Source organism: Bubalus kerabau, chromosome 6 (assembly GCF_029407905.1).
Source record: "Bubalus kerabau isolate K-KA32 ecotype Philippines breed swamp buffalo chromosome 6, PCC_UOA_SB_1v2, whole genome shotgun sequence".
Lineage (NCBI taxonomy): Eukaryota > Metazoa > Chordata > Mammalia > Artiodactyla > Bovidae > Bubalus > Bubalus kerabau.
The window spans coordinates 10386524-10499051 of record NC_073629.1 but is presented as its reverse complement, the minus strand read 5'-3'; the positions used below and the strand labels follow the sequence as shown (position 1 = coordinate 10499051).

At 51.8% G+C, this 112528-nt stretch overlaps 4 protein-coding genes, 1 long non-coding RNA gene and 1 other non-coding gene across 8 annotated transcripts; 1 reads left to right on the top strand and 5 right to left on the bottom strand.

Moving 5' to 3' along the window:
* Positions 1-12676: 12676 nt before the first annotated feature.
* On the bottom strand, positions 12677-12839 carry LOC129656735 (U1 spliceosomal RNA). Its single transcript, XR_008716520.1, has one exon. It is a non-coding gene; the product is annotated as a U1 spliceosomal RNA (small nuclear RNA).
* A 1793-nt stretch (positions 12840-14632) lies between these two features.
* LOC129655939 (uncharacterized) lies at positions 14633-18972 on the top strand. 2 transcript variants are annotated; one of them, XR_008716141.1, is made up of 5 exons: positions 14633-14868; positions 16458-16636; positions 16772-16832; positions 17112-17315; positions 18818-18972. It is a non-coding gene; the product is annotated as an uncharacterized LOC129655939 (long non-coding RNA). The 2 variants fall into 2 exon arrangements; XR_008716142.1 differs by lacking the exon at positions 16772-16832 and having other exon boundaries at positions 14655-14868.
* Positions 14644-22063, bottom strand: VSIG8 (V-set and immunoglobulin domain containing 8). The gene is made up of 7 exons (XM_055586732.1): positions 22015-22063; positions 18322-18497; positions 17573-17774; positions 17228-17449; positions 16375-16494; positions 15841-16048; positions 14644-14926 (listed from the first exon to the last, which is right to left on the bottom strand). The coding sequence occupies exons 1-7, from the start codon at positions 22061-22063 to the stop codon at positions 14644-14646; spliced, it is 1260 nt and encodes a 419-aa protein (XP_055442707.1).
* Positions 22064-34485: 12422 nt separating this feature from the next.
* On the bottom strand, positions 34486-64322 carry CFAP45 (cilia and flagella associated protein 45). The gene is made up of 12 exons (XM_055586731.1): positions 64250-64322; positions 58439-58564; positions 55477-55613; positions 53116-53260; positions 52617-52787; positions 51242-51420; positions 49066-49195; positions 44355-44501; positions 41796-41909; positions 41011-41204; positions 35352-35576; positions 34486-34688 (listed from the first exon to the last, which is right to left on the bottom strand). The coding sequence occupies exons 1-12, from the start codon at positions 64250-64252 to the stop codon at positions 34610-34612; spliced, it is 1650 nt and encodes a 549-aa protein (XP_055442706.1). The 5' UTR covers positions 64253-64322; the 3' UTR covers positions 34486-34609.
* A 15237-nt stretch (positions 64323-79559) lies between these two features.
* Positions 79560-87448, bottom strand: TAGLN2 (transgelin 2). The gene is made up of 5 exons (XM_055583881.1): positions 87340-87448; positions 81636-81846; positions 81068-81242; positions 80654-80756; positions 79560-80361 (listed from the first exon to the last, which is right to left on the bottom strand). Exons 2-5 carry the CDS (start codon positions 81813-81815, stop codon positions 80220-80222), a joined length of 600 nt encoding a protein of 199 aa, XP_055439856.1. The 5' UTR covers positions 81816-81846; positions 87340-87448; the 3' UTR covers positions 79560-80219.
* A 1444-nt stretch (positions 87449-88892) lies between these two features.
* Positions 88893-106344, bottom strand: IGSF9 (immunoglobulin superfamily member 9). 2 transcript variants are annotated; one of them, XM_055586730.1, is made up of 20 exons: positions 106163-106344; positions 105732-105920; positions 99635-99787; positions 98763-98917; positions 98431-98548; positions 96868-97009; positions 96568-96720; positions 96341-96428; positions 94300-94440; positions 93712-93828; positions 93367-93517; positions 93047-93170; positions 92619-92794; positions 91948-92198; positions 91647-91731; positions 91374-91550; positions 91121-91163; positions 89949-90809; positions 89543-89670; positions 88893-89330 (listed from the first exon to the last, which is right to left on the bottom strand). In XM_055586730.1, exons 1-20 carry the CDS (start codon positions 106218-106220, stop codon positions 89149-89151), a joined length of 3492 nt encoding a protein of 1163 aa, XP_055442705.1. In that variant the 5' UTR covers positions 106221-106344; the 3' UTR covers positions 88893-89148. The 2 variants fall into 2 exon arrangements, with proteins under 2 accessions (XP_055442705.1, XP_055442704.1); XM_055586729.1 differs by having other exon boundaries at positions 96341-96483; positions 96575-96720.
* Positions 106345-112528: the final 6184 nt, after the last annotated feature.

Genomic DNA, 112528 nt, shown 5'->3' with positions numbered 1-112528 from the left:
CTGATGTGAAAGAGAAAGCCCAAGGTCTAGCAATGAGCCACGGTGGTTGTATGGGGGAAACACACACACACACCACTCGCCTTCTCTCTTGCCTTCATCTCGGTGGCCTCGCCTCAGATCAGAGCAGCTCTGGATGAGGTGGAACTCACAGTTCTCCCTTCACACAGTAACCCTTGGTGACTTTATGTAGATGGTGGTTTTGTAGTGTGGTACACCAGAGCCTTTGAACAAATCCACGCTGCTCAAATTAATGGACGTTCCCATCCCCAGTGACTCACTTGCCCACTGGTGGACTAATTAACCAGCTACTGAAAACCTCAAAGTGTTCTGTGAGAAGAGTGTTTGTGTTGATAAGCACTGGGAATGACGTCACATAAGGACAAATATTGAGGGCACAGCATGTGCTGGGTATACTTCAAGGCCCTGGGGAATCAGTAGTGAATAAAGCAATGTCTTTTCTTCATGGAGTTTATATTCTAGATAATATAAATAAGCACATGTCACATGTTGGATAGGCTTTGTTAAGAAAGCTAAGACAATAGATGGCAGAGTAGATGACAAGAGAATGGTGTGTTGGGGAGAAGGGGACCTCAGAGAACAAATGGGGTGATGTATGAAAAGAAGTCCAAATGCAGTGGAATAAGCCACAAAGTGCCTGGGTAAGGAACATTCCAGAAAGCAGAAGATACAAAGGCCCTGAAGTGGGATCATGATTGGGGTTTACGATGAGCAGAGAAGAGGCCAGGGCATCTGGGTCAAAACAAAGTGGGTGGGGAAGGAAAAGGGAGGGCCATAGAGATGGTGCAGGGCCACAGCACTTGGGATTCTGTGGTCTTCAGAACACCCTGTCCCTGGGGCTAGGGAAGCCAGAGGGCCCTCTTCTGTTTGAGGGTCAGAGTCCTCCCGTAATGATTTTGGCATCATCATCTCTTAGTAGGCTCATGGACAAAGCAGAATCCTCTCCAAATCTGCATTTGTTTTTTCTTGTTTTCCTTGTATTTCCTGTGAGCAAGAACCTTCACACCTGTCCTTCTGTGTAAATACAAGAGCCACTTAGGCAAAGGAGTCATGTACCACAAAGTCAGAGAGAATGAGAGTGGGGAGCAGAATAGCAAAAGAGAAGGGTCAGAGACACATTTTCTCACCAGTGGAGATATGAGCACCCAATGCCTCATTTAAAGAACAACCACAAAAAAAAAAAAAAAATTGAGAAGGAAGGAGAGAGGAGCAAGATAAAAGTAGAGAATTAAGAAGTACAAACTACTGTGTATAAAATAAGCTACAAGGATATACTGCACAGCATAAGAAAGTACAGTCATTATTTTAGAATAACTTTAAATGGAGTATAACCTATAAAATATTGAATTGCAGTCTTGTACACTTGAAATATATAATATTATAAATCAACTATTCTTCAATTTTAAAAATTGATCAATTAAAACCAACCACAGCAAACATTAACGACGTCTCTGGCAAATCTTTCTTCTGTGTTTATCAAGAAGTAGCACATGTTCAGTTCATCAGCACTTGGCTACTTACTGGTCTTCGGGGAAGCACCATCTCTGGTCAGATATGACTCCATGGCCCCCTGAATCTGTTCTGCAGGCAGCTTGAAGGAGGGCCTCTAAAACATATAGCCCTAGATTCAGGAAGTTTTAGTGGACTGTGCACTGGTCAGCGTGGGTCCCATTGGCCAGGAGGCTGAGCACATGGCTAAGGAGTGGGGATACCCCACTGCACCACTAGCCCAGGTCTGGTTCTGGGAGCCACACCTCCAGGGAGACACTGGAAAACTCATGTCCACAGGAGAATAGCCAGAATGGTGAAAAGTCTGGAAACCTCATCATATCAGACATGATTAAAGAAACTGGTCATGTTTAGCAAGAACAGAAAACTCAGAAGGCCAATATCTGAAGAGCTCTCACAGAAGCCTGGTTGTGTAAGTGAACACATGGAACATGTCTCTGCGAGGCAGATACTGACTCATATGAATAATAGGATCTTAAACCTGGAAGGAAACTTTGTGGTTACTCAGTTCAAGGTTTTCATTTCTCAGGTGGAAAACCAAGACCCAGAGAGACTGTTACTCCCTAGAGTCACATAACTAGTAGGTGGAGGAGTCAGAGCTAGCTTCAGGTTATCTAAACCAGCCGAGCCCCTTACCTGCACCATACTCCCAGGGAAGAACTTAATAACAAATGGAGAAATCCAAACATGAAATGATCTGTTCCAATGAACATGCTTAAGCAGAAACCATCTCAGAGTAATATTACAGACCAGAGACTTCTCAGACGAGGTGGGAAGTTGCATTAGATTGGGAATGACAAATACATAGTACATATATCCAGACTTCTGCTTTCTGTGACCATGTCAAATCCAGAGAATTAATTATGACACACTTTTCCCACTGAATCTTTATGCAACACTCATGTAACTCTGACCAATCAATTGAAGCTGGAAGCCAAGATGCCATTCCTGCCCTAGACAAACCATAGGATCCTCCCAACAACATTAAGTTCCTCCCAGTCTTAAGAATGAATTCTAAGTTAATGAATGAGTAAACAGTGGGGAAAATGCACGATGAAAGGATTCCACCAAGGTGTCAAAAACAAGCCATACTTCCTATAAAGAATATTTACTCCAGCTTGCCTGCTTCTGCCATTTTGCTAAGTATGTGCTCAGGAAACGCATCAGAACTGAAAAAAAAGGAGAGAGGTCAAAAGTAGTAATGCTATTGGCAGGAAAGCACAAAACAACAGGATATCAGCCAAATAAGCGAATGCAACACATATAGCATTTAAAAAATCACATTCTTCAAAATATTTAAGAATAAAGGGATGCTATCTTCGGATGCAAGCAGCAGAAACCAACTCTGGTTCTAACTAAGGCAGGAAAAGGAATTTATTAGAAACTTCTGGGTAACTCAGTGTCAAAGTCAGTTTAAGCTGCTATAAAAGAATACGACAGTCTAGGTGGCTTATAAACACCAGAAACTGATTTATGTTTCTGGAGGCGGGGAAGACCAAGATCAAGACACCAGCAGATTCAGTGTCTGATGAGAGCCAGAGTTCCTGGGTCACAGACAGCTGTCTTCTTGCTGTGCCCTCACATGGCAGAAAGGGTGAGGGATTTCTCTGGGGTCTCTTTTTAGGGGCACTAATTCTATTCCTGAATGGTCAACACACTTCAGTATTTTTGCCTGGAAAATCCCATGGACAGAGGAGGCTGGTGGGCTACACAGTCCATGGTGTCCCAAAGAGTCGAATATGACTGATCACACATGCACAGTTCTGTTCCTGAGGGTTCCATCCTCAGGACCTAATCACCTCCCAAAGTTCTCACCTCCAAATACCATCACACTAGGGATTAGATTTCAGCACACGAATTTGGAGAATATAAACGTTCAGCCCACTCAGAGAACTAAAGAAAATCTTGACCAACCTGGCCTTGCAAAGGATGAAGCCAGGAGGCCTTGGAAAGTGCAGGCCTCAGGACCACCTCCTTAGGCGCTACCATGGAGTAAATCTGTCCTGTTTTCTGTTCCCGTGTTACTCGCTGAAGATTAAAACTCCCAACAAAAGAGTGAGCTGGCCTTGGTTCTGGGGCAAAGGGCCAGTTCTTCTATGCTTCCAAGTTCTGGTATGAAATCCCAGTAGCCCAAGATTTCTAGCCTTCTGGGCCATTTGGAAGGTATAGGTAGGTAAAGGAAGAAGCTAGGACATGTTTTATGTAACTATTTGTTAGCCTTACTTATCATTATAAAAGTTAACAGTGGGCCTGAATATGAGGACCCCTCTCACTGGACTTTTTTTTCTATTTATTTATTTACTTATTTATTTGCTGTGCCGGGTCTTAGTTGCAGCATGCAGACTCTAGTTCCCTGACCAGGGATCGAACCCAGGCCTCCTGCATTGGGAGCTCAGAGTCGTAGCCACTGGACCACAATCATTTTTTTCTGTCATGATTCCCATCCAGCTCCTGAACTGAGACCCTCCGCCTGCCGCCCCATGATGAACAGCAAGCCCCAGCTCACACTGCAGCACAGAATCAAACTGTTCTGGAATCATGTGGGGGAACAACAGCCCCTAATTTCCTACAAGACTGAGCCGTGTGTCTCCAGCTCATCACTCAGCACCTCTCTCGTGGGCAGCTTCCATGCCAGAGATGCTGGGAATACAGCTGTGAGTAGGACAGACAGAGAGTTCTGCATCCAGGAAGCTTGCCATCTACTTGAGAGAGAGAGATGAAACAAACACACACAAATATTTAATTAAAACTGCGCTGAGCTCTAGAGAGAAAAAGAACTGAACATTGTGAGCAAGAATAATGAAGGAGAAGAATAGAGCTGGTAAGGGGCAACCCCCAGGGCCCTGTATGAGGAGGGACATTCCCTCTGAGACCGGCATGGACAGTACTTAGTGATGCAAAGTAGGGAGGTCCTCCACGCAGAGGATAAGAGAGCGGAAGCCCTTCTAGAAAGACCTTGGCACATATGAACGTCTGAAGGACGGAGGGTAATGAGCAAGGGGGACTCTGGGAGAAGACAGCAGAGATCAGAGCACGCAGGGTCTGGTAGGACATGGTAATATTTAAAATTTAATTCTTAAAGTAAAAGGAGGCCACTGAAGAGTTTTAAGAAGGGAAATGACATAATCAGACTTACATTTTTAAAAGCTCCCTCTGGGGGCCTTGTGAAGAATGGATTGCAGGGACAGAGGTGGGGTGGGGGGGGGGCGCGGTAGTGGTTTGGGGGGAGGAGGGTGAATGCAGGAAGATGAAGTTAGTGCAGGGATCCTGGCAAGATGCGATGACAGCTTGGAATTGAGATGCACAAGTGCAGGGGGGTGGGTGGAGAAGTGGATGGACTAGAGAAATATCTAGGAGCTAGAACAGACAAAGTGTGTGAAAAGCGTTAATAGCTCAGTCGTGTCCGACTCTGTACAACCCCATGGACTGTAGCTCACCAGGCTCCTCTGTCCATGGGATCTCCCAGGCAAGAATACTGGAGTGGGTGGCCATTCCCTTCTCCAGGGGATCTTCCCGACCCAGGGATTGAACCTGGGTTCCCCACATTGTGGGCAGATTCTTTTCTGTGTGAGCCACCACAAGATTTGGGGATATGTGAGGGGTACTTGGGCAGGATATCGGACCTGAGGAACAAGGCAGGTAGAGGCACCACTTACCCAAACTGGGAATACAGAAAGAAGGGGAAGTTTTAGGGGGAAGTTAATTGTCCCTTAATTATCAGGGAATAGGACTTTAAAAGGAACAAGACATTTGGAGACTGAACAATGTATTGTGTGAAATCATGTGAAAATAGAATGCTCAAATGTAGGTAATTTCAAACAATGCAACCTTATAATTTAAACAAAAATCGATTTAAGGAAGAGAAGCCATTGACCCCTCTTCCCCGGCTCCACTCCCTCTCAGGACAGCTGTTTCATGCCTGTAACTAGTAAATTTCTCCATTCAGATCCAGAATTACATTCTAGACCCCAACACAAACCTGAGGTTGTAGGGACGGTAAGTCATCTCAGGCAGACAGGGCCTCCCACAGCAGGCTCGGCACAAACTGCCCCGGCTGATCCTGTCCTGGTTTGCTTCTCCGCCACCTGGCCTGAGTCCTGCCTACTCACCCCAGAAAGCCCTGAAACATTCGAGACTCGAGGTTGATAATGATGAGGGTGAGCTGGAGATGCCTCACTGGCCATGAGGGGCCACCCTGGACCCCAACACTCTCTGAATGCAACCCACTCAACAGCATTCAGAGTCCCACCTAGATTGTCCAGGGGGAGCCCCAGTGAGGTCTCAGGGGAGCCCTTCCAAGCAGAGCCAGTACCCTGGTCAGAGAAGAGCAGCTCATCACTCACTCCACAGGAGTCATTGCCAGACACCATAATTGTCCTGCAGAGATCAGTCTCAACAACCAACTCAGGGCATCTTTTCGTGGGGGCGGTGGAGGGTGAAGCAGGGCGGAGCACAGGAAAGGAGACTTGGAGAGGAGCCCCCTCAGATCAGGCTGGCTGGGGAAAGGAGAGCTTCCCGGTATGGAGACCAGTGCCTGCCAGCAGGGGGCTCTCGGCCCCAGAGTTGAAGCAAGGTCAAAACAGAGACCATCTTTGGGTACCTAGTGCTCTGAACCTGGAATGATTCTTATCTCTCCGAAGGGCCAGTGGGTACCTAGGCAAAGGGAGGACAAGGCCAAGAGTCGGGGGCAGCATGAGTCAGGGCCTTGGGCCGGGAGAGGAGGGCACTAGTGGTCTGCTGTGCACCATCCCTTGAAGCTGTGGCCATCTGGTCATCACCGACCACAGTAAAAATCCTTCCCCTGACTCACAGTCTCCTATGAGGCTGTCCGAGCATCCAGTCTGAGGGACACACAAACGTCTCATCACCAAGTTGCCTCTTTCTCGGGGACCAACATGGCTTTAATGCTGCCGTCAGAGCACAGCCTCATTCCTGGAGAACTGAGTCAGCCAAGTCCTTTATGCTAAAGCTAAGAAGAATGTCAGGGAAGTCTAGGGAAGATGGAGAGGAAGCTGGAGTGTTGGACAGATGAGGCTTCATGGTCATTTTCAGCAGAAGACGTAAGGGCTCTCAGTCTGGAGCACGGAAGAGGGCACACCCCTTACCGGGGAGCATACCAGCTGACACACACACCCCACCTCCCCTGTCCCCCAGCACCGCCCTGGGAGTCCTTAAGATGGAGATGACTCAGCAATTAGCAGCCCCAGCCCACACCCTCCATTCCAAACAGGCCCAGCCTTTGCCTGTCCCTGAATCTGACAAGCTCGTGCACTTTGATCATTTTTGCAGGCTCTTCCCCTACCTCCCAGACTAGAATATATCCCTTTATCCACCTTGTTCTCCAGTCGAAGTTCTGAAGTCCAGCCCTAGGCCCTCCTTCTCTAAGAAACCCTCCTTCAAGGGATCTCAGATCATCACCTCTCCCAGCTTTGCATGAAGCTGGATCAATAATCATGCGCCTCACTCTGCAATTTTTCCAAATGGATTAATGATCTCCCTAGGGAGGCTGGGAGACCCTGGGAGGGTCAGGTTTAATGCCCTGGTCCCACCACCGACACACAGTAAGTTGTAATGCTCTAAGTGGCTAACGCAGGAGCTGGGGACATACAGGTGGACAAAAGTGACCATGCTGCAGACATGCCCTCAGCAAGGAAGCCAAACGTGTCCAGCTGGAAGATTCTGTATCACCCTGGCTTCTCCATTGAGAGTAAGTGCAAGTGAAAAGCAGGGGAAGCAGGGGGATGCGTGGAGTCACTGTTGCTCTAACCCAGGCAAGAGATGATGGTGGCTGGGAGCCAGCAGATAACAGTGGTGGACGAGAGGCTGGTCAAAGGTCGGATCCACTCTGAAGGGAGACAGTTCCTCAGATGGGATGTGTTGGGGAGACAGGTGAGTGTAAGAAAGGTTTTAAGGAAAGACATACTGGCTCTCACCTGCAGTGGGCAAGATGCTGGGGGAAGTGGATCAGGGGCAGGGTTTGGGGCATGCTGAGTTTGAGATGTCTGTTACATATCTAAGTAGGCAGGGGAGTGTGCAGTGTGGGAGAGAGGCCTGGCCTGGGTGGATAAACTTGGGTTTTGTAGGCATATCAATGTTATATATTTGGGGTATGCTATTTTTTATTAACATTATTTTTCAAACAATGACTCTAAGTATATACTGGCCATACATTCAGATTTGATATAAAGATAAATGGACAGGCAGTTCTCAAGGTACGACGTATGCAACAATTAGAGACAATCTGCTGCTGCTGCTGCACACTCAGGAGCAGCAGCAGTATAGGGACAAGCTATGCAACTGAAGGAAAGACCCCAGCCATTCAGGACTAAACAGAGGTCACGGGGCACATCCATTTTAGATGGATGGATAGATAGAAAGGTAGGGGCCAACTGGGAGATGATTCCCACCCTCCTTCGTCACTTTCTCTAACTGAGTGATACATTCCTAGAAAGGCTAATGGGTACTGAAAGGAAGGAATCTTATTTCCCCACAGGAACAATGTTATCATTACAGATCAGGCTCCTGCCCAAGAACCTGTTGCTCAGTTTTTTAATGGCAGCAATCTATTTCCACAAGTCCTTAATAAACTGAATGGGAAGCCTGCACATTGTATAGGAAAGAGCTTCCTAAGGAGTCTGTTAGTCCAAGGAACAGGGGCAGCTTGACCTGTTCAGCAGAGCCATGCCTGATGTCCACTTGCCCTGGACCAGAGATTTCCCAGGTCCTGCCTGACTCTGCTTATTGGCTTCCAGGCCCTTTTAGGGAGGACAGTTTTCACATACACTTTTGAGAAGGATCTGGGGGGATATTTGTGGCTTTTTCCATCATGTGCCCCTGAAGTCATCGGGGGCATTGGCTATTGTCACCCCAAGTTGGGGGAGGAGTTGATTGTCTGTCTGATTGTCATCCATCACACTAAGTTCAAGGAAGGTCAGCTCATGGAGAGGTTCTGAACTCTTGAAAGGAGCAGATGTTGAGAAAAGAGGTGACACAGTCCTGCCCTCGGTGGAAGCCTAGTCTGATGGATGCGAGAAGATGCAGGACATTCCCAGGACAGGGCAGAGAAAGCAAAGTCAACACCACTTCCCTTTATCTGGGAGACTGCCATCATAGAACAGGACATAGTTAGGGTGCCTTTCTGAAGAACTGATGCAGGATGACAAAGAGGATGTGAGAGGAGGAGAGGGTTACAGGCAAGGAAAACAGCCTCTACCAAGGGACTGAGTCCAGGTGGGGGTTGGGGCTGTAGCCGAGGTTGGGAGCTGAATCTGAGCATTGAGCATTGCAAGGGGAGCCACTTGCAAGTTCAGGCAAGTCACAGCAGGGAGGGCAGGTGCCCCATGGCTGCAAGTGGCATCCAGGCAGAAGGTGGGCAGCGGGGAGGGGTGCCCTGACCAGGAGGTGTCTGTGGGGCCTGACAGGCAGCAAGCGGGGCCTGTAGTGTACGGAAGGGGCTCGGGTTCAAGATGGAGCTGATTCTCCCAAAAATGTTGAAGAAAATCTCCGTGCCTTCTGCTGGGAGGGTCCCTCCTCAGCTTTGGGAGAGCTGGATGAATACTCTGTGGGAAGGGCCATCAGGTCAGTCCTCCAAGGGGCGCCACAGTGGGCACCAGGAACAGGGATGCAGTCGATGTGGCCTGATCCCCAGGAGCTGCGAGCAGGCAGAGGTGAAAGGTCACAGAGGCCACACCCTGGTCCCAGGAGGCGGCGCTGAGAATCCTGGCAGCTCATCCTCAGGCCTGGCTGGGGCCTGCTGAGCTTGTGTTTCAGGTGCTTCCTGTTATTATTAGTATCACTATTGCTCAGGAGGATTGCTGTAAATATTAATATATGCACACGTGTTCCAGGATTCAGAGGCAAGGCCTGGTTCTCCTGCTTTACTACTCGCTGGTCCCTGGGCTGCTCACCTAATCCCCTAGATGCTGAGCATCTCCAGATTCAATCCCAAGGCTTCATTCTCCTCACTCTTTCCCCCTCCCTCTGGACTTCCCACTACCTCAGCCTCCAACCTTGACCTCTGTGTGGTTAAATCGCTGCCTCCGGGTCTGCCCTCCTCTGAAATTACACATTGAGGACCAGGGGCTTGGGATCAACCATTTGCAGAGCCCCTACTCTGTTGTGTCCAACTCTTTGCGACCGCATGGACTATACAGTCCATGGAATTCTCCAGGCCAAAAGACTGGAGTGGGTAGCCTTTCCCTTCTCCAGGGGAGCTTCCCAACCCAGGGATCCAACCCAGGTCTCCCGCACTGTGGGGAGACTCTTTACCAGCTGAGCCACAAGGGAAGCCCAAGAATACTGGAGTAGGTAGCCTATCCCTTCTCCAGTGGATCTTCCCAGGAATTGAACCAGGGTCTCCTGCACAGCAGGCAAATTTTTTTTACCAGCTGAGCTATGAGGGAAGCCCCTACTATGTACCAGGCTCTGTTAAAACCATGTCACACAAAATAGCCTCTTACTATTCCATTTTACAGATGAAGAAACTGAGGCTTTGGGAACTTATTAATAATGAGGAACCCAGGTCTGTCTGACTCCAAAACTAGGGCTTTTTCTTATGTTGTTGTTGTTCAGCTGCTTAGTTGTGTCCAACCCTTTGTGACCCCATAGACTACAACACATCAGGCTTCACCAACTTCTGGGGTTTGCTCAAACTCATGTCCATTGAGTCAGTGATGCTGTTCAACCATCTTATCCTCTGTTGTCCCCTTCTCCTGACCTTGATCTTTCCCAACATCAGCTCTTTGCATCAGGTAGCCAAGGTATTGGAGTTTCAACTTCAGCATCAGTCCTTCCAATGAATATTTAGGGTAGATTTCCTTCAAACAAGGATTGACTTGTTTGATCTCCCTGCTGTCCAAGGGACTCTCAAGAGTCTTCTCCAACACCACATACGTGGACATGACTAAATCACAAATATTTACTACACGTTTTCTTCCTCCTTCCTTTCTTTCTTTTCTCCCCAAGCTAGCCAGTATGGGTCCACCATCACCTCAAACTCAGTTGCTACAAAAATAAGCTCGACAGTTTCACCTTCACCCTCCTCTGCTAAGTGTCCTGCCTTTGTCAAGGGCTGTGGTCTCCTCCCTAACAGTGTTCCATCCTCTGTCCTTCTAAAATACATCTGGAATAAAATAAGTAAAATAAAATAAATCCAGGAAGGCTGCTGAGGGCAATGGCCACAGGTGGCAGATGGGTGGTGGAAGGCTGTTTTGTCTGCTCCCTGCTGGCAGGCAGTGACCTGGCCCATGTTCTTCTAGATCCTCCAAAACCACCACCATCTCCTCGCCTGCACAGTCCCATGTCTCTCAACGCTCTTTGCTGTTCAGCGTGTTCTTCTAATGTAACTGCAAGGAACTAAATGGAATCCATTTTGTTTCCACACAGCAGGAATAAATTAAATGAGTCCTCCAGATGGACTGGATGGACGAAGAGCATGAACTCCAGAGCCTCACCCGAGGCTCCCTTGGGAAGCAGAGGGGGCAGGACTAAACCTCCAAAAGAATGCTGCCTAAGCTGTGATTGAGTAATTAGCTCTCCAAACTCCTTTGTTTCTGGGGAAGCAGGGGAAACAATTAATCCCTCCATAGAGTCACACAGTGTGACTGGGCCTAGAGTAATTGAAATGTAATGGTGCAGCAAGCATAGTTACTCTACCAGAAGCACAGAAGAAAAACCACTGGGGTTTCACACAGTTACGTTTTCGGGACATAATAGAGGATGAGTAGAGAATGACTTCCTAAAACCTGAATAAGAGGATCAGAGAGGGAACCGACTCAGGAAGGACTCAGGATGTCCCGTGAGTAGATTTCTCAGGGTTGGAGAGCCATTCACGGAAGATATGTGGATGGGAAGTTATGTTGTTGATGGTTACCAAGGACATATAAACTGTCTGAATAATTTTTCATTGACTAGAGAAACTAGAATTCAGTTTTGGCAAGGCTGGGATGCGAAAGGCAGAACTAGGAAGTGGGTGCTCTGTGTGTCTCTGGAAAAAAAGAGAAAACTTGAGACTGCACTTAAGAGTCCCTCGCTTGAAGCAACATTTGTGTGCACAGCCCTCTGCCTGCTTGCAGATATGGTCTGCCTAAGTTTGGCGAGTCAGTTGTTAAATGCAACCATTATTAAAAATAAAAGTATAAAAATTTACAATTAAATGAATTCTGCTGAGACACAGGAGATAAGCATTCAAAATTCACCCTATCCCAGTTAGTCTGCTACAGTTCATGACTGTCTTAATTCTCGAGGTTATTTACTTCTGCAGAGATGGTGTGATAGTGTACATTTCTCCTGAGTCCACGGCAAGGACATCACATCGGCAGCCTGAAGTCAGCCATGGTGGGGGAGTTTACATCAGGGCAAAAGCAAATGATACACATTAGGGCCTTTTGGCCCCCTACACCCTCAACTTCGCTCCCAAAACCACTCGTAAACATTTACCACCATAAATGTTCTCCAATACTGACAAGGTTTCAAGCAGGAGAAATGAAAAAGCCCAGGGTGTCCCTGAAGCAAAACCTTCAGAACAGAAACTCCCATCCTTTCTCATCCAGAGGTGATGAGTGCAGTGATCATTTATTTCGGGATTTAGGAACTTCCTGGGCTTCCCTGTTGAGTCACCCTGCCGAAAGTTGTTTCCGAAGTCTCTCTAAAATCTCTTACTGCTTCTTAATGAGCTTTTCTTGCCAGCACCTTGTTGTTCTCACCCTTCAAAGGAAAGCTAAGTCTGAGCATGGCTCCCTGGTTCCTGGAATGGGGAAGATGATATCATTCAACACAACCTGCACAGCTGGCTGCCTCTGTACCTCACTTCCTTGCAGGGAGCTGAGCTGGAGGGTCTCAGACTGGGAGAGCCCTCCCCAAGTCACCCTATTCAATCCCCAGCCTAAGGGCAAAAATGTGCCAGGCCCAGCATCCTACAGTTCTATGAACAAATCATCCTACAGGTGCTGTTAAATGTCTCCAAATAAATGAGGAAGAGATGGTTCCTGCAGTTCTCTGCTCCCCTCACTTAGTCCCCTTACTCCCTCCCATTGTGTCCCCATCCATCCTCAAGAATCCCCATCTCCCCCCCAACCCCACCACCACTCTAAGATATCTCTCCCTGGCTCCATCTGTTCCACCATCATCTCTCCTTTCTTTTGTTTTTCTTCAGGAGAAAATGTGAATGCAGTCCCCCCCCAGCACAAATTATGCCATCGAGTTTCCCACATTTGAGTAAATCACAGGGGCAGCACATTCCGAGTGCAATGGGTGAGCCTTGCCCTGGGAAATCCACCTTCATGATCACGGTGTCGCCCCTGCCAGGTAAGTGTCATCTCTCCTTTCTCTTCCCAAACTCTATCAAGGCAGAACCAGAGACGCCATTACCCTTTCGCAAGCACCCAAGCCAACAACAAGGGTTTCCTAGTTATGTACAACCAAGGAAGGTTTCAGGGCTTCCTCTATCAACAAACTCTGAGGTCCATCCATTCCCCGCAGTTCACATGGCCACAGGGTAGAAGCAGAAAGACTTCAGGAGCCCAGCTTCTCCATAAGAGAAAAAGAGGCAAAAAAAAAAAAAAAAGACAAAGAAAAGGAAGGCACCTCTCAGAGGCAGGTGGCTGGGCAGAAGCAGGTAGAGCAGAGTGACCTTGCAGTACTATTATTGTCTTCAGAAGACCCTCAACCCCTAAACCAGGCACAGGTCCAGTCGCGTGCCTGTTGCAATCATCCAGTGTGGAGTACAGCCACTTGGTCCATTAGAGGCAGCTGAATTGAGAATGTGATGTTTAGGGCTCACGAAGAGTAGCACTTGGACCAAGGGATAAAAACAATGCGGGGACCCAATTTGAGTTCAACAGGAGAAAGATATCTCTGACAGGCAGAGGCCAAACAGACTGATTTGGGAGATGCCACTGCAGGTATTCAAGAGATTCATTTTGATATTTGGCAAAACTAATACAATTTTGTGACGTTTAAAAATAAAATTAAAAAAAAAAAAAAGAAGAGGTTGAAATATCTTTTGTCAGGAATGTAGAAGAAGGAATTCAAATGTCAGGGAAATAGCATGATGTCTGAGAGTCAAACACGCCTGTTATTACCTGTGACCTTGGTTAAGATACTTAATACCTCTGAGCCTCAGTTGCTTCATCTATATAATGGGATACTGCACCTCACAGGATTAAATAAGACGAAATATCAGAAAGCACCTGGCATTCAGAGGGCGCCTGATAAATGTCAATCCCCTTTTCATTAAAAAGGGGGCTAGGTTAGATGAGTTTAGTCTTTCTACCCTAGAGTAGGGCTTTGAAACCCTAGTTGTTGAAAAGGATGGCATACATCTGGGAGAGATCAGGAAGTCAGGATTTGGTAGGTGAGAGGAGAAGGAAGAAAGATGCTGAGAATGGTCAAGGAATATTCAGAGAGGTCATGCCTGCCAGTTCCTTGTTTTCTCTTTTGATTTCTGGAATAAAAGAGAAAAGCAGGATTCTGGATTGAAAATCAAGCCTGAGGAGTCTCCGTTTCTCTATCTGCCTAGGGAAAGGGTAGGATTAGACAGCCCCTTCCAGCTCTGACTGCTCGCGATCAAGGAAGGTAAGGGGGACATGTTGAGGAAATGATACTGGACAACAGGAAGCAACGACCCCTCCCCTACCCTTGAGCATAGCCCACCACCCTGACCCCATGCCCAAACTTCCGTGGAACCACAGCCACCTCAGTCTCGAATCTTACATTTTCTTTATTGTGCTAACACTGCTGCCTCGGAGCTCAGCTCTCACACTCACAATTCAGTCCAGATCCCCACCCACCCAGCCCCCGGGGCTCTCTGCCTTGGCTGGGGACATCGGCCACCGGCCTCATGCGCTCTCGGACTTCCTCTTTCCCTCTTCACGAGCCTGGGGCTCCAAGGATGAGAAGAGGGCCCGAATGGCCTTTCTCTGCCGTCTCCCGCCCTCTCCCACGTTTAGAGGAGGAGGCTCAGCCGTTCGACTCAGTTCCCGAGGGAAACGTCCTCAGCCCCAAGCCGCCGCGCGGCCGGGAGCAGCCGAGGTCGGCGCCGGCCGGAGCGCGTCACCAGCTGCGAGCAGAGAGCCCCGCGCCCCACTCCCAGCCGGGGCGCAGCCCAGCGGCGCGCGCTCACACCAGCAGACCGTCCTTTCTCTGCAGCGGCCCCTCGGCGGCGCTGCTGGCGGGCTCGGCGCTCTTGACCTGGACGTAGACCGGGGAGGGGCCCGCTTCGCAGGCGGCGGCCGCGGGGTCGGGGCGGGCCGCCAGGGCCACGTCCTCCGGGCCGCCGCAGGGCGGAGGCGCGTACTTGCGGCGCAGGGAGCGGCTGACGTTCTGCATCGGGTACCCCAGGAGGTGGGTGACGCGGTTGCCGCGCCCGCTGGCCTTGCACCCGGGGGCCACGGCGTCCTCTCTGTGGAAAACAACAGGCGGGCGGGTGAGCGGGCTCCTCCGCGGCGCGGCGTGGGCACGGCCTGGGCAGAGCCGGGGGCTCTTGGCAGTCTCTCCTTTCCCGCGCCTCCCTCCGCCTCCCCTCGCCTCTCAGCCTCAGCCTCGACCTACTCTCCTCTCTGCCCCTTCCTGACCCGCGGCTCCGCAGCGTTCCCGGAGCCACCGTCCCCATCCTCCTCCGGACGGGGCTTCTCCACACGTGTCCGGACAGCCCACGGCAGGGCAGGCCGCCCCATCTAGGCGCCCTCCTGTCCCCTTCTGATGTTTTCGCAGAACCACCGGCTCTGATAGAAAGGGAACCTTGGAGACCCAGAAGGAGCTGCTTTCCCTGACCTTCTTTCCTTCCTTAACCCTGACCTTGCCCTCTCTCTTCCTCTTTTCTCATCTCTCCTCTCTTAATCTTCTCCATCTTTTCTCCATCCCCAGGGCATTGCAGTCATTAGCACTACTAGTCTTGTTCTATTTTTATTTCTAGTTTGTTTCTAATATAAGTTGTTAGCACTATTCTTAATATTAATGAACTCTTCTTAAATAGGCATGTCCAAGAATTCTCACCGGCGCGATGCAAGGGAAAAGTGAAAAAAATAAATACAGGCCCTGCCCTCCAGGAGCTTACAGTCTAGACAAGACAGAGAGGTGCAAAGACGCGAGGGAGATGGAGGGCAGGAGAGCAGAAGTGAAGACTGGCAGGGGAAGAGCAAAGAGAAAAGCCATGCGATGAGTGGCCGGTTGACATGCTCTGGTCCCAGCACTCCGTGGCGATGGTAGGCAGGGTGGGGGTGGGGGTCCCAGCCGGCCGGTGGTAGGCAGGGGTGAGAGGGAGCAGGGCGCCGGTCCCCTGCCGCGCAGCAGCATGCAGCATGCATCAGGTTTTACCTGATCTCATTAGACAAGTCGCCGCAGGCCCCTCCGCCGACCCCGCCGCCGACCCCGCCGCCGTAGCCGAAGGTACCGCGGGAGCCGCCGCCGACCCCGGCGCCCCCGCAGCAGCAGCAGACGAGCCCCCAGATGCCCACCAAGAGGCAGCCCAGCGCGAGCAAAGAGCCCAGCACTGCGCCGATGATGATTCCTATGCGCCGGGTGTCTGGGGAGAGAAGTAGAGACTAGTCAGGCTTTCTGCAGCCTGGCAGGTGCTTGGCTAACCCGGAGTGGCAAGCACAGGACTTCTGTATGAAAAAGGACGGGGGCCCCAGGGGATTTCACGGCCCTTGGACACACAGGGAGGAATATATGGGGAGAAGCAAGTTAACTCCTCATATTTGCATGTTTCTCCCAGGGCTTCCTGGCTGACCTTGGCAGAGCTATATGCATTGATGAGACCCATAAGGCTGATCCTGCTGAGACTCCAAAATACAGCCCAGGTTCCTCCCGTCCAACCCTCCCAGCCAAGGAGCCATTGCCTGCACCCACCTGAGACCTTCACCTCCACCACACACACGCTGTAGCCCACGTGGTTGGCCACTGTGCACTGATACAGCCCATCATCCTTGTAGGTGATGTCCTTCAACACTAGGTCACCGTTGTTCAGGCCTGAAACTGAAGGAGCATCAGAGGACAATGGTGAGGCCAAGGCGCTTGGTGTTTGAGAGCTTGACCCCAGCCTAGACCACTGCAGGATGGCCCATGGAAGGAGGGTGTATGTACACACACAAGTCCACCCCACTGTGTCCAGGTGAGTCACCTTCCCCTGCTGAAAGAGAGGCAAGGAAGGCCCCTTTCCCAGCAACAGGAAAGAAACCATGATTTCACTCTCTGACCTTGGGGAAATACGCCCCCTCCCTGAGCCTCGGTCTCCTCATTTGTGCAGTGAGGACCGGGTTAGACCAGAGGAATTCTAAGGCTCCTTCCAGCTCTGATCGTCTTTGATTGTGAGTACCAGTCAGCATCTCTCTGTGCCAGCAGCTTTACACACCTCATCCCGTGTAATTCTCACACGCCCTTGGAGGATGGCCCTTAGCATTCCCTTCTCATGTACCGTAGAATGAAACCACGGCACAGAGAGGCCAAGCCACTTGCCTGAGCCTTGCTGCCAGTCACAGTCCAGCCAGAATGCAAACCCAGCTCTATCTGAAACCATGCTCTTTCCGAATTAGTCATGCTGCTTTCGACTGACTCTCCCCTTTTGCCTTCTCTTCTTCCCTCTATAGCAGCTTCTGGAACAGGCTCCGAGGAGGACTCTCCCACAGCTGGTGCCGCTGATGACCTAGGGGAGCCCCAGCGGGACCCAGCGTCCCCATCTTCCCCTCTCCCAAGGCCCCCTCACCTTGACTGATGGAGCTGTGGAAGGACTCGTGGTAGGAGACCTCAGAGTGGAAGCTGTGCTGAGAATGATAAGACCCGGCCCGGTAGGGGTGAGTATGCCCGCTGATCTTGGCCCACTTGTAGGTGAGAGGTGGGCTGCCCCCATTGGCGAAGCACTTCAGCACCACATCATTGCCGTGTGTAAAGTGGCCCTCAGACCAGCACAAGGGCACCGCAGGCCGCGCTACAGGGAAGAGGGTAGTTGTGAGCCAGGGCCCAGCCAAGAGGCAGAGCCAGGCTCAGGGTGGCCAGGCCACCCTTGATTCTGAAGTCTGGGGAAGGGGATCCCAGAGGAGCCTGCTCACACCTTGGACGGTGATAATGACCCTCCGGGTGGCCACAGTGGTCTTCTTCACCCGGCACTCATAGGTGGCTGTGTCAGAGACTTGCAGGTTCGAGAGGGTAATGGAGGCATCGTACTGGCTGGGGTCTGAGGCTGCAAAGCGCACCCTCTGCTGCAAATGGGGGAGGTTGCCATGGTTGATCCTCTTGTCCTGGTAACTAAGGAACTGTGAAGAGAAGAAAACAGAGATGGTGAGACAGGCAGAGCCAAGGAAGGCCTTGTGGATTGGCTGTCTGGGGCAATTCACTGAACTTCCCTGAGACTCAGCTTTCTTGGATGAAAAACAGGAATGATAATGCCTGATCCACTGACTTTTAACAGAATGTGTGAGATCATATGAAATCAGGCACTCTCTGCCTAATAGCTACCTCCCAGGGGCATGTGAGGATTAAATGGGATGAGATGAATAAAGCCACAGGCGCACAGAGAAGCTGGATGGTACTCAATCAAAGGCTATCTGAGCTGGAAGTGTAAGGTCGGGCCAGGACAGTGCCTGTCTTCCTTTTGGAATGGGGTGGGAGGAGGTGGCCTGACTGACTGGCTTCATTGGAAATTACACAGCGCCTCCCCATTGCCCCATTCTCTCGAGAAGCCTTGGGGAAAGTTCAAGGGCTGGGTTTTCTTATTTGCCCTGCAATGGGCTAGCTGCCCAACAAGTAAATACTATGAAGTGTGGAGTAAGGAGAATCACGTACCCAGAGAGAATCACTTACCACATTCTCCCGATGTGAGGGTTCTGAGTTGACCTGCTTCCATTCAATGTCCAGCCCGTTAGGACCGTAGTCCTCAGGGTCCAGGATGTAGGGGCAGCCCAGCCTCGCATTGTCACCTTCCGCCAGGTACAGGATCTCCTGGCCATCCCCGTTGATCCGTACAGCAGACAGCAGCGCTAGGATACAGGCAGGGCAGATGGGATAAGGGGAGCGGGACCAGGGCTTGGGATCAGCTTCAGCTCCCTTCTCTCCACCATTCCTTGTCAGTGGCAGCCCGGACCTCAGTGCGGGTTTCTCGGGGAGTAGGGCCTGCTCTGAGTGTGCATGATTTGATCCATGCATATGTGTGCTGACTTGTGTTAGCATGTCTGTATTCTATAACTGTGTAGAATTGCTGCTATACTGTTTGTATATTGTATATATATAGTTGTTAAGAATGCTTGTATATGGGACTTCTCTGGTGGTCCAGTGGTTAAGAATTCGCCCTCCAATGCAGAGGATGTGAGTGCGATACCTGGTCAAGGAACTAAGATCCTACACGCTGTGAGGCAACTAAGCCCATGCACCACGACTATTGAGCCAACACACTCTAGAGCCTACGCGCCACAACTCGAGAAAGCCCATGTTCTGCAGTGAAGACCCGGCACAGTCAAAATGAAAATAATAAAATTTTAAAATAAAATATGAACGCTTGTATGTATGCATGATTATATACGCATGTGTGGATATGTCCACATATGTACATTGTGTGTTTATCAGTGTTTGTGGCTGCTTATGTGTACTGTAGGGAGATTTATGCACATGACTAGGTAGAGTGTCTGCTTCTATATTTACATGACAGGACCTGTGGGTGTGAGCGTGTGTGTGCCTGTGTGTGCAGGCATGTGGAGCACGTCGAGTTGTTAAATGCTCTGATGGAAGCGACTGGCTGGTTAAAAGCCACATCTGTCTGGACCAAGTGAAGTGGTCGAGTCCAGAGGCAGGAGGATGGACCCCATGACCTCTGGAGTCCTTTGTGTGTCTGTGCGTGACAGTGCATGTCTGTGGCTGTGTGCCCGTGTGACGGTGTGTGCCTGGCTGTGTAAGTGCTCTGAGTGATAGTGTGTGCCTGTGTGCAGCTGTGACCAGGAGCTTGGCTGCATCCGTGTGTGACAATGCATGATGGCGCTGAGACCAAGGCCGCAGTCGTCTGTAGTATAGGACGGGCGAGCCTTGCGTGAAGGCATGTGGCATTGTGTGCTCTGCGTCATGCCCCCTGTGTGATCCTGTGGCTCAGGTACAGCCACCTTCACATGCTCGCTCCACTTGGGGCCCCTCCCGCTGCTACCAGCCCTAGCCTCACTGAGTCAGCCCCGGGTGAGGAGCCAGGATCTGGAAGCTCAGGACTGATCTCTCCCTCCCTCCCCTGAAGCCCCAGGCAAGTGCTAGCCCCAACCGGTTGGACCTACAGAGGAACATGAAGTTGGGAGGTCGGTTCCCAAAGGGCAGGAAGGTGGCTGAGCGGGCAGCACGCCACCTCCCAGTCTCCAGCCTCCCCCTCGCCCCCGGCCCCTTGCCCAGCCTGGCTCACTCTGCAAGAATCAGCAAGTCCTTTGGCATCTCAGCCTCTGGTCTCGGTTGCTCATCCTGCTTTTCTTCTCTGGCTCTCTCCCGGGACCACCTGCACACTTAGAGAGCGTCTCACACACACACACGATTACACACTGTCACAGCCAGAGACATCAACACCCAGACACACTCTTACACGCCTTCAAAATGCAGATACCTACCTATGGAGTCCCACCTTCCTATACACACAGACACTGTCAGATCCACACAGACACACAGTCATACAGACACAACTACACACAAACACAGGTACATATTAATCCAGAAGATACACCCACTGCATACACTGGCAATCCCCCATGTGCATTCATTCAAGACTAAGCTACAGACGCTTAGCCTGGTTCTTAGAGAGCCAGCAGGCGCCCTTTCAACATCCGCAGCACCACAGGCATCACTGAACCTGCCCCTCAGGATCCCAGCTGGGCCATCAGCCATGCCCTGAACCCGCCCCCCACCCCTGCTCAAGCCTCCAGGGTAACCCAGAGCAGGCAGACTAGCTGCTGGGGCTCTAACGGGACTTGGTGATGCCTTCTCTAGCCCCAGGCCATGCTAACACCAGCCCACTCCTGAGATAAAGATCCTAACACCATCTGCCAGGCCCTGGGCTGGCACAAGGCAAGCCAGAGATGAGCCAGAACTCAGTAGAGTGCAGAGGCTCCACCCTGGGGAAGCAACAAGAGAATGCTCTCCACACCCTGGGAGCCAGCCGGGCGGGAGGGTAAGTATTCTGGGCAGGGGGCTTGGGAGGGAGGGATGGACTGAAAGAGAGTGTCTCCACCCTGCACTAGGCAGAGTGTCTGCCTTTGTCCCAGGCCAGGGAGCCTCACCCTAGCCTTTTAGTCTCCCTAAATCTCTCTCAACCTCCTCCCAGCCTTTCTGCACCCTCTTGCACTCCTGGGGAAGTCACTCCTGGTGTCTCACCTTTACTCCTCTTGCTGTTGTGCTAAGGAAGTACCTCCAGGGAGTGTGAGAGGAGAGAGAAGCTGGGGGGATGGAAGAAGACCAGAGTGGGAGAGCAAGAGTTGGGTGCAGAGACTTGGAGGAGGGGCAGGGAAATCACGACAGGCTTGCCAAGGAAGAGGGCAGATGCCTCAAAAGCCGTGTCTACTCTCAGCTTGTAAGTCCTTTGTGAATTTGTAAGCTGCTTCCAGAACCATGAACCCTCCTTCTGCAGATAAGGGAGGAGAAGGGAAGGGAGGGGAGAAACGGCAGCCCCCACAAAAGGTACACACGACACACAGAGAGGGGCCAGGTCCCCACAGCACAGCTTCCACAGTAAGCTCAGCCAGGCCAGCTCCCACCAGACAGAGAAGGTGTTGCAGGCTTGCTGCCAGAAAGACGGTCACTCACATGCTCCTCCCTCCCTGAGCTCCTCCCCTGTGCTCCCTCAGCCTGCACCCTGACCCCCAAAAGCATCTCAGCCATGTCCACCGATGCCCACACAGATGGGCTCTTGCTAGGACTTGCCCCATCCTGGGCAGGTGGCCTCGATGTCCAGTCCGGAGCCCTGCCCTCCAGGCATGTCCCAGGGAGGGGGCTCTGGGAGTCACCTTCCCCGCCCTCCCCAGGCTCACCCTGGACAGGCTGGGTGCTACCCTGGAGCTCTCGAAGAGCAGGGGCCCTGTCCTGCTGGAAGCAGCCCATTCATTCTCCACCAGCCCAAGGCTCTGCCCTCTCCAGGCAAGTAGGGTGGGTGGGAGGCCCTCCCACTGGGGATAGCACACAAACCAATGAAAAAGGGATCTTTCCAGGCTCCTCCTCAGCCCCCACCCCCAGTTCCCATAGTAACTCCCTGCGAGCCCTATGCTCCCATTCACAGCATGTACAAACGTGTGTGAGCCCCACAGGTTCACGGACACAATGAAGAGCCATCCAAGAACACATTCCCTAAACCTTCAAGTGCAGGGCTCTTCTGGGGAGAGGTCCCCTTGGCAACATCCAAATCCCAGCCCAGCAGGGCAAGGGTGGGCAGCACCCTGCCAGGGAATCCGAGCCCACCTTCCAGGCTCCTCTGTGAGCCCCTCATTGCCTTTCTCCTGTGCATCCGGCATCAGGTGGGCATCCCACCCCTGCCCAGCCCCATACCTGGGCTCAGGCACGCGAGCAGAAGGTGGAATGCTCCTCGGATTCCCATGTCTCTAGGTTCGGTGCTTCCTCCGCCGGGGCTAGGATCCCTGGGGCCGGTGGCTGCAGGCCGGCGGCTGTGTGTGTGGGGGGACAGGTGGAGGGAAGGGGAGCGGAGGGCCCAGACGCTGCCCGGGGGTGGCAGGAAGGTGCAGCAAGTGCCCTGCTGGGCAGCAGCCGGAGTTATTTCTACAGGAGGGAGGGGGCCTGGTCCCCGCCTTGGGGAGGAGTCCCAGGAGCCCTAATTAGCAGGGTGACAAAGAGTGGCCTACCCAGGCATCACCCAGCCCTTCCCCAAGCTCTTCCCTATCCTGAGAGAGGCGCAGGGTGGCCAGCGGGACTTGTAATTAGGCACCTGTTAAACTTCCACTTCCTCCTGGCCGCATCCTCTGGGTGACAACAGTCGCCCAATTTTACGGCGTCCACGGAGCACCCCTCACCACTCATTTGTTGCCTCTTCCCTCGGGGAAATGGAGAAGAGGAAGGGGAAGCCAGACTGGGGGTGCAGGGGTGACCAGGAGCTGAAGGCTGGCGCTGACCCCAGGGCACTGTGTTTGACACGCAGGTTTCCAAATCCCACGCCCTCCTCATTTCCCTGACCCTGCAGACCCCCTCCCACCCAGGTCAAGACCTGTGGGAAAGGGCACCAGAGAAGGGGATGCTGGGACTGGAGGGGAGGCCCCAGATGAAAGGGACCCAGGACTTCAAAGGGCGTCAGTCCTCCTGAGCTGAAAGGAGGCGGGGAGGGGTCTGTGGGGAATTGGGGTCTTCCCCTGGCTGCCCCCTCTGGAGCTGTGCCCTGCGCCTATACCTGAGGCAGGGTCACCCCCAGGTGCAGGGGATCCTGCAGAACCGGGTGTGTTACAGGGGATCCAGCCTCCCACCTTCCACACACAACCAAAACCAGTTCAGTGACGCCTAAGAGGAGAGGGCCCAGCGGGTGTAGAGGGAGTGAGGTGAGTGGACGGGTGGGTGAAGGGCTGCTGGGGAAATGAGCGCCAGGAAGGCAGGGGAAGGGGCATGCCTTTGTTCATGTACACCCCTCACCAGAGTGTCTGTTGAGTAGTACCAAGCCCCTCTTCACACCCTTCTTTTAGGGATAGAATGGTGCTCTTGCTTCTGTGCACAGGGAGACCAAGGACCCTCCTGATGTGGACGGTCATCAGGGTGACTAAGCCCCCACCATTCCAGGCAGGTTGGAGCTGGGATGAGAAGTCCTGCTGGGCACGGGGAGAAAATGGAGGGCCAGCCCTTGCTCATTGGTCCGGGGGGTGGGGGGTCCCAGAACAGGCCTTGGGCCTCCCCTAGACTCCAGGACTGCCCCATACACAGTGGTAGGGGCCCAGCCATGAGTGGCTTTATTCAACAATTCAACCCTCTCCAAAGGCTTAAGAGTCCTGCCCCATCGCTGACAGGGACACAGGAAGGGGATGGGGAAGAGTCTTGGAGAGAGTCACGAGGCTCAGGACACTGCCAGGGCCCACCCCTCTGGGAAAAATAAGACAGAACAATAAGGAAATACAAGGAGTCTACGCTGGAATCTCTGCATTCCAGCCCCACAGCTGCACTCCCAACAATAACAGGGTGCTCCGGGGCCCACGACTTGTACACTGTAAATGTCCTTATTTGCTTATTCACTTTAAGGATTATAGGATTGGCCTGCACACTCTGGAGAACACAGATCATTATTCCCACTTTACAGATGGGGAAATAGAGGTCTGGAAAAACACGAAGATTCAGTCTAGGTGATGCTGCTACAGCCTAAGTGGAGAATAAGCAGGCATCCTGACTCTCAGTCCAGAGTGGACCAAGAAAAGGGCATAGCAACCCTGTGGGTTACCAGACCCACTCTTGGGGAAAGGCAATGATAGGTGGAGGGGTGAACAGGTGGGGCCAGGAAGAGGGAGTCTGAAAAGAGAGGAGTAAGATTGTGGTTTCTTTAGACTGAAATGTAGGGCTGGAGTTTAACTGGATTCGGAATTTTAGCTACTGTTAGAGTTGGAGAGAAAACTGGAACCGAGATTAAGATTGAGGTTAGGTGGAATGAGGAACAAGGCTCAGGTCAGATTTGAGGTTGGGAAGAGAGTTAACATTAGGATTAAGGATAGAACTACAGCTAGAACTGAGGCTAGGCTTCATGGCTGGGATTCGTGTTTTGATAAGGAACAGGGTTTTAGTGTCAACTACAGCTTTGCCTGGGAATGCAATCGAAGGCAGGCTTGAGATTGACTTAGGATTGGATTTAGAGCTGGGTTAGACTTGAGTTTGGGATTTGACTTAGAATAGGCATGGGAAATAGATGGGAAAACAGTGGAAACAGTGTCAGACTTTATTTTTCTGGGCTCCAAAATCACTGCGGATGGTGACTGCAGCCATGAAATTAAAAGACGCTTACTCCTTGGAAGGAAAGTTATGACCAACATAGATAGCATATTCAAAAGCAGAGACATTACTTTGCCAACAAAGGTCTGTCTAGTCAAGGCTATGGTTTTTCCAGTGGTCATGTATGGATGCAAGAGCTGGACTGTGAAGAAAGCTGAGCACCGAAGAATTGATGCTTTTGAACTGTGGTGTTGGAAAAGACTCTTGAGAGTCCCTTGGACTGCAAGGAGATCCAACCAGTCCATTCTAAAGGAGATCAGTCCTGGGTGTTCATTGGAAGGAATGATGCTAAAGCTGAAACTCCAGTACTTTGGCCACCTCATGCGAAGAGTTGACTCATTGGAAAACACTCTGATGCTGGGAGGGATTGGGGGCAGGAGGAGAAGGGGATGACAGATGATGAGATGGCTGGATGGCATCACTGACTTGATGGACTTGAGTTTGAGTGAACTCCGGGAGTTGGTGATGGACAGGGAGGCCTGGCATGCTGCAATTCATGGGGTCACAAAGAGTCAGACAAGACTGAGCTACTGAACTGAACTGAACTGAACTGAGGCTGTGGTTAGAGTTAAAACTTCGGTTACAGTTACATGGACAGAGGGTTCATGGGGATCAAAAATGAGGTTATATTTATGATATAGAAAGACCTCAGCCTTCATTCATTAAGTCTGACTTTGGCTAGAATTTTCATTCCTTTCTTCTGGGAGAATACTAGTGGCATATGTTCATTGGGGTTTCAAAATTTTGGAAAGAGTTCTAAATACATGTATGCCCATCTGAAAGAAATAAAGCAACTGAATCCCATAAGAAATACAACCTCTTAAATTCTGCTCCATGACCTAAGCTCACCATCTGGTCAAGCTCCCAGAAGGGCATTTGGGGAGGGGATGCAGGAAGTTATATCAGTGAGTGGGTCTCTGACACCAAATGGAACTGGACAATGGGGTCCATCAGAGGAAGTTTTACTTGGGTGAAGGGGTTCCTGGTTTTGAAGTCGAGGAGATTGGCTCTGGGGGAGACCAAGGGCCTAGATGCTCCTGGGAGAACAGCCACTTTTGAGGTCTTCATGCAGGGGCTCCTCAAAGTCTCAAAAGGCAGGACACATTGTTGCTCCCCTTTGACCCACTGAGGGCTAATTGCCACCTCCTTGCAATCTGGGGCCCATAAAAGAAGCTGTCGGCATTCCTGCCTTGCGCCCTGAGCCCTGCAGGGGTTTTGGGGAGTGGTATTGGAGTGATGGCACTGGGGCATCTGCTCAATTTTCAAAGCACAATTCCAGCCCAGGGCCCCTCCCTCTGGGACCAGCTCCCAGCCCTCCTTTCTCTGTGACTTTCATCCCGGGGGAGAACGCCCCCTCCCCCAATTCTTCCCTCCCTTTTCCCCACCAGTCTTCACCCCAAACATCCCATTGCCCCACCCACTTCCTTTTCAGGTCCTTTAAAGGTCTGGGCAGATCCAGTCAAGTACTGGGATTCCCTGTGTGCCCCCATAGAGAGAGAGAGATTGGGAGAGGCAGTGGTTAGTAAAGGGGCAGGGAAACAGATGCCATCCAGGTGGCCCACCCAGAAGCTGAGAGAGGGACAGGAGGCAGAGGATCCAGGCTACAGTCTGGAACAGAGTGCACCAATTTCCAAAAGGGCCCCTTGTTTTCTTTGAGAAATCTGTAGCTCCCTGGGGGAGAATGGCCCCTCTATCGCGCGCACACACACACACACACACACCGCCAGACTGGGTTGTATTTGCTTCTCTTCTAAGGCAGAAACAGAAACTCAAAGACAGAAACTTGGAAAGGCGTGAACAGGAGTACAGAGGCAGAGAGAAGAGGCAGACAAGGACCTAGAGAGGCCCAGAGGCTGCTTCTGAGAGGAGGGGCAGCCCAACCCCAGAACATCGTGGGGAGGGACAGGCACTCCCCCCATCTGCCTGGACCTATCCCCAAGCCCTCCTCCCAGGCCTCCGAGGCTCAGCTTCAAGCTCCCCATCTCCCCTCCAGGGCCCAGGTTCACCCCTGTGACATCCAGGGAGCAAACAGCAGCCCTGGGAGTGCTGAGCAGAGAAAACCTCCGAGGAAAGGGTCTGGTGGCAGGAGAGCCATGGGGCAGACAGTCTCATGCTGAGAGAGGGCAAACAGAGGTGCCTGGTACACGGTCACAGAGAAGCCCAGGAACCCCAGCTCTCAGCGAAGGTTTGGTATCGGAGATCCACCAGGTGAGGTCCTGCTTGGACAAGAAGAATGGAGGTGCTGGGTGGTAGAGTGCTGTGATGGGAACATTTCGAGTTCAGACAAGGAAGAGTTACAGTTTAGAAAAGGCTTCCCAGGTGGCTCAGTGGTAAAGATTCCACCTGCCAATGCAGGAGACGCCAGAGATGCACGTTCAATCCCTGGGTTGGGAAGATCCCCTGGAGGAGACATGGCAACCCAGTCCCAGTATTCTTGCCTGGAGAATCCCATGAACAGAGGAGCCTGGTGGGCTACAGTCCATGGGGTCACAAAGAGTTGGACACAACTGAGTGATTGAGAACACAGAGAGAAGGATAAGATCCACGAATGAGGTTCAGTTTCAGAAACAAGATTAGGGTTCAGGGACTGAGGCCCCGGTCAAGGCTAGTGGGCAAGAGTTTCTGAGATATGAGACCCAGGGTCTCCTTATGCCTCAGCTCAGGCTTCCCAAGGCTCAGTGATTCCTGCTCATCCACTTCAGAAGAATGGGGACCCTAGGAGGGAGCCTGGATACAACCAGATTTCTGCCAGCAGGAGACATCCTGGAGCTGACCTAGAGTCAGAAGAGCAGACAGCCCCGAAATTGTCCCCATCGCTGAAAGGAGTGGTCTAACCTACTTTATCAGCAGAATGTCTTAGCAAAGTGAGGCTGCTTAAACACTGTAAACTGAATTGTTATCAAGGGAACAGTGGAGGAAAGAATTCACTTTGAAAGACTATGTGAATCCCTGATGACAAACCTGAAGAAGAATTAAGAGACCTTAAGGATAAAAGAGAACTCACCTCAACGAGATCAACCATTTCCTGCAGAACCTTCATCCATTCAACAAACCAGCCGGGCCTAGTGTCTAGGCCCTGGGGAAGCAATGGTTAATAAAATTCTGTCTTCTGGAGCGCTCAGTCTGGAGGGGGAGACAGACAAGGGAAGGGGCACCAGCTCCTATCACAGGCTGATGACCTCTCATCATATGTGGCAAGACCCTCTGGCATGTTGGAAATGACCTTTAAACACCGATCTGAAGGATAACTAAGGATGTACTTGGTTTGTCTGAGAGTAGAAAGAGGTAGCTGGCAGAGTATTTCAGTCCTTGAAAAATAAACCAGAGCCCTGGCAGACACAGCAGAGGAGAGAGTGAAGTTGGAAAAGACAGCTGATGGTATTTTTGGACAGAGAAGACACGATACTTGAGAATTGAACCTCTAGGGACCTTCTACCCTATCTGCCCGAGTGCCCCCTGGGGTCAGAGCCAGACCCCTGGGATAAACCAGGCAATGAAGATGGATCATCCTGGACCGTGTATGTTTGCATGCGGGGAGAGAGACCTTGTGATGATTACCCTACGTGTCCAATAGGACTTTGATCTTCGGTATCAGTATTTATACTTCGGTAAAATATAATTTTACTCTACAGAAGTAAAATTTGCCTTGGGTTCTGCCACCGGGATTCCCCAACACATATGCCCAGGGGGAGCTGTGCTTTCCCTTGCCGCTGCTCCTGTGTGGTTTCCGGTCTTGCCTTGTTTTCCTGGAATTTGCCAGGGAAGCTGTGGGGAGCCTTCAGGTAGCAGAGCAAAGCTGGGTGTGTGTCTGCTGCAAGGCCTTGCCCACTAAGCCCTTCCGACCAGCCTGCACTCTGCCTTCCCTGTTTGCTTCCTGTTGCCTGGACACTGGGAAAGCAGAAGGTGGTGCCAGAGGGGGTGGGGCTCAGAGGCAACAGAGCTTGGCCAGGGCTGCCTGGGGCGGTGGGAGTGTGAGCTGTCAGGAGAGCAACATGCCCAGCCCAAGGGATAAGTGGAAGGTTTCCCAGTTTCCCCCCTTCCCTCCCTCTGACATGCTTCTCTCTCCCCCTACCAAATGCTCAGAAGAACACTGCGTTCCCGAACTGCACACGCTTTCCCTAGGGGGTCAGGCTGCACAGTAGCTGGGGTAGGAGATATCTGAAGGGGCATCATGAAGAAAACGTGGATTTGTCTCATGTGGTCCCAAGAAGCAGAACTAGGGCCCCTGGAGGATGGTCAGGAAGACCTGTAGTGACTCCATGTTAAGAACTTTCTGAGCATTGGGGGTGCTCTAAGACAGTTTGGGTTTTGCTTTATGAGGTAATGAGCAGCCTGTCTCTTAGGGTGTGCAAGCTCAGATGGTCCAACCATTTGATTAGTTTACAAAGAAGTTTCCAGGGTAAAAGAGTCTCGGATGTCGTTTCCAGCCTTGACCTTCTATGATTTGGTGCTCACTCCCACTAGCTCCGGGGACAAAGCAGTCTTTCCCAGGATCTGTACAAAAAAGCTCATGAGCTCTGGGCAGTTTCTCCAACTCCCCACTCCCACTCCGCCCCTTGACTCCTCTTTCCAGGGACCCTATTCCTGTCACAGTCTCAAAGTCATCCAAGTGCAGGGAGGTGATGGCTACCCTGCTCCCAAGAGGATGTGGAGAATGTGGGAAGAAATGCAGGGCTGGGAGGTTGGGAGCTTAGAGGGTGAGGACAGCGGGAAGGTCTAAGCTATTTAAAGCCAGTCAAATCAAGAATAACTCAGTCTTTTCTGGGACTCTAGATTTCTGTGATGTTGGAAATGAATTTCTCCCAGGTAACCTTGGTGCGATTTGCCAGGATGTCTCTCAGAGGGTGGGAGAGGGAGGGAAAGGGGAGCAGGCCACCTCGGCAGCAGCCTAGAATGTGAGAGAGACGTCTGGTCGGGAGTGAGCCACCCCTCCCCACAGTCCGCTCCCAGGCGCCTAGATCCCCAGAAGCAGCAGTGCGGGGGACGAGTAAGGAACCAGAGCGAGGCGCTCCATGGACTCTACACCCAGACTCCTTGTCTGAGCCTCCAGCGTCTCCCCTCCACTGTCACCTCCACAGCTGCCACCCTTCCTCACCCCAAACGCCCTGACTGGCTTTGAAATATCCTAAGCCCCTTTCATCTGAGCTTAATCAAAGTACTTTTATTGAGAACAATTAATGCCCAGAGGTGGCTAGAGTCACCGACGGGGATACTGAGGCTTTCAGGGGGTACTGGAGGACATCCCAGGACCCCACTGAGTCAGGGACAGCCTGGCTCAGCCACCAGAGCTGGCTGCTAAGTCGTGCCCCATTGGTGCTGCCTCTGCGGCAGGGGCAGAGGCTCTGAGACCGCCTCCAAGCACCAGTGCAGTGTGACACAGGCGATAGGCACACGTGCCCAGGAGGCAGCTGCCTGCAGACCTGGCTCATTGCTCTGTGGTGGCGTCCAGCCATTGGATTTTCCAGGCTGCACCAGCCCAGTCTGACGTTGCAAGAACCAGAACACCCAAGGTTCAGAAGAAAGGGAGTTGGTCCTCATAGTCCATCAGACACTCAAAGTCAATCAGGTACTCATACGACAAAGTTAATAGCTTGGGCACTTTTTTTTTTTCTTGCAAGGTTCTAACATCTGTACATCAACAAAGACAATGCACCAATGAGCGCTTCTTACCTACCCCCAGATTTCCTCCACTCTGAACCACAGCTTGGAATTTCACAGCCTCCCAGAGACCCCTAAGCTGATATAGCAGCTTGGAGGGGTACACAGAGTTCATTTCTACCCCTGAGCCCTAGGAGGGAAAGTTGAAGCCACCCCTAGGAGAAAACACTGCCCACCCAAAAGTCCGGCCTCAAGTATCAAGTCTGTGGCTGGTTGTTCCTGAATGGGGCAGGTGGGAAGCCGTGGGAGAAGATCCATTATGCTTTCAAAACACTTTCAGTTTTCTCTCTTTATCTCCATGTCCCACCCCCGCCCCCCCTGCAGTCTGGGCTTACTACAGTCCCTTGCTGGCTCTTCCACCATATCACGCAGCCTGAGCCCTCCAGCCCCCATTTAACACCAGGGAACCTTTCCCTGTAATTATCTCCCTTGCCATTCCTCAGTGAGAAAGGGGGAGGATTTATAAAAGGTGACCAGATGCAGCCAGCTGGCCTCAGATGACAGCTGCCTACCTGGCTGTCAGGAATGCTCCACTTCTAGGGATTAGATTCCTGCTGATGACTCAGGCCAGTCCTGAAGCCGCAGAAGCCTGTGTGGGGCTTCTAAGTTATCCAGAGAGAAGAAATCAAACCTCTCTCACATCACGGGGCAGCTCAGAGAATCCCTAGAGGGGACAACTCTGAGGGGAGAACTCTTAAGATTTCCCCCCGAACTATCTTCATGTGATCAGAGGTGGCTATATTCTCCAATCTCCAAAGCCAAACCCCAGTCATGTAACTTCTAGCTGCCCACCCCAGGCCATGTCAAGACGATCTCACTTTTAGGCTTTGGGATCTGTCAGGCTCCAATTTGGGGCTTCCCTGGTGGCTCAGACGGTAAAGTATTTGCCTGCAATGCAGGAGACCTGGATTCGATCCCTGAGTTGGGAAGATCTCATGGAGAAGGGCATGGCAACCCATTCCAGTATTCTTGCCTGGAGAATCCCCATGGACAGAGGAGCCTGGCAGGCTACAGTCCATGGGGTTGCAAAGAGTCGGACACTACTGAGCCACTAAGCACAGCACAATACAGGCTCCATTTCATCTGCAAAGAGTTCTCAAGAAGTGTTGGTCTTGCTTTTAACCCACAAAATTGGACCATCTTTCTCTACCTGGCTCAGAAGTTAACAATGGGCATGGAAGCCCTTTTCTTCTTGACCTTCACTCCAAGGGAGCTTGTTCCTCGCAGCCCTGAGCTGGATGACATAGGTAAGAAGCTGGGCAAACTCCAGGCACCCAAGGCCCTTTCTAACTTTCCCGTGAAGAAGGTCCCCTGGAACAAGTAAGGACCCACTCCTTGGTCCCTGCAGGCTTTATTAACTGTGCAGTAAAAGTGCTGCACTCAGTATGTCAGCAAATTCGGAAAACTCAGCTGTGGCCACAGGACTGGAAAAGGGCAGTTCTCATTCCAATCCCAAAGAACAGTAACGCCAAAGAATGTTCAAACTACCATACAAATTTCACTCATTTCACATAGTGCCTAATGCATTTGAGCAAAGTGATGCTCAAAACCTTTCAAGCCAGGCTTCAGCAGTACATGAACTGAGAACTTCCAGATGTACAAGCTGGGTTTCAAAGAAGCAGAGGAACCAAAGACCAAATTGCCAACATTCACTGGATCATGGAAAAAGCAAGGGAGTTCTGGAAAAACATCTGCTTCATTGACTGCTAAAGCCTTTGACTGTGTGGATCACAACAAACAGTGGAAAATTATTAAAGAATTTTATCTGTCTCCTGAGAAACCTGTACGCAGGTCAGGAAGCAACAGTTAGAACCAGACATGAAACAACTGGTTCAAAATTGGGAAAGGCGTAGAACAAGGCTGTATATTGCCACTCTGCTTATTTAACTTATATGCAGAGTACATCATGCGAAATGCCTGGCTGGAATCAAGATTTCCAGGAGAAATATTAACAACCTTAGATAAGCAGATGATACCACTCTAATGGCAGAAAATGAAGAGGAACTAAAGAGCCTTTTGATGTGGGTGAAAGAGGAGGGTGAGAATGCTGGCTTGAAACTCAGCATTAAGAAAACTAAGATCATGGCATCCAGTCCCATCACTTCATGGCAAATAGAAGGAGAAAAGGTGGAAGCAGTGACAGATTTTTTTTTTCTTGGGCTCCAAAAATCACTGCGGATGTTGACTGCAGCCATAAAATTTAAAGATGCTTGCTCCTTTGAAGGAAAGCTATGACAAACCTAGACAGCATTTTAAAAAGCAGAAACATCACTTTGCCGACAAAGGTCCAGGTAGTCAAAGCTATGGGTTTTCCAGTAGTCATGTATGGATATTAGAGTTGGACCATAAAGGCTGAGCACCGAAGAACTGATGCTTTCAAATTGTGGTGCTGGAGAAGACTCTTGAGGGTCCCTTGGATGGCAAGGAAATCTGACTGCAGTCCAAACAACTGACTAATTAGAAAAGACCCTGATGCTGGGAAAGATTGGAGGAGGAGGGGGGCACAGAGGATGAGATGGTTGAATGGCATCACTGGCTCAGTTGACATGAATTTGAGCAGACTCTGTGAGATAGTGGAGGACAGAGGAGCCTGGAGTGCCGCAGTCCGTGGGGTCACAGAGAGCTGGCGACTGAACAACAACTAGGAACACTTAGAACCTAAGCACGTTGGCCGGCGTCTCAGCGGCTGCCGTGTTGTCTTTCCCATCCCAGGCTGGGTACCACGTCTTTACAAGACCCGTGGGGAGGACGAGACCAACTTCTTCAGGTACGAGGGATGCACTTAGGGGAAGTGAAAGGGAGCAGGGAAGGTGAGAAAGCCTCTTCCTCACACTGCTGGTGAGGCTGCCCATCTGATTTAGGGAGGAAGGGGACAGCAGTCTTCCCTAGTGGGGATGGTGAGGAAGGAGCCTGGGGAAGATGCAGAGGCAGAGGCAGAGGCAGCACAGGAAGCAGCTTGCCCACTCTCCCTGGGTCCTAGAAATGAAGGACTCTTGCCCAAGGCCCTCGTAACCTGGTGCTGTAAACACCTGGGATGCGCCCGGCAGCTGTCCTCTGCCTCCTCTCAGCACAGGACCCACCAAAGGAGACAAGACCGGGCTCTGGATTGGAGAAATGAAACTGAGGAGGGGGGAGGTTGCCATAGTGATGGGAGTTGGATAGAGGCCCTTTCCCCGCAAAGGCATACAAAAATGGGGAACTGGCTCCATCTCTGGAAGCTAGTACACAGCCCAAAATGGGAGCCTGATCATCAAGTCCTTCTAAATAGGCTGCTGCTGCTGCTGCTGCTAAGTCACTTCAGTCGTATCTGACTCTGTGCGACCCCATAGATGGCAGCCCAACAGGCTCCCCCATCCCCGGGATTCTCCAGGCAAGAACACTGGAGTGGGGTGCCATTTCCTTCTCCAATGCATGAAAGTGAGAAGGGAAAGTGAAGTCACTCAATCGTGTCCGACTCTAGCGACCCCATGGACTGCAGCCTACCAGGCTCCTCCGTCCATGGGATTTTCCAGGCAAGAGTACTGGAGTGGGGTGCCATCGCCTTCTCCACTAAATAGGCTGAGACTCTTCTAAAGATACAAGAAATCTGGTGGAAAGCAAGAGCAGACTGACTGACACAGATGAGATGCTTCTCTGGGATTGGAACCAGGTTCACTATGTTCACTGGAAATTTACTTCACTAGAAATGTACCTAGCATCTGGCAGGTACTCAGAGATACTTGGGCAAGTGAATGAATGAATGAAGAATATTTTGAGGAAGAGTGAGGCAAGCTAACATTGAGAAAGATGGCTTTGGGAAGCCGCACTTGTTGGAGTGAGGGGGACTAAAGAGAGCCGGCCACTTGAGTGAGGGGACAGCTGTGTTAGGTAAGGGGACCGGGCAGGCAGGGTGGTTCCCGGATGGGAGATGGGGCTGGTGCCTGTGCGGTGACACTAAGAGTTGAAAGGGCTCTGGCGGGAGAGGGCTGGGACAGGAGGGTGAGCCCCAGGTCCAAACATCACCCTCCCAACACTCATGGTCTGAGTCACAGGCATGTGCCTGTAAGAGCTCTGGCACCTCCTTCCCCAGCCCTCGCCCCAGCCCCTCCCTGAGACAGCATCTCTAGCTCCTTGCCATGAAATGCCTCTGCTCTGGGCATGGAGTGGGGACAGAGATCAGACTGAGCTGAAAGTGGACTTGAGGACAGCATGCCAGAGGGTCACCAAAGAAGCCAGGAGACCGCAGGACAAAGGGACCACCTGGCTTAGGAGGGTTGAGCATGAGAGAGAATCCTTCCATTTCTGTCTGCGACCATCATACTGCCCACAGCCCAGGGCCCCCATAACCTATTTTGTTCCCCATTTAGTCCAGAGCAGCCACATTCCCCACAGCAAGAAAGCTGGACTATCCCTTAGAGAAGTAGAATAGATTTAATCTATAACTCAGAACTGTCTAGCTTAGCAGCAGTTATGGACATCGAGAGCTGGGGAGGAACCTGCCCCCCTTGAAGGCATCTTGAGGGGCAGAGGGGTTCCCTCAGTTCACAGAAGTGTTGACTGGGATGTTAGCTTTGCGCTCAGCTTCAATGCAGTACTTCTCAGGAAGGCCGGAGGCTCTGCAGGGAAAACAAAGGGTGGGCGTAAGGGGTGGGAAGGGTGGGCGGGGACCAAAGAGACAGCAGCAGCTGCTGCTGCTAAGTCGCTTCAGTCGTGAACGACTCTGTGCGACCCCATAGACGGCAGCTCACCAGGCTCCCCCATCCCTGGGATTCTCCAGGCAAGAACACTGGAGTGGGGTGCCATTTCCTTCTCCAATGCATGAAAGTGAGAAGGGAAAGTGAAGTCACTCAATCGTGTCCGACTCTAGCGACCCCATGGACTGCAGCCTACCAGGCTCCTCCGTCCATGGGATTTTCCAGGCAAGAGTACTGGAGTGGGGTGCCATTGCCTTCTTTGAAGAGACAGCAGAAGCAGGCTTAAAGAACCTAGGGACCTGTATTCCTGAGCCTGGTCCCACCACCCATTCCCCAAACACATCCCTGTCAAGGCTCCAGCATCCTGCTAAGGAGTTCCCCAGAGAGCCAACCAAGGAAGTCCCAGTTTCAGAACATTCTGCAGGAACCCCCTTCAGAGGGCAACAGCCCATGTGAGCCTGGTGTCGGGCAGGAGGCCCTCCCCATGCCCCTATCACCGTCCCTTTGTTCCCCTAACCCTGCGCCTTCCGGGCTGCCTCCCTGGGGAAGGGGAGAGCAACGGGGGAGGAAGGGACCCCAGTGCACCTCAGCTCCTCGAGCTTTTTCCTCTTGATGTCTTCAATGCGCTCACGCCGCTTCTGGGCCTCCTCCTTGAGGCGCCGGCCCTCGTCGAAGGTGGAGATCCGGGCCTGCACCTGCTTCTGCTGGTTCTCCCGCACCTGGCGCCGGAGCTCATTGGCATGCTGTAAGCGCCCTGTAGCCTTTTTCTCTTCCTCCAGCCGCTCCTTTTCAATCTGCTCTCGCTGGGCCCTGAAGGAGGGACATGGGCTGTCGAATGGGCTAGGCTGAGTTGGCCCAACCCAGGGAAGGGTCTGGGGAAGTTCCTGGTTGGGCTCCTCTAGCAACATGCTTCAGAGACCAAAGCCCTCCCTTTCTGTGGCTCAGAGATCAAGCCCAAAGGCTGTTCCCAGCCAGTCCCAGGTTCAGGGGCGTGTGACTCTATGCCATGGGCATGTTTAGAAGGGCCCCTTGCTTGGCCTAAGTCTCTGCTATTTTAATTTTTGAACAAAGGGCTCTATATTCTCATTTTTCACCGGGCCCTATAGATTTTGTAGCTGGCCCTACACCCAGGATTTCACCCACGGGAAACTATTTATTTATTTATTTTTGGCTTTGCTGGGTCTTCATTGCTTCTCGGGCTTTTCCTCTCTTTTCTCTAGTTGCAGCAAGCAGGGGCTACTCTTCGGCTGTGGTTCACAGGCTTCTCACTGCAGTGGTTTCTTTTGTTGCCGAGCACAGGCTCTAGGGCAGGCAGGCTCCAACAGCCGCGGCACATGGGCTCAGTACTTGCAGCTCCCAGGCTCTAGAGCGTGGACTCAGTAGTTGCAGCACCTGGGCTTACCTGCCCCGCGGCATGTGGGATCTTCCCAGACCAGGAATCGAACCCGAATCTCCTGCATTGGCAGGTGACTCTTTACCGCTGAGCCTCCAGGGAAGCCCCACTGGAAGCCACTGTCCTACTCTGCTCTCTGGTAACAATGCCCGACTCCTCTCCAGCTTGTTCTGAGATAATCTTTCCCCCTCTCCCTTACTTCCCTGCCATTATCAGTAATAATGACATTATCAAAACCAACAAAGAGGATGCTTAGGAAGTTCAAAGAAGTAAAATCTGTGATCTTGGCTCTCCTTAATTGCTGGAAGAAGAAGGAACTTTGCCTGTTATCTCTTACTTCTCTTCCTGCTGCAATTCTAAACTTCTTCCAGGAGCCTCTTCCACAAGAAAACTTAATTGAACCCTGACACCCAAGGGAAAATGGCTAATGTAGACCAGATATGTTCAGGAAAAAAAAAAAAGCTCAAATGAAATGCATTCACATCTCAGAGGAAATGCAATCATCATAGGCCATCTTGAGCTAACATCTTATTTCTTTCTCAGTGTAATCAAAAATAAAATGTAAAATCATCTTAGGCCAGGATGTCTCAACTGAGGTCACTCATACCCTAACCATTCCCTGACTCATTTCCTTCAGTCGTCTTCCAAGCCCCGCCATGCATGGCGTGTCCTCTCAACTCTGAGCAACTCTTTTTTGTTTTTTTAATTTACTTATTTGTCTGTGCCAAGTCTTAGTTGTGTATACAAGATCTACACTCTGGCGTGCAGGGTCTAGTTCCGATCAGGAATCAAACCAGGGCCCCCTGCTTGGGGAGTGTGGAGTCTTAGCCACTGGACCACCAGGGAAGTCCCCCAGCAACTCTCTTACACCATGCAGATACCTCGCAAATGTCTATACCTTCTACAGAGGCTTCTCAGTTCACCAAAAGAAAACTGCTGACACATCTGTGAAAGCAGAAGACTCTTCCCCTTGCCTTGCCATCATGTTCCTACATAGAAAACAGTTTTCTATCATTTCACATGATGTGAAACAGGGTGGAAATGGGGGACCTGTATGTGTCACCAGAGAGCCCCTGAGGTGGCATGCAATTGGAAACCTGAACAGGAAGGGTCTAGTTATTCCACAGGATTGGGGCTAGGATCCTGGAGCCTGGCTACATTACCATCATCTGGGGACTTTCAAAACTGCTGGTGCCTGGGCCTCACCCCAGACCTGTTCAGTGAGAGTCTCTGGCAGTGGTCCCTGGGCACCAGTACCTTTTGAAAGCTGCCAGGCATTTCCAAGAACCACTGAGTAGGGTAGGTCAGCTATTTATGCTTAGTCAACAGGCTGACAGTTAAAGGCTTCCCTCTGTCCAGAAGCAGGAAGTCCATATATAGGCCATAGAGGAGGCCATGGTTTTGAAGTAGGAAAAGCTCAATTGCTGACCATGGCAGAGACGCTCCTAGCACTTGGAGACACCCACCATGGTGATCACGTGGCCCTGGAGACACTAGGTCTGGATGCTAACCTAGAACAAATGGTGAGATTTAACTTCTCCAAAGGGCTGGTCTAGCTTTAATAACTGACTAGTCCATGTGCTCCAGGCAAACAAAGCAAAGAAGGGACAAATGGGTCAGTGGCAACAGGAGGGCTTTAATTTCTTTCCATTAACATGTGTTAGTGACTGCTAATCTGAGAAGAATTGATGCTTTTGAACTGTGGTGTTGGAAAAGACTCTTGAGAGTCCCTTGGACTGCAAGGAGATCCAACCAGTCCATTCTGAAGGAGATCAGCCCTGAGATTTCTTTGGAAGGAATGATGCTAAAGCTGAAACTCCAGTACTTTGGCCACCTCTTGCAAGAGTTGACTCATTGGAAAAGACCCTGATGCTGGGAGGGATTGGGGGCAGGAGGAGAAGGGGACGACAGAGGATGAGATGGCTGGATGGCATCACTGACTCGATGGATGTGAGTCTGAGTGAACTCCGGGAGTTGGTGATGGACAGGGAGGCCTGGCGTGCTGCGATTCATGAGGTCACAAACAACTGAGCAACTGAACTGAACTGAATCTGAGAAGGCAATGGCAACCCACTCCAGTACTCTTGCCTGGAGAATCCCATGGACAGAGGAGCCTGGTAGGCTGTAGTCCATGGGGTTGCTAAGAGTCGGACACGACTGAGTGACTTCGCTTTCACTTTTCGCTTTCATGCATTGGAGAAGGAAATGGCAACCCACTCCAGTTTTCTTGCCTGGAGAATCCCAGGGATAGGGGAGCCTAGTGGGCTGCCATCTATGGGGTCGCACAGAGTCGGACACAACTGAAGCAACTTAGCAACAGCAGCAGCAGTGACTGCTAAAGGCGACCCAGATGTCCAAGAGCACAGAGGCTGGGGAGGGCAGATATCTAAAAGGCGACCTGGAGTCCAGGGGCAGAAGCTTTGGGGCCATTAAGGAAACTGCCATCTTTATCAGGTATCTGGAGAACATGGCATGACCCTTGAGGGCAAGGAGAGTTACAAAGCCAAAGGACATCACAGCCAATGGAGGTAGGCTAAGGGTCCACAGTCCCATACAAGTCCAAGAACTTGGCTCCAGCAAGGACAACGATTCCTATAGACTGTTCTGTCTCTGCCCAGGGATCCAGGGGCCTGGTCTGGCATGCAACTAACTGGGGCAGTAGCAAGAAGGACTAAGAGCATGTAGACCAAGAAAGCTGGGCTGCTCCACTCAATCTCTACCTGCTGCTACTGCTGCTAAGTCGCTTCAGTCGTGTCCGACTCTGTGCGACCCCATAGATGGAAGCCCACCAGGCTCCCCCGTCCTTGGGATTCTCCAGGCAAGAACACTGGAGTGGGTTGCCATTTCCTTCTCCAATCTCTACCTATCTGAGCATAATTTCGGGCTGCTCCACTCAATCTCTACCTATCTGAGCATAATTTCTGCAATTTGTACCCAATTCAAATTTCGTTTGTTTCCTTTATTTGTTTAATTTTTTTGGTTTAAGCTTGGCTGCACTTCACAGCGTGCAGGATCTTAATTCCCCAACAAGGCACTGAAGTGCTGAGTCCTAACCACTGGACCACCAGGGAATTCCCCAGTTTGTCTCCTTTATTTATTATTATTATTATTATTATTTTTAATCTTATAGAGTCTGAACCAGAGTAAGAAGAGAGTCTTTCCAAGTTAGGCCAAAACAGTTAGAGCTAGGAGAACACCGCAGGGGCCCAGTCTGGTGGTGGCAGATATAACTAGTAGAAAGTAGAGCCACTGAGACTGCTGGCTGCCTTGGGGGAGGAGGAGGGAGACAGAGACAGTGAGAGATGTGAACACTTAACTTCCACTTACGGCTGGAATCATCACTGAGCCAACAGAGAGAACAAAAGTAAAAGCATAATGAGCTGGCAAGACAGGAAAGATGCATGCATACAGGTGAGGTCCATCCAGATATGAGTCTGTAACATCCTTCCTACATGAATGGGCAAGGATGGTGTTTCATTCATCTCTAACATCAAGACCACAGCATCCAGCACAGAGCCTTGAATTTACGTGCTTAATATATATTTGTCAAATGAATGGCAAAGACCTCCCTTAAAGTCCTGCTCTGATGACTTGCAACCCAGAGCGTGTGAGTTCTCTCTCTGTCCTCAACCTCTCCTGCTGCAGTTTCAGCCCAAACTTGCTGAGGAACATGGAGACAGAGACGGCAGAAGGGCCCAGAGTTGTATCTTTATTCATACTTTTAATGCTCCTGGGTTCAGTTCAGTTCAGTCACTCAGTCGTGTCCGACTCTTTGTGACCCCATGAATCGCGGCACGCCAAGCCTCCCTGTCCATCACCATCTCCCGGAGTTCACTCAAACTCACGTCCATCGAGTCGGTGATGCCATCCAGCCATCTATCTCATCCTCTGTCGGCCCTTTCTCCTCCTGCCCCCAATCCCTCCCAGAATCAGAGTATTTTCCAATGAGTCAACTCTTCCCATGAGGTGGCCAAAATACTGGAGTTTCAGCTTTAGTATCATTCCTTCCAAAGAACACCCAGGGCTGATCTCCTTCAGAATGGACTGGTTGGATCTCCTTGCAGTCCAAGGGACTCTCAAGAGTCTTTTCCAACACCACAGTTCAAAAGCATCAATTCTTCAGTGCTCAGCCTTCTTCACAGTCCAACTCTCACATCCATACATGACCACAGGAAAAACCATACCCTTGACTAGACGGATCTTTGTTGGCAAAGTAATGTCTCTGCTTTTCAATAAGCTGTCTAGGTTGGTCATAACTTTTCTTCCAAGGAGTAAGCGTCTTTTAATTTCATGGCTGCAATCACCATCTGCAGTGATTTTGGAGCCCAAAAAAATAAAGTCTGAAACTGTTTCCACTGTTTCCCCATCTATTTCCCATGAAGTGATGGGACCAGATGCCATGATCTTCATTTTCTGAATGTTGAGCTTTAAGCCAACTTTTTCACTCTCCTGTTTCACTTTCATCAAGAGGCTTTTGAGCTCCTCTTCACTTTCTGCCATAAGGCTGGTGTCATCTGCATATCTGAGGTTATTCCAGCACAAATTGGAATCAAGATTGCCGGGAGAAATATCAATAACCTCAGATATGCTCTTGGGTAAATAATCCCAACAGCCCCCAATTCCTTTAACACTTCCAGGTGCTATTAATATATTTCCATTCTCTAATAAAATTCTTGGCTCAAGTGTCTTTGAAATATTTCAATCACCCATCTAGGTAGAATGCCCCGCATGACCGCGGTCAAGGTGGCTGTGCATCTGTCTATGGACATGCCAGAAAGCACCTGTCCGCCCAGTACTGACCGTCCCTGCCACAGTACTCGGAAAGGAAGCCAGGGTCCCAGCCCCTCCTACCGGAGAATCCTCTCGAACTCATCCCGGTCCCGTTGCACCTGGACAGCCAGAGTGTGCTCCTTGAAAGCCACCTGTTCTAGTCGACTTTTCCGCAGCTTGGCCTCTGTTTCCATCTTCTTCTGTGCGTTTTCCTTTTCCTTTCTGCGCCACTCTCTGTCGGCAACCTCCTGATTGCGCTTGGCCCGCAGGGCATCCTGGGAAAGGAGAGGGTAGGGGAGGCCAGTGAGGGCGCAAACACCCTCAGGTCCCTTTAGGAAGATGCCTGCTCCAGCTGACCCAGCCTGCTTCGAGAAGCCTCCGGAATTTCTCTAGCAACAAGGTTATGCTACGAGAGAACAAACGGAAACCTGTCATAGAACTTTCAGGTCAGAAGACACCCTGAAGGGTCATCTTGTCCTTCCCCCCAACCACCACCAGCTTATCCCAGTTCTTTCCCTATACCTCAAACACCTCCAGGCAGTCCTGCGATTGCTTCTAATTTTAAAAACTGCTAATGATGGAGATGCCACAGTTTCCTCCTCCCGTGACACATTTCAATAGTTAAGGTTGAAAGTTCTTTATGTGGCAGCCAAAAACTTTCTCTTGGATGTTAGGCAGGTAATGCAGTCCTCAATGCTTGCTGCCATAGGTCTGGGAGCAGGCCCACCCCTCCATCCTCAAACTGCTGAAGTCGAGGCACCTTGCATCCTCTCTTCTTCCCTCACCCTCGAGGCCATTTTACAGGCTGTCAAAGGAGTAGTTAAGGGGGTGTGAGGGGCTGAGGGAAGCCAAGATGGAACAGGTACCTGCTCTGCCTGGTAATCCTGGGCTTTCTCCTGCATGGCCCTCAGGCGGGCGATCTCCTTCTCTTTCTCCCTCCGGATTCTCTCCTGCTCAGCCTCAAACTCTGCTTCTCGGGCCTGCCAGGAAGAAAAGACCTCATAGAATGGCTCCCATCTGCCCCAGCCTTGCAGAAAGAAACTGAGCCCCTGTCTGTTCAGTATGCCCCCTACCCCTCCCTGACTCCGTTTTTTAAAATTTATTTATTTTTAATTGAAGGATAATTGCTTTTTAATTGAAGGATAATTGTGTGACTCCTTTTAATGTAGGGCAACATGACTAGCAATGCATAGCTATGAAACTAATCAGCATTTGTAAGAAGCTTCACTGCTTACAAAATGTCTTCTCCTGGTAATATCCCAGAGAGTTCTCACAATGGCTCATGAGATAGATATTCGATATGAAGAAACTAATGCTCATAAAATTCAAGGGTCCGGTCCAAGACTGCACAGCTTGTAAACCACCAGACAGATTCACCTACAGATGAGCCCAGACTTCATGCTCTGTCCTCTACTTCACAATTTCCAAGTTGCAAGGCCTCTGGGCCAAGTTTTTAGAAATAATAACTGTGGCTTCCTGCCTGGCTTATAAAGTACAGCAGGTGGAAGTTATCTCATTAGTCCTTGGGCAAATGGCCAGCCATGTGATGTCCGGTCCCCCAGTGGTTGGCAGTTACCTAAGGACTGAGCCATCAAAATTAGTTCCCTTTGCCACTTCTCTGAAAGAGCAGACATATCCCTAAAAGCTTTCCATATGCAGCTTCCCAACTACCATTCTGGGGTAGTCATAAGACGAATGGCTTCAGTTGGGTGGAAATGTGATCATCCCATAGAGAATCTTCCTTAGCCTTGTTCTACCTGTCTAGACTTCTGTGCACCGCAGTGAGTTATCTGCTGTGAAGTGTGCATGGCTGGATGTGTGTCAAGCTGGTCTCTTTGCTCAGCGTTGCCGTGTATGGCAGGGCAGGGAACTCTGGAGGCTTCCATCAGCAATCTCTGCCTTCGGGGCAGCCTTTAGGGGCAGCCTCAGCTGTAAGAGTGGAGACTACGGTGAGGTCAGGGAGGAGCTTGTGATATCCCTGGAGACTTATGGTGGGTTGTGGTCATGCCCAAGTGCCCAATCCCTTTGCCAGTCTCCACCTCTCTCAGCTCCTTCTGCTAATGACCTTTCCGGGTATGAAGGTCATACATTGTCCTCTCCTGATCAGAAATCTAGGGCAGTTCCTCATCATTCCACACTTGCAAGGTCCAAGGCCTCCCCAACAACTGCTCTCAGCTCTCCATCATCTCACCACCTCATTTCCCATCACAACCACCAGAGACTCTCTGCTGCAGCCAATAGACCTGTTCACAACTCCTACACGTGATTGGCTTATTATCACCACCATTATCCACTCAGGAACAGTTGCTGACGTCCATATGAGGTACATGGTATTATTCTAGGTATGTTCAGCCTAGTCTGATAACTGGACACTCTGAGGCATTTAGGATCTTTTCCATCACTCAGTTACTAGGTTGCAAGAAGTGAGTGATTAGATGAGACAACACACACAAAGCACTTAGCAGAGAGCCCGTGCACAGACTAAGCACTTGATAAATGGTTAGTGGTATGACCGTTATTATGCAGAAACCCATGTTCCGAGTCTTGCATTCTCACTGTTCCCTGCATATACCTGGCATTCAGTGAAGAAGCCAGAACCAATAAACAAACTTTGTTGAGCTTCATTTTCTGTGGTTTGCATTTGGAGTATTGAGGTATATCAAAGATGCCTTTTCCAATTGTACCTACGCCCTCCCCCAGTAAGGCTTCCTTAGAGAAGTGTGGCGTCATCACAGAATCTCAAAGCTAGGAGGGAAGACAGGACTACCACATGAGGAATTGAGGAACTTTCCTCCCTTGTCTTCTGACAGAAATCCATGTTCACTCCATCTAGACCATGTCTAAAAGCTTTTCTTTGCCCTCCATTCCTCATAGACTCCAATCATGCCATTGCCCCAGAAAGAATCAACGCATTCACGAGCTGCATATCTCCCTGGAACTGTTCTCATGCATTGCTCTCTGCTCCACAGTGTGGTTGAAGGCTCTGCTTTCCAAATCTAACACCAAGTAAAGGATGCCCAAGATAGGAATCTTCACAAGAAATTTACAGGGTAGCTGACTCATAATTACTGGAGATATAATTATCCAGGTCATAAGGAATCCACAAAATCTTCACTTTCACCAATATTTTTAATTTTCTTCCCTGCCTGAACCTGACCCTCATCCCAACTTCCAATCAAAGGTGTTAACAAGGATAACACACTAATTAGGGTGTCCTTTGCAGGCTATTCTCTGGTAATGAACAAGGAGACTAGCCAGGTAGAAAGGGAAAAAGAAGGCAGGCCCTTGAACTAAGGATGCAAATTTTCAGGCTGATGACGTGGCTGCCTTATATTGAGTTCACTCAGGACTCACGTCTGCCCCTCCCTGAGACAGACAGTCCATTCCTGCTCAGAAGTCCCTGGCATCAGAAGGCAGGTCCCTACCATCTTCTTCTTGGTGAACTCCATCACCATCTGGTCGGCCAGCTTCTCCTGAGCCAGCAGCTCTGCTTTCTGCCTCTGGTTTTCATCGTTGATGCGTTTGATCTCAGCCTGCATCTTCAGCTTTTGCTGGTGCCTCTGTTCCAGGTCCTGCCACCAAAGGGAGAGAGCCTCAGAGGAAAAGAAGAAGAGAGACAGAAAGATATTGGCCTACCAGGATGGAGAGACACGGATGGAGGCAGGGAGAGAGATGCACGCTCTGCAGTCTAGCTCTCATTACTGGCCTTGATTCAAACTATTCTTTCTAGGATCATAAATGACCTTTCTAGGATCATAAATGTTCTAGCCAAACAGCCCTTGATGATCTTTATCCACCTTGACTTTGTGGCAGTCTTGACACTATTGATCTCTATTCAGTCTCAAGGAGTAAAGGCTCTTAAAATTCTACTCAGTGTCTCCCACATGTCAAGCAAAATCCTATCACTTGTTCATGTTTTCCTCTTGCCTTCAATTCCCTTCTCCTATTCTAACCCAAACTTTTGGTCTCTGTTCAATAATGATAATTAAAATAATAAAGTATGACACTAATTGAGTACCCTTTTTTGGCCATGCCACAGTATCTTAGTTTCCTGACCAGGGAGGGAAACCTTGCCCCCTGTAGTGGAAGTGCAGAGTCTTAACCACTGAACCACCAGGGAAGTCTCAGGGAAGTCTATTCTTATGAATAAAAAGTACTTTATATAACTTTATATAACCTACCTCTAATACCTAAGTGTACCCCCAAACCCTGAAAATTAGGTCTTGTTACTGGGTGTTCTTTAGAAGGACTGATGCTAAATCTGAAACTCCAATAGTTTGGCCACCTTATGCGAAGAGTTGACTCATTGGAAAAGACCCTGATGCTGGGAGGGATTGGGGGCAGGAGGAGAAGGGGATGACAGAGGATGAGATGGCTGGATGACATCACCAACTCGATGGACATGAGTTTGAGTGAACTCCGGGAGTTGGTGATGGACAGGGTGGCCTGGCATGCTGCAATGCATGGGGTCGCAAAGAGTCAGACACAACTGAGCGACTGAACTGAACTGAACTGAACTGATCTTTCTCATGCAAATGGAAAAACTGAGGCCCAGAGTTTAAGTGACTTGCCCAGGACCATAGAACTAATAAACTCCAGAGCCCAGAATTTTGGAACCCGGTCTATCTTAATTAAAGTTCCAACTGTCTCTGGAACTCTGACTTGATTGCCCCAAGTTTTCATTCTCTCTGCATTTCTGAATTCCCTTTGCACCTAGGATGGTGATAGACCTCCTGGGATTTGATTAGATGCTGCTTTGTGGGGCCCACGCACTTCCTGAGTGTTCATTCTGTCCCAGCCAGAGGACAGGGACCACGTGTCACATGTCTTCTCTTTCCCAATACTGAGAGGAAAACAGCAAATACTCAATAATGAGGCAGGGAAGATGGGGAAGAAGGTGAGAGGCAAGTGAGAAAGGGAAAAAAAATCTCAGAAGCACAATGAGTAATGGAGATCAGAGTCCTCATCATCATGAGTGATAAGAGCCCTTCTAAGAAATGAGCTGGAGCCTTTGAAAGCTCCCAGCAGTCAGACCACTTCTGAGCACATCCCCAGGCCCTGATGCAGGGGGGCACTGGGATCGTGTGCTGGGTCCTCCCTATCCTCTCAAACTTGGACTCCTTGCTTCAAACTCTCATACCCATCAACTCACCCCACCTCCCACACTGCTCCCAGCCGCCTCCACTTCTTCGAAGACTAACCCCCACTAGTCTTCCCAGTTTCTGCCCTAACGCATCCCCGGCAACGCTGCTGGCCCTCCCCCAGCTTGGCTCGCTGCCCTGTTCAGGGCCCTTCCTCCAGGGAGCCTCCTGAACAGAAAAGCACAGTGCTGTCTGCCTCCTTCCAGGTCCGTGTGGTGCCTGAGTCATGACTGCCAGATTCCCTCAGTCTCCACGCACCAGCCTCCTGGCTCACTCCACAGTCCCTGTCCTGCTGCTCCAACTCCCACAGCCTTTCTTCCTCATCTCCCTTTCTTCCTTTCCTTCTTACCTTTTTTTTCCCCATCAGTTTTAGGCCTGACATTGGTATTCAGAGTGAAAGCAAAAGTGTTAATCCTTCGTCTGACTCTTGCAATTCCATGGACTGCAGCCCACCAGGCTCCTCTGTCTATGGGACTATCCAGGCAAGGATCCTGGAGTGCGTTTCCATTCCCTTCTCCAGGGCATCTTCCCAACTCAGGGATCGAACCCATGTCCCTTAGGTCTACCTGCATTGGCAGGTGGGTTCTTTACCATCTGAAGGCAGTATTTAAACCCACTGACCCTCAAAGCTAGAAAAGCTGCTGACTTCTGATCTATGACATACATAGAATCATGTATTCATTTACTTACTTCTTTGCTTATTTACTTTTTTTGGTTTGTTTTTGTGGGATCATTTCATTTTCAAGAAACCGAAGAACTTTCCCTGTTTCTCATCTTTGAAGCCATTGCGAAGCAACCCCACACTGACTCCCGACACTCTCTCCATCTTGCTAGCAAGCTGGGAAAAACTGCCCCTGCACCACCAGGGGGCTTCACTGGTGGCTCAGCTGGTAAAGAATCCACCTGCAACGTGGGAGACCTGGGTTTGACCCCTGGGTTGGGAAGATGCCCTGGAGAAGGGAAAGGCTACCCACTCCAGTATTCTGGCCTGGAGAATTCCATGCACTGTTCGCAAAGAGTTAATGCCGTTCTAAACTGGTGAGGCAGAGGTTTCTATCTCTGCCCCATAATACTTCCTGGAGACTCAGGGAGTGCCTAGAAGGACAGGAAAAGGACAATGACATAACACCTGAGTAACTGTTGACTCAGTGACACCTGGAACTCTCTCAATGAGCCCGTGCGTGTGTTCTCAGTCGCTTTAGTTGTGTCCGACTCTGTGCAACCCTATAGACCATAGCCTGCCGGGTTCCTCTGTCCATGGGATTCTCCAAGGCAAAAATACTGGAGTGGGTTGCCATGCCCTCCTCCAGGGGATTTTCCCAACCCGGGGATCGAACCTGTGGCATCACTTGCATCTTCTGCATCGCAGGCGGATTCTTTACCACTGAGCCACCTGGAAAGCCCCCTCAATGAGCCCACTGGAGAATTTGGATTCTCCAGTATTCTGCATGTCTACCCTAGACCCGTCCTTTCTGGCCCTTTCCTGAACCAGGAGCTTGGCCAGGTCTTGTCTGTCTTCTTGGCCTTGTTGGTCCCCTTCTCAAGCAGCTCACAAAGTTGCCTGCCCCTCATCTCCCCTAGCCATCCAGTGATCTGCCTCCCACTTCTCACACTGTACCTTAGCCTGCAGGTGCTCTGAGATGCCTTCATAATTATGAGGTCCCCAAGAGACCCATCTGGGCCCCCTGTCACTCCTCACCATCAAGTGCGCTGGGAGATGACAACTCAGCCATCATAAACACGGGGGAAGAGGAGAACAATAAAAGAATACATGGTCCGTGGGTTAAATGCACCATTAGGCAATAACCTGGCAAATCAGAATGTGGGGCATTCTTCAAATCAGCTGGCCTGAGTACTTCACAATATCAGTGTTATTAAAATTAATGAATGGATAAGGAAACTCTGCCAGATCAAAAGAGACTTAGGTGAATACAGTGTGTGAATCCTGAAGATTCAATCCCTGACCGAATCCTGGTTTGGAAGGGAGAAAACCATGGAAAATACATTTTTGGAACTGGGTAAATTTGAATATAGATTAAATATTAAATAATATTGTAGAATCGTCAGACTCAAAATTTTGATGGGGGGATGTGATAATGGTACTGCTGACAAGTAAGCCAATGTCTTTGTTCTTCAGAAATACAAGTTGAAGCATTCAGGCAAAGTGTCAAGATATGGGAAACTTACTTTCAAATAGCTTAATAATAGCAAAATATGTATATACATCTAAAAGAGACAAGCAGCTCCATGGAATTAACAATCATTAAATATAGGTGAAGCACTGATGGGTGTGGTACAGTTCTTTCAACATGTCTGTGTGTGCAAAATTTTTCAAAAGTAAAAAATTAAGGGGGAAAAGAATAAATGCTCCGGATGCTGGCCATGTACCTCCTCTCTGAGCCAGGGGCTTTCGTATATTGCAAAAGATCCAATAAGGCCAACAGAAGGGGATTTTTTTAAGCCTACTTGGTTTGAGTAGCTATGTTATTTATTTCTTATGCAATGGAGATGCCTACTAATTTTAGTTAGGCTAACAGGAAAAAAGTTTCGGCTTGTCCATACAATTAATGACACTGGGATGCAACATACCTTGGGTGAGGCAACAGCAGGCAGCCTGGAACTAAAAGACAGCTGCTGTTCATGTACAAAGTGTACAATATCCCAAGATAATTGAGGGAAGACAATAAAACATCCCTATGTTTATTTGTGCAAAGCATGCAGCAATATCTTTCCTTGGTGTGTCCATTCACACAGATATGTCAATCCTGGACCCCAAGTCCCCGAAAGGCAGGGACAGTATCCAAATCACTGCTCATCTCCATGAGGCCTCAGCCAAACAAGTGTTTCATATGGCAATAAAAAGTTGACGGTGATGATGTTGTGAAACGAACATGTGTCTGACGGAACATCAGCCCACACGCTCCAACCCCACAGTGTCGGAGGGCTTTGTTGCTGTTGCTGGCAGAACTTGGCATGATCTGTGCAGCCCAGTTACCCTTAGATCCTCCTCTTGGAGCTTTTCCATGTATTCCAGCATCTGCTCCTTCTCCTGTTCCTGCTGTTCAGCAAGCAGCGATCGCTCCTCCTGGTTCTTTTCCATCTGTTCCACAATGTGCCGTCTTCCTCTGAGAAGAAACAGTGCCATGGTGTCTTAGAAACCAAGAGTCCAGGTCTCTGTTTTAACCTCCACCCAAATAACACCCACGATGGGAGGTATTGTAGGGACAACGTGATGAGTGCCCCCTAAATACCACTATGTTTCATGAGCGGGGTCAGTCCTTTCTCTTCCGAGCTCCTAATTCTGGGGCTCACCCTTCGTGAGATTCCCACCCTGCATTTGTTTGTCCAAGAGTGTGCCCATATCATAAGACACCTTCTCCTTTCAGTACCTGAGGTTTTCTGAAATCCTACCACCTCCCAAAACGTCCCAGAGTAATCAGAGGGAGCCACCTTCCCAAGCTGATTTCCCAGAGTTAAGAAGCCCACAGTAACTCCTTTCTCCAGAGCATCTGCTCTCAACCAGTGTATCTTGTCATCCCACTCCATCTACCATGCCTAGTTAGCTAACTGTCCTTCTTATATCCAATCTCATATTTTAAGACCATCGGCTGCTGGTGTACGGGGCTGAGTCTGAGGAATTCTCTACACTCAGCAGCACCCTTGCTCAACAATAGAAAGCAGAGAAGCCAGATTCTAGAGTCAGTGCAGCCAGTGACTCCCTCTGCGTTATTGGGATGTCAACAACCTTGAAAGCATCTAGATCCCATGGTCTCTGGGTAAAGGCTGGGAGAGTGGGAGAAGACGCAGAGGAGGACAAGTATCTACGGGAAGGGGTATGACACTGACATTCAGATAGCACTGTTGAATGGCTTCCTGACTCCAAATGAAACACACTAGAGCAACAAGCAGAAAGGGTTACATGGAAGCAGGTTTAGACTCAGTATAAGGACCAGGTCAAATCATTAGAGCTGCCTAAGAAGGCAGGGATTTCCCCTTTATTGAAACTGTTCATGCAAAAGACGAAGAGCCATTTAGCCATGAAATGAGCTTTTCATGGGAGCCTACTGTATGGACCAGGTACCTGCTAGCGGTCCACAGATGAATGGCCCGAGAGAACAGAATACAAATGGGGAGACAGAGCTGCCACTCAGCGTGGTACAAGGACTGTTTATGGGGGTAATTCTTGTATTATATGGTTGGCATTCTAAATCTGGGACACTATGATTCTATAATTTATCTGCTTTGGGACTTGTCCTCTCCTGCAAACTGGAGGGGATTGAATTTATTCATTCTAACTTGTATTAGGCATTTGCTGCAGGCCAAACATTCTGGTAGGTCAGAAGCCGAAGAAACAAGACAGGGACCCTGCCCTCAGGGAGCATACAGCCTGGTGAGGGTCAGGGAGCCACAGCGCAAGGAGGGGCGTGGCAGACCACTAACACAGTGTAGGGGGCCCAGAGCAGGGAGGCTCGAAGCTCGCCCAGTGGAGTCAGGGAAGTTTCTCAGGGGAGGGGATAGCAAGGCCACATTATGAAGGAAGAGAGAGCATTTTCCGGGGTGGGAGAAGAAAAAAGGAAAGAGAGGGTATTCAAAGCCGAGGGAACAACAAAAAATAATGAGATCATATGAAGACCTGGCATGCTGGGGGGACATGAAGGAAAGCCTCCTAGAATGGATGGCAAGAAATGATGCAAAATGAGGGTGAATAAGGGCCGTATTGTGAAACACCTGTTGTGATCTTAGAAACAAGCTTTAAGACGTTCTACAGTTGTTTGGGATTGGACATGTACACACCACTGTGTTTAAAATGGATACCCAACAAGGACCTCCCATATAGCACATGGAACTCTGCTGAGTGTTATGTGGCAGCCTGGATGCAAGGAGAGTTTAGGGGAGAATGGATACATGTACATGTATGACTGAGTCCCTTCGTAGTTCACCTGAAACTATCACAACATTGTTTGTTAATTGGCTATACTTCAATAAACAATAAAAATTAAAAAAAAAAAAAAGAAGTTCTGTGTCTTTCTGAATCATTCCATAAAAGTTTTGTGATAATAACAAAGGATGATAATGACCATTTCTCATGTCCTTCTTCTCTGCAAGGCTATATGGACCTAAAGACACATGGAAAAGACTTAGAGAGGGAAATGTCAAAACCACCTCTTTACCGGATTCTCTCCTCCCTCCTCTTTCTGTCTAGCTCCTCCTGCCTTTGAACAGATTTCTGCCGCTCCACCTCCATCATCTGATCCAACCGCTTCTCCTCTGCATCCAGTTCTTTTTGGATCAGCTGCTTCTCCAGAATTTGGGCATCCCGGATGGCATGACACTTGGCATTGAGGATGATCTGGAGAGTGGAATTGAACTTGTGGTACTAGGTCTGGGAGTAAGGATGGGGATGGTTGGGGGGTGGAGTGATGTACCACAGGGATGTGGAAGCTGGAGTGGGGAGAAATGGGAGCAGAATCCCATTAAGAGTGCTCACAAGCCCAGAAAAGCAATAGCATCTTTCAGGGTATTGGGTCTAGTGTTTGGGGCAGAGGTGGGGGGTCATGGATCACTCTTTGGGAATAAGATGAAAGCTATGGGTCTTCTCCTCCATAAAATTCACTTACATCTATACACACAAACTTTCCATAAAACTTTAGAAGTTCATGGTCCCCTTAGGGACCCCTGAACCTCAAATGAAGACCCCCCCCATTCTACTCTTCAGGAAAATAAACATTCTTGCAGAGGCCAAGCCACTAGATTTTTAAGCTAGAAGAGCACAACCTGACACATAGGAGATGAAAAAATCACGAGCAATCAATAAGAGCTGTGGAGTAAAAGCTTTGGAAAATAAAAGGAAGCATTAAGGAGAGAAGATTTACCTGAGAAACAGAAACTCTGGATGAAGAGGCTGGGGAGTCAGCATTTTTCATTTGGCCAGGAAGTGAACCACATGCAAATGAGCAACACAATAGAATTCAAATGAGCCTCTGGTCTTTATGCTCTGGCTAAAGGAAGCACTTTGAGCACAACAAAAACAACCCCATTGTCTGCACCATCCTATGTGGCCAGAATTGAACTAGCAGGATAAAGATACAAGTAACATGTATTTTTCAACCCGCAGTTCGCAACAAAGTATCTCCCATATATTAGCATATTTCATCCTAATAATGCTGCTTAGTAGTTTCGCCACCCTCATTTCACAAACAAAGAAAGTTTGGCTCAGTGAGTGCAAGTGACTTGCTGAAGGTCACACAGCCCGCACTGCACTCCGTAGGTGCAGCTCTCCCCGACCCAGTCTACTCCATTCGCCTGCCAAGGCCAGCCCCTCACCTTTCAACCCTGCACCCCATCTCTAGCCCATGCTTTCAGGCATGTGAATAACAGATAAGAGGAGGGAGGGATTCCCTGGTGGGCCAGTGCTCAGGACTCTGTTCTTCCACTGCACGCGGCATGAATTCAGTCCCTGGTTAGAGAACTAAGATCCTGCACACTGAGAGGCAAGGTCAAAAAAGAGAGATAGATGAGTGGAGGGAAGGAGAATGGAGAGCCCACCTTTTTCATATCCTTCAGCTCTTCCTCCTGCTCCATCCGCAGCTGGTTGGCTCTCTGCAGAAGGTTCTGGGCCCTCTCCTTGGCTACCTCCTCCAGGTCGCTGAGCTTCCTGTTGTTCCTCCAAACCATTTCCTTCTGTTTCATGATCTTCTTGCGTGTGGTCACTGTGTCCTACGGGAGCCACGCTGGAATCAGCGGGGACTTACTCTAGTGCTCCGTGCCCTGGGCACTAGCTTGGCTGCCGTAGGTGACCTCAGATGAGTTTCACATCACCCCATCACACTGTCATAGCCCAGAGGTTTCCCAGCCTGGCGTCCTCACCCCTCCCCTGGCCCCACAGTTGCTCCCACCAGATCTTTATTCTGTAACACATCTTTAGCACTTTCACACCTTACTTCAGTGTCCCCTAACTAAAGCTCCCAGTCTTGTGGGAGGCCGGCCTCTCCCCAGCCCTTTTCTTCAACCCCCACTCTGCAAAGATGGGGTCGGGGGTAGGTACCACAATGGCTTCCTTCTCCTTCTTGAAGGCCTGCTCCCTGGCCTCGAGTTCTTCTTTGGTTAGGACATGGGATGCCCATTTAATCCGCTCAAATTCCTCAGGGCTCATGATAAGGGACTGCCCGGAAGGGTCCTTGGTGGGAATGCTGACACAAAGAATGAATAAAATTAGGCAGGGGGTGTGGCGGGGGAGCTCTTAGCACTACTCTGCAGGCTGCTCTGCTCTCTACCCCACCCCCATCACTGCCCATCCTGCCTCAGAGAATCGGGCAGGAGAGACAGCGGTCTCAGCCAAGGGCAGAGTAGCATCACCGGCTTAAAAAAGGAACATTTTAAGGACTTTGTCTAAAATGTCCAGCTCACACGTTACCTCCTCTGCACCCGCCCCCATGTACCCATACACACCCACCTCCTCCCCTCCGCTGTCCCTGCCTGTGTTGTGGGCAATGTCTGTTTGCCTTGCTAGATCACAAGCTCCTGTGGGATTCAGGCTCTGTCGTAACCCCATGGGCAGCCCGGTCTCTGGCCCAGCACTGGGCACAGAGTGAGGACTCAAAATAAAGCTGCCGCGTTGAACTTTTAAAACAGATGATTCCTCGAGAATGACATAAAAAGGGCAAGGGCACGCCCGGCGAGGATGAAGTGGAGGCCAGTGAGAAACGAAACCATCCCTGTGCCTCCAGCCCAGAGGGAAGCTTTGAACCCTAAATATTAATTAAAATCAACAATAGCCAGAGACATGTCTACAGACTTTTCTAGCTGCCCAACGCATTCAACAAACCAATAGGTAATTATAATGATTACAAACAGATGACATACATTGGAGATGGAGCAGGGGAGTGGGCATCAAGCTGCTTCTGGGTGAGGCGTCTAACAGGCACATGGCAGACAGACGCAGATGGTCTGAGGCAGGAAGTGAAACCTCATCCCATAAAACCGGCTGGGGAGAGGTGTCCAGGAGGTGGACACATGAGTAAGTGGGCTTGAGGCTTAGCCAAGACCTTGTGTTCCCCTGGGTGCTGTGGCCCCAAACAGCCTGTGATCTGGAGTGACCAGGAATGATGTGAATCTGAGACAGCATCTCGAGCTTTTCTCAGAACCCTGACAAGTTACCCGAGACTTCACCTCCAACGTGTTTTTAGGACTGGACCAGTCCAAGAAGGAGCCCTTGGGACTTCTCTGGTCGTCCAGTGATTAAGAATCTGCTTTGGCTTAGTAACAACCTAGAGGGGTGGGACGGGGAGGGAGGTGAGAGGGATGTTTAAGTGGGAGAGGCCATACGTAAACCTATAGCTGATTCATGTGGATGTTTGGTAGAAACCAATGCAATACTGTAAAGCAATTATCCTTCAATCAACAATAAATTAAAAAAAAAATAAAAAAAGACTCTGCCTTGCAATGCAGGGGACGCTGGTTCCTTCCCTGGCTGGGAACTATGATCCCACATTTGGCAGGGGAACTAAGCCAGCACACCACAACTACTGAGCCTGCGCACGCTGGAACCTGACATCCCTCAGGACTCAAGGAAGATCCCGTGTGCCGCTACTAACGCCCGACACAGCTAGATACACAAATAAATAAATAAAGGGAAGGAGCCCTTTCTTGGGCCACAGGCGTGTCTGCAGGGCCGCTACCGCATCTGGCCCTTCAACGCCAGAGCTGATTAGACGGTGCTCTTGGACCTGTGGACCAGCCGTGCCTCCCCAGATCGCGACACAGGATACATTTTCTGGGATTTCAAGTTTTTAGTGAGTGGAGCCATAGTTGGAAGAACAGTTTAGAGAATGGAGCACCAGCAGAAGAGCTAAACCTCTGAGTGGCAGGGTTGGCTCCCTTCGTGTGACTGAGCTGGGCCTAACCCCACATGAGGGGCCCAAGCAAGCGGGCTGCTCCAATCAGGAAGCCGTGCTGAGCTAATCCCAAAGGAACCCCAGAGCTTTGGGGAATTTCCTCTTCTGGCCTCAGAGCCTGGGAAGAAGCCCTGGGACTAATTAGGCATCTGGTCAGTTTTTCCTTTGCTTCAGATTCTTGATTCGGCCAGAAGGAAGTGACTCATCTGGACATTTCCCTGACCAAGTGCACTATTCGGGGCTCAGAAGGGACCCCCCCCACCCAAGCATCTACCCTCTACCAGCCCCATAGAACCCACAGTAGCCAGTAGCTGGGAATCAAGGGCAGTGGCAGTAATAGATACAAGGCGGGGAGAAGAAGGTCAAAATGGAGAAGAAACGGGAACCAAGAAACCAAAGGCAGGAAATGGATAGGAAAGAGGTGGGGTCCACAGTGACAGGACGAGACCAGGTGGGCCCCCCGTCCCCCCACACAGGTCCTCACAGAAGGGCTCCGTGCCCTGGGTACTCACGTTAGCTCCCGGACCATGTCCCGGGTGATGAGCTGGATGGTCTCCGGCTTGTGGTCCAAGCCCAGCGCCGTGAGTGTTTTCCGAATGGCATGCTTATCTCGGAGCAGCACAATGGGGCTGTCACTCCGGGTCAGGGGCTGGGGGGTCAGGAAGGGCAGCTTAGAAGCTGGTCACCCCACTTCTTGCTGGTTACCGGAGGGTGGCATCTCCACCCCATCCAGCGTCAGGGGAAATCAGCTGGAGCCCAGACTGCAGGAGCACCCAGAGTAGCCAGGGCACTGAGCAAGCAGTGTGGCGGCCAGATGTGCTCTGTAGCGACCGGCTCTTCTGAAAGCAAGGCTTCTCTATAACTCGTGCAGATACTCCCAGAGGGATGGAGGCCCAGGGAGAGGTTTGCTAGTGTGTGTCCATTCCTAACCTGAAACCATCAGGAATGAAAATTTGGGGTCTCTTCGTTCTTCTCCCTCCATCATTTACAAAACAAAAACTAATTAGCTCTCTTGGACCGCATCGAGGGTCTTTAGCATACAGTTCCTTAGGGACACATTCAATCTATGATATTTGTTATTTTTAATCCTTTCTAATTCATTTACTTTGATTCCCCCCCACCAAAAAGCCCTATGGGGTAAGTTAGAAATATGGTCCAGTGGATCTGTCTTTAAATCTAATATGGTGAGGCAGTCAGCGAGTTAGAATTCAGCAAAGAAAACACAAATTAGATACATGAGTTTTTTTCAACTTTCTGACCGTGAAGGAGTTAGATAACAAGAAAATGAAATCATTTGTTTCAGGGAATTGTTAACACAGGAGAGGATTTCATTTATCAGGAACACAGTGTCTGCGATCCTGAGCGGAGGCAGGGGCATGGCTTAGGTGGAGGTCCATCCTGTCTGGAGGCCGGCACAGTGCACACCCGTTCCCGGAAAGCTGCTGCCACCTGGCGCCCATCTCTGCCTCCAAGCGGCTCAACTCAGTCAGGTCACAGGCCACTTCTGCCCTCTGCTGCCGGCTGGGAGGCTTCCGAGACTCTGGTCCAACAATAAGCCCAAAAGACTGAGCCAGGAACAGGCTGCGTGTCAGCCGCCCCCTCTGGCAAGCCGGCAGGACTAAATCTGGAGAAGTCGGCCATTTCCAAACCTGTCTTCACTTTAGCTAGAAGAGTCCCCATGGACTCAAGACAAATCAACAACATGACTGTAAGCGAAATTGAATTGCTTTGATTCTTTCCCTTGTCAATAGGAAACAGCTTCTAAAGGCAGAAAGACACTCATCTGGAACAATCTGGAAAGTCCTTTTTAATTCACAGTGAGAAGAGTGAAGGGTAAGGGTAGACATCAGAAAGACCCTGATGCTGGGAAAGATTGAGGCCAGGAGGAGGAGGCAACAGAGGATGAGATGGTTGGATGGCATCACTGACTCAATGGACATGAGTTTGAGCAAACGCCCGGAGATAGTAAGGGACAAGGAAGCCTGGTGTGCTGCAGTCCGTGGGGTCACAAAGAATTGGACATAACTTAGCAACTGAACTGCAACAAAGGGGAGACATCACCTCTTCTCTCCCTGGTCCGCCTGCAGCCAGTGGTGTTCACGCCAGTGCTTAGACCACTACTGGTGTCTTTCTTCTTTTTCCCTTTCCTCTACTTTTTTCTCTCTTTTTTCTCCCTTCCAGTTGTATTGGGACAAAGTTGACCTACTGTTTCAGTTCAGTTCAGTCGCTCAGTCGTGTCCGACTCTTTGCGACCCCATGAACCACAGCATGCCAGGCCTCCCTGTCCATCACCAACTCCCGGAGTTCTGTCCATTGAGTCGGTGATGCCATCCAGCCATCTCATCCTCTGTCATCCCCTTCTCCTCCTGCCCCCAGTCCCTCCCAACATCAGGGTCTTTTCCAATGAGTCAACTCTTCGCATGAGGTAGCCAAAGTATTGGAGTTTCAGCTTTAGCATCAGTCCTTCCAAAGAACACCCAGGACTGATCTCCTTTAGGATGGACTGGTTGGATCTCCTTGCAGTCCAAGGGACTCTCAAGAGTCTTCTCCAACACCACAGTTCAAAAGCATCAATTCTTCAGTGCTCAGCTTTCTTTACAGTCCATCTCTCACATCCATACATAACCACTGGAAAAACCATAGCCTTGACTAGACGACCCTACTGTTTAGGTTTAAGGTATAGCATAACTATTTGATTTGCCATCATGAAGTGATAATCATAGTAAGTTTAGAGAACAGCCATCATCTCATATCAATACAAAATTTTAAAAAACAGACAAAATTTTTCTGTGCTGAGAACTCTTAGGATTTACTCTCTTAACGGCTCCAGTGTCCCTTTTCTTTCTCAATCTCTCACCGTTCTCTCTACATCTCATTCTCTTTCTCTCCTCCCTTCCCACCTTCTGAATGTCATGTGTAACCAAGATCACTCCAAGTAACTTTCTGGCTCTCCTTCTCTAGTCATCAGCCTCTTAGACTGGCTGATATTTGCAAATAAATATTTACTTGCTCGTTTTCCAAAGCAAAGTAATTGTTTTAGCTGAGCAACTGGGAAAGAAGGATGATTTGTGTTCTACTCTGCACTGTTCTTGGATGGAGGGGGGATTATGTTGAACAACAATTATGTCGTTCTATATCTGGAAGCCTGGGCCACTGGCACTCAAACGTTTCCATCACAGGGCGTTCGCTGAGCAAAGAGCAGACACTGAGGGTTCAGCAGTTGAGCCTCCCTTCAGCATTATAACAGATCTTCAAATGCTGCACAGATGTAAAGATCTCAAGGGCGGAGGAAGCCAGGTGGCCTGTTTACATGGGCCCCACAAAGTGTCTGAGCTTGTCCACTGGAGCCGCAGAAACCCCCACTGCCCTCAGTCTGAGAGTTCTCTGGGAGAGAGGGTGACCTGTCCAGAGCTAGCTTTGTTCAGGTCACCGCCTCCTGGTGACAGCTCCCTGGAGGGACTGAGGGACGGTTACCTTGATAGCTCCAAAAAGGCTCTCATCCACCTCGGAGCTCAGGGCTTTGGTCCGATAGCGAGGCCTATTCCTTGACCTGTTGGAAGCAGTAGAGGCAGAGCTCAGCACGCCAGCTGTGCTTAATGGCTGCAGGGAGAGGCAGAAATTTGGGCTCATCAGTACCGACCGCCATCTGCACCCCAGGCAAGGTAGACGCTTCGCCAGCCCGTGCCGAGGGAAAGTTGGGTGGGTGTATGGGAAAGCACCTGGGTAAATCCTGAAACACAGGAGATGCCCTACAGGAGCAGTGGCTTCCCTGGACACCAGCCCAGCAAGAAGGAGGACTTCTGAGGTTTCTGAGCTGAAGAAGTCCAAGCCCTTGCACAGCAGGGAAGGAAGGCGGGCAGGAGGATGATTCAGTGTCAGCCCAGTTCTCGTTTCCCGCAAGCACTCTCTTGTGAGGCCACATGGGCTGTCCTCTCCAGAAATGCACAGTGTCGTCACCTCCAACCTCGTCATCTGAACAGCAAGCCCCCTTCACAGCTGATGCTACCATCTGACCTCCTCCATGTCCCCACCATCTCACAAGGTTACCGTTGGGACCCGAGGACACTAATGCTGAAAAGTACCTTGCACACAGCCGGCAGGTGGTTGATGCCTGATAAACTTCAGTGAATGAACGACTGCCAGCTACAATCAGGCAAACAGGTTCACCCTGAAGCTGTGTCCACCATGAGGCTCTTTCACTCTCAGGACTGCTTGAACGTGCATATGCGTGCATGCATGCTCAGACACTTCACTCATATTCGACTCTTTGCGACCCCATGGACTGTAGCCCGCCAGGCTACACTCGATTTTCCCAGCAAGAATACTGGAGTGGGTTGCCATGCCCTCCTCCAGGGGAACCTCCTGACGCAGTGATTGAACCCACGTCTCCCGCATTGCAAGCAGATTCTTTACCACTGAGCTACTGGGGGAACCCCTTGAACATGCATGAGTCAGTTTTTAGCCATCCAGTACTCTTCTAGGTTGGATCCTTGTCTCTCCCATCTAATGAGCTGAAGGAGACAGGGATCATCTCCGAGCGTAGAAGCTGAAAACATCAGACAGCTGCCTTCCAAGCCTGGGCAAAGGACCTAGGTGAGCCATCAGATCTCCCAAGCCTGACAATGAATAGAAAACTAATGATGTAAGAAGGGGAACATGGAAACCCCTTCTGACAAAGGCAGCAGTGGCAGTCACTCCCTGTGTCTGGGGCAATGCTGACAAGGGCACCAAGAGCAGCTGCCGTGATTAAGTGCCAGCCCCGGGGGTGGCATCAAGGGTCTTTGCCAGGCCAGTGCCGGGTTGTGATCTGGGCCTCAGTTCTGGCTGCAGTTCCTGTGTGTTTTCATCCTCCAAGCCTAGCTGCCCAGCCTTGGCGTGAACTCTGGGCACTCTCCAAAATCCTCTCCATACATTCCCTTCTCCCTAAATTGGAGTTCTGGCTCTGTTGTTTATAACCAAGAACCCTGACTAACACAACCTCCATTCCCCAAGGTCAGTCCCGCTTCAGCTCAGCCTAAAGAGAAGTCTGTCTCCAGGGGGCGGTTTCTGTGAGGACTCCAGGGTTACCCTAAATCTCATTCCGGAGGAGCCCCCATCTCCTGCAGTTCTCGGAGCTGGAAGACCCTGGTGCAAAGAGCTGGACACGTCAGGTCAACCAAGCCTGGGAATGAGCAGCCGTCAAGGGGACAGGGTGGACAGGGAAATGACCGTGCATTCCAGGTCACTAAACACTGGGCGATATGTTTTGAATGCTCTCTCTAATCTGCCATGACCACAGAGAACTCCCTGCAGCACCTGTTCCACCTGTGGCAGGTTTTCGCACCAAATCGGGCAATTATTCCCTGGCTGGCTCCATTCCATACAACAAGCATGGCTGTGTGTGCCCTTCCCTCCCAGCCTGGCACAGCCAGCAAAAGGCTCACAGAGGGCGCCTTGCTTTACAGCCTCTGTCAGCCCCAGTACAGCAGAGCAGAAAAGCCTGAATTCGTGAAAAGTAAATACAGGAGCCCCAAGGATGTCTAATAACAGATTCTGAAGGGTTATTACATGGAGAGTGGGGAGCAACAGCTCCCCTTTCCACCAAAAATAGAATAAGAAGGAATGACTAGAATCCACAACAGGTGGGACTGAGGCAAAGCTTTAGGAATAACCTGAAAAGATGAGGGCATCGGATCACAAGAGATGGTGTCAGTTCCAAGGGGAAAGGTGCAGAGTCTGGATGTAGCAGGACCTCAATATGCATTTGCTGAAGAACGAATGAACGAAACCAAGCAAGATGACCTCTTGGGGTCTGCAGACCAGACTGAGACAGAAGCCTTTCCAGAATACACCACCACTCCACATTTTCCACATCACGTATGTGGTCTGCGCTGGGGAAAATAACGTATGTGAAAGGCTTTGGAGCACAGATGGAAAGCATTATTGCTGTTTTGCGTTTGTTTTCCTGCTTCTTTCCAAGGGCTCCTGCAGCCTTCCCCTCAGGCTCGGGTGCCCACCAGACTGTAGGATCCTCCCGCACTGGGACTGTGTCACCTCCCTCCTACGCCCTTGGCACCCAGGTCAAGAGGAAGTCACACAAGAAATACTCGACTGCCTGAGCCTCGAAGTCAGAACAGAGGAAGGAAAACAGATGATGACCACAGAAAAGCAGCCGCTGGGCAGAGCAGAAGGAAGCGTTGAGCTCTGGGGTTGGGTGGCTGAGAAACCTCACTGGGGAAATGCTGACTTTGAAGCCACAAGCCTTACACCAGGGTTAGAATAACCAGTTTTGCCAAAAGCAACAAGAAGGATTAGGGAGGTCACTGTGTAAAAGTACTAGAAAAAATGAAGGAACAAGCAGAAATGGAAAGTTAGATTCCTCTGGGCCAGAGGCAGTAGCCAAGAGGTTCTTCCAGGAGGTGAAGGGCTGGTTTTATTTCTTGCATGACTTAACAAATTATAAATATCCCCAAGAAGCTGAGCTGTGCCTAGAGTGCTCATCTTCCTTGAGGGAAGGCATCTCTGGTAGGGAAGGAAAGACCTTTGAGGAGACAAGGATGATTGGGGAAGAAGAGGATTGGGACAGAAAAAGATGCCAGCCCTAACCTTTATATTTTCCTTTTGGTGACCTAGCTGCCTCCTTATCTCTTCAAATAGCATCCCATCCTATGTCTGTAAGAATTCAGCCCCTGCTGGGGGCTCCAGGAGAGATTCTGATGCAGAAATATTAACTGGTTAACCAGAATATGATTTTCACATCATTATAGATGCAGGGTGATCTCCTTAATGTATCAAGTTTAAAAGAAAGTAGACTATATGAAATATGCAAGTATTGCAGTAAAAACGCTCCTATGAAACCGAAATGTGTCACTGAAAGAAGTTCACAAAATGTTTAACAGTAATTTCAGGTGAGCATTAGCATCTTAAGGTATTTCTCATTTTGAATAATGATCTGCATTGAAAAGGTAACTCTCTTTATGGCTGAGATAGGGGAAGGGGGCACTATTTTTACAAAACAAAGCAGTGGACCTGGTGCCCTGACTCTGAACACAGAGAGTGCAGCCCTTAAAAAGCTACAGTGCCAGATGTCCTGAAATCTGGGATGTTCAGCTCAATTCCAACAAGACAGAGCTGGATCGGGGCTGGAACAGAGCGGTGTGGAGTTTCCCTGATGTAACTGTAACACCTGTCAACTGAACAAAGACGAAGACCTGTCCTTTCCCGGGTGTGCTCTCCACTCAGGGATCTTGTTTCTTTCACACATAGGTTCACCACCGGCTTCACGCTCTTGACCTGATTCTACCTCCTTTTCTGTAGACTTTGGTTACAAAGAAGGTGGGGATGCCCATGTACCAGGCATCTTGCCTTTCACTCAGGTCCTCCCTCTCAAATACAACCAGGTTGGCCATCTGTGGGGTACCATTTGAAGATGACATCCTACTCAACACCGAGGCCCTGGCCCTCCTTCTGGGGGATGTTATTTATTGTTTTTGTAAGGGTCCTAGTGGTGTGCCTAATTGTGACCCTGTCTCCAAACATCACCTGTCCCCACTCCTCCCAACAGCCTGAAAAGCTAGTAAGTAGCACCACACACACACACACACACACACACACACACACACACACACGTAGCCTGCCAAAGGTCAGAGATCACTAACTTGACCCACTACTTCTCAAAGGTGCCCATATGCCCTGTCCTGTCCAAGGGACTTCAGAAGGGCTCAGTCAACAAACCAAAGCCCCACCCTGACTGACCTTTGGATGCGGAATCCCTGATCTGGGTGAGCTGAAGGCCACAAGTCTAAACAGGTGCAACTCACTGATTCATTTGACTCGGAGATAAGACATTTTCAAAAGAGGAGAAAAAGGGAACTAACACTTCCTGTGAGCCCTTAGATGCCAAGTGCAGTGCTAGGACCTCATAGACATAGCACCGGGCCCACAAACCTATGTGCAAAAGAGACACAAGATCCGGGGTGGAGATAAATATGGAGATCCAGGGATAAATATGCACCATAAAAAGCATAAGTGAAAGGAGACTCCTGCTGCAACATTGCAGAGAGTCCTCAGAAGTTGGGAACTGCTCTCCTCCAGAGATTTGTTGCTTTTATCATTAACAAAGCTCTTCTAGAAACTCCAACTTGGGGACCCTGAATTTGAACCACACTTAGTCCCAGAAAAGCAGAGTGACCTCTGAGCATGAAGTGTGTCCACAAGTACACTGAAGGAGCTACCTTTGCCATAGGGTGTGCACCCAGAAATTCTAAGGTTATTTCCAGTAACCCAAGGCTCCAACACCTACCCTCTGCCCCACCTCACTTATCCCTCAGGGACCACACCATCCTCCCTGGATCCCAGACACTACTTTCTTACCTTCTCCCAGGCATGCTGTCCTTTCAAACCCTCATGTCATCCTGTCCACCCCAGGGAACTGCAGGCCTGCTAGACCAGTCTCAATCCCTCCAACTGGGGTCTCCTGCATTGCAGGTGGATTCTTTACCAACTGAACTATCAGGGAAGCCCCAATCCCTTTCCAGCAACTTTCAAATCTGGTACCCTATTCATTCGTTCACTTATTCGTTTGCAAATGTTTGTTGAGTATCTATGAGTGACCCAGACCCCCAGTAACAAGAGAAAACTGAGGTTCGGGGACATTAGGTGGCTTACACATTGTGGCACTACTAGTCAGACGTGGTGCCCTGACTTTGAACACAGAGAGTGCAGCCCTTTCAAAACTGCAGTGCCACGTGTCCTGAGATCCTGAGTGTTCAGCTCAAATCCATCAAGGCAGAGCTGGAACGCGGCTGGAACAGGGTGGGCACAGGGCGGTGTGGAGTTTCCCTGACTTAACTGTAACACCTGTCAACTGAACAAAGACGAAGGCTTGTCCTTTTCCTGGGTGTGCTCTCCACCCGGGGATCTGGTGTCTCTTTTGCACATAGGTCCATATAGGCAGAACATAACCTGTTCTCTGGCCTCCTCACCAGTGGTTTTTCCACGTCACATCCCACAATCCCCAGCCAGATGGGAGGGGGATGAGGATTGGGACAGCACTTTTCCAGCTCCTCGGCTCAGCCCCAGATTATATTTTCAGTCGCGATCGACCCCACTCCTTATTTCTCTCTTGGATCCCCCTCCGGACTTCCCTAACCTCTTCTACGGCTGTCATCCCTGTTCCTGGACCTTCTGACCCCCATACCCAACTTCTTTCCCCCCACCAGATCCTCATTTTCCCCGCCCAGAACCCCAACACAATTGAAAACACGTGAGGTCCCCATCCGAGGTTCTCCACACCCGGGACCTCACCATCTCAGCCGCACGCCCCAACTCGGCGCCTCCACCGCGTCTGCAGCCCACAACACCACTTCCGCGCAGGGTGTTGACGCGTTACCATAGTAACCAAGAACGCGCGCTCCTTGGCCCAGGCCCCGCCCCCGGCCCGGCCCGGCCCCGCCTCTCCGTTCCAGTTTGGCGGAGGGGCGAGCGCAGTGGCTTCAGGAGTCCGAGCCTCTGCCTGTGTCCATTCCCGCCGGCGCTGAAGCACGGAACCCTATCTCTGAAAGAATGACCCTCTCTGGAGCGCCCCGATCTTCTTCACTTTGCTTTGGCTGAACTCTTAGATCAAGATCCAAATTGTCAAGGTCCTAGCATGGGTCCGGGTCTAACTGCTGCCAGGCCCTCCAGGAGCCAGGCCAAAGTTCAAGATTTTCCCCCTACTCCCCATTTAGGTTACCATGGTTACCGTTGCCCCAGTGTGAGGAGCCAAGCCAAACCCTGGTGAGAATTTAGTCTGCAGAGAAGCAAGCAGGATCCCCCGAAACAACTTTCAAAACAGCAGACTCTGGTTTGACCAAAGAAAGGACTTCCAGCAGTGAGGATATGTATGTAGTTTAAGGAGCAGTTCCTTAAAATGTTGACTTCACACCTCCAGCTCAGAATTACCTGGAAGAGTTTATTCAAATAAAATGTAGATTCTACCAGACTATCTGAAATCGAAATCTATGGACCTGGCTCTAGGGAACGCACCTTTTAACGCTTCCCGGTTTGTATGTACTATTCTGGAAAGCTTTTTAGGAGTTTTACGATTTTCGCAGTTTGGTTTGGCACCTCTGCCTCCCAATCTGCCTGCAGTGCAGGAGACCCCTGTTCCTTTCCTGGGTCGGGAAGATTACCTGGAGATGGAAACAGCAACCCACTCCAGTATTCTTGCCTAGAGAATCCCATGGACAGAGGAGCCTGGCAGGCTACAGTGCATAGAGTCGCAAGAGTCGGACAGGATTTAGAGACTAAACTCTACCCCCTCCCAACCTGCAGGGAGAGAATTGAACTGGTCCCCCCAGCCATACCTGCTCCAAGCCTCAAAAAAACCTTTCCACTCGACCAAGTACTGATAAACTGAACTCCTGGACCGAAAAGAAGCGGTGACTGCAGTCCTATGAGCCACTTCCCCACCCCTAGACATCTCTCCACAGCCCACCTTTCTGGAGTTTGCTCCACCCTGACTTTTGTGTTGCAGAGCCACTCACTGCCTCCTGTGACATACTCGGGCTGAAGGATTGGCCGTGGAGTTAGGGCTGCAGAGGGCTGTTTACAAGCTTCAGGAGAGTGGGGGAAGGGAAGCCAGGTCACCCCCAGCTGTTTTAAAAGGACTCAACTCTGACAAGCTTCACATTCCCTCCCCAGATTTCCCAGCCTTAGCTCCTTTGGGATCCTCCTGACAAATTGAGGGAGTGGGGCAGGCTGAAAGTGTTGGAGGTGAGATCAGAGGGAGGGGGAGGCAAGAGTAGCTATCCTTCCAGGGACAATCCTCCCAGCTCGAGGGGTGGTGGGGGAAGGGTCTGGGCTTTCCTACTGCGGGCACCCTTCCTTCCCCAGCCTCTTCCCTGGAGCCCAGAGAGGAAGGAAAATGAAGTAAGCAGTCCCCTGAGGGCTGGATACTTCCTCTACATTTTCCACCCAGTTCTCACAGCCGCATCTGTGTGGAGGGAGTTATTATCCCCATCGCCAAAGAGGAGACTAAGGCCAAGAGAGTTTACTGTCCGAACTCAAAAGTTCTCAACCCAGGCTGCCTCTCTGAGGAAAATGTGTGAGGTTGACTCAGGAAGAAGGGGTCGAAGGAATGCAGGGTAAAGGAATTGCCTCCCAGGCTTTTGTCCCTGGTGGCTCAGACGGCAAAGAGTCTACCTGCAATGCAGGAGATGCTGGTTGGATCCCTGGGTCGAGAAGATCCCCTGGAGGAGAAATGGCAACCCACTCCAGTATTCTTGCCTGGAGAATCCCATGGACAGAGGAGCTTGGTAGGCTACAGTCCATGGAGTCACAAAGAGTCGGACACGACTGAAGCAACTTAGCATGAATACAGCTTCAAAAGAAAGTTGAGGGAATTCCCTGGTGTTCCAGTGATTAGGACTCGGAGTTTCCACCGAAGGGGCATGGGTTCGATTACTGGTCTGGGAACTAAGATCCTGCATGCCACACAGCCCAGTCAAAAAAAAATTGCTTGAAAAATGGACAGAGGATCAGAATCAATGTTTTTCCAGAGAAAACATACAACAGCCAACAGGTACATGGAAAGGTGCTCAATATCACTCTCAGGAAAATGCAAGTCAAAACCACAATGAGACATCACCTCACACATGTTACAATGGCTATTATCAAAAAGACAAAAGCTAGTTAAGCAATTATCCTTCAATAAAAAATAATTAAGAAAAAAAGACAAGAGACAATAAGTGTTGCTGGGGATGTAGAGAAAAGGGAATCCTTGTTCACTGTTGGTGGGAATGGAAATTGGTACAGCCTCTTTGGAAAACAGTATAGAGGTTCCTCAAATAATTAAAAATGGAACTACCATATGATCCAACAGTTCTGCTTATGAGTATTTATCCAAAGGAAATGAAAACACTGCTTAAAAGGATATATTAACCCCATGTTCACCACAGCAATAGCCAAGACATGGAAGCAACCTAAATATCCATCAATGTATAAAGAAAATATGGTGTGTGTATATATACAATGGAATATTATTCAATTGTTTTTTTAAAAAAGACTGAAATCTTGCCATTTGCAACAACATAGGTCATCCTTGAGGGCATCATGCTAAGTGAAATAAGTCAAATAGAGAAAAACAAATACAATATGGTATCACTTATATGTGGAATCTAAAAAAATAGAGAACTCATAGGTACAGAGAACAGACTGGTAAATGCCAGAGGCAGAATAGGGGGTAAAAAAATACAAACTTCCAGTTATAAGTCCTGGGACTTCCTTGGCTGTCCAGTGGTCAAGACTCCACATTTCCACTGCAGGGGGCATGGAGTCCATCCCTGATTGGGAAACTAAGATTCCATTCACCATGCAGCATGGCCAAAAAAATAATAAAAGTCCTGGAGATATAAGGTACAGCATGGTGTCTATCGTTAGTGATAGTGTACATTTGAAAGTTGCAGATCTTAAAAGTTCTCATCCTAGGAAAAAAATTATAACTGTATGTGGTGATGAATTATTGTGGTGATAATTTCACGATAAATGCAAATACAGAATCACTGTAGTGTACTCCTGAAACTAATACAATGTTATATGTTAATTATATCTCAGTAAAAGAAATTAATGGATTTATGAGACAAAAGTCATAAAAATGAACCATGAAATCAGTAAAAATTATTTTGAAACTGAGAAGCAAATTGAAACAAAAATTTTCAGATTATCAAAAAAGGTAATCCGATAAATGTTAGTCGCTCAGTTGTCCAACTCTTTGTGACCCCACGGACTGTGTAGCCCACCAGGCTCCTCTGTCCATGGGATTCTCCAGGCAAGAATACTGGAGTGGGTAGCCACTCTCTTCTCCAGGGAATCTTTCCAACCCAGGAATCAAACCTGGGTCTCCTCCATTGCAGGCAGATTCTTCACTTTCTGAGTCACCTGGGAAGCCCCAATTCAATAAGAAGAATAGAAAAAATTTTGAACAGAATAAACAAGTGCTTGGATTGTTTAATAATCCAATTAACCAGAAGGGAAAATCACATGAATATATTGGTGAAGTGTTAAATTTCTTGTTGGTCTGACATAAAAGATTGACACTGATGGTGACTGCGTAAAATTCACATTAGTCCACTCCAGCACTCTTGCCTGGAAAATCGCATGGACGGAGGAGCCTGGTAGGCTGCAGTCCATGGGGCCGCTAAGAGTCAGACTGAGCGACTTCACTTTCACTTTTCACTTTCATGCACTGGAGAAGGAAATGGCAACCCACTCCAGTGTTCTTGCCTGGAGAATCCCAGGGACAGGGCAGCCTGGTGGGCTGCCATCTATGGGGTGACACAGAGTCGGACACGACTGAGGTGACTTAGCAGCAGCAGCACACTAAAATGAGGTATGACAGTCTTGTCAGTAAGTGCCATCAACTCAAAGAATATTTAAGATTATGTACCCAACCATCCCCTCAAATCCTACAGCTCACATAAGAAATTTCACAGATTTCTCAAATTTGACAGCAATCAAAAAACTGATACAACAAGAAACTGAAATGAATGAAACATTCCAATCTGTCAATAATAAAAGGGCTGATCAGAATCATGCCAGAGGAAAAACTGGTAGTTCTTGGCTGAGCTACCAGGGAAGCCCATTCTCTATAAAAAGTAATATTAATATTATAAAGCCACTGACATGTGGAGAGACAAAAAATAAGCAGCCAAAAAAAGGTAAAAGCGGAAACTCTTTTACACTTGTTTCAGGCAGCGAATTTGTTGACTTAAGTGTGCCACGTGAGAATTGTGAGTTAAGCTTTCCTGGGGACAAAGTGAGGACTGCACCCCAGAAGACAGCACCTCAGAGAGCTCCGAGAGACTGCTCCAAAGAGGAAGAGGGGAAGGTCATACATATGTGATCTTGGTAAAGGAGGCACACAGGCAATCAAGCCCGTTTATTTTATTTTTTTTTTTTTATTTTTTAACTTTACAATATTGTATTGGTTTTGCCATATATCAACATGAATCCGCCACAGGTATACACGTTTATTTTTTAGAGAGGTTCTGAGAGTCTCCTGAAGCTTCTGCTCGTCACAAGAAACAGTCGTCACTATGAAGGATTGTAGTGTTTTTCTAGATACGAGGAGATGGAAGAATTGGACTCAAGACCAATTTAGTCTACAGACCTGTCCTGCCAGTTTTCCAGAAGCATTAGAGGGCCTTATTTCTGCTCTCCGCCCTGAACTCCTTCAGGGGGGCATTGAGGGTCAGTAGCTGCAGCGGCACGTGATTCAATCCTTGCAGAGGTGGATGGTGGGCACCCATGGCAAGAGTCAATTTGTGGTTGAGAAATTCATACAGATCTTATGTTATTATTATGTATCTTATTCTTATGTATTCTTAACCTTATGTATCTTATTCTTCCAGATGTCATGATGCTTACAGTATTTGCCAGATTTTTTTTAATGGATAATTTTTTGTGACTTACTATTCTAATTATGTGTTTGCTGCTGCTGCTAAGTCACTTCAGTCATGTCCAACTCTGTGTGACCCCATAGACGGCAGCCCACCGGGCTCCCCCGTCCCTGGGATTCTCCAGGCAAGAACACGAGTGGGTTGCCATTTCCTTCTCCAATGCATGAAAGTAAAAAGTGAAACTCATAGCGACCCCATGGACTGCAGCCTACCAGGCTCCTCCGTTCATGGGATTTGCCAGGCAAGAGTACTGGAGTGGGCTGCCATCACCTCCTCCGAATTAAGTGTTTACTCCTCTAATTAATTTTGTATCATTTTTCTTAAAAGTGGCTTCCCAGACTTCAGGCCTCACAAAACCCAGCAGTTCTGCCCCTGATAAGTAGGAAGCAACCTTTCCCTTGTCAGCAAAATTTGGCTTAAGTGCCCAGCCATGTCTGATGGGACTGGGGCAGGCGCCCTTGCTCTCACCTCCCAACCTCAGCTGCTCTGCCAGCTCCTCCCTCACTGCCCTCTTCCACCTTCTCCCCTGTGCCCTTCCTTTTCTTCCTCTCTTCTCCACTTGCTGCGCATCTTTGGGATTTCCCTCCTTCTACTCCGACCCCCAACCTCTCTATTCACTCTCCTCCTCTGCTCTGCCCCATCCAGCATTCTCACGCCCAGAAAGCTGAGGGGTGAGAACAATGGGGGACAGCTGGCTGCAGTCGCCTGAGGAAGAGGGCAGGTCTGGATTCTCTGCTCAACCCTAGCCCCACCTCTGGCTGCCTGACCCTTCCTACCAAGTCGCCACTCCCAGTGAAGTCTCAGAGTAAACCCTGGATTGTTGGCCAGGAGCCCAGAGCTGAGAGATTTGCTGGGTGCCTCGGGGTTGGGAGCAAAGCCCAAGGCCTGGGCTGGCTCCCATAGCTCCTCCCCACCCCACAGGGCCTTGGGGTGCTGAGTTAGGCAAGCCCCATCCGGCTGGTCTCCTGAGATGCTCCCCATGTTGGCTGAGGCAAGAGGGATAAGAATTTTGACTCTGTGATGAATCAGCACATTTAAATGGGAGGAGCCTGGGAGACAGGACCCAGGGGAGCCATTTGGTTAAAATGAAAAGTCTGGCCTTTCAGTGGACCATGTCTCCTGCCTAAGAGCATGAGAAAGGAGACTCTGATTCTTTCTCTGTCTCTTTGAAATGCATTTAGGAACCTGTATTTCTGAGCACAGGGATCAGAGTTGCAGACCCTAGACATGGGATAGTGGGGAGCAGGGCCACACATGTCCAATGGGCAAAAAAGATGGGGCTTCTGCATTCCTGTAGAAGCTTTTGTGTTCAGTGGATGGAGTTGTGGGTTAGTGGGGGTCTGCTACACTCCTGTTCTCTCTGAACTCCTTTGCTATATGCACACATTCTGGCATTTCTCCAGGACCCCACTTCCCTCCTCTGGGCCTGCCTCCTGTGGCAGCTTCTTCTCCATTCTTAGGGGTAACACCTGCCTATGAAGGGAATTCTAGGAAGCCCACTCAGGTCTTGCTAAAGCAAAACTGTTTCCTAGGCTGTTGAGAGCCCACCGTTCTATCTAGGGCAGCCTGGAGGGAGCTCTCCCCATGACCCATGCTCCCGAGGCAGCACAGTGAAGAAGGATAGGAGTGACTAAGTTTTGGGAGCCAGACCAACAGAGTTTGACCCCCAGCACAGCCGCTTATAGCCGAGAGGCCTTAGGTGACCTGCCCAACCACCGGAGTCTTGTTCCCTCATCTTTGAGATGGATAATAGCCCAGAAGAGAGGGGCTGTGAAAGGCAAACCAGGTTTAAACCTCAGTTTGCATACTGCCTGGTGTCTTTCTTCCCTTTCCCTTCCCACAAAGCAGGGGGATATTGGGGGAGGAGGGAATGCCTTTTGTCTTCAGTGTCGTATAAACATGACCAGGAATCAGACTGTAAATCCTAAGTTGCAAGGAAGCCTGAGAGACTGTTTCACAACCCCCTTCCTGGAATATTTGAACTCTCAGACTGCCTCAAGTCTTTCTAAAACAAAGTATGGCTTAAAACACAAATAAATACTTAAATGCATGAATTATTTTCCACCAGGAATTTACTGCCTTCCTGCTTTCTTCAAAACTCTCTTTCTCTTTCCCATTCTTAAAAACTGTAGAGCCTTCCTGCTACAGCCTGAGAGACCAAGCAAGGGGCAGGGATAGGAGGAGAGAGAGTTTGACAAGAAGAAATCTGGGGCCAAGGAGAAAGACTATGAGCACCAAGGCAAGAGTGGGGTGCAGTGAAACTGGGGTAAGAAGATGGTTAGGGTGAGAATGGAAGTGAGAACTGCCGGGTGATGCCTGTGGCTGGTTGGAGTCCCTGGGTCTAGAAGAGGGGAGGGAAAGATGAGAGCGTACAGGCCAGTAGGGCAATATCACCCTCTGATATTGGTGCCCTCCCCACTATGGGTGGAACACTGCCAGAGAGAGCCTCATGCTGGTCATACCTCCCGATTCCCTTAACCTCCCTACATGGCCTCGTTCCCCCTGGGCAGATAACTCTCAGGCCAAGAAGAAAGTCATCAATAAATCTGCAGCCTTCCCAACTTCAAAAATCTCATCTCCACCTTCCTGCCTGCCCCACGTTCTTGGGTCAGCATTGCCCTGGTGCCCTGGACACGCCTCCACACGCCTGGCACCGGCTTCCCCTCCTACGTGACCAGCACAGGCCCGGACTGGGTGGCGGACGCTGAGATAAGGCCAAGGGGGGAAAACCGCCAAAGCCAGGAAGTTACACAGCCTGGTTCCCCTGGCAACCCAGCCACAGTCGCCAAACAGTACAGGGTGGGGGGTTGGAGACAACTCCAGTTCAAGGCACAGCCAGGGCTGGCTCAGACCTCAATTTTCTTGTTGGAGAAACTTCTCTCTCTGAATCTCCTAGGACAGTGCTGCTGCCTAAGAATTACAGGGGGAGCCAGTTTAAAATGTAAATTCAGAGCACCACCCCCATAATCACCGCAGATTCCTGGCCTAACAGGACTAACTAGAATTTGCATTTCCAACCAGTTCCCCAGGGGATTTCAGTTCTTAGAGGGTGGCATGGTTGGGGAAGATCCTGGATGGGGCCTGAGGCATTCCAACCATCCTGTGTGTCTGCTGTACTCTCCAGTCAGTCCCATCCCCAGGGATGCTTGACATGGGTATTTTCAACACCTGGTGAGTGACCAGGAGTCCAAAGACCTGAATTCTAGTATATGCAGAACCAATTCAAAACCATGAACTTGGGATGAGCTCCTTCTGGGTCTGGTACTACTGTTTTGAGAACCAGGAGCCATCTAAAGACACTTGAGATGTGCTTTCTATTCTCAAAATCCCTGGGACCCTGGACCATCACTTACAGTCTCTAGGTTTCAGTTTCTCTCTTCTCCCCAAAGGGTATAAAAATATTCAAGCCTTCCCAAGTGGTGACAAGGCTTCCTGTCTCTGGAATTCATAGATATGGAAGTGCCTTGAAAGTACAACTCTCAGATATTGTCCTGGGGGTTGTGGTAGCTTTTCTTGCTGGAGGGAAATGCTAGGCTGTCAGTGGGCTCCAAAAAAATCAAGGAGCCTTGGGGTCAGAAACCCCAAGTTACAGGATCAGGGGCTGGGCCTTGAGGCCTCTCCATTAGTTCCTTTTTATAGCTGCCAGTTCTGCCAGTTCTTCATTTGCCTTTGAGAGGTGGCTGCTGGAGAGTTGAACTTTCTGCGCTCTTCCTAAGCCTGACCTCTCCCTTCCTCACTGTGCCCCAGCCTCCACCCACAGAAAAACCACAGTTTGTGCTGGCTGCAAGTGGAATCCCTCCCCAGTGTCAGCCACCAAGCCAGGGAGCACGATCACGGGGTGAGCAGTTAACTTGGACTTCTTCTGCCACAAGTTTAAGTCCCAGTTCAGCCACCTGCTGGGTTCTGCAAGTTACTTTTATCCTCAGGTTCCCCATCTGTAAAATGGGGGAGAATAATATTCCATGTGTGTTCGTCGCCCAGTTGTGTCCGACTCTTAATGACCCCATGGACTTTAGCCCCCCAGGCTCTTCTGTTGATGGAATTCTCCAAGCAAGAAAACTGGAGTGGGTAGCCCTTCCCTTTACCAGGCGATCTTCCCAACACAGGGATCGAATCCAGGTCTCCTGCATTGCAGGCAGATTCTTTACCATCTGAGCCACCAGGGAAGCCCATAATATTTCATGACCCAGACCCAGACACCATTAGCTTAGTGGCTGAAGCCAGAAGCCTGTCTTTCTGGCTCCCTCTCCCCACTTCACTCTGCACAGAATACTAAACAATTTTGAACTCCAGTCTCTTCTTTCCATCTTCACTGGCCTTCCCTCCCCAGCTGCTCTCACTTCCGTCTGGACTGCTGGAGTAACTTCCTGGAGTCGATCTGCCTCACTCACTAGATAATTCCAGATAATTCTCTACCCTTCCTAGGTCATTCTCTACCCTGCAGCCTAAGGAATTTGGCTAAATTAAAACCCAACTCTCATCTCTTCATCCTCCTGCTTAAAATCCTTCAGTGTCTCCCCCTTTGACCTTAATGAAAGGTCCAAAATTATTCATTGACATTGAAGCCCCTCTGATATTGTGCATTTCTCAGCACCCACCCCTCCCACCTCTAAACACGTCCATTCTACTGTCTGGCCCTGTACATTCCCATCTCCAGCTCATGCCCATGCTGCAGCCTGACTGAGAACACCACCCTCCCCATCACTACTGGCCTCTCCCTTATGCTTCTAATTATCCTTAAATCCTCAGTTCACACCTCACCTTCCAGAAATCTTCACTGATGTCTCTCCCCGTGAGGCTGTGCTAAGTCTCCTCCTCTGGCTTCTCACCTAGACTCCCCTTCAGTTCAGTTCAGTCGCTCAGTCGTGTCTGACTCTTTGCGACCCCATGAATCGCAGCACGCCAGGCCTCCCTGTCCATCACCAACTCCCGGAGTTCACTCAGACTCACGTCCATTGAGTCAGTGATGCCATCCAGCCATCTCATCCTCTGTCGTCCTCTTCTCCTCCTGCCCCCAGTCCCTCCCAGCATCAGAGTCTTTTCCAATGAGTCAACTCTTTGCATGAGGTGGCCAAAGTACTGGAGTTTCAGCTTTAGCATCATTCCTTCCAAAGAAATCCCAGGGCTGATCTCCTTCAGAATGGACTGGTTGGATCTCCTTGCAGTCCAAGGGACTCTCAAGAGTCTCCTCCAACACCACAGTTCAAAAGCATCAATTCTTTGGCACTCAGCCTTCTTCACAGTCCAACTCTCATATCCATACATGACCACTGGAAAAACCATAGCCTTGACTAGACAGACCTTTGTTGGCAAAGTAATGTCTCTGCTTTTGAATATGCTATCTAGGTTGGTCATAACTTTCCACCACAAATCCCATTATATTACAACCAGCTCTCTGCTCTTCTCGCTCCTCCCAGGAGGGCACAGACTACACCTGCCTTGTTGAGTGCTGTATCCTCCACCACTCAATAGATGCCTTGCCCTGAACAGGTGCTCAATAAATATTTTTTGAAATAGTGAAAGGACGAATATAATATACGGGTTAAATCCTTAGCACAGTGAGTAGCAGAAAAACGGTGGTGAATCGGTCATCATCACGACTGTGATGGTTTCAGCCCCACACCGAGCCCTCATGGAAACAGAGCTCCCAACTCAGCCCTGCCAACAGTGGGGTGAAATGGTGTGGCAGCCCCAGGGCCTGCGGCAAAATGTGTGTGAGCCCCTCCACACCCACCCTCCACCAGCAGCTTTGATCTGTGCCGGTGCAATCCCTGGTTCTCACCCTGACTCGGACCTCTTTGCCCACCCCCATTCCAGGCAGGAAAAGAACAGCACCTTCACCCTCCACTGAGACTCGACTTCTCACCACGGAGCTAGTGACTACTCCTTTTTCTGGAGGAGCAACTCCCACCCACAACCCCAACCAGCAACCCCACTCCTCCGGACAGATCAGGGAGAGGATCCCTGAGACACACAGCCTCAGCTCACCACGGTATCACCACCAGCCTCCACTCCAGAAATGATCCAGGACTGTGGGAGGCTGGCCAGTGATCCTCCCAGAGAGCCCTACTGGCATTTCTCCAAAGGCACTTATCGCTGGCTTTCTGAATTACCTTGGCTCGTCTCCGTGTTTTATCTCACCTACAGGATTATGCACTTTGTGAGCAAAGAGATCATGTGTTAATAATCTTCATATCTCCTATGCCTGGCATAGGGTAGAACCCCAATCACTGTTGAAGGAATGAATACATGAATGAAAAAATGGGTTATATATGAGTGTTTCCAGACAGAATTGCCCATTTTCCACGTTAAGAAGATGAGATTTGTGGAGAAGGAAATGGCAACCCACTCCAGTATTCTTGCCTTGAAAAGTCCATGGACAGAGGAGCCTGGTGGGCTGCAGTCCATGTTACATGACTGAGCATGCGTACAGAGCATGCGTACAGAAGGGAGATGGGTTGGTAGCAACAAACTGGTAGAACTAAAAAAAAAAAAAGAAGATGAGATTTGTATTATTATTGAAGGCATTCCTCCTGACCCTTAAGAGAATCCAGACGCTAAAACACCTGAGTCAAGAGGATCATTTTTCCTAATTTCTCTATGTGGAACTTCAGTGCATTTGCTTTTAATCTACCTCCCCAGCCACTGGGACTAAAACTCATTTCTTTGCAAGGAGCCGATTACGAATTTACCTTTAGCCTTCTCTTCAACAAATTTAATCCCAGGCCCTTTACTGCTCCCTCCCTGGGGCCCTACTGTCCAGCCCTTTCCCTGTTTCACTGATCCTTGGGCCTTTTGCCAGGCTCTCAGAGACCTCCCTGGGCTGCACGGGCAAGAATGGACCTACCGTTGCCCGCGGAGCCATGCACAAGGGCTCAGATGCTTACACTCTGCCTACACACACCTCTCCGCACCTCCAGTCCCCAGTCCTTGGTAAACACATGCTCACAGGCAGCCTCCACACATGGCCACTCCGTGAGCCCTTGTGCTGTGAATTCTCACACCTGGATGCACATTCAGCACACAGGAACAGACCGTGCAGAACTAAGTTATTTCCACACAGGTCAGCCTCACTGTGAATCTCTCTTCCTCCTGCTTCTCCATCTCCTGCTCCTCCTTCCCCTGCTCCCTGCCTCCCTGCTCCAGCTCTCCTTCCCATCAGCCACCACAGGCCAAGCCTACTTTCCCCTTACCTACACAGTGATTTTCCACTTCAAGGCTGAACGCAAGGAGTAAATGAACCAAAGTTGACTCTTACCTCTTCCCCCTGCCCTCCTCCCACTTTTCTCCTGCAAGGCCTCAGTGCACCTTCTATTTGCCCATAGCACACAAACCACTTTCCATCCCCTTCCCAACCACCACTCCTCTGGCTGTAGGGAGGACTGACTCCTCAGGTTTTTACCTTTTGGAAATGAACAATGAGGAAGCATCAGAAACTGACAGACAGGCTGGTTCCATTTCAGATCCACTCACAGGCTGGGTTGGTTGCTGGGACGCTGGGCTGGCTGGGCACCATGCCGTGGGATTCGGGAGTGTGAGGGCCTTGTGATATTCACTCATTCATTCATTTATTCATTCAACAAATATTTATCCAGCAACTACAACATGCCAGGCACTACTCTGTACCAACAAAACCAACACAAACCTGCTCTTAAAGACTATGCATTCTGTGGGTGGAGCCAGAAAATAAATAAGTAAAATTTATTGGATATCAGGTGGTGATAGGAGAAAGCAGGGAAGGATGATGGGGTGCAGGTTGCGGGTGGAGTGTGTATAGTTTTAAATAGGGTGGCCAGGGGAGGCAGTACTTGGAAGGTGACATTTGAACAAAGACTTGAAGGAGAGAAGGAACCGCGGTAACTCCTGGGAGGGGAGATTGTTCGGGGCAGAACAGACCCGCAGGCACAGGGTGTTGGGGAACACCAGTGTGCAGAGCCATGGGAAATGAACTGCTAGCAGATGGCAGGGAAGGGGGGTGCCATTCAGAGTTCTTCCTTCCAATCCCAGGGCTGGGACCCATTCTGGCCTCCAGGGCCTGATGACGAAGCAGGAAATATGAGGGGCCAGATTAGGGATGAAACTGTGACCTCAAATAGAACAAAATGCTGGAATGAAGCCATCAGAAAACCAAACAAAATGTTGAGTTGTCAGTGGAGGTCAGTTCCAGAAGGAAGGAGCTGAACCTGGAGTGAGATGGATTAAGGGGAGACATGGAGGGGCCTCACCCAGCTTGTCGGTGGGCAGCGGTTGCAGCCAGGAGGGAGGCTGGGCACCTCTCAAAATTCAGTCCCAGCTGGAGCAGCAAGGCTCAGTGAGCTCTCAGCCAGGATGATCTGGATTCAAAACTCTACTTGTTGTTCAGTCCCTAAGTTGTGTCCGACTATTTTGCAACCCCATGAACTATAGCCTGCCAGCTCCTCTGTCTGTGGCATTTTCCAGGCATAAATACTGGGGTGGGTTGCATTCCCTTCTCCAGAACTTAGGGATTGAACCTGTGTCTCTTGAATCTCCTGCATTGGCAGATGGATTCTTTACTACTGAACCACCAGGGAAGCCCTCAAAACCCCAGTCCCTCCACTAACTCCTTATGTGGTCTTGGGCAAGTTTCCTGTCCTGAGATCCAGTATGTTCATCTGGGAACAAAATGAAGGAATAATACAGTAATATCCACTTTATGGACTATCATGGGAATCTGCTGGGAGAACACAGTGGTTCTCAGTCTTGGCTCTGTGGTGTGCTGGTCCCAGAAAGTCGTGAGGCTGGTGGCCAATAATTTGTAGCTGCTGCTGCTGCTGCTAAGTTGCTTCAGTCGTGTCCGACTCTGTGCGACCCCATAGACGGCAGCCCACCAGGCTCCCCCTTGCCTGGGATTCTCCAGGCAAGAACACTGGAGTGGGTTGCCATTTCCTTCTCCAAATTTGTAGCTATTAATAGTTAAATCAGAGAAGAGTGCAAACGGTTTTTCAGTTTAAACATCAGTGAATTCAGTGTTGTCTCTGCAATGACATCACTCTTCCTTACTGGCATTCCACAAAGCCTTCCTGAATGGGAGATAACTGGGAGATAATGGCTGGAGTGAGAGCTAACTCCCTGGGAATTCGCACAGAGGCGGCAGCCTATCTTATCTGTACTACAACCCAAGGGAGTGCAGCAGGCAAGCAAATACTGTCTCACCCATGGCTGGGGTTTGGATAAGGCGGAGAGTCCCTGAGCTAATGGCTAATGCACAGCAGTGGCCTGGGGCCTGGCACACAGTAGGTGCTTCTTGGCAGAGGGAGCCGCAGTGGGGTGGGAGGAAGGAGAATGGAAGGTCTCTGGTTATCTACCCACTGCACATTCTGTCACCCCCAGGCACAATGCTGCGGCTTTCTCCCGCCTCAGGAAACAAAGATAAATGGTAGTAAAAGTGGGGAGAGGGACAATGGAGGCCAGGTTGGCTGGTGGGGGTGGGAGCTGAAGTGGGGAGGGCTGGCTCAGGGCCTCGGGGGAGATGCCAGATCTGATGGGAAGGCCGTGGGGTTGGAAACTACAGGTGGAACATTCTTGCCCAGGTCAGGGGTAGGAGTCAGGACAACCCAACCCCAAAATTTAACAATTGTGGTCCAAGGCCACCCATCCAGAAGATGCTGCTAGGCTCTCGAGAACATGCAGCTCACAAGTGTCTGATCAACAAGGCTTCCTCCCTCCAGTCATCACTAACTCCTTCCAGCTCACTCATGCCCCTGTTCACCAGACCCCCACCACTGCAACCCCACCCCCTCAAGCTGATCTGGCCAGCTCCAACAGAAGCCACCTGGCATCAAGCCTGTGGGAGAGGCCTCCAACCCAGACACTTGTCAGGACTCAGGACTGGGGGGACGGCCAGCCCCACCTTCCTGCAGTGACTGACAGCCGTTCTGGTTGTGGGAAGGGCCCAGCTAGGTGAGGGCCCCCCTCCTTCTGGATGCTACCCACATATCCTGTCATCATGACTCCTAACCTGAAGGCAGCAGGGAAGGCCTGTCCCTTCTCAACCCCTCACCTAAACAAGTGAGAAAAAGAATGGGAAGGAAGCCAAAGATGGGGGGACACTTGCAACCTTCCATCTCAAAACCCTCTTCCCTGGAGCCAGTGCCCATACTTCCCCCACATCCCTCCCTTCCCCACAGTGGGTTCCCCCCAGACACAGCCAGAATCCATCCAAAAAAAAAAAGACAGAGATTCTTTATTTAAATCAGCAAACTCAGATTCTTCAAGCCCCAGCCCATGGTGAGCAGCCTACCCTCCCAGGCCCCTCACCCCCACCCCTTAGCCACAGAAAGGATGGAAAATGAGAAGCCTGGGGGCCTCTGCCAGGGCAGGCTGCCTCCGAAGTGTGGTGAGTGCAGTCCAGCTGGGGCTGGGGCAGCAGCGGCCACAGGCCCCTCCCTATAAATTAAGTCCCTGCAGCCACAGCTGTGGGCAAGGCATACTTGTGGGGGGAGAGGGCCGTCAGGCAGCATCCTTGATGCCCAGCTAAGGAATGGATTAGGGCACAGGGCTCAGAGGGAAGAGGCCAGAGGAAAAAGAAGAGGTATGGTGCAGAGAGGGGGTGAGGTACCCCCCGGTCTTGGTCCCAGGGAAAAAGAGGCCAGTTGGTCCAGTTTTGTGGGTTTGGAGAAGGGAATGTATTAGTAAGCACAAAGGGGAGGCCACCGTCGGGCACCCCCGGAAGAGAGAGGCCAGGCCCCAACCCTGGCAGAAGGGAGTGCGAGAGCTCCTGGGGGCTCTCAGGGAATGTCAATGCTAAAAAAAAAAAAAAAAAAAAACACATATATATTAACCATTCACGGAGGGCAGGGGCAGGGCTGCACAGCAGATCAGAGGATCTGGCGCGGCATCCCGTAGCCGGTCATGCCTGCCTGAGAAGCCCCGCGGTTGGTCCCCATCTGTAAGCCAATCACATTCTTGCCCTCCTGCAGTTGGTTGTCCGAGAAGTACCGAGGGTTCTCCTTGGATTTCCTGGGTGGGAAGTGAATGCTGGTTAGGAGGAGGGTGGAGGCCGCCCCTGTAAATGTCCTCCCAGGGCAGAGTACAGGCTTCTCTGGCGTAAGTGCTGGTGCCCGCTCTGCCCCAGAAAGCGCTGAGTTCACCACCCCTCGTCTCGCAAAAGGGACTGTCCCTTGCCATCCCAGGAAAGGCGTGAGGATAGAGATAAGGGATGCGGAAGTGCTTTGTAGAAGGCGTTTCCCAGGGACAGGAGTAAGCATGATCACCACGCTGGCCCAGAGCCTGGGCTGCCCAACGTACTCACTTGGGAAACCAATTAGGATCCCCAGAGAAGAGCCCATCATCCCGGGCTACCGCCAGCCCGCCCAGATTCATCAGCGTCCGCTGCACACAGGCCATGTTCTTTCCTGGGAAGAAGGAGGGGTTGTAGTAGCCTCCGCGGGGCTAGGGTCCTGAATGTCAGGCTTCCACCTCTATCACTAAGTCAGCAGGCCCAGCCCCCAAATTCTTTTACTCTTGATCTCCCTATTCTTCTCCATTCCAACCTCCAACATGGTCAACTGCTCTATCAAAACACAAACAAATGAACACGCACACACATACACACTCCACTCTGTCCTCAGGGTGCCAGAAACCTGCCCCTTCTCCCTGGAGGAGATGGCTCAGGCCAACCTCTGGTCTTCTGGACAACAGTGCCCTGGCCCTGGCCTTGGCCCACCTTCCCAGAGGTCCACAGTCTGGAAGATGTCAGTGGTGTTGATGCCATAGCGCTCGGCTGCTTGCAGGAACTGGGAGATCTGCTCCATCTGCTTGAAGGCCATGGTGGAGGCCTGGATCTTCTTCACTGGGGCCTGCCCCTCGGGGTACAGCCCATTAATGAGCTCACACAGCACCTGGGGGAGGACAGCAGTGGTGAGGCCGTGCCCACACAGATCACAGGGCACCACCCTCAGCTCCAGAGAACGACACAGGTACCTCTCCTACCTGAGGACAGTTCTGACTCCACCTGGAGAAAGCCGCGGGCTCCTTCCTGCCCAGACCCTGCCTCTGAGCCCAGAAAGTGAGCCATGCTATTCAAGGATCACTGACTAGAGCACACCTCCCCCAGCTCTTCCCCTGGCGCTCCTCCTCCTTCCTGTTACCTAAGGCTTCCACTTCCCTTGGTGGGAGGGAGGAAAAACAGGAGGGCCTCTGCTCGATGGAGATCCCTGGGCTCAGGAAAGCTGGGGACAGGGTTGCACTCCTCTCTTCGGCTGAGACCATGCTCGCTCCCCCGGTGCGCTCACCGTGCCATCCTTGAGCCAGTTCTGGAAGTTCTCGCGCCCAGGCTGGGGCCGGCCCACATCCTTGCGGCACTGGCTGGTGATCCACTGGATCAGGATTTGCTCCAGGTCCGCATCGTACTGTTTCTCAATCTTCTGCTGTACCTCCCGGCTCAGGCCGTAGGAAGGTCCCCTGTTGGCCATTCCGGAGGCTGGCGGCAGTGGCTGTGCGGGACTGGGGAGAGGACACAGCCAGGCCCGCGGTCAGCACTCTGCAGCCTGCGGAGTGAGGCACTGCCCACAGGGACACACACCGAATCCCTCGGGTGGGCCCCAGAGGGGAGAACAGCTGCCAAACGAGAGCATCTCCCCTTGGCCCCTGTGGGTTCTCCCACCCTTATGACAGGAGCCTGTCTACTATATTGAGGCTTCCCATTAGATTTCATTTGAATGGTGCCACTCCTACAATGAAGTATAAAACCCACTGGAATAGAACATAGGGTAAATGAGGTCAGGATTGGTGGTTCAGCCCCTCATTAGGGGTGGTCAGCTTTAGCAAAGGCAAACTGGTCATTCTAACCCCAGCTGTGCCTTTTCCAGTCTGGGAAGGAGAATGATTTAGAAAGAATACGCAGTGGCTTGGGAACCCATGCCAGGAGTTAGAGGACTGGACAGATCAATTAGCCACTGGGTTTTCATTGAGCTTCCCAGGTGGCACTAATGGTAAAGAATACACCTGCCAATGCAGGAGATGCAAGAGATGTGGGTTTGATCTCTGGGTTGGGAAGATCCCCTAGAGTAGGAAATGGCAACCCACTCTAGTATTCTTGCCTGGAAAATCCCACAGACAGAGGAGCCTGGCAGGCTACAGCCCAGGGGGTCGCAAAAAGTCAGAAACGACTGAGCAACGAACACTTTCACTGAGCACCCACTATTTGCGCTGGGGCTTGCAGAAGAGACAGAAATCCTTGATTCTAAAGTTGCACATAATGCCATCAGAGAGACAAAGACAGCACATAGGAAAGTACAAGAGTTGTACAGGATGAATATTAAACTACACAGATCATGTTATTGTTATTTAGTTGCTAAGTCAACTCAACTCTTTTCCAACAACATAGACTGTAGCCCACCAGGTTCCTCTGTCCATGGGATTCCCCAGGGAAGAATATCAGAGTGAGTTGTCATGTCCTCCTCCAGCGGATCTTCCTGACCTAGGGATCGAACCCACACCTCCTGCCTTGCAGGCGGATTCTTTACTGCTAAGCCAGCAGGGAAGCCCATTTGCCGCAGGAATTAAGGGAGGAGTATGCACAGAAGCCGCCTGGAGGGCTTCCTGGAGAGGGAGGGTCTAGGAAGGCCCTTAACAGATTTCACTAGGCAATGGGACTTTCCATAAGAAATCAGGTATTACTTAATTCCACTTTCCTTTCTAAAAGGAGTGGGAGGCAGAATGGCTCCTGCAAAGGTGCCTATGTCCTAATTCCCAGAACCTGCAAATGTTACCTTATATTGCAAAAGGGATTTTGCGGGTGTGACTGAATTAAGAATCTTGAGATAGGGAAAGTACCCTGGGTCATCCAGCAGGGCCCAATGTACTCATAACAAGGGTCATTATAAGTGAAAGAGGAAGGCAGTTGAGTCAAAGTGGGAGAATGAGAGGGAAGTCAATGATGGAGTTTCACAGGGCCGTGGACCAAGCAATGCAAGTGGCCTCAAGAAGCTAGGATGGAGAAGGCAATGGCAACCCACTCCAGTACTCTTGCCTGGAAAATCCCATGGGCAGAGGAGCATGGTAGGCTGCAGTCCACAGGGTCGCACAGAGTCGGACACAACTGAAGCAACTTAGCAGCAAGAAGCTAGGAAAGGCAAGGCGTGGAATCTCCCCTAGGCACCCCCAGAAAGAATGCAGCCCTGCCGACACCTTGATTTTAGCCAGAGAGACCTAGCACCGCAAGATATTAAATGTATTTTGCTTTAAGTCACAAAATTTGTGATAATTTGTTATAGCAGGAATAAGGCCTAATTCAGGAGCCTTGGGTGATATTAGTTTGAGGACCTCAGTCAGGAAGAACGGGGATGGGGGTGGCTTCCTGACCGCTGGCCTGAGTTGACAGGACCACACCTCGCAGGGGCAGTCTGTCCCCACCCGCCGCCTTGCTGCTTAAGTCCCCACACTCAGAGCCCTGTCCTGGAACGCCACACGTCAAGGGGGAGCCAGGACCAGAGATGGGATGGGACTCCATTCCTGCCCCCCATGGGCTCTTCTTTCTGCTCTGAAATAGAGCTGGCTGATTGCACAGAAAAGAGGATGCCCCAGACCAGGCACCTAAGTTGGAGGGGAGGGAAGGGAGACACGCCCCCTCCCCAATCTGGCCCCAGGCCAGGTCAGGCTTGAGGGATGGAGTCAGGCACACAACAGGAGGAGCTGTCCTACCGCCTCCTCCCTGACCCTCAGGGCAGGTCACAGGGACAGCAGCTGCCTCAACCCCCCTCAGGCCTAGTCTCTGCCGGTGCTCGGTTCAGGCGGCCCCTCCCCACACTCCAACAGGGCTGCTCTTTCTGACTCCAACTTACGGGGCTGCACATTTCCTGCAGAGATCCTCCCCATAAATCAGCTATTTTTAAACCTCATTAAGAGCAACCCACCCCCACTTCACCCAGCCTGAAAGCCCAGCCAGATAAATGTCAGTCTGGGCCTTGACCCACACACCAGCCCCACACACACTTAGCTGGGGGCAGGCAGGCCGGTTGGGCAGGCCAGTTGGGCGGCTGAGGTCTGCGGAGAGAGCAGACAAGATTCCCTGCCCCCAGCCCAGCCCCAACAGCTCAGCCACCACTCAGTCTCTGTGAGCCTGTGACCCTGCCGCATAGGCTTGGGAGGCTTGGGAGGAAGGAGAGGGGGCCAGAGGCTGCTGCCACCAGGAAGTCCCCTTGTCCCAGCTCCTTGTCTAGACCTCACTTCTGGGAGCAGCTTCACTGCGGTCACCTGGGCCTCAGGGCTGTGTCTCCATGGAGCCAACTGGCCTGAGGCCCAGGGATCACTAAGGCCAGGAAAGGACAGGAGAATGATTAACCCAGAGACCAGGGTTACGAAGGGAGAGCAGGGCCAAAGCCTGACCCCTCCAGTGTTGCCTATGGAGGAGTAGGACAGACTCAGCCCCCCCAGGTCCACCTCTGGGATGGATGTTGAGAGCCCTCCTAAACTCTGGAGCCTGGACACAGCTGGCAAGGTCACAGGCTCCAGCTGCAGTGTCTCAGCTCCACTCGGGGCCACTGCCTTAGACCTTGCGGTGCCAGAGCCATGAGGCAGAGCTCTGGCAGGAGGGAGAGCCATGAGGCAGCCTGCCCACAGCTGCTCTCCCCACCCCCACGAGCAGACAACCTCTGTGGAGCCGTGGTTGCTGGAACTGCAGTGGCGAACCCGGGGCTCGCCCCTAAAGGAGGGAAGGTAGCCAGCTGCCTACTGGAGTGGGTAGAAGTGGGAAATGCCCAGAGCTGGGGGTCCAAAGGGAAGCCAGCTGCACAGCTTGGGGGGTGGGCTGGCAGTGAGTAAGGTGAACTCCAGAGGTACTCCAGACAGCAGTGGGAACAGCCCTCACCCCGACCCACGAGGTTACAACAGCTGGGAGAGGGGAGGGGCTGCAAAAGGCACTCCAGCCCTCAGCCGCACCCAGACCCTGGCTGGACCAGGGACGCTTACCTCACCCCACCGAGCCGAGGAGCTGATGCCAAAGAAAAGGCGGACGTGGGGGTGGGGTGGGAGGATTCCAGGGCTCCGGGCAGGGGTGTTGAATTGTGAAGACAAAGGGACTCTCCATTCATCGTGCAGAGAGGACACAGGGGAACTTCCCAACCCAGAGGTGGCATTTAGACTATCCTGAAAAAGCGAAGTGGGAACCCTTGCCTCCAAAGTGAAGTGCCACAGGGAGCAGGGGCGGTGGGAGACCTACGACTGAGGGGCCACCGTGGGGCAGCCCCCTTGCTATCCAGTCAGGGAGCAGCAGAGAAAGCTGAAGCTGCACAAACAGGAAGCCACAAGGCTTGCATGGGAGGAGGGGTATGGGGGGGGGGGGGCGTTGCCATGGCTTCTGTGTACCAAACACAGGAATGGGGCAGGGTGGGGGCACCAGGCAGAAACTGCCACTCAGAAGTGGTCAGGAGGCGCTAAGTGGGATCAGAGGCACGGCAGGGGGAGCAGAAGTGGGATCCTTGGAAAGGGGTCGCTTCACAGGTACAGACAGGTGCAAGGGATTCCTCAAGGAAGCAGCTGTGGAGGGAATAGAAGCATGTGGAGAAGGAAGTTACAAGTGTCGGGGTAGACATGTCGATTCAAGGAAATAGTTCAGAAGAAATATCCTGGCAACAGAAGGTCCATTCGGAGCTAGAGAGCCCCTTAGCTGAAAATCCTGGGGGGAGAAGGGATGGGGTAGGGTGGAGGGGGGGGAGGATTAGAGGCCAATCCCCAGGGGGGCTGGGGTGGGGCGTGGGGGAAGAATTGCACTTGGACAGACTTATTTGTTGATTCTGGAAGGGTAGGGGCCCACTGGCCTCACCCTACCTTGGCCTCCTCTGCAGTTTGAAGTCTTCCCTGTGGACTAGGAAGGAGAAATTGGAAGTGGGGTTACAGACCTGGAGCTGTCCCTCTGGTGCTCTGGAGTCAGAAAACTAGGAAAACCACGGGTCTCCTCCTACCCCGGATCCCCATACTAGTCCATTCTCACTTCTACCCTGCTTCTTTCTGCTCGCGGATACCAAGCTTCCCCAGAACATCACCTGCAGGGGCTCCAGCAGAGAGCGCGGGGCAGGGGGGTGGGGGAGGTCTGCGGCAGTCGATTTCCGGTCCTGCTGGTCCGCCCCCCGCACAGTCGCCCCCACTCGCCACACCCTAGGCCGTTACTGGGATGAATCACCCCCCGCCCGCCGCTGGAGTGACGCAGCGGTCTGGGCAGCCCGCCTGCCCGCCCGCGGCCACCACCGACTTTCCCAGCAGCAGGGGGCAAGGGGTGGGGGCGTCGGCTCCCGTAGAGGCTGGAGGCCTGGAAAGAAGCCATCCTCCGCCAATACCGCCTCCTACAGGTAGGGCACCCCGAGGCGCTGTCTGGGCTGCAACCTCCCAGATGCTTGAGGTCGAGGGACCCTCCTGGAGAGGACTGGAACTTCAAGTCCCCGCCCAAACCCGAGAAGGCGAGGCCACTGCGGGACCCGAGCACGGCGGCCCCTCGCCCTAACTCGCGACAGCCAGTCCTCAGAAAAACGAACTTCAGAAACGAAGAGGGCAGGCAACACCCACACGTGCTCCTGGAACCAGGAAGTGAAGGGTCGCCTGGGAAGACCCGGCGGCGCGGAGCTGGCCAAGGGTGGGCGCCGGAACCCTGTACCCTGCATCACTCTGGGCCAGCCGTATAATCAATCCGTGACCCCCTCCTTTTCTCGCCCCAGCGAGACCCGGGACTAGAGCCGGCGGGCGGAGCGCAGTCCCAGAGTCTCCGATCCCAACGAACGCCCCGTCTATGCACTAGCAACACCGCCTGACCTCATCGCTCAACAATGCGGGGGTCAGAGCCTGGGGACGAACCTGACAGCCCAGGGCGGGGCAGAGCAGTCAACGGACCCTTGCCTGCCAGCCCTCGATCCGCAAGCCTACTGGAACGAGCCGCAGGCTCGGGATTCTTGCTTTCTAGAGACCGCGCACATCCCACGCCCTCAAGGACCCTTCCCTCCAGCTTACGGTTCACGTGGGTCGGAGAGTTGCGCACTCGAGGCGGGGGCCGCAGCGCGAGTGGATCGCCCGGGCGGGGCCGGGGGTTTTCAGCCTGCTCCCGCCTCGGACGGGGCGGACCAGGGGCGGGGCAAGGGCCGAGAGGGTTTAAAGGCGCCGCAGTGCAGCTGCGGAGGGCAGTGCTTAAGAAAGAGAGGGGCGGTGACCAGACCCTGAGTTAAAATACCTGGAGGCAATGGCCTCAACCCTTGAGAACCTCTACCCCTACCCCAGAGTCCTTAAACGTGTGCCCCAGTGGGAAACTATCTGCCTAGGTTAGCGTAAGACTGTGGGCGTTTTTATGTGGAAAGAATGCTTTTGGCTCAAATAGGGTGGTTAGGTAAACGGAGGCACAAGAAAACATTCCCCTAGACACAAGTGACTAGGGTGTGGCAGGACTGGAACTAGCAGGCCAGGACAGCTCCCACATGTGGTCTTGCTCCCCACCTTCTTCAAGCCTGGGCAGAAACTAACAGTGAGGTCATTCCTCGCCCAGGGCCCAAAGGGCGTGATCAGCTTTGGGACCCAGGGTTCAGACTTGACTTCTTTCTCCTTCATTCCCTCCCCTATGACCTGGCACCTCTGCTTTATCCTGGAAGGATCAGAAGAGCCTTCAGTGGAGGAGACTAGCAGTTCTTCTGTCTCTGAGGATGGAGGAGAGCATCCGTTGGGGGTTGAAAAATGCCCCCACCTGTTTTCAGGCTTCAGTAGAGCAGTCCCTCTGGGGTGGAGTCGCTGCTTATACCCACCAGTGGAGTTCTTCATATATGACAGAAGCCCCCAGTGAAACTTGTTTTCAAGCACATCAACAACCTGTACCTTCTCACGTTTCCATTCTCTCTTGCCCGGCCCTCCCTACCTCTATATTCCAGTGATTCCCTGGGATGCCAAGTGTTTTTACTCCTCCCTACCTTCACACAGGCTGTTCCTCTGCCTGGGATGCTCTCCCTCCCATGACTGACTTCTCATTGCTCTACCCATTACCAACTCGGTGGCTTTGGGGCAGATTACTAACGCACTGAACACCTCAGTCACCTAGTCTATAAAATAGAGCTAATAGTACTACCTACCGCAGAGTGGTAGAGAATTCAATGGTACATGTACAAAATTTAGAGCAGTGCCTGGCTATTGTTCTCACTTCCTGTGACATGCCTGTCCCAGCACAAGCTGTAAGCACTCACTGTTTGCAGACTCCTTCCTTCATGCTACCTTAATAACCAACCAACAGACAGCTTTATCACAGAACTTATCACAGCACACTGTAACTATTTCTTTACTTTCCTGCTTCACTGACTAGAAAGAATTCCCCCAAGAGCAAAGATGTCTTGTGAACTTTGTACGTTTTCAGCACCTAGCTCAATGGCTGGTCTTCAGCAGCTGAACTCAGTAGGCACTTTTGGAATGGATTTTGAATGTATCTCCATTCTTTCACAGAGTCCCCTCACTGTTTAGGGTTTAGGGATTTTTTTCTACTTCCCTCTCAGATGCAAAGCAGATGACACACAGAAAGATTTTTCACTTTATTTACCTGTAAAAAAAAAGCCTCACCCACACCACACACACACACACACACACACACATACACAGGCAGACCTAAGATCACCGTTGCAGCCCTCAGACTCGAGGGCCTCAGTCCATACACCCCTCAGCAAGCCCACTGTCAGGGTCTCTGACTGAGCACCAAAGGGGCAGGGGCAGCATCCCCGGCTGGAGAAAGATCCTGCTGGGGGCTTCCCCTGCATGGTCCGTGCGTCTTCACCCTGTCTCACGTTAGGGCATTCACAGCAGAGTGGCCTGCTCAGGGTGGAAGACGGGCTGTCGATAGGCTGGTAGCCGGGACCTAGCGGCATCTCGGCGCCGGCGGAAGGCCAGGAATTCCTCCCGAAGGGCAGCGCAGCGGGCCTCAGGGCCAGGAGCATGGGCAGCACTCAGGAGGCAGCCCTCCTCTGGAGTCTTCACACCTGCAAAAGGAAGGACAAAAGGAAGATGTCTTAAGATTCCCTGGGTGAACTCTTGGGGTTCAGCAGTACCACGAAGCTCTCTAGGGCCTGCCAGTGCAGAGGAGCCAAGGCAGTCAGAGGAGCGGGCCTGGCTGGCAACAGGCTGAGTCCTAAGGCTGGGGGTGTAGGACAGTGAGGCCAGGGGTGCCTGTCTTTCTGGAAGGCTCTCACACCTAGCTCTGGCTCGGCTTCAAGTCGGGATCGAGGGCCAGCCAAGCCCAAGTGCAGAGTCTCCAGCAACTCCATGTCCCCTGGGAATTCTGAGTCCCACTCATAGTTCTCATCCACAGATGTGTTCCTCCTGTGAAATGAGACAGATGGGTGGTGTGGGTGGAGGAATAGAGGGTAGCCAGAAAAGCCTGAACTAGTGACCCCAAGCTGAGGGTGGCCATGGCTTTCCTCTGAAGATCCCTGGATCTCAGCAAAAGCTTCCAAAAGGAGACAAGCTCTCCTGGTCCCAAGGTGGGGATGGAGCAGGGAAGGCAGAGGGTACAGGAGAGGGGTGGGGAGAATCTGTACAGGGCAGGGCAGGGCTGGGCTGGGCTGGGCAGGGCAGGGCTGGGCAGGGACTGCCCTCACCTCTTGCTGACTGTCACCACATGCTCCCTCCGGGGCCACCTCTCAGGGCCACTGGCCCAGCTGCTGGTGTCTCCTGGAGCGGGGCTGAGGTAGCTGCCTCCTGCAGAGGGGGCTGTGGAGGGGGGCCGGAGGAAGGAAGCGCTGCCCCGCCCACTGCTCTGGCTTGTGAGGCTGCCGCGAGGGGCAGCAGGGAGAAGGCTCGGCAGCAGCCGTTCCCTCAGTGTCCAGTCAACCAGTGCTGTGTACGGGGGCTCTGGTGCGGCCCCAACCCCGACCATGACCCCAGGAAGTGCTGCCCTGGGGGACTCAGAGCTGCAGTCCAGGGGCTGGAGGTTAGATGAGGTGGGGCAGGGCCGGGTATCCATGTAATCTGGGGGTGGAGCAGGCCTGGGTTCCTCCACAGGGAGCCAGTCCCCATCTACATTCATCTCCCTGAAGAAGGGCAGGCTCAGGTACTGGAGCAGGGGTCCTGGACCTGGCAGAGGACTGGGTGGGGCCGGTCGAGGGGGCCCCACAGGGCTGATGTCTGCAATGCAGAGGGGCTGGGGCATCCCACTGGGGCTGCTGCTGCTGCAATCATAGGACCTGGCCTGACGTCGAGCTGGGGTCCGAGGCTCGGACTGCTCAGGGCCTGACTTTTCTCGGGAGGTCCCCACCTGGGGTCCCATCACAAAGCGCCCATCTGGTCCCCGGCAAATGGGCTCCAGGGGTAAGGGCCCCCGGCTAGGTGGAGGATCCGGAGGGGGGCTGGGGGGTCCAGCGGGTTCCCCCCAGAGCAGACTCTGGCGCAGGCTGGGGACTGGGGAACCCTGGAGCTTCAGCTTCGCCACGCTGTCAGGACTGCCCGAGCCCGGAGCAGAGCTGGGGAAGGACAGGAGATCAGGGTCTGTGGTAGGGGGCCAGTCCCCCTCCCAGGAGCCAGCGTCAGGCCTTGAGAGGTTTGATGCAGAACAGAGCAGAGCTAGGGAGAGCAAGGGAGAGAAGGACCCACATGGTGGAGGGGTGGAGGGAAGGCACAGGCGACACGGGGCCGGCCCCCAGGCTGGGGCCTCTGCACTTCCATCTTCACCTCCCTCTCACTTCTGTTCCACCCCTCCTAACCCTCCCCAAGGTGCAGAAAAGGAAGGTGCTCACAGACGGCAGAAGGAAGCCAAGGAAGCGGGGGCACTTACTGGGGAGCCGACTTGCCGGCGGGAGAGAAGATAAGAGGTGGATCTGTAAGGGTAAGAGGACAAGAGGTGCCATAGGAAAAACCAAGCCCCACCAGGGCCCAGGGAGCAGACCTCACTCCGCGACGCCAGCCCCATCTGCCTGGGGAAAGTGGAACAAGTGGGAAGCAGGGGGAACACACCTGGCCCTTGCAGGGGATTGGAGTTTCTCCAAGTAGGAGGTGCTTAGAGAGAGCGGGGGCCCCAAGTGACCTACCTTGACGGAGGCGTTTGCGGCGGCGACGGGCAGCTCGGCGCCGGTTCATGAGGCAGGCGGCCAAGATGCTCACGAGCACAGCCACGCCCAGGAAGCAGACCCCGCCCACCACGCCGGCCAGCACTGGCTGGGGCAGGAGGCCTGGCAGCTGTGTGCGCGAGGGGTAAACCTCCAGGCCTGGGCAAGGGGACACGAGGGAGGGTCGGTGTCTATGACACAGGAGGCTCCGAGACCCCCAATCCCCAGGGCTCTGCTCTCCTGCCGGGTTCTTACCAGAAGTGGAGACGTTGGCTGTGTTGCTGGGATCACTGACATAGCTACCAGAGAAGGCCACGAGGCGGAATTCGTAGAGAACGTCCTGGGGATCGGGGTCCAAGAAGGGGGTCAAAGCTCAGCACTGCCCACCCCAAGCCCATTTGGAAAGACTTTGCAGTTGGAAGGTACGGGTGAAGTAGAAAGCCAAGCGGAGGTGAGGATGGTCAAATCAAGGTGAGCCCAGGTTTGGGGAGTGCAGCAGGGGGCTGGAGGGCCATTGGCAGGACCCGCCCCCGCCGTGCCCACCCGCCACACCTACCTTGATAAGTCCTGGCACCAACAGCTGCATTTCAGTGCCTGCCACGGCCCGATCCAACACCTCCCAGCCCTGGGAGCCCTGCCGGCCCTCCAGGATGTAGCCATCCAGCCTCTTAGGGACCAGTTCCGGGGGATCCCAGTGCAGGAGTACCCCCCGGGGCGTCCTCACTGCCACCAGACCTCGTGGAGGGGACAGGGGAGGCGACATCTCTGTTGGGGGAGGACTGGGGGCAGCTGGTGTGGTAGGAAGCCCTGAAGGGGACACAGAGGCATGTAAACATTGCGTTCCCAGTGCCCCTCGCCTGCTCCTCCACATCCCCTGGAAATGGAAGTGTTCCCCATGGACTGCCGCTCACCAGGCTTCTCTGTCCATGGAATTCTCTAGGCAAGAATACTGGAGCGGGTTGCCATTGCCTTCTCCAGGGTATCCTCCTAACCCAGGGATCGAACCCCGGTCTTCCACACTGCAGGCAGATTCTTGACCATCTGAGCCACCAGGGAAGTCCTTCCATAACCCCTGGTGCCCAGCTATTCTCCCAGAGCTCCTAAAGTCAAGCCTCGATCATCTTCCACAAACCCTTCTGGCCACTCCCACCCAGACTGATCATATCTGGACTTTCCCTGCAGCCCTTCCCCATCCTTGTCTGCTGCTCTGGGTAAGAGATCACTCACCTTCAGGGGCAGACAAGACAATCTCGCTGAAGGGCCCGCTCCCCAGCTTGTTCTGAGCGAGGACACTGAACTGGTACTGGGTGTGGGGCTGCAGGCCTGGCACTAGGAGGAAAGCAGCGCCCACAGGCACTGCCAGGGACACCCAGTCATGGTGGGCTCGGTCAGGACGCTTTGCCCTGGAGGACAGCAGGAAATGGGGGGCATTTCATGAACTAGGAAGAGGAGGAATGTTAGAGTCCAGAGAGCTGACCTCTCCTGTCCCCTCAACCACCCCAGGTCTCCGGACCTGGGCCTTGAACCCCCGAGATTCTCTGAAAATCGGATAGCAGAGTCAGGGCAGGGCTGGCACAGAGAGGTAGGAGAGAGGGCAGAGAGCCAGAGGGACTCAGGGAGAAGGGGAAGAGGGATGGCAGGGGCAGGTCACTCACAAGGGGGTGTACCAGACACTGAATCTCTGCAGATAGCCACCATCAAAGCCAGGCTCCCAGGAGACATTGGCACCCTTGGGCAAAGGTACCACGGACACATTGGTGACAACGTGGGGGCTGGTGCCTGGGTGGGGGCAATGGAGAGATGATGATCAGGGTCCTGAGGGAGGGCGAAGAGTTTAGGGGATCCAAGCCTTCCACTCACCACCCATCATCCCAGGGGCTCCCCACCTAAGATCCCCATCTGGGGCCCCCCAAACGATTCTTTCCCCTGTGTCCTCCCCACATGGCTCCCTCAAGCCTGCTCTGCAGCCACTAACCCAGCACATAGACATTCGTGGAGGCGGCCACTCGGGCCACAGCATTGCTGGCCGTGCACTCCCAGCGTCCGTGGGCCTCCTTGGTCAATGGTCGCAGGATGAGGCTACTGTTGCTGTCCACCTGGGCCTGGCCCTGCAGCCCCCGGCCCACCTACAGAACCACTGGTCAGCCCTGAGGACACACGCAGCCACCCCTCACCAAGGGCGCCACTCAGCTCTCGAGGCAGCTCCAGTTTCCTCTCCACCTCCCCTCTCCCCCCAAACATCCAGGGGCACAGAGAGGCAGGGGTGGGGCGAGTGTGAAAACAGGTGTGAATGCAGGTGGAGTGGGGGCAAGAGGCTTACCTTGGCCCAAGAGATGGTAGGTGAAGGGTCTCCCCGGGCAGAGCAGGGGATTAGGAGTTCTCGCCCTACTTCTTGGAAATATTCTTCTTTGGGACGTTCTAGAAAAGCTGGGGGAGCCTGCAACCCAGATCTGGCATTGGGTGGGGCTCTCTCACTCTGCCGTCTAAGGGCCATTCCTCCCCTTCTCTGGGGCCCCCGTCTGTCTCCATCTCTCAGGGTCTCTCTAGCTCATCTGTCCCCAGCAAGGGGGCTGGAGGGACATTGTGGGAGAGACCAGGGCTGATGGGCAGAGGCCTCTCTGAAGATGTGCAAACCCCTAGAGAATACCCTTCACCCTCCCCTTTGCTTCCTACTCTCTTCACTCCAGAGAGGGAGGCAGCCTGTTAAAGGGTTGGGGCGGGCAGGGGACCTTCCTCTGCTGTGGCATCTGATGGCTGCCGCCACCATGGCAAACAGACGTGGAAGCCCCGCTCCCGACGTGTCTGTCCCACCCGCCTCCGCCAGCCTGGTGTCAGTACCAGCCTTGCATCTTCAGCCGCCTGAGCTGCTGCCACTACCCCTGCCCCCAAACCCCACCCCAAGCCGCACCTTGAGCAGAACACGGGTGACTGGGGAGGGCCCTGCGGTGCCAAGACTGTTGTAGGGGGTGCAGGAGTATTCTCCCAGAGCATCCTCGTTCCCCAGGGCAATAATCAGGGAGCCTTCTGGACCCTGGGACCAGCCGGGGAACTGGAAGCAAGAGGAGATGACAGCCAGAAAGAGACACTCAGCAGAGGCCAGACCAGAGACGGAGAGAAGCAGTGCACGGGAGAGACCCACGTCTACACAGAGGCCGCCAAAACCTACCCCTAGGCTGGCCTCTCTCTGAAGTCCGCCCTTTCACTCTCTTTCCTACAGAGGGGCCACTACCAGTAGGTGTGAAGGCAGCCTATGTGATAGCACTGGGGCTGTGAGCAGTGGAGTTTGTCAGAGGAATGGAGTCTGACAAACTCCAAGGGAGCCACTCACAGGGAATCTGGTGACTGGCACCACGTGGGGTTGAGCCGTGTGAGGTTCTCTGCCTGCTGCCTTCCTAGCCCTCCACGATTACATTCCCTATCTTACACCCCACTTCAGCTCTTCTTCCTGGCTTTCCTAGTTCTGTACGAACTAAAGGCTAACATCTGACTCCTTACTCTTATCTCACGCCCCACATCTGTCCTCCTGGGAAGGCCTTTTGTTCCATCCATCTTCACATCTTCCTCTCTAACTCAGGCCTCATAACCTCTCACCCACACTCTCATTTCAGCAGCCTCTGCACCACAAATGTCCACTCTCTTCCCCTTCATTTCTCTGACAAACTCAATTGCTCACAGCCCTGACGCGATCATATAAGCTTCCCTGGTGGCTCAGCGGTAAAAAATCTGCCTCAGTGCAGGAGATGCGGGTTTGATCCCCGGGTGGGGAAGATCCCCTGGAGGAGGGCATGGCAACCCACTCCAGAATTCTTGCCTGGAGAATTCCATGGACAGAGGAGCCTGGCGGGCTTCAGTCCACAGAGATGGACATGATTGAAGCAACTGAGCACGCTCGCATGGACACACTGATGCTATCACACCATTGCTCAAGCAATTTCACTGGCTCCAAATGCCTTTTGACTTTTTTTTTTTGAAAAAATTTATTGAGTACTACTACGGTTGCAGAAGCCCTGAGGTGACTAGGATTAAAAGATGCAATACTAACCCACAAGGAATTTACTGTCTTTGCAGACAAACAAAAAAATCTCAATCACCTTGGAATGAGGTAATATTAACTTGGCATCCATATTCTTCCCTTTGGTCCCAACCTGTCTTCCCAGATTCTCTGCATCAGTCATGTCCCCACAGGAATTGTAGCTCCCACCCAGCTGGATGACTCATTATGCCACAAACGCACGATACTGTTTCCTGCCTTTGGGCCCTGGTTTCTGCATGGAATGTCTCTCTGCCCTTCAAGGCCGTCATTAGCATCCCAGAAGCCGTTGCTGATCTGTCCTCAACCAGCCCTAAGAGGAAGGTGCTCGCTGCCTCCTGCCTCGCAAGCCTTCCAGCAGAGGGTCTGAGGCTGTGCTACCCCCTCGAGGCACAGATGTCTCTTTGCTCCTGTTCCCTACCAGACACCCTGCACAGCACCCGATAACAACGGATGTCATTACTGCCTTCCCATTTGTCCCACCCTCCCCTTCTTCCCCCATGTCTCAAGTCCATGACTCTATTCTTGCCCTGCAAACAGGTTCATCTGTCCCATTTCTCTAGATTCCATATATATGTATGAATATACAATATTTGTTTTTCTCTCAAACAGATGGCTAGTAGGAACCTGCAATAAAGCACAGGGAACTCAGCTCGCTGCTCTATGATGACCTAGAAGGGAAGGATGGTGGGGGGAGAATGGGGTGCAAGGGAAGCTCCAGTGGGAGGGGATATATGTATACATAGAGCTAATTCAATTTGTTGTATGGCAGAAACTAACACATTACAATGTGATAATACTCCAATTTTAAAAAAAGGTGTATGTTCTCCAGTCACTGAATTGATCAAAGGCCACCCCAGCCGTCCTGACTAGAATAACACCAAGCTAAGCACTCTCTCCCCTGCCCCCAGGGCTGTACCTTGTCCAGCTGCAGGGCCTGCCCATCCTTGGTCCAGCTGACAAAGAGCAGTGGGGGGTTGGCACGAACGGGGCATCGGATCACCCCCCGCATGCCCACAGGCAAGGGCGTCTCAGGAGGCATGGCGGTCACCTGAGCTGGGTCTGGGGGAAGCAGTGGCAAGTTGTAGGGGAGGAGCTGGGCCTGGCCCAAGGAAGTGAAGCCGTCTGTCGAGGGAGCTGGGGTGGGGCTTACAGAGCACAGTGAGGTAGGCAGAGGCCGAGGGCGGGCGCGGGAGGCCATTGCTGGGCACACAGGTGTAGCGGCCGGCATCATCAGGCTGGGCGGCCTGCAGCCGCAAGCTGCCGTCCACCAGGATCCGCACTCGGGGCTGCAGGCGGCTGCGGTACGGCACGGGGGCGGAGGGTTCCAGGCCTTGCTCAGCCAAGGGGCTCCTCAGACTGCCCACCAGTTCCCCATCCCCACAACACGCCACCTCACCACACCCCACCTCACCGCACCCCACCTCACCGCACCCGGAGCCCCACCTAATGTGGAAGACATTGGTGCTGTCCTGGAACCAGCTGTAGGTGAGGTTAGCAGGGTATGCCTCAGCCCGGCAGGCCAGAGAAACATCCTGGGAGGCATTGACCGTGCTGTTCTTGGGGGGCACCACGATGACTGGGGGTCCTGGGAAGGGGGAAGCACAGGGGAAGGCGGGGCCTCAGCCCAGTTTCCCAGGAACTCTGAGGTCACTTCTGCCTTTCTCCCCAGTCTGCCCTCTAGAATACAGGGCTGGTTGCTACAGGGCCTCAGGAATGGAAACAGGCCCTAACCCTTTTACTGAACACAAGTTCCTCCTCTGCTCCAGCTAGCTCGCTTTCCTACCAGGGACAGCCACATTCACCCAGTTTAATCCTCTGCTCACCCTACACCATCACCTTTTCTATCCCTCATCTATCTACACCATCTACATCACCTCTGTGTCTCCTATCCTAATCCAGGTACCCAATACCTTAACCCAGAAGGCTGCAACAATCCTTGACTCCATTCATGCAAAAATGTCTCCACCCATCCACTTTGGCCACAGAACACTTCTGCTCAAGAATCCACAGCAGCTCCTGGCTCCCAGCACATTAAGGTCAAACTTCTTGACCCAGCCCTGTGGGCCCCTGTGACCCCACCTGGCCAACCATCTTTTCATACATCAAGCCTTCCATACTCTTTCAGGTCAGTATGGGAGCTCACTGGGCCCTTGCCAGGCAGTCTTGAATGCTCTTCCCCAAGAACCTGACTAGGCCGCAGAGACCCTGCCAAACCATCTCTTAACCCCACTGCTGTCTCCCTTCTCCAGGCTCCAGCTGCATGAGTGGTCAGTAATAAGAGGTGGCGATACAAGCTGGAGTGCAGAACACCTCCAGGCACACCAGGTGTGACTGACCTGACCTGCACCATCTCACTTAGTCCTCTTAAGAGAGCCTTTTGTACTAGAAATTATTGTCTCCACTTCATAGATGAAGACATGAAGGCTCAAAGGCAGACAGATTGCAAGGCGACTTGCCCCAGATCAGTGGGAAGGCAAATTCACATCAAGCCTTCCCGACGACAGACTTCACCCTGCACCACTGCTCAGCGCTGCCTCCCTACAGCACCCAGGAGAGCAGGGCTTCACCTCTGCATCTTATTCTCCAGGTCAATAGGGGGCTCTATGAAGGCAGAGTCTACTTTTCAGCTTTCCTTCTGAAGGGAAGGGCTTGACCACAAATTACTGTGCTCGGCTGAACCTAAGTCTTTTAACAATCATGAGAGGCAGACAGGAACTTCTTTGTATAGATGAGGAAGTTAGGGGTCAAGGGGGTTCCATGGCTCATAGTCTGACACCACCACCCCATGCCCTTCCCACTGTACCACACTGCTAGGCACTAAATATCTCCATTCACTGATCCTTTTACAGGCAAGATGCTGGTTTTAGAGGCATTGGGAGCTCCCTCCCTCTCCAGGGGCTCCTGCCTCAGGCCCAAGTCTGGCCCCCAAGCTGTGTGCACCCCCAGCCACAGGTCAGTCCTCTCATGCGTTATGTCCAGCTTCCCGGCCCTCCCCCGAGACAGCACCTAGCACCAGCAGCTGGGTGGCGTGGGTGGCGCTGCCCTCAGTGCTGGAGGCTTGGCAGGTGTAGACCCCGGCGCTGCTTCGCTCCACCCTCCGGATCCGCAGCGTTCCGTTCAGCACCTACAGTAGGAGTCAGCAAGCGGGGACCCAGGCATCTCCTCGCCCACAGCGGGCCTCAGACCCCCCTGCACTTCCGAGGCCAGCCAGCAGAGGGAGGCAGCAGGCCAGGCTCGGAGAAGCCGGGGCCAAGCCCCTCCTCTGGCGGGTCTCCCAGCCTGGCCTCACCCCCTCCGTCCTACAGCCTGTTCCCACACTGTCCAGCCGCAGGACTCACCTGCACTTGACTCTGGCCCTGGCCGAGGTCCTGTCCTCGGAGCTTCCAAGTCACCCGAGGTTGGGGGTTGCCTTGGGCCACACACCGCAGGGTGACCGGCTCCCGTTCCCACACTTCGAGCACTTGGGGAGGCGTCTCCAGGAACTGAGGGGGCGCTGTGAGGAGAGAGGCATCAGGGGGTGCCAGAGGGGCCACCAGCCCAAAGAGTTGCATCCCAGGACCACAGAGGCAGATCAGGGCCTCAGCCCTCAGCTCATCAGCCTGACCACCTTCAGGGGAATCCCCAGCCCTGGGCCACCCTGTCTGCGGCACCCAGGGCCCAGTGAGGATGCACCGGCCCATCCCCGCATCAGCCTGCAGAGCTGGCAAGGGAGCGGAGCACAGGATGGGCGTTCAGAGCTGGGAAGAGACCTAGGTGCCCTCTAGAGTCAGGAGGCCTGGGTTCTAGACTTTGCCACTAATCAGTGGCACAACCCAGTTTCCTCATCTATGACATGGGAATACTTGTGACCTCCTTCCTTCTTAGGGTTGAGATAGAATTCATGAAGTACTGGGTTAAAACGGGTTTTGATAAAAACAAAGTATTGCATATATGTGAGCAATGTTTCACTAGGGGTTCAATAACCCCTTATCCGCTATCCATTATGCTATCCTGGTCAGGGAAGCAGGAGCAGGGAAGAGAGAGGAAGTTCCCAACACAGAGCCAAGAAGGCTGATTGGTTTTAGGTGTGAAGAATGGAAAGGGCAGGAGGAGAGGTGGGCGGGGTGAGATGTAAACAAGGGGTGTAAGCAGAGTGGGGCTTCGGGACTGTCCCCCCGCCCGCCCCCCTTCCACGTGCCCCACTTCTTCACCACGGCCCCCAGCTTCCTACAGTTGACGGTGAGATGCACCCAGGAGCCGTTAGCAGAGTCTTCCTCAGGGCTGTGCTGGTCTAGGAAGAGCACGCGGCACTCGTACCAGCCCTGGTCTTCAACCCGGAGCCCTTCGATCTGGAGAGATGCCCCCTTCTGAAGCCGGACACGCCCTGGGGAAACAGCCCTGGATCAAGGGTGCTGAAGGGACCGCATGGGAGCCCCAAGCCCCTGATCACACTGGTCATTCTCAGACGTGAAAAACAGGCTCAGTCTCTCCCAGTCACCCTGCTAGAGTGGGGTCCAGAGAGGCACAGATGGGGTTGGGGTCACTGAGGGCAGATCTCTCCCTTCAGCCCCTCAGGTCATTCCTGCCTTTCAGCAGCTGGGACCCAGCTTAGACAAAGAGAAACCAGAGCGGCGGCAGAAGGACTAGGCACGGCGCTGAATGACGGCCAGCTTCTGGGACTGTAGGGAAAGGGTAGGGAACCAGCTCTGTGTCTCCTCTGGATTCGTACAGAACCTACCCACCCTTGAGCTCTTTTTGTAAGGGAGTTTCGGGGAGTACTCCTGCCAGAGGACTCTGTCCCCAGAAACCACAGCAGTGTTTGGGGCCCGAGCAGGGATCCAGACCTCGCCTACCAAAGCCCCTAATCCGCCAGGGTTATTATCAGTGGCCTAAGCGCCTTAGGGTGGCCAGAGTCCAGCCCAGCCAGGCAGCAAGGTCAGCAGCCTCCTCACCCCATCCCCTCACGCTCCAGGGCATCCAGGCTGTGGCTGACAGACTTCATAGAGCTCCACAATGTACCCACCCCCAGGGCAGGCAGACAGCGCCTCCCACCCTCAGCATCCTCTCCTGGCAGAATCCTGCACCACAGACAGCTTCGTGGGTCCCTGGCAATGCGACCCACTGAGCAAGGCACACACTGCAGCCAGAGAGACCTAGCGTCCAGCTCTGCTATATACCCTCTTGGCTACACCACTTAAACCTCTCTCTCAGCATCTGCTTCTTCATCTATAAAATGAGAGAGAGAGAAAAAATCCAAGTGGGGTAGAGGGAAGGCAGGCAACACAATGCTTAAATAAAATGGTTGAACAAATGAATGAGCTTAAGATTTGAAATCGGCAGACTGCACTCAACCTCGGCTCCATCCTTCACCTGACGACACGCCATCTACCCCTTCTCCCCTGTGTCAGTCAATAGCGCCATCACGCGTATCCAGAAACCTGGTGTCATCTCCTTTACTCTCACATCAGCTGTTCAGTAAACCTTTGGTGATCTCTCTTTTACTCTCACATTAGTTTGTTCAGTAAACCTTTCAGATTCTAAATCCTGTTTCCCTCTCTATCACCTTCACTTTAGTTTAGTCGCATATGCAGAGTACATCATGAGAAACGCTGGGCTGGATGAAGCACAAGCTGGAATCAAGATTGCTGGGAGAAATATCAATAACCTCAGATATGCAGACGACACCACCCTTATGGCGGAAAGTGAAGAGGAACTAAAGAGCCTCCTGATGAAAGTGAAAGAGGAGAGTGAAAAAGTTGGCTTAAAGCTCAACATTCAGAAAACTAAGATCATGGCATCCAATCCCATCACTTCATGGCAAATAGATGGGAAAACAGTGGAAACAGTGGCTGACTTTATTTTTGGGGGCTCCAAAATCACTGCAAATGGTGATTGCAGCCATGAAATTAAGACACTTACTCATTGGAAGGAAAGTTACAACCAACCTAGACAGCATATTAAAAAGCAGAGACATCACTTCGCCAACAAAGATCCATCTAGTCAAAGCTATGATTTTTCCAGTAGTCATGTATGGATGTGAGAGTTGGACTATAAAGAAAGCTGAGCACAGAAGAATTGATGCTTTTGAACTGTGGTGTTGGAGAAGACTCTTGAGAGTCCCTTGGACTGCAAGGAGATCCAACCAGTCCATCCTAAAGGAGATCAGTCCTGGGTGTTCATTGGAGGGACTGGTGCTGAAGCTGAAACTCCAATATTTTGGCCACCTGATGCAAAGAGCTGACTCATTTGAAAAGACCCTGATGTTGGGAAAGACTGAAGGCAGGAGGAGAATGGGACGCAGAGAATGAGATAGTTGGATGGCATCACCGACTCAATGGACATGAGTTTGGGTAAACTCCAGGAGTTGGTGATGGACAGGGAGACCTGGCATGCTGCAGTTCATGGGGTCACAAAGAGTCGGACACGACTGAGCGAATGAACTGAACTGAACTGATTGCGTCTCTCACCTGGGTTATGCCAACGACCCACAAAGAGGTCCCACTGCCTCCATGTTCATCAGCTGCCCACCCCACCCTGACTTTTGATAAGGACAAATGACATTTTCTAAATATTCTGGGTTATGCAAAACAGATGAAACCAGACTATGCCTTTACTTAGCCCTTCCTAGTACCAGACAATCTGAAGCTGTTGGCGCACTCACCCCCGCCAATCTGCTTCCTTTCTACCTCTAGGGTCATCTTTCTAAAATAGAATCAACCTGTGGGGGCCCTGATGCCACCAGGGAACAAGTGAAGTATCAGGCTGAGGCTGGCTCTGGGATCTTAGGCAAGGATCCTTTTTCTTCTAAGAACAAGGTGCGGGGGTGGGGATTTTCCAGAAAGGGTGGAGCTGCTTAAAGGGCTGGGTGCTTAAATCCCCACCTAGATAAGCCTGGGTCTCTCAGGTAAACATTGAACATGACCCCACCCTTTCTCCCACCAGTGGGATTCCTCGGTAACCCTAACCTGCCAGGCCATGGAACCCCGCAGACCCCACTGCGCCCTCTTCTAAGTCCCATGTGATGGCAACTTTTCATTACGGTGATCTTCAAGTGCTACAAAGAAGGAAGAAGACGGAAGGGAAATCGAGTTTGGGATATGGGCCACGTAATATCAGGCAATGTCACCATACTTAATCCTCTCAAGAATTCCATGAAAGGAACTGATGTTAAGCTTCTTTCCAAAATCACGTGTCTATTCAGCAATACAGGCAGGCCTGCTTTCTCATGATGCAGTTCACTCTCCACTGCTCACTGGTGTGAGGACCCAGTGATGCTCAAGGCACTCATCCCTGAGTTTAGCCAGTATATTCTCACTCGGGGTGTGTTGGTAGCCAGTGGGTAACAGCTCCAAATGTCTGTTGATCAGAATATCCAATAAAGCACACCGTATGTCCTAACTTCTCTGTGAGGTATGGATGGCTAGACTGGAAGTGTTACAGAAGAACAGGAAGCTGGCCAGGAACAGGTGGTCCTGTGCTCTCCCGAGTCCTGGGTCCCCCTTCTGGAGGCCCACCCTCTATGTACAGAGCCAAAGCGAGTGTCTTCAGACCTCTCCACATGCAGGGGTGTGTAGAGGAAGGAAGAGACACAGTCCCCACTCTTGCAAAGCTCTCCAAAGGCAGGGAAACCACACTCATGTACAAGTGCAAGTTCATGTACACACAGAAGTCCAAGAAATAGGCCTAACTGTGCCCAGATACTCCAAGAAACTAAGAAGGGAGAGGCATACAGGAGGTTTCCAGCAAGAGGTGACGCTGCAGAGAGTGAGAGTTACAGTATTAATCGTTCAGTCCTGTCCAACTCTTCGCAACCCTATGGACCACAGCCCGCCAGGCTCCTCTGTCCATGAGATTCTCCAGGTAAGAATGGGTAGCCATGCCCTTCTCCAGGGGATCTTCCGGACCCAGGGATCAAACCCAAGTCTCCTGCATTGCAGGCGGATTCTTTACCGTCTGAGCCACCAGGGAAGCCCAGGGGATGCAAGAATAAAAGGTGGTGAGGGGAGATGACTCAAGGAAGCGGGGCTCTTCTAAATGGAGGACGAGAAAACTGATTTCTTTTTTGGCTGTTCATCATGTGAGATCTTAGTTCCCTGACCAGAGATCTAACCTGTGCTCCCTGCATTGGAAGCATGGAGTCTCAACCTCTGGACCACTAGGGAAGTCCTTGAGATAACTGATTTTTATCAGACAATTCAGGACAGAGAGAAAACTCATGTCCCTTCTGCCACAGGGGGTATCTTGAAACTCTCAAGAAATATAGCATGAAAGTCAAAGACCAAAAGCTGGTCCCATGAATTGGAAGAGCTAATCTAAGATCCACCCCAGGGAAGCTGGTATAGAGCAAGTGGACTCTCTTTTCTCTTCACACCTAGGATTTCACACCATGCAGGCGCTGTTCGGGGTTCTTTACACACAGCAGCTGCTTTCATTCTAGGATTTAGTCCTGGTTTGTTTTACACTGCTTTTACTACTTTTGCACTAGTCCACAAATCCAGTCTCCTCTGCTAGATGGATTCTAAAGTCATCAAAGATAGGTAGCCTTCCCTTCGGTGTAATCCCTGAAGGCTCCAAACAGTCTCTCTCGTGGTTCCTCTCACATTCTAGGCCATGGGCCTCACACACAGTCCCAGGCCATCTCCCCTTCGTTTGCCCAGAGGGTTTATGACAGGACAGCATTGTCCTTAGCAACCTCCACCTCCCGTTGCCTAGCAACCGCAGTTCAGAGTCCCCTGCACAAAGGCTGAGAGGCCCATTCCACACTGGGAGGCAGTAAAAGGGTTAATGGGTACAGGGGCCTCTCCCCAGGGCCCTAACTCCCCAAACTAGCTCTGCCTGACCAGACGCTTCAGACCCAGGGGAGGGGTGGGCATGAAGGGCAGGGGTAGGAAGAAAGCCCCCAAGGTTACTGCTCACAGCCTGTGCAACTCAGAGGAACACCACAGAGACAAAAAGAAAACCCACAGGTAGCAAAGTTGCTACCTTCCAGACAAGGGGGTGGAGGGAGGGCAGGAAGGAGAGTTGCACATCACCAGCCCCAACTCCCCGACTCCCACCCCTGCCCAGAAGCGGCCCAGGAAAAGCCTCCCTCTACCCTGCCCTCAGTGGGGCAACGTTCTACATCCACCAGCCTCAGCCCAGCTGCTCCCCAGCCGGCAGAGGCCGGGAGCAGGGGCTGGGCCCCGCCATTGTCTCTCCATTTGTCCTAAGTGGGGCCCCCGCTTTCATCAGTTCTCCCAAGCGGTTCTCCCCAGGCTTGTGCAGACACATACGCTCCCACTAGGCTGTTTGCCAACAACTGCCCCCAGTTTGAAAATAAACCCTTCCCTCAGCACCACCTGCCTGAGCCTCCTCCCCTCTCTCTGCTCAGCCTGCCCCGCGGTGACAGCTCAGCCAATCCTGTGGCTTCTCCCAGGATTCAAACTAAAGAGGGAAAAGGGAGGGGGCCCCCCTGCCCCCATCGACGGCCTCCCAGGTGGCCTTTCCTGGGCTTCCCTATGAGGAGGCAGCCAGACTCTCAACAGCCGCCCCAGCCCCAGCCCTGGGTTCTCCCACCCTCTGCCCTCAGAGACCTGCACTAAACCACTCAGATTAAGGCTCCCCGGAGATTAGGAGGAAGCTGAGCCTTTTCAGGGAGCAGCTGGGGCACAGGACAAGGCCCCCAGGGAGGCCTATACACTATTTTAAGTCCATGTTGGAGCTAGCTGAAGCAGGAACCCAGCCCAGCCCCATCTGTTTGCTGATCTTTCGGGGAGCCTGGTTCCCTCCAGCCCTGCCGTGCATGAGCTCTGCTATACTCAGAATCAGACAAATCAGAAACCCCCCAACCCTGCTACCCCATCAGTCTACTCCCTAGAAGCCTAGAACCCCCCAAATCAGCATTTAAGAAAATAGGAGGGGAGGAGGGCAAGGGAGTGAGAAGATGGCAGAGCCAGGGGACAGGAGAGGGCCAAGTAGGGGGAGACCAGGGAGGATCAGGAGGAGTCTGGGAGGTTCGTGATGAGCTCTAGAAAGAGGGATTAGAGAATAAGGATGGACACTTGGAACAGGGCTGCAGGATCTCCTTTGGAACAGGCCAAGTGGAGTTCCAAACAGACCGTGCGTGCGTGCGTGCGTGTGTGTGTGTGTGTGTGTAAATGAATGAATCCTTCAGTGAATGAACACTGGTTGGGAGCAGAGCCATGCTTGTTACGCAGAGTTCAGGCAGTGGAGCTGGAGATGAGGTTGGGGCAGGGACAGAGCTGTTAAGAAGAGGCCTTGTTCCCACTCTACCCAGCCCACCTTTGTTGGAGACATCTCCCAACCTCTCAGCTGAGGACAAGTCTTACCCACGTAATCAGGGTCGATGCGGGGAGAGTAGAGGCCAAACTGGATGAAGATGGGAAGCAGGAATCCAAAGCGCAGCCACTCGATGACATGCAGAGGGGGCCGGCCAGCCGGGGGCAGCAGGTCGCAGCCCAGCACCGCACTCTCCCCGGCCCGGCCCACCACCGACACCACCTCAGGCTTCCCTCGACCTGCAGGGCGGGCAGGCCGGTGGCATGAGGACCCAGCAGGGACCCAGAGCCAGGACTGGGAGGGGAGATACCCTATCTCGGTGGGTTCCCCAGGCCTTGGTGATGGGGTTGAAGGAATCTTTGATGTTGGCAGAACCAGAGCTGCTCCTCCCCTCCTCTGACCTGCTCACAGAGAACCCCGGGGGGTCCACCCCTACCCCAGAGCCAACAGGGAGTTCTGGAGCCCAGGGAGTCCAGCTCACCGTCAGCCCCCTGGCTGATGATCAGGCTGAGGATGGCCAGACTGAGGCACCAAACCATAGCCCAGCTGCCTGCCTGCCCGGCCCCTCCTCTCCACAGGGGCCCAGATGGAGGGGCCCGGGGACGTGCAGAGCCCAGCAAGCCCCTCAATCCTTCTGATCAGGTCACAGGGATCAGCGCTCACTCTTCTGGACAGTTAGGGCTTGGCTCACGTCACACCTGAGAAAGCCGTTCTCTGGAGCACCACCAGATCTAGATGCAAAATGCAAGGCAACATGCAAAGTGGGCCAATGTTGGAAACCAGAGGAACCCCTCCCCCCTCCTGGAGTTGGAGTTAGAGAAAAGCCGGAGGTGAGCAAAGGTAGAGAAAGGGAAGAAGAGCGCAGATGAGTGGCGGAAGGGTGAGGGAGTGCTGGGGTGGGGAGACCAGACAGGTAAGGACATGTGGGAAGCAGAGGGCTGGAAAGATCTTAGGAAAAGCTGAGGAATTCTGGGGATACCCTCTTTACTCAAGCTCTTAGAAATTTGCGCCACGAGGGAACTGGGGTTCCTCTATACTTGGAAAAGGACTGGTCAGTTAAGTATGGGAGATACAGAGCCCCCATGGTCCAGCCTGCTCTCTGTCCTGTCCTTAGTGCTGACGCTAATAACAAGGTAGCAGAGAGCAAGGTGGAACCAGTATTATCACCTCCACCCCACAGTGACATAAAGGACAGTGAGGCTCTCAGAGAAACTTGCTCAGGTGTACACAGTCAGTCAAAGGCAAAGTTGGGATGAAAACCCCCAGAAAGTGCCCACACAGATCCTTGCCTCATTTCTGCAGCCTCTGTGAACCCCTTTCTCCACTCAACCTCCCAATACTGCTTTAGCGATGAATGCGTCAGACACTTGGGAGAGGAGCTCCCTCTCCATCTGCTGGTATGGAGGGGCCCAGGCAGCATTCTCCAGGTCTGGGCAGGTCCCGGGGCTTGTGGGCTGGCGGCTGGTGCCACTTTCTCTTCCTGATGCTGCCAAGGCAGCCCTCCGCCTTGCCAGACACCATGACCCAAGTTCCTCCCATTTTTCTCTCCCTCCAGCATCCTCAGGGCCCAAGGTTTGCCACCGCTTCCCCAGCCCCAGAGGCATGGCCCATATGAAGCTTAAAAAGCCCAAGAGTCCCTAGGGTGTACAAAGTGAGCCCTGGGGCCTGGAGAGGAGGAGGTCCTGATAGCCCCAGGGCCTAAGCATCTAGGGAAGTCACAGTGGGGTGGTGCTGCCTTGGACCTGGCAGACCCAAGTGGACTCTGCTCTATGGGCCTCCACCCCGCTCCTGGCCTCACAGGTCAAGACCGGCTATAAAACCTCCCCCATGTCCCCCAGCCTGATCCCTGCCTCCACTGAGTGGCCCTGTACATTTAACTCCTGATAACTCACCAGCAAGCACCCCCCTGGCTTTCCACTGCCCCCAGTTCTCCCATATGTCACAGACATATCTTTTTCTAAATGCATAAGAACTCCCAGTTCCCTCCTGGCTCTGTTCTGAAAACCCTAGTAAACCCAGGTTTGCCCAGAATTCCTCTGTTTTTCCTAAGAGCTTTCCAACTTTTCTGCCGCCACTATGTCTTCACCTGATCTCCCCACCCAGCGCTCGCTCATTCTCCCATCCCAGTTATCCCCACTTCTCACAACCTTCCCCACCCCCCACAATTCCCATTCTTCGCACCTGATCTCCAATTGCACCAGATCCTCGGTGCTTCAAGGAACTCCCGGTCTCCCCCAGAATCGCCACCCACCCACTTCTCCCATCCTCTCCTCCCTGGAATGCTCCTGCCTCAGCCCACAATACACTTCTGATGCCCCGCCCTCAATTCTCTTCTCCCTTGCCTTCTCCGGACCCCTGGAACTCCTCCTTGTGTCTGGAACCCACCAAGAACGAACCCCCACCCACCACCCCACCTACACACACACACACACACACACACACACTACTTCCGAACTCCCCCAGTTCTCCGGAGTCCCCATCCACCCACCAAGAATTCCACTTCACTCCCCAGAACTCCCCTAGTTCTGCTCCCCCAAAGGATTCCACAATTCCCCTGCTTTCTCCTGTCCCCCATAACTCCCGCACTGTTCACCCCCTCGCTGGCACCCCCATTCCATTGCCCCCAGAACACCCCCGCCCTCACCTGCTCCGCACCGCTCGGCCTCACTCTTCCAGCTACACAATAGGGGGCGGACCCGCCTCCACGCCTCGGATGCCCCGAGCGCCTCCCGTCGCCCTGGAGACCGCCAATCCCCCTCCCGCGGCGGCCAATTGGAGCTAGCAGAAGGCGAGGCAAGGCGGGCGCGACCCCCGAGCGGCCTGGGAGTTGTAGTTTCGGGAAAGCAGGGCTCCGTGGCACGTGGGCCCGGGTCGCCCCCTGGTGGAGCTCGATACGACGAAGCGTGGAAAGACGGCTCGGTCGGCCGCTTCCCGCTGCAAGCTTGCGAGGCTAAGCGAGTCAAGGCCCGGGCTCCCGGGGTCTCAGGAGCTGACCCGTAGCTGGTTCCTTGCACTCCCTCCTTCCTGGGTAAGCCACCTTAGACGTCCTCCCTTCGCCTAACGGGCTTAACCGCAGATGCGGCAGCTAGGGTTGAAACCCGAGCCTGGAGGGCAGAAGCACCAGGCAGGGAGCAGGACTCCCCGCCCTCCTCCCAGGGGATCCACCCCGCCCCTCTGATCTCCTCCCCCATCCCCATCGCCACCTCCACCTCCACATATTCTTCTCTGGCCGGACTGGAAATACCTGTCTGCACTGGCGAGCTCCCAAATCTTGCCCAGGCGCCTCCCACTGTGTGCGGAGGGGAAGGCAGTGCTCCCAGCCTGAGGTTGCCAAGTCAGCTCCCAGCACCAGCCACCCAGAGAAACGAGTCCAGAGGGAAGAAACTAGAGAGAGACATCCTGGCACGGGAGATTGGGAGAGGAGGAATGAAATAAATGATCACTTATTGAGCCCCTGCAGGGAGCCAGATCCTGGACTACATGCTTCAGGACTCCTATGTGACCTGTACGGAAACTCTGTGAAGTAGGTAAAGCTCCGTGTGACAAATAAGAAAACTGAGGTTCTACAGGGTGAAGTAACCTGCCCAAGAGCACAGGGCAGAGCTGGAGTGAAACCCAGCCTAGACTCCATCAAACCCACCCACCTTGGGGACTTCAGACTCAGGCAGAAGCACATCTTGCATGTCAGCCCTGCAACCTTCTCTGCTTCCTCAACTTGGTGCTGTCTTAGGGATGCAGGGTCATGACTCCTTCCCTACCAGAAATCTGAAATTTGAAGATGCTTGCTCCTTGGAAGAAAAGCTATGACCAACCTAGATAGCGTAAAAGCTGAGACATCACTTTGCCAACAAAGGTATGGATAGTCAAAGTTATGGTTTTTCCAGTAGTCATCTATGGATGTGAGAGTTGGACCATAAAGAAGATTGCTGTATTGGAGAAGACTCTTGAGAGTCCCTTAGACTGCAAAGAGATCAAACCTGTCAATCGTAAAGGAAATCAGTCCTGAATATTCACTGGAAGGACTGATGCTGAAGCTGAAGCTCCAGTCTTTTGGCCACCTGATATAAAGAGCTGATTCACTGGAAAAGACCCTGATGCTGGGAAAGATTGAAGGCAAGAGGAGAAGGGGGTAACAGAGGACGAGATGGTTGGATGGAGTCACTGTCTCAATGGACGTGAGTTTGAGCAATCTCTGGGAGATGGTGAAGGACAGGGAAGCCTGGTGTGCTGCAGTCCATGGGGTTGCAAAGAGTCGGACACCACTGAGCAACTAAACAACAAAAAAACCTGTCCTGGTGCTCCCCTGGAAGCCTTCCCTAAAAGCAGCATGCTAATCTCACCCCAGTCTGAACTCCTGCCACTCATAGAGTGCACCAGGCATTTGATTCCCAGTCGTACCCTTGGCACCCAGAGGACCCAACAGGATGGGTCTGACCACAGCTCACACCAGTATCCCGTCCACATCCTCCCTTCTGGGTGGTCCTCCAGCCCTTTCTGACTAAATTCTGGGCCAAGAAGCTTACCACCCCTTGTAGTAATTCATTCCATCTTCAGGGACTTGACTGCTGGAAAGTTCTAAAGGTGTAAAGATCTGGGTGCTTTTCACCACCTGAGATGAAAAGTGGGAAGGGAGTGAAGGAGGGGAGCAGCCAAGAGCAATGGAATGATGTCTCTCACTATCCCTCCAGCAAAGTCTCTCAAAGTGGCCCTTCAAATGTTACAATGTGACAAAGTGACCTAAGCCTGCTGAGACTGGAATGAAAACATGTTAGTGAACACAAGAGGAAAGCCAGGCCAAGCAGAATGGCTGGGGAAGATGGCGGAAGAGTGTGACGTTTGTTATACCTTGGGCCCTCACCAACTAATACAAAAGATCTCCTTCCCCTGTGTGAGAATGCGCTCCATCTCTGGTTTAAAGGTTTCAATTCCACTGTCTCCAGTATTTTCTTGAGGACAAGTTAATTTCGTTTGGACATTAAAATAACTTTTTGTAAAATTGGGATTTGAAATGGTTTTCAATTTTTTTAAGATACAGTCTTTTCTCTTTTGGGAGGGGGGAAATGCTAATTTTGTATTTTATTATTATCATCATTTTGCTCTGATTCAGGTGCATCTTGACAGCTTTCTGGTGAGAAAAGGAACCTGACCCTAACTTGCTCCCTCACCATACTGGAAGTGAAAGTTGGTTAAAAAAAAAAATCCTATCCATAAATATTATTTTCTGGAAAAATTTGTTCAATCTGCTAGGATTCTACCTAGCGTCATCTTACCAAAGCTTAAACCAGCCCACATATTTTCAACTTGTTGACAGGAAGACTAGACAATGTTGTCAATTCCAGCGACTTTGCTGATTCTATGCTATGAGCACTGGTCCTGTCACCCAATCAGAAAAGAGTTACCATTCATCATTGATGGTTGGGTGCCTGTTTTCTAACCCAGTGAGACCGAAGCTCCATGAGGGTGTAGAGCTGGTCTTGTTTCATCCTTAAATCCCCGCCACCCCCACCTCAGCCCTTAGCTTATCAGAGAAGACCAGCCTGCCTCTCTAGACTACCCATTCATCACAGGGCGCAGCGCATGGCCTCAATAGTCCCTTGAATTCATGGTGCTTGTTCACTTATCAATGGCTTTCTTCTTATCTTCTGTCTGGCTACAAAGTCCTTTTTCTCCCTTCCCTGGGAACTCGCTGGTAGTCACAAGTCAAAGTTCTGTTACCTCTTCCCTCCAGGACATCATCACTGAACTCTCACCACATCCTCACCTTCACCCGAAGCCCTTGTCACACCTTATTGTAATTACATCTAACACACCCCACAAAGAGTTCCAAGGGTAGATAGTATCTTTTCCGCCTCTCAGTGCAAGCCCAGTGCCTGTCACTCCGGCGCCTAAGTGTTATCCTCCTCCCCTCAGTTTGCTTTTCACCTATTTCAACAGAGCTGCTGCTGCTGCTAAGTCGCGTCAGTCGTGTCCGACTCTGTGTGACCCCATAGACGGCAGCCCATCAGGCTCCCCCGTCCCTGGGATTCTCCAGGCAAGAACACTGGAGTGGGTTGCCATTTCCTTCTCCAACGCATGAAAGTGAAAAGTGAAAGTGAAGTCACTCAGTCGTGTCTGACTCTTCACGACCCCATGGACTACAGCCCACCAGGCTTCTCCGTCCATGGGATTTTCCAGGCAAGAGTACTGGAGTGGGGTGCCATTGCCTTCTCCGTTCAACAGAGCAAACTTTGCAAAAAGCCAAGTGTTACCAGCTGATTATTATCTCGGTTTTCTGTAGAGGAAGAGACCCGAGTCTTTCTGGGCTTGTATTCCACCTTCTTCAAAGTCTGAATGTTCCGCATCCAGGTGCTATGGGCTGGTTGAGGACCTCAGTCTTTCTCCTTTCAGACTGGGTGTGAGAGATGCTCCCCTGTATTTTAGGGAGGGCCATCAGCTGACTGTACAGGGACCATTCCTTCCCTTATTGATCTCCTGTGCCAGACTCTGAAATTCACAAGAAAAGACCTCCCCCCATGTATGCAAGATGGCCGGTGGCCTTTTCCACTCAGTTTCCAGAAAGGTATTAAAGAAATTAGAGTAGTTGGGGGCTGCAGGTTTGGTCCTAGATCTTCATGCCTTTTTGGAGGTGGAACTACTCAGCCCAAAGCGAGGCACAGAGAACCAGCCTCGGGCTAGGGACTGCCTTCCAGCGGGACAATGACTCAGGCCCTCAGGGAATAGAGTGGATCCATTGCTAGTCTTAGGAACTCTTTGGGGAGTGGACTTAGAAACTAAACTTCCCTTTTTTCTTTTTCTTTTCCCAACCTCACCACCTCCTCCCCAAGCCCTACAGGGGTCCATCTCCTGC

What these genes read in the sequence shown, in the direction of transcription:
- VSIG8 (XM_055586732.1), bottom strand. Translation starts at nt 22,063, where the DNA reads ATGGGAATCCGAGGAGCATTCCACCTTCTGCTCGCGTGCCTGAGCCCA. An exon ending in GCTCGCGTGCCTGAGCCCAG is followed by an intron (nt 18,498 to 22,014) that starts GTATGGGGCTGG and finishes CCTGTATCCTAG; the next exon opens with CGCTGCTGTCTGCTGTACGG. An exon ending in CCTCACATCGGGAGAATGTG is followed by an intron (nt 17,775 to 18,321) that starts GTAAGTGATTCT and finishes TTCTCTTCACAG; the next exon opens with TTCCTTAGTTACCAGGACAA.
- CFAP45 (XM_055586731.1), bottom strand. An exon ending in GACATGGTCCGGGAGCTAAC is followed by an intron (nt 53,261 to 55,476) that starts GTGAGTACCCAG and finishes TCTTTGTGTCAG; the next exon opens with CATTCCCACCAAGGACCCTT. An exon ending in TCCAAGAGGAGGATCTAAGG is followed by an intron (nt 44,502 to 49,065) that starts GTAACTGGGCTG and finishes CTTTGGTGGCAG; the next exon opens with GACCTGGAACAGAGGCACCA.
- IGSF9 (XM_055586729.1), bottom strand. Translation starts at nt 106,220, where the DNA reads ATGGTTTGGTGCCTCAGTCTGGCCATCCTCAGCCTGATCATCAGCCAG. An exon ending in GCCGGCAAGTCGGCTCCCCA is followed by an intron (nt 90,810 to 91,120) that starts GTAAGTGCCCCC and finishes GTCCTTCCCCAG; the next exon opens with CTCTGCTCCGGGCTCGGGCA. An exon ending in GTGGTGACAGTCAGCAAGAG is followed by an intron (nt 89,671 to 89,948) that starts GTGAGGGCAGTC and finishes CTCATTTCACAG; the next exon opens with GAGGAACACATCTGTGGATG.
- TAGLN2 (XM_055583881.1), bottom strand. Translation starts at nt 81,815, where the DNA reads ATGGCCAACAGGGGACCTTCCTACGGCCTGAGCCGGGAGGTACAGCAG. An exon ending in ACTGGCTCAAGGATGGCACG is followed by an intron (nt 81,243 to 81,635) that starts GTGAGCGCACCG and finishes GTCCTCCCCCAG; the next exon opens with GTGCTGTGTGAGCTCATTAA. An exon ending in GACTGTGGACCTCTGGGAAG is followed by an intron (nt 80,757 to 81,067) that starts GTGGGCCAAGGC and finishes CCTTCTTCCCAG; the next exon opens with GAAAGAACATGGCCTGTGTG.